Genomic DNA, 121,896 nt, shown 5'->3' with positions numbered 1-121,896 from the left:
TATCTGGATTCTTTTTCTGATGAAAACAGAAAGTGAGGGGACAAAATCTTTGTGGGAAACTCATGCTCCAGTGGATGATATCTCTTGACTTGTGATGTTCTTAGGAATATAGAAATTGGGTCATACTCAAGGTGCATTTTGTGTTCTTTATCTCTTACTTTATTAGCATATTCGAAGAATTGAGACACATGGACATACTGTGTCCAGTTTTCAGGCCACCAGTATGGAAAAGATGATCCAGCAGAGGACCACCACGATGGTCAGAGACTTGAAGCAGTTGCCCTATGAAGAGAGGTGGAGAAAAGCTTATTCAGCCTGGAAAAGGTTCAGGAGGGCCTAATAACAGCCTTTCTGTACCAAAGAGGAGATTACCAAGAATCTGCACCTTTTCACCAAACTGCGTTGTGAGAGAAGGCAAAACAATAGCCACAAATTGAAATGTGTCAGGTTCTGACTAAGCATAAAAGTTTCCCCTTAAAGGTAATTAAACAGGTTGCCCAGAGAGCTTCTGGGATCTTTGTCCTTGCAGATTTTCAAGACGCAACTGGATAAAGCCTTGAGCAACCTGGTCTGAATTCATTGTGGACCCTGCTTTGAGCAGGCAGTTGGACCACAGGATCTCTGAGAATCTACATGATTCTGTGAAACAGGAGATAGGGGAAAGCCTCTTCTTTTAAAAACATGGACAGCAATCTCTTCTGAACATTGAGAGATCTGAAAAGTTCTTTGTATTGTTTCATGGTCTGTACTCAAAAAATAAAAATGCAAGCTATTTCTTTGGAAATGGAGAATATTGATGTGATATCATCACCTGGTTAGTCTAATGCTATTTACAATGCAGCCACAGAAGCTGAGTACTTGTTAACACCTGTGTTCCACAATCACAGAAGGACTAGGATGTAAGCAAATGCCTGTGACAAAGTATTTATCATACTTGTGCAGTGAGATAATACAGAGAAGTGTTTTATTACATGGAGGTGGGATTGGCACCAGCAATAACAGCTGTCGGTGTGAGGCTCCCCAGAAATCCAAAAAATGACAATCATGCCATTCAGTGTTCGTGTTTTTGCAAAGAGCTTTTACTTCATGCTTCAAAAGAACAGAGCAGAAAATTAAGCAGAACAATATGTATTCATATTTCTTCAGAAATACAGTAGGTAGCGTGCCATATAACTGATTATAAATTAGGAATGAAACCCCAGGAGAGAACCAGAAGAGAGATGGATAAAACAGTGAAGGTGGATGGAAAGAAAATAAATGTGTCTGGAGAGTCCAAAACATGACACACACACAGAGTGAAAATCTAGTAACACCTAAGAAGCTTTTTTTTGCAGATTTTATATAATTCCTCTGTGCAGATCAATACTGGGAAGAAAAAACGAGATTGCAACCCCAGTGGAGTGGGAAGTATGTGCCTCTTGCAGGTGTTAGATCACTTGTGGCAAAGAGCTTGTAAACATTACATAATAGAGCAGTAATAGACTGGCAGCCCTGTGGTCTGCACTGCTGCCTGGAATGCAGGACTTCACATACCAAACAAGTTCAGCTTTCAGTCTCTGCAACCATCACCTTACAGTGTCCACCACATTTCTGGGAACGTATCTCCACTTGCACGCAGTGATGCAGGGGGCTTCTGGTGAGATTTCCTATCATTCTAGGCAGATTTCAGCTCAGAGATTTGTCGACATAGTTTTTCCTATTTCTGTTCGTTCATCTGTAAAATGCGTGAAGTAACTCTTCCCTCAAAGGTGCTGTGAGAATTACCATAAGCAGGAGACCTGCTCAGGCATTAGTGATAACACAGCTGTAGAGCACTCTTTCCTGGGAGGATACTATTCCTCTAAGTATATCCTTAATGTGATGAGGTCATAGTTGAGCGTGTGTGTCTTCAGATGTGCTCATTCCAATGCAATGTCCTCTCTTTACATTATTAGGCTGGTAGGCCGCTGTAGCAGTGACATATGTGATGGCTCAGCTTGAGAAGGCAGTAACTGGACATAAAATTGGATGCATCAAGGACTCCTGTGGTATTATGTTTGCAGATATTTCCTATACACAGTTTCACTGTAGAAGGCCCTTAGAGTTTTGGAGAGTTAGCATTGGATCCAAGGATGTCACTTCCACTTATAATACACTGGGTCCGGGTTTGTGTACAGTTGCTCCTTTAAGGGCAGATTTCAGAGCTCCAGAAGGAGATCTTTCATTTAGTATACCGTGCTTCTTAAATGCTATTGTATTCCAGAGGAAGATACACTTCTCCGGCTTCTGTTGTAACCTGAAGTTCAAGGACAGTCTTGCAAATGTGCACGATTCCGTTTGAGTGTTTGCTTCCCCTGAGCCATGGGCATCCAGCCTGGTGTGTCAAAATCAGCCTTTTTGACCCTACCTGATTTAACTTTAGAATCAGTGTTAAAGTCTGATATTTCAGATATGCTCTTCTTTTTAAATGCACTTTGACAAATATCTGCAGCCAAAGTCCAAATCCTCAGATGCTGAAAATTAGCCTCATCCTCAACAATTTCTCCAGTGAGTACTGAACATAAGCTAGAGGGATGCACAGTGGTGTCTAAAGAACCCAATCTGCAGAGTGAACGAGTATGTTTAGAGAACAGAGTTATGTAATTCATCTATTTTCGGGATTAGCCATCCCTGAAGTTCTGAAAAAGGTAACTGGGTTGGGCTATTTATAGAGTCTGTTCCTATAGTTACAGCACAGATGCTAGCATGGAACAAAAATGGTTAGCTCAAGCCATCTCCTCTGTGCACCTTGGTAAATTTATAGTCTCACAAATGTTTATAGATCTCTCAGATACAAAGAGATTTGGGGGTCTAGGATGCTACTATTGCCTCAGCATCTGTTTGCACATTAGTATGCCCAGTTTCCTGTCAGCTTCTGACCATGCCTGTGCTTTTCAGGTCATTTGTATTACAGAGATATGCAGAGACTCCTTTTAAAGGAGTTTCCCAGTGTCTGACAGAGAAAAAGGGGCATCAATCTGGAGAAAACTAAAGCAGTAATTGCCTACATTACCCTGTTCTTTAATTTCACAAGGCTGCTAGGGATGATGGCTCAGAATCCTGCTTTTACATGATTCTCTCTTTTCTAAGATGTGTTTGTAGGCTCACTGTAAAACTACGAAGCCCATTGTTACTGCTGCAGGATGATATCTGTGCATAATAATTAATGAAAAAAATACAGTCCGTACTCAAAGAGTTCACAGTCTTGAGGTCATGCAGAATTGTACAACTTAGAGGAAGGGAAGGAACAGTTTGTTAGGATAGTGGGTTTGGGCTGCTTCTTAAAGATTCTGCTTTTTAATATATAAGTATTTGTATATATATAGTCATTTTTATTTTTTCTTAAATATTGAAAAATAGTCAGTTGTTTTGGTAGTGGGCAGTAAGAAAAGGGCAAAGGAGATAAGAGGAGGAAAGTTATCTGGCTAATGGAGAAAAAGCCTGTTCCTAACATAGGGGTTACCACAGAAAAAAGTCAAGTTGGGGACAGGATTCTATAGGGATGACCGTTTTAATAAGGACTATGAAGCATGGAAAATGAAGTGACTTGCTTAGGCAGAATTCTTACCTTCAGTAGTCTATTGTATGAGATAGGGAGATCACAATGTAAAACAAAGGGTAGCAGAAAATGAGGGCAGAAATATAGGGTTCGGTCCTTCACTACTCAACATTGTGTATTGTCATTCATGCACAGTGCAAGCCAAGTAAATTTTGATTTGTTCATATCCTAGCCCAAACTGCATAGATTAAAATGAGAATGTGCAGCGGACAAAAGTGGGGATCTAGGACTTCTACAAAAAGCCTAGAAAATTAAGATGAAAAATCTGGATTTCATATGGAAAAAGAGACACAGCCTAGGAATAGATTTTCAACAGAGGCTAAGCAGAGAGCTAAACAGTTTAACAAGAATAATTTTAAATTGAGATAGTCTGTATAGCTTTGTGAGAGAGGAGAAATATGCACGTCAGCAAGGAAGATCTAAAAGAGACATACTGACTAGTATATTCTAGTTCACTGAAATCACCACTACAGTCAATAATAATAATGCTCTCTTCTACTGAAGATCATAGTAGAAAAGGCCAGGGTGATGATCTGCAGAACCAATTTTTTCTTCTTTTGAATCTCAGTGGCTCAACATAGGGACTGAAACATAGAGAAACAAAGAAACAAAAGCAAGTAACTGTTAAGCACCGATACCCATACATCTTACCATAAAGTGCATTTTCTTGTAGACTATACATTCTCAAATCCAGCCAGAGAAAAGCATGAAGTAAAAAAGCACAACAGGAAGTGACTGATGCTCAAAATGCATATAACGTGCTAGACTTCTTGATGAACTACATTATGAGAAGTACTATAAGAATTTCATGTTAGTACTGACATGTCAGGATGGTCTAAGAAGAAAAATGAGTTTTGAGAAAATTACTGGTCAACATAGAAAGATCTAAAATATACATATCATGCAAATAAAATGCATGTATTCAAAATGTCATTTGAGTTCTGTAAAAGAAAATTACTAATCCAAGAATTTGATTTTGACATCTATTAATAGTATGTCTTATAATTTAGTGAAAAGGATGGATTAAATAAAGTAGGAAAAAGTATTATCCCTTTAGAAAATAGTACAAATATATGTACAAATGTATTAAGAGAATATATTGCGGAAACTTCAGGTCAAAATATTTAACTACTGAGTAAATCTTCAATAAGTCTTGTACCTAAAAGTTTTCATTTAAAGACCTTTCTTTCTGGGACAAGGTCTTTAATATATAACTTAAAACATTGTATTTGCTGTAATTAATATCTCAAATAATGTAAAGCTTCATATCAAAAACCACACATTTTTTGTCCTTAGTAACACCATTATTAAAGGGTCTGCATCTTCTTGCATGCTTGCATAGAATCTAGCACAATATTTTCTTTCAAAACCCAAGCAAGACAATGATTTTTGCTAGTTCTCTATGTTTCCAAGTGTTTCAGCTGACTATGGACTAAGATTTTTTCAGGACGTTCACTGGATTGAAAGAAAGGTCTGAAATGTCATCATTCGTTTGTAAATTGTACATGTCATTCCCATGAGATTTCATCAAGCTCCAGATTGCTTACTCGGATGCTATCTGCTCATCTGCAGAAAAAAATATGGGAATATGAACTTGAAATGTGTTTTCAGTAGAAAGGATAGAAAAATATGTGGCTACCTGCATAAAACATGCAGACCTTCATTGTTCCATCCTGTATCATCCTGAGGCTTCATGGCCATTTTATGCAGAGCTAGCACATTCATTCTTATGATGGTTTTGTTAGGTCAAACCTGATACTTGTAGATATCTGCTGTTCCCTACCTCCCACTTTCAGGATCAAGTAGACACTGATATTTAATTACTCAAACCTTTTTTCGTAGATGTCTTAATAGCTTTTAAAATGATGATTTTATAGAATGTGCATGTATGTGCCTGTGTGTGCAGATGTATGCTGAAAAGAGCGTTCCTGAATCCTGAAGTCTTGAGTGAGGTGTTTCAGACTGGAAAGAGGGGGGAGGTGGATTTTAGACTCACCCCTGTTTCAGTGGTAGATGAATTTCCCTCTGGGATTACTTGTGCTCTCAAAACCAGTCTCCTTGTGTGGCTTGTCAGGGATGCCACGTCGGTTTCAAGGATGACAATAAAGAACATAAGCCCTCATTAGAGCTCCAACCACACTGTGTGTCATTACAAGGGAACTCAACCCTGTGCAAGGTTTTTAGAGCCAGTAACAGGCCAGTAAACTCTCTGGCCTCTATATCTGTGTGCATATGCATATGCATAATTGAATGTGGTATTGATCCCCAAAATCCAATGATCCAACAGCAGTTTTGAGTACTGTACCAGGTTCTTATCTACTGAAAAAGTCATAAAGTATTATATTGTTCCTTATAGCAATGAGTTTAGCAAAGCATTGACAGCATGGCATTTCAGTGTCACGAGGGCTAATATCTTAAGTAATTACTGACTAAAATAATTTACCAGAACTTTTAAATCCAAAGTAAAACCTACACTTTCACACACCAGTCTATAAATACTTACATATTTAGCTTACAGTTCACTAACAATACTTTTAAAATGTCCCAATATGTATGTTGAAACTAACCATGGCTTTTCTCATTGTTCATGATGCAGAATAGCATCTTTGTTACTGCCTGCTGAAATATGTCTCTCTAGAGACTAAGAGGTACCTCATCTTCATGACTTTCCTTAACAGCCATTTTAGCATTCCTCCAGGCTGCTCTGGGCTGTTTCATCAAGCTTCAGATTCTTCTCATGAGAGAGAGATGAGGTAAGCAGGGGTCTCCATTTAGGCTTCAAAACAGCCATGTAATGCTATGTGAAATTCTATGCAGCCATGGTATAGGGTGGCATGCAGAGAGCAAACACTCATACATTCACAATCATATCATCAAAGCCTGGCGTGTCCATGATAGGTCAATAGAGAAATTCCGTGATAAACTGGATAGCTCTGTTAGATAACATGGCTAAATTACATTGAGAGCAAAAGGGGCTGTCCATTCCGACATTGTATATGTTTCACTACATCTGTGAAAACTCTAGAAGTAATATGGATCACAATTATCATTACAGAGTCCACTTTATCTCCCTAGGTAAGCAAGTGTACTTAAAGTCAGGTGACTGGGACTAGACTCTACCAGCTTCTGTTTTCTCTCTGATCTTTTACTCTGTGATGTTTGCATTTAATCTGTCTTTGCCTAGATGTGCATAACCTGGAAACAAACCTCATCAGTATATACTTTCCTCAGAAAGAAATCAGAGAGGTTCACAACCACTGCGAGCCATTATTTTCAAATTTACATTTGCCAGTAGCTGCTAAAAAAACATTGTCTAAAGCAGATTGGACAAAACTAAAACTGTTATAGGCCATCTTTTGATTTTCATATAAGTCTCTGCTCTTTATTATCTAATTGGAAAATGGCATGTGGTCGAAGCTTCATCTAGCTGCAAGAACCCAAAAAACACCTGAAGATACCCAACATTGCTTACATAAATTACCAAACATGCTGCTGTGGTATTTGAAAAGCCACAAATCTTGTCAATCAAATGAAGTCCTAAAGAGTTTACTGACTGTCACTTTGGCTTTTCATTGTGTCAAGGCAGAAACATTCCTTGGACACATTTAGAAAGGTTGCCTCACCAATCATCCAGTGTGTCACAAATTACTTTGTTCCCTTGCTCAATGATCTACTAATATTCTCTCAGTCATTGTTGCAGTTAGAAAGCATTTTATCTGGAACTACCCACTGGAACAAGCAAAGTGGAAAAAGTTCACTTTTGTGAATAGCACAGAAATAATCTGACTGCAGTATTTAAGCCTTCAATTTAGAGGATGAAGAATTCTGTAGGAGTATTAATATATCAGATTACAATAATTGATTTGTGAAAATATGCTTTAGTTGCTTAAGAGTATAATTCTAGAAAGCTTTGTGACCTCTGATCATATTCCAGTAACGTACCTCAGGATGTGTTTAATTTCAAGATGCAGTATAATATTTTTCCCTGGCAAAATGAAAAGATTATATGCCGTAGATTATAAAGAATTCAGAATTTTTAGAATATGGCCATTGTTCACTTACCTGGCTGTAAAATCTGCCTAATTGCTTTCTGCTTGTTCTCAACCCCGGAGTCTGATTACATTCAGTGGCACAAATTCAACGTAAGTGACATGCCACCTGCAAACAAAGCAACACAGAGATTTTTTCATGCACAGTTGATTCAAGTATCTGTACAATCTATACGGGAAGGTCGGGGAAGGTCAGGTCTTATCTTCAAAGGTGCCATGCCCTTGTTTGACATCTATAATGCCTCATGGCATCGAGAAGCCATTACTGTAATAAACTCTGAAGTATATTGCTATATTGTCTCATTTCCAGTATAACATTCTATGGTTTTAGATAGTGATAAAAGAGAACACTCAGTTCAAGCTCAGATCTAGCCTGAGACAATTCACTGGCATACACGGAGAAATAACCACACATTTGAACTACAATCTTCTAAGCATTATTGTATTTCAGCTAAGTCTCATAAAAAAGTTACCTGCTCTCACTTCTTCCTCTTCCAAAGGAAAAGAAATTTCAGTACTGATAATGCAAAATATACACCAATAGTTTGCAATCAGTTTCTGACTTGGTTGCCCTTGTCTGGTAGATACCTGAAACATTTAATGGTTTATAGTTTCTTGACTGCTCTATCTAGTAGTACCTGCTGCATTGGATCATTCATAGCCTGCTCTTTTCAGAATATGGAAACTCAGAATTCACTCTGTTTTCCCTCCTCTCACTCCAAGAGAGGAAAAAATTGTCTCCTGTAGGTCAGTCCTCATTTGCAGGCAGTAGAAATGTACCCTCACTGGTAGAAGTTTCCTAAAAAACTTGAGGTTTTTTTCACCCATGCCTTTTCATTGAGGAGATAATATTTTATTTTTCTTTCTGTCATGAGAGTTTATATACCTCTTTTTCACTGCAGTATCTATAAATTTGGGTAGTTTTATGCTTCCTACTGAACAGCATTTTGGCAGTTAGTTAGTCCTGGATTTCTGGTTTCTACTCTTCCATTAAGTAGTGCCCAAAAGAGATCTTAATTTTTTAAAGGAATACTTATGAAAGAGAAAAATTTGAATCTTCATCTTTCTGAAACATTAGAAGACCTCAATACTATTTTCAGCTCATTGTTACACAGTAAATATGCTATGTCCAAACAAAAACACAATTACAGTATTTTGTAAAAGAACTACACTCATTTGGTCCATTATCTGTCATTCCCACATTTGATATGCCAAGTTTAGGAAACACCGATGACATGGGATAAATTTTTAGCAGCTGTATTTTCAAATGACATAATTTCTGGATATTACAGATAATAATCCAAATCAACTAAATTATTTTTTCTGCATATACAGATAAATCTATGACAATTTTAAGCTGTAATTTAAAGTTTCTTTAATTACCATCACAGGCTCTATAGGTTTACAAATAGTGGAGTACACATATTTTTATTATTTTTGTATCTTCGGTCATCTGAGGCAAACTGCAAATTTGTGTATTTTTTCACATATGAATATTTTTTAAGTATCAAGTTTCACCATATTTGTTTGAGATTTTAAGTACAACTTATTTAGTACCTTTGAATAAAAATGACAATGAATAAGAAATCCGATTTCAGAGTTGCTTTAAAGATTAGGCATGCAGCAAATGTCAGCTAAAATTACATCTTGTTTAAGGACATCTGCACTAACATACTATAAGTTTTCTGAAGTGAATTAAGTATTTTCAATTACAACATCATACTCTGGTGTTTTCTCTGTCTCAGTTTTATTCAGAGCTCCAGCCTGGGGTCTCTTCCAGATTTACACGTGTGTTGTGAGGGGTGCAGCTGCAACTAGAAGAATAATGTTGGCCATCCAAGTCTGCTAACACTCATTTTGCAATTGTAGGTAATGGCTTATTGCCAATTTTTGCTATCAGTTGCTGCCGGTTTATATGAAAGCATGATTTTTTTGTATACAGACACTAGATTTTCTAATGCTCATCCTTCAGTTAAGGCTTTGCTGTCATGCCAGAGGTTCCGTATGTATGCCAGGCCTCTGTAACAATACTGCCTGGGGCTTTGTGTTAAAGGTTTTGCATGTGTTTGTTATGGTAAAATCGAAAAAATGGAGCCTTTCTTTATCAACTGTGTAGGCATTTTTCAAATCGCTTCCTGGCGTGTCATGTCCATCGTACATTTGTAGTCACTAAAGCCTTCAGGTTAGCATCCTAATCTCCTAACAAAACCTATCATCCCATAAACCTCCGCGTGCTTTCTTTTTGCCTACATGGAAGGATATCGACAACTGACAGTACCATGTTGGAAGCCATCTCCACCCTGTTTTCTTGAACTTAAGTGGATTATTTCTTTACTTCTCAGTTTACTATTTACGGAGGGAACCATGAGATCTCTTTAGAGCCTTTTAGAGTTTCTGGTTTTCCCTTCCTTTCCCCATCTATGTAAATCAATATTATAAAATATCTTTTTTACCTCTTTGTGAAATACAGCAGGTATATAGAGTAACTGAAAATCATTCATGTTAAAAGCAATAATAACTTCCAAATGGTGTGTTAAGATGTGCAGCTGTAAACTTTTTTTTTTTTCCTGGAGAAATAAGCTGGAATTTAGACGCATCTAATGTAGGAAAAATATCTTGCAGCCAAAAATAATCTTTCTTCATACATATGGGAAAGTATTGATGATTTACACTTTTCACTTCTTAGAATGTAGGCGAAGAGTTCTATATTTCTTTTCCAAAACTTATAAAGTCCTAATTTATATCGCAGCCTCTTCAAAAACCTCTTATTTTATCTAGTGCATTTGAGAGATTCAAGGATATTCATAGGTATAGCTATAACAGAACAGTGAAGGTCTAACACTGTATTTTAGCAACTTCTCACTACCACCAGCTTCTCATTAAAAACAAGATCCTCTGTCATCTTGGAGCTTCTCCTTTCCAGCATATTCTTTCTCAAAGAAACCTAGTATCTGACCTGAAGTGACTATTCCTATTTCCCATAAGTATTTTAGGTATCAGCTTTAGAATATTCCTTTTAATCTTGCATTTGTAGATCACTAACCTCGCTGCCTAATTTGCTTTACCTGTCTGCATTTAACAACACAAAGTTTTCTTTGCAAATACATCCAACAGTTCCAGAGATCATGTTATCTTGGGCACTAATCTATGAATATCTGAAATTAAAAGTCAAACTTCTCTACAGCTACCCAGGATACTTTCTTTTTGCTGAAACCTTTCTTTTCCCTGTAAATGCCAAATTAACAAAAGCATCCGAGGGTGGGTACATGAGGGTCAGGAGGGTGTGTGTTGAGAGTGACATCAACTGAGACAATAAAAGGGCTTCTAAGTTACTTAGAAGCTCTATTTTAAAGTTACATTTAAGGGGTCCACTAAACCAATTCAGTGGTCTTTAAATATACTTGACATCAAGAGACAGTCATCTGCCGACATACCCAAACCAGAAATCTGTTTAAGATACTATCTGGTAAGTATACTCTATTTTATTTCCAAGCTCTCTGGAAGACTTATTTAGAAAATTTTATCATTGATTCTTTATTCATTTCTTAATTAGCTTCTTTTCAGACTACCTTAAAAATAAAGTGAATATTAGTAAGATCAAATTGTTTCATTATATCCAAACCAAATCTGTGAAATGAAAAAATCTGAGATGGTGAGTTAGAAATATCTTGAAGTGAATCCGACCCCTGAATTCAAAATATTGGGTTAGATGGACTGCTAGGACTACATTCATACTATCATGTAAGATACCATGTAATAAATGCTTTGCTGACCTAGAGTAAAGCTGCGGAAAACATTGCAAAAATGGCACTGAGGAGTTTTATATTTCTTAAGTTTCAATTACTCCGTATCACATTTCTTAAGCTTTAACAAAAAGATGCCTTTTCTGGCTGCCAATTCTGAAAATCCAAACTGGAAACTGATATTTGGACTGTGTCGTTTCTGCCTGTTGTAGCATCATCAGTAACAAATATTTTTCAAATATATCCCAAGTGGCAGTTTTGCTGCTGATGTACAAAGCAGAGTAGAATTCAAACTGACAATGCAGGATTATCACTGAAAAAAAAATGAAGGGTTCAATTCTGATTTCTGTTATATATTGAATGGGGAATTACATAACTCACTAGTTATGCCACTATGCAAAATTGTCAAGAAAAGTGTCAGCCTCTTCATTTTAAAGAATATGTAAAAGAAATGGATAAAAGAACAAAACTTTTCACTTGCATAGCTATATATGAGTATTTCAACATACTTGGAACATATAAACTATTTTTAATAATAGTAATGTTATTATCAATAACAACAACAATCATGATAATGATAATAATGATAATAGTATAGCAAGAACATGGTGGTTTTCATCCAATTATCCAAGAGATGAATATGATGATGAAGCAGAGCAACTAATGCTGACCAAAGTTCTTAGACTTGCCTAAAAAGTAACAGTAAGTAGCTCACAAAATTAGTATTAGAACTAAATTCTTCATCTGCACTCCTTGCTCTAAACCATTTCACAAAGAAATATTTTTCAAGATCACTTCTCTGATGTCTTTTCAACTTTTCTTCTTCAGAATTAACAGAAAATACTTGAAATAGTTTTATACATATATTCATTTCTATCTTTGCAGACAAAATGACTTCTGTAAAAAATCTGGCCCGGACTGCAATCATTTTATATGCCATATGCTTTTTTACAAACTCTGATGGAAGACCAATGATGTAAGTACATTATTATACGCTTCCAAAGTTTGGAGGATGACTTTAGCTGTTGTTGAGAATGTGGCTGGTTTGTCTGTATGTGTATGTGAGTCTTTCTGTCCCTGCTTTTGAACACTGGCCAAATTCTGTCCACTAGATATAGCTGTAGAGATCTCAGATACTCTGAGTTCTTACACATTTTTGAAAATAGGCAGTTGCATAGAGGGAGAAAAACCATGGAAGTGTTCTCTCAGGAATATCATTTGGTAAGCTGCATCTCTTATTAGACTTTGGGAGGGGTGGTCTACAAAGGAGAGCATCTTTTTTATTGTGTGAGAATCTAGCTGGAATTTGCACTTAGGTACTAACATCAGCCATCACTGAGACACAAATCCACAGGAAATCATGCTTCCTTAGCTGTAGTGTTCACTGAAAGCTATCACTGAATAAACTCCATAATTTTATTAATCGGTTACCTATTATGGTATAAGCCCTAAGCTCACCTACAACAGCTAAAATAAATGATAAATACACAGTCAAACAATAGTGTCACAGAACTAGACTACTTCCCACTTTTGACACCTTTTCGCTAATATATCCATTACCAATAACAAATCCTTCTCTTCTCCAGATGTCATTCTGTCCCTTACAAATTAGAAAGGTAGGTTCTATGGCTCTGTATTGTGATACCTCACAAAAGTTCCCAAACCTGGGTTTTTGAGTGAAGATCTAGAATTCAAGAAGGGCCACAATGAAATCTCCTCCTCTGTTTTGCTTTCATGCAGGAAAAGATCGGTGAGTGAGATGCAATTAATGCATAACCTTGGAGAGCATCGACACACCGTGGAGAGACAGGACTGGCTCCAGATGAAGCTGCAGGATGTGCACACTGCTCTCGAGGATGCTAGGACCCAGAGGCCTCGAAACAAGGATGATATTGTCCTGGGTGAGATCAGAAGTCAGAGGCTGCTCCCTGAGCATTTGCGGGCAGCAATGCAAAAGAAATCCATTGATCTGGACAAGGCTTACATGGATGTACTCTTTAAAACAAAGCCATAATGAAAAAAGCCAGGGCGTTATGTCTGTCCAAGTAAGCACATGTCTGCATATCATTGATCAAGTAGGGCATTTTATTATTATTTATTCAAACTGCAATAAGGATTGAAGGTTCATTCAAGATTGTAGCCCCATTCAGCTAGACATTTCACAATCAAATAATAAAATATATTTACAGTCCACGCATGACCATTGCTGCTAATTTCTGGGTATCTTTTAAATGGTTAATATATCTTATAAATTTCCAGCATAAAAAGAAACCCAAAACAGTAAGAAAGTTGAAAAATAATTTAAGACCAGTTCTACTACTCTTACAGGGACAGCATTTGCATGTAACACTAGGCCTACTGTTAACTAACAATGAATAAATGCAGTAGAACCTGTCTCCAGAATAGGGCACCATTTTGCCTAGGGTTAGATGTTGTACTAATTAACTTTGTACTAACTACTTAACTTTGTACTAATGAAAATATGTAAATTTAAATCCACATTTATTTTCTGAAGAAGGCCTAAAATCAGAGGAACATTAATTACACAGCAAAAACTGCATGATAATAATTTAGGATTAAAGATTGCAAACATAAAATTTAAAGTAGGAAGGCAAAGTTTAAGATTAAAGTACAATGAGATTAAATTAAAACAAATTCGGTATGAAATAGAAGAATGAAATTTGGCAAAATACCGAAATGCAGGGAAGGTTTGATTACCTTCCCTTCCTCCAAAAGATGATAACCTGTAATTAGCTGCAGAAACAGTGGGAGCAGAGATGGTAGCACATATCTAAGCACAGCCCTAACTATAGAACTGGGAAATTATTCTGTACCAGACAATTGCAGCTGAAACAAAAACCTTGCAATATATATTTTTTGTCTCTCATTTTCTGTGTAAACTATCTCTGAATTTCTGCATGTTGTGTTAGGCCTCGTGTAAGTAGTTTTTGTTTGTGAGACCAGTGTGATTTTTTTGTAGAACTGGGATCTCAGTTTGATAGTCCCCAAAATGAGAACCATTAACATGCAGAAATAACCTGGGAGAGAAACCATTAGCTGTAGTACATTCAAACTCTTAGCAGGACTCAGAAAGAATCAGACATAAATATGGATGGAAAAAAAAAATTATGATAATGATAATTTTAAAAAGCAGCAAATAAAAAATTATTTTGAATGGCATATGCACACACGTGCTTAGGACTCTCAATCATTTCTGACTAATAAGAACATTTTCTCAGTAGGAATAACGATGAGTGCCTCCAAACTGGCCGTTGCCAGAGCTCAAACCTAGAAGAGTTGCTGCTCTAAGCCAAAGTGTTTGTATGTATGTTCCCATATTGCTCCTTATTTGTTTGTTTGATGTCTAGCATGCCTTGGGGAACCTAGTAAAAAACCTCATGAATCGTTACAAATATAAATACAGTCTGCTGGAGGCTAGAAAGGTACTTGTAACTAGTGAACTGTAGTTCATAATCTTGGCTATACTTTTAGTAATGTAAAGGCCCCGATGCTGCAAGCAGATGGTCTGCCTGTGCAGTTTGGTGCACTCCACACACAGGCAAGGGTTCCATACCACTCCTCTATTTGTAGAATCGAGGCCTTAAAGTGCACTTTCTATTTATTCTTTTATCAGACATCTGTGCTAACGTAAAGAAATGAAGTTGCATTTTTGTACCTATGTCTCACTTATGTATTACAAATAAAGTGGACCAAAAATCTTGGACATTATTTTAAAGCATAATAACTGACTGGCCTGTAACTCTTCTGATTTAATCTAGCATTTGGGGCAACATTATTAAGACATTTTATTTTATTACAGCAATATAAATGCAAAAATAACGATGATAGCAATTTTTATTTTTCCTTTTGTCTTTGTGCACACAAAATGGTTAAACAAAAGGTGTTTACCTAGCACAAACTTATTTATGTCCCCTTACAATACTGACACACATGCAGAAACTATATAATCTTCAACTGCCAAATTCATAAAATGTTTCCTTTACATCTAAACAAAGACTTCTGTTATCTAAACAACTTGTTCTTTCTAATCCTCAGCTATCCAGTAGATGAAAGATTCTTACACAAATATTTAAACTTTCTACACACTTAAAAAAATACTTGTTGCTTACAAAGGGGTTCAGGGTCAGAGACAGACGATGATGCACCACTGAACACTGGCTAGAAATATGAGCACAGACAAACTACGCTCAGTACTCTCATTTATGGCTAAAATTTGCCCACGTACAGTATGAGTCTTCAGAAGGACTAAGGACAACACAGTGGCACATGAATTAGTGCTAAGGTAATGACCGTTAGAAAAAAAAGTGCTATTTGAATGAAATTACTTACTGATGGTAATTATCTAGAAAACAGATTTGTTACAGCTTTTCATCTTAAACCTCTGATCGGTGTAGTAGCAGCCAAAACAGCAAAATGTTGAGAGTGAGGGAGAGGATGTTATCAATATATTTTAATACCATGATACATTACAAAGATTCATCTTCACCTGGACTAACGTGCAGTTTTAATCATCTCTCTTTCACAGATTAGGGGGCCTAGAAAAAGGATGGTAAGAAATAATAGGGCCACTGGAACATATATTTAGGATAATAAATAGTAACAATAGCAGCAGAAAATAAATAAATAAAAAGAGGTATGATAAAAATATGACAAGTTAACAGTATGGAGAGATAAATGGTATTGCCTACCTGTCTTTCTAAGAGAACTAGGAAAGAGAGGTGAAGAATTGAACTTGCACATGGCTGAATATGGAGCTTTTAGCTAGTGTGAGCCAAAATCTCAACTCCAGCCAACGTCACTGGAGGAGACAGTGGCATGACTCTCAGGTACGCTAGAGTTCTTTTCCCACACAGGCACTGGAACGTGCCTTAAGTCTATGCCAGATTGTGCACTTACACGCATACAACGCAAATAATGAGTGAGCCTGCACTTCACAACAGACTCAGCCATGCATGTGACTGTCAGCGGAGCCTGCCTATGTCCCCTGTTATACTGAAATAAAGTGAGAAAAATATCAGGTACATGTGCCTTCACATCCACAGGATCAGACTTCCAAAGATGGGGTGTCTCTAGAAGGTCTCTTTCCTCCCTGAAGAAAGTAGTTTCTATGTACATACTTCCTCTCAAGGCAGAAAACCTTGCTTTATGATCTGACGAGGGCTTTTGGTAAGACCTCTGTCCTCAAAGATCTATCCTATGCAGATGGCTATCTAATGTACGCACCCATTTTTTTATAAAATTCTCAGAGAAAAGAAATATAAACATGTCCCTCACTCATGACTCTTTGAAACAAGAAGCACTAATATCAATATCCATCCTCAGGGGAAGTAAAACAGTACCATGTGAAAAAAAACCCCAAACCCATGAAAACCCATGAAAAAGTAACAAAGCCAAAATCACAAGAACTCTAATAAAAACTAGACAAATTGTAAGATCTGAAAGTAAAACCTACTGCTGGTGATTTAACTGCTAGTGATTTGGCTTTCTTAGCTGCTTCTGCTTTGACTGCTGTAAATACTGCAGTCTGATATTGCTCAGCTCACTGTTGAACAGCACATAACATCTGACTCCTCGCCTAGTTAGCGCATTCTAACAGCTTTTGTGCGGGCTGCTTGGCCGTCATTGTTCTGCTGGTGGATTTCTAGAACTGTGTGGTTTATCTCTGTGGTTACTGTTAAAGGATGAGGAAGAGAATTCGTTTAACAGATTCATGTTTTGCTGTATATTGTAGCAAAGTTTCTGTCTTTTATGGGGCATTTCACTACAGCAAAGACACAGATCCTTGCTGTCTTGCCTCCTTTCCCTCCTCTCCCCAAGGAGCATAAGGTGTACAACTTGACTATCCAATAATCCCTACCTGAAGCAGTCAGAGCAGCTAATGCATCAGGCAAGTCCAGAGGTGTACGCTCACTGAATCTTTAGATTACTTCTCTGTCCCTGAAAGAGGAGGATTCTTTGTAAGATATATAAGAAGCACACAAAAAGCATTGGCTGTAGAGTTCCAGTCTCTGAAATCTGGTAGCAAATTTGTCAACTTCCTCCAACAGAGATTAAATCAGAACCCCTGCTCGAGGTGAATATACTCATCAGTAGGATATAGATTCATGTGCCCTCCTACCTGCATGTTTTCCCTGGGAGGTTTGGTCCAACAGTGGCTTAGAACAGCATTTTATGAGACTGTGAGTCACAGAATCACAGAATGGTTTGGGTTGGAAGGGACCTTAAAGATCATCTAGTTCCACCCCCCCTGCCCTGGGCAGGGCCACCTTCCACCAGCCCAGGGTGCCCAAAGCCCCGTCCAACCTGGCCTTGAACCCTGCCAGGGAGGGGGCAGCCACAGCTTCTCTGGGCAACCTGTGCCAGGGCCTCACAGGGAAGAATTTTTCCCTAATATCTAATCTAAATCTCCCCTCTTTCAGTTTAAAACCGTTACCCCTCATCCTATCGCTACACTCCCTGATAGAGATCCTCCCCAGCTTCCCTGTAGCCCCTTTCAGTATTTGAAGGCTGCTGTAAGGTTTCCCCAGAACCTTTCTTCTCCAGCTGAACCCCCCAACTCTCTCAGTCTGCCCTCACAAGGGACGTGCTCCAGCCCCTGACCATCTTCATGGCCTCCTCTGGACCCACTCGAGCAGGTCCATGTCCTTCTGATGTTGGGGGTCCCCAGAGCTGGACACAGCCCTGCAGGGGGGGTCTCACGAGAGCACAGTAGAGGGGAGAATCACCTCCCTTCTCTTCCTCAAGAAAACCCCATACATGGTGATTGATCTTCACAGTGGGACTGCTCCAGAATATCTACTGTGTCACCAAACTGGCATCCCACTGTGTACAAAGAACAACAAATAAACATTCAAAAGTCTGGGCAGAGATCTGCTGCTTCTCTTTTTCCTCCCAAACTCACCACTAATTCCAGTTCGCTTCGATATACTTATTGCCTGGAGTTCTACACTCCTTCCAGCTGATAGGGAAGTCAAGCTCTGTCTGTATTTAATTATGATGCTACAGAGAGTATCTTAGACAAATGTTGTCTTTAGATCTGAATGCAGTCAGAGCTTGGTATCATTTTATTCTCCCCACATGAGGAGTGCAAAGGCCTCAAGTGTCAACAACCGTGACACTTCAGTACACTGAAGTTGCCAACAATGTGGGACATGGCAGTTCTGCTGGAGTGTTATGGAATGAAAGCCACATCCACTAATTATATTCCTAAATAGACTGCAGATTACACAGACTAGCTAACCTACAGGGCTGTACGACCCTAAAAATTAGAGTTGAAATTTAAATTAGGAATCAGTTTTAGGATGAACGTAGAGAGAGCAAACAGGTCAGCTTGTCTAGCTAAACTGTATTACAGCCTTTTTTGGTTTTTCTTCTGTGCCAGGCAGGGACAGATGATGGTACCAGAGCACCACGGGGCTGGACTAGAGCTCTGGGTGCCGGGTACGTGCTGCCGTGTAAAACCGGTAACGGTTGTACCTCAGAACACCTGTGTGTGAACACGGACAGAGCTCCAGAGGAAGGGCAGCTGCCCCGTTATCATCTCCTCAGTGCAGCTCTGTGGGGGAAAGTAACAGATCACGGCAGTTCCATCATCCCCTGAAGCCCATACAGGTGATATATAGATAGGTAGGTCGGCCTCGGGGAGGGACCCAAGGAAAGTGTGAATAAATTGGGGGGGTGGGGAGTGAAAGAAAAGCGAAGTGAAGGAGACGGATGGATCCTTGAACCTCCGTTGGCAGGACTGATGCAGGAACCCGGACTGGTGATCTCTCTACCCCTTTCTCTTGCTCTCTCTTCTTTTCTTATTCCCCTTTTTCTTATTATCATCAGGAAATGCAAGGCCCACTGTACTGCTTGCCACAAGCCGTTATATACTTAATCAATTATCGTGTATCCAATTAGTACATTGTGGAAGTTAATAAATGTTTGGCCTTTGAGACTTGTCTCACCGTTGTCCTCTCCGTTGGGGATTTACGAATCTAGGCCAGCTGTGTCCCTCGCCGGAGCGGGCCGGGGCGCTCCCGGGCCCCTCTCGCCCCACATCGCCTCAGGGCGGCGGCCCGCGGGCGCTGCCTTCCCGCCCTTCCCGCCGGCGGGCGGCGCTCGCGCCCCAGCGCCGCCTCAGCCCGGCCGCCTCCACCCTCGGCTCCGCCCGTTCGGCCGCACACACGCTGCGGCGGCGCCCGGCGGGTCGCGCCCCGGTCCCTGGTCCCCCGTCCCGCCGCCCCGCGCCCTCCGGCAGCCCCGGGCTGTGCCCGCCGCGGCCCGGCCGCCCCTCTAGCAACGGCGGCGGCGCGCGGCCCGCCCCCTCCCCCGCGAGTCTCGCGAGATCTGGGCGCCGCCGCCTCTCCTGCCCCGCGCGGGGCGGCTCTCGCGAGAGCCGGCGGCGGCGGCGGCCGGGCCTGGGCGAGCGGCCGGTGGCGGCGGCAGGCGGGGGAGGCGGCGGCCGGGCCGCGGCGCCGCGCGGGTGAGTGGCGGGTGGAGGCGGCGCGGTGGGGCGGCTGAGGGCTCGGCCCGCGGGAGGCTGCGTGCCGGGGCTGCCGGGCCGCTCCCCGGGCCGTTGCCGCCGAGACCGAGTCGGCGGAGGGTGCGGGCGGCGACGTGCCCCTCCGGCCCGGTTCTCGGGCTGTCCCGTCCCCCCCTCAGGGCCTGCGGGAGGCCGGCCCGGCCTTTGCTCTGCCGTGCTGCCGGCCAGGGCGAGCGGCGGCGGCCGCTGCCCCGGTGAGGGGCCGGAGCGGGGCTGTAGCCGCCCGCCGGCGTTTCGGAGTGCTCCGGCCGGCCTCCCGGGGCGGGACAGCTCTCCGCGGGCCTTGCCCGGGCTGGCCCCGCCGCCTCGGACGGATCGTGTGCTGAAGCTTTTACACTTTAAAAGCGTCGTAGAGAGTCTGCCTTCGCCTGGTTGCTGTGCCTCGATAGCTCTGTTACGTGTGGTGTCATGAGTAGGCTGAACACTACTTAAACTGCTGGGTTTAATCGTGTAAGGTTTACCGGGAAAGCCTGCAATTGCTGTGGGGGCTGCACAGAAACAGTCCGATAGCTTGGGACTGCCTGACAGCGATCAGACAATTCCTAACCATACTTATTTTGCATAATCCCTTAGCACTGATTTACCTACTCCAATGTTTTCATAAGGCCTTCAATATCTTTTTTTAAAGGTTTTTCCACGTAACCATATTTTAGTTGCAGAAAATATCGATTGCTTGTATGATAAATCTGTCGTAGTCCCGTTGTGTGTTGGGAGTTGCCTATTGCTACTTCTTTCTTTAAATACACTTTTGTTTCTAGCTATTGCTTCTGCTTTTTTTCTCTCTCTTTTATCTCTAATCCCATCAAATGTATCACTTTAGAACTCTTTTCTTTCAGAATTTGGATCCAGCTCCATCATAGACCTTTTCCAGGTTTGTTTCTGTCACTTGTTTGCCTTCTTTGTCCGAAGTAGTGGTTAAGGATTGTATCTTTTTGTTCTTTACTGTTGGCTGCCTCTTACACATTCAAGTACATGCTTAAAACCTGGCTTCTGGTAGCCTTTTGACTGTCATCTCTGTTCTCCTTATTTTTATTTGCCTTTTTTCTTCATGAATCATCTTCAGTGATTCATTTAAAGAATATTTATCTCTGTTGTTGCTTCAGCTTTGATGATCCTTTCTCTGCAAGACCTCCTCTTTCTCTCTTCAATTTGCTATTTGCTACGTGATCCAGAAATACAACTCGAATTATCAACTTCAGCTATTGACAGTTCATAGCCTGATGGTTCACATTTGTTTTCATTGAACTGAAAATCTGTCTCTGCATCATCTTGTTTAGGTTACTTTGAATTCCTATAGCTTGAACACAAGTACAGTCAAAAGGAACTGGCTGGCTTTTTTTTCTTAACCATTTGTGTATAGTTAAGAAAAACTGTTGCATTGTATTTGTTTTGCAGGTCTATCAGTGTGGATTTGTCTTTGACTAAGTCTCTTTCTTGCAAAACATCACAGAATTATTTTTTTTTATTAAGACACACAGATCTCCTGCCAAAAGCCTTTGCATATTATCTCTCAATTTGTACCATTTCTGTTCCAAAAACTCACAGTCTCTTACATCCCACCTGTGGTTATCATAGCTGTCTACTGATGACACCATTTGAGACTGTTTTTTCAGCAGGTGTTTGTGTTTGTGCTTTCGACCAGTGTGTTAACGCCAGGGAAACTGGGGGTTTAGAAAGACAGCAAGTTAAAGCAGCTCTTGTTTTGCACATTACATTCCTTCTTGAAGGCCAGTTTTCCTTTTAGTCGTCATTGCGTCTGGAAATGTGAAACTACTGATGTGTGGATGACCCTGATTATTAAATTAATCACAAATGTTATCACAGTTGTTTTTTCTGTCACTTTGTTATCAACTGTATGCTTTCTGTATGCTGGAGGCTGGGGCTGTTCTCATGTGCTAAGTTCTTTCAACACAGCTTTCCTTTAGCAGTGTTGCTTAAATCTTGGACCAGTGCTGTTGCTTATCAATAAAAGTATGTCTCTATGTATAAAATCAGAAGGAAATTTAGAATTCATTTAAAACATGAAAAATTATTTGGAATTTTCTTGATGCTGGGTGCAACCATGGGTATAACAGACCTTGCTTGTTTCTTCAAGAAATCTACCTGATGCTCTGTTTTGTGCTGCTTGTCACTGATTGCTGAGTGTTATGAAGCCCTGTGTCTGTCTGCTTTCTGTTTTGTATTGGTGGGCCACAGCGGATGGGGCTAGTAGTATTGGCAAGAAGTTAGGTTCTGCTCCTTTCTCCTGCAGTGATAACCACGATTCTGCTTTTTGTGTGGGAGAAATCGCTCAATCCACTGAGCTTTTTACGGGTAGATTTAGGCTGATTTTAAGCAATGCATGCTAATACAGAGGGGGAGTTTTACCATCATATTCCTTTTAGGAATAGCATCAGCTTCCTGTGACTGTTAGCTTTTTAGAAAAAATTTTTCTTACTCATTAAAAGATGCTTCAATCCTGACCTGTGTGTTAATGTTGAGACTGTATTGCAAGGAATACTTCTTAGCTCTGCTTTAAGTAGCATCAGTTTGATAACATTTCAAGGATGATAATTTTTAAAGCTACTTCATGTGGCTGATTTGTGGCTGATGTCTGCACTAGTTTGCAAGAAACTCCCTTGGCAGGTATGGATTTCCATCTCCGCATTATGAACTGTGTTTCTTAATTAAGATGTGCTTGTGTTCCCAGTGAATCTTACTTGTAAGTTAGTTTTTTGTGGTTGATGCATTTGTGCTTTGATGACTAGAAGCAGCAAACAGCGGACTGGCACCTCTTACAGAACGTCTAAATAATCTGAATCTTGGAGTTTCTCTGTCACAGCAAAGGCCAGGTTTTATCCTGGGTGGTTGTTTGTTGGATCTTTCCGATTATCCTGGTTCACCTTCACAGTGTGTTTCACTGATGGAGCAGGTTAGAGCAGATGAGCTTCTGAAACCTGCCCTACTTTAGGAAATGCTTCTGACCAAGGCTTAAAGCTGAGTAGCTGCCTGGAGTATTACGTGTTAGTTACCTGACTGTTGTCTTCTGTACTGACAGCTGGAGCAATTGCTTCTTTGTTCCGCCTGATGAGCTGGTGTCCAGAAGATGACATCTGGGCCTCTGCCTCAAAACTTCAGGCTATTTTAATAATTTTTTTGAGTAAGACTCCAGAGCTTTGCAGCATTACAAATATGCTCCATATATAGAATGTGGCTGGCTGGTTTGAAACATATTGGTAGTGGTTGAGATTAGTTTTACTTCTTTCCTGAAAGATTTCCAAAGAACATTTTTCCCCCCACCCACAATACCTTGAAGAGCGCAAGCCCTGCATCTCACAAAAGTGTATGTCCACTTCTGTCCAGCATCTGATGTTGTCTAATTCTTGCTTCATTTGCTGTGCATCTCTTGTGCATTGTATTTTGTCATGCCGCAGAACTGAATATGCTTTAAATATTATTTAACATAATCTGTTCTACAGCTATCACAAGTTAGCATGTGATACGTCCTTCCATGAGCTCTTCAAGTAGTGGTGTAAACACATTAATTACTGTATTTTGCAATGCCTGGAGTGGCTCTACTACACCAGCTATTAGCTTCCCAAACCCACTGGGTGTCTGTCATCTGTCTTTACAAATTCCTTTGTATTTCGGTAGTGTATAACTTTCATAAATTAGTGATGATTCTGGCTTCAAGTTGATGTTAGCAAATCTGAAGTGTTCTGCCTGCCTGTCTTGAAAGCTTAAAGTCTGCTTCCTGATTTCCTATTTTACACAATTTTTCCCTGTGATAATTCTCTGGACTATTAGCTTTCTGCAGAAGTCATTCTTTACACCTGGAGAATTGCTTATTAGCTAATTAGAATGGCAATCAGTTTGGCCAGTATGACAGTGCTTTCTGATCTACAAAGGATATTTGATATTTTTTTTCTTTATTTCATGTGCTCCCAGTGCCTTTTCACCTTTACCAACATTTCAGATGCAGATCCTTGATTTCATGGGTGGCATTGAATGGTATTTGAGGCCATGTACTCTTGCAGTTTGTTTTATATGCAAGGCCAGAATGTTCCACAAAAAAGGCTTGCTTTATTGCCCACAGTAAGGAATCGTTTGGACAACAGTTGAAACATGTTATTTTCTATTGCAGAAAAAAAGTGGATTTGCAGAAGTGTTTAAGAATTAATCTGGAGGACTAGTTAGATACTTTACAGAATTGATACAGCATTTCTATTTTCAGTAGAGAAGATCATCAAAACTATTCCTTATTTATAGCCTTACAGGTTTATTAAAACCTGAAATAATTAAAATTAAGACGTTTGTTTATAATCTGCACAAAAGCACTATCAACAGTGGTCAAGAAGAAAAGAAATTGGCTGTGTTACAGCAAATCGTTTGTTAGAGAAGTGTTAGTTGTTAAGATCCTGCTGAGTGGAGGATGGAGAGAAGGCTGTTCCTTGTTCACAAGTTCATAGTGTGACATGCTTGGAACTGTACTAGAAGTTTCACAAGATGTGGCTTTGGATGCTTTCAGACCATCTTCTTTTTATAACTGCTCTAATCTCGAGCTGTGTGCAGTCTGGTACTTCCTCAGTGACACTGCTGGGATTCCTCATGTGCCTTAAGCTGAGAAAAGAGAATCCGGTTGTTGAGGAGGAGCAGTTCCATTTGTGTGTGTCTGTCCTTCTGTGTCATCCATTGTTTGCAATGGCTTAAGCAGGGAGCTGCATAGCAAAGCAGATTGAGGAACTGATCCTGCTTAAGCCAGTCCTTTTCTTTGAAGTGTATGTGACCTTATACTCAACTGTTGAATCTGTCACTTTAAGTAAATGAAAGATAGGGAGAAGGCAGAAAATGAGACAGTTTAAGAAAGTGACTTTGGATTGTCCTTTCAGCTGCAGTTCTCATACAAGCAGCTGCTTTTCCACTTCTTTTCAGTGTGAAAGTTAAATTCAAATACTGATGTCTTGCTTCAGTGAAACAAATAAAAACTGGTTGCTGGATGACAACCTGTTTCTGCTAAGTTACCTGCTTTGGTCTGTACCTGCGAGGGTGAGGTGCTTATAAGTGTTTGAGATGGTTTTAAAGGGAAGAGAGAATTTGTGGAAACAAACAAAAGCCTGAAAAGAAACGTGTGGTGCTAAATGAGCCTGTGTCCGTGGTGCTTCAGCAAAGAGAGGAGTCCAGGCAGGACCTTGTGGTAGTCAGCGGGTGGGAGTGACATGCAACGGGAGCTGTGGTCTTCTGCTGGGAGATTCCTGGTCTGTGCTTTTTGTTCTAAACCGCGTTGTTGCCACAAGTAGTAAGACTCACTGTGTATCTTGCTCGAGTGACTCAATGTAATGAACGCAGCAATTTGTTTCAATTCAGGATAAAAGGTTTATTTTTGTGTTGCTTGTGTATGCAAATGGTATGTCATATTTCACCTAAGTTCTGAATGACTGCGGCTGAAGTACCTTGTGACCAGATTTCTAAACCAGCCTTCTTTTGCCTTGTCTTAATAATACTTTTTTCTGTTCTGAAATAGGTTGTAGGTTTCTCCTTGTTAATCATCTAAACACACCTGATAAATGTGTCTAAATCCTATAACCTTCTACATTTGTGTAGTATTGTGGCACATTGACCATGCTTTGATAACCTGAATTTCCAGGTAATGCATAACTAAATGCTTATCGGGGATTTTTTTTTTTTTTTTTGCATGAGAAAGTTGAGTATTTCCTGTAATTTTAAATAAAATTATTTTTTCTTTCCTGACTCTATATGAACACCTGACCATATGAGTCTTCCAATCAAAGTGTGTTTAATTATAGAAACCATAACAGGAAAAAAACCCCTAACCCTGTGGTGGAGATTCTATACTTGGTATAAAATCTGTTTTCTCTGTTGGAACTGAACATGAAGGAAAAACTCATATGCAACTCAAATTTTTAAGAAGCTTGTTCTCTACCATTCCCCTGTGATAAAAATTTTTGGGTCTAAATTTAGCTAAGAGAATCTAAATTTGTCAGAAGAGCTTTTCTATTTTCCATGACTAGAGGGATGTTTTATATGAAAAGCTATCTCATATTAAAGAAGTCTCAGTTCCTTTGGGACTTGCTTCCAAATGGATAAGTTTCACTGAATGTAAGAGAAATATAATAAAGAGGGGTGGGGTGGAGATATGACGCTTCTAAAATATTTAGCTCAAAATTTTAGACAAACATACTAGGCTTATTTCTTCATTACTTAGTAGGCTTATCTATCTGTAATTTGATTTTTTTTTTTTCCAGATGCTGTGCAATCATCAGCTGTTCACTTGTGGTTTCTTTTTCATTTTTATAACCAGGTTATTCTGAACTGTACAACTCTCTTGACACCTGTCACTTATAGGTATGACTTGAACACTGGTCATTTAAAATTGGCGATTTTTGTTGTCACAGGGTCATTTTATCTATGAATGAATTTTAGTGAGAGTTGAACATAATATTGGATCCCAGTCAAGGAAGGGTAGGTTTATAATGTCTATTTTTCTATTAAATTTTTGTGACTTTTCTGTGAAAGTCAGTGAAACTGGACTACATCAAGTGTTTCTAAGTATTACTATTGATTCCATTTTGAAGTAAGGACTCAGATATAACTGTTTGTTAATCTTAATTCTGTTTTCCTCTTGGGCAGCTATTCAGATTGCAAAACTGTTGGTCTCTCTTCTGCAGTTGGGATCTTTCTTTGAATTAACTTTATACATTTGAAAGAAAATTATGATGCGTTTGCCTTGTGTTTTATAACCAGTGACTTTTCTGTTTGGACACAGTGAAATTAATTGTGGCAAAATTGAAGTCTGCTAGTGCTTACAGAACTATATTTCTTATAACAAAATGATCTTTTTAGAGCAGGTATCAGCAAAATGTATAGAATATTATTGTTGTGCAGTGTAGAAGTTGTGCTTCAGTATATCCTTTTTCTGTAATCTTTATTTAAAAAAACCAAAACCTAACAACACTAAATTCTGCATGTCTTTTTTTGTGTGTGTGGCATTATTTAAAGGTAAACACTGCTCTCTTAATGTAGGTTGTGAGTGCTGCATGTGTGCTTTTCAGAGCAGTAGTGTGAGGAAGCTGGCAGTGGGATGGCAGGACGGCCTCATCCTTATGACAGTAACTCCAGTGATCCAGAGAATTGGGATCGGAAATTGCATAATAGACCTCGTAAACTTTGTAAACATTCAAGGTAGGTGCCCTGTACCATCTATTGCATCAAAACCTGCAAAAAAGGTCCGTTCTAAAGGCTACTGTATCTGGTTGTGGCAAGTCCTGTCATAAATTTTGGAGTTCTTCCTCAAAGGAATGCTTCTTATTCTTTTAAAAGATATTTTCTAACTGATTCGTCAGCTTCCCTAATCTGTGCTTAGATTTGTTTTGCTGTGGGTGGGATTTTAGTCTTTTTTTTAAAATACTAAATCCCTTGTGTGCATATCAGAACACCAGTTGTATGACTGAATATATGAATTTTTTTGGGGGTGCTTACTAGGAGTTACATTCTGTTCATCACTTTATAGCTGATATTCTCTGGTAGTAGCATGCTTAAAATATGTGCAGCTTGTTCATGGTGATAACTATTAGTTGCTTGCATGCAAGTATTGCACTCTACAGCATTTACTTTGTAAAGCTGTGCCAGATCTTGCTTTCACCTGCATCCGTCACTGTAAGAATGGGTTTTTTTAAATGCTTCTTCATTTGAAGACAACATCAAGTAGTGTTTTTCCAGTGTATAGTGTTCAAAAATGAACTAAGCAAAGCAATTAGTCATCTAGCAAGTATATGTGAAGAAGCATGTTGCTGGAAGTATATATAAGCATCCAAATAAGTGTGTATCTTCCAAGTACATTGCCCTTTTAGAGGTGCTAAATATAACTAAAACATTTCTGTTAGCTCGCTAAAATTGTTAGTGATTTAAGCTTTCCCACTTGCAAGATGATAGGAAAAGAGTTAAGGAGCACATTCAGTAATAGCAACTTTAATTCACATTTTTACTGCATAGATCCAGATAAACTGGACTCAAGTGTTGCCCAAAGTAGTCAGTGAGCAATTAATATTGTGGGTTATTTTCCTGTCGTTAAATCTTGGTTAATTGTGAGACATCCAAGAGGGCAGGAAAAAAATGCACCAATAATTAAAAGGCTCACAGGGAGACCCACGTAATTATAGGCCTGTCAGCGATGTGAATAATGGAATGGTTAACACAGAACCAAAGAGGGTGGCTGGTGCTACTGGTTGGCGTAGGCTTATGGAATATAGCTTTGCACAGCTGATGGTTTTATTAAGATGGTGGTGTCTGGTGAAGGGTTGATCTGTGCTGCTTATTTAGGGTCCGAATGCGGCACAATATCAACAAACGAACAATATAGATATCACAGAGCATTGTATGGAGTTGAGGACTGTTCACCATCAGGCCCTGGACTGTGATTGTAAATGGGTGATTCATTGCTCAGTCCAGTTCATGGAGTTCATCTCTGATCCTGTGCTATCTCCCATGACTGGTGATCTGGAATAAAACCTAAAACTGATATTGATGCAGGTGACCCATGATGGGGACTGTTAAATAATGAAGAGGACTTGTTAATAGCACATGATCTGAGTGGTTTGATAAAGTGGGTGCGAATGACCATGCGTTCTTCATATGACTGAATACAGAGTTAGAGATTCAGGAACAAAGCACAGAGGCCATTTTTGTAGACTACATCAACTCGTGACCATTGGTAGCGTTGACACTGTAAAGAGCAGTGTATCAGTGGGTGGGCAGTTGAACATAAGTCTCCAGTAACATCATATGGTCAATAATGCAGCTGTTAAATGTATAGTGGAGTTACTGGAAGTCAGCAGTTCAGGGACTATTTTGATTAGAGGGGATTCTGAAGACATAGAAGTTACTAAATATCTTCTGAGACAAGGAAAACTCAGAAGTTAAATTGACATCCTGATCGATCTCTAAAGATCCTTGCAGAAACACAGCATTATGATGATGAGCTTTAGTCACTAGGCAAATTTGTAGTAAAGTGTAGTAGCTGGAAGCTAAAGCTAAGTAAATCCAGTCCAGAGAAACAGTGCACATGTCTTACCATGTGTGGTCTGTTGTGGATGATCTGTTTTGGGGAAATGTTTAAATAAAAAACTGTGCAGTTTTCTGGAAAAAATTTTTGATGAAGATAGGCGTTGAGGATCTCTGTGGCCTGTGCTTTTCAGAAAGGCTGCTGTTGGTCTGAATTCAAGGTTCACACATTGGAAGGTATGAAATCTATGCCTCTAAAATAATGGCAGCTATGTTGGACATATTTCTGGCAAAACACTATTTGTGTTTCCAACAAAATGCCAAACGGCCAGTGTTTTATGGACGCTTGTAATGTGTATGGTAGGGGTGTAGTATTCAAGCTAAGATCTGATTTTTTTTTATTCCCCCCCCCCCCAATAATATAGACCCATTTTGGAAAGCTTTGAAAATGAGAATCCAGCTAATGGCTTGAGGTTGTAATAGAATAAGGAATAAATTCAGGAGAAATATTTTGTTACCTCGTTCCTTTGAGAAACTTGATTACTTCAGAGAATCTAATTACTGGAAAATAGAGTACTTAATTTTGTTTAGGCTTTTAAATAACTGAGTTTTGGGTGGCTGAATATAGACATATCACTATCATTTGTGACTTAACTGACACTTTCTCCAGACAAGTGAAAGTCTGTATGAAAAGTACAGTGTGAGGGGAAGAATGCTGTTGGAGACCTGTTTTAATGATACGACTTGAACAGAACTGCTTTTTGAAAAGGTTTGAGTACTGCAGTCTTACTTGTCTTACATTAGGGCTTGTTATCATAAGGAAAAAAAATACTTCAGGTTTGAAAAGTGTAATGGTGAAATAAGAACTTCATAATAAATCTCAGCAACGGAGTAATACTTCAGATAGATGCTTAGCTCGTCACTTCTTGATGCTTTGGAGTGTTTAATCCTCCAGACTTAACATTCTTAAAATAGTTTAGATAATTTTCTAGACTCCCAGAAAACGTAATCTAGGACTGTGAGCTATCCTTCTGTGTGTAAGGCTTACATGGCAGCGAGGATAGCAGTGGGACTCAGCTCCCTTCACTGTGCCACCTGTTTGAGGGAAAGGATGTGTGGCAAAAATATCTAAGGGGGGTGTACGTATTAAACACACAGGTTAGCATGAGAACCTCTAGCTTGACAGGTGTCCAATTTGTGAAACCTCTGGCAAGTTATACCATTTTCTCTCCTCCTTTTTCTTACTCCTTCTGAGATGGGCAGTGTAACGGAAAACTCAGAAGGGAGAGATTGAGAAAACAAGGACCAAAAATATAATATAAATGGACGTTGGTATAAATGTAAAGAGCCTGACAGGATGAAAATACAAGTTGTTAAAGCTGACTGTAACTAAATGATACTGACAGTCTTGTTTATTCAAGCTATTACAAAAATCTTTGAGATGCTTTTTAAGTACCCAAATAAGATGGAAGAAAACTTTCAGGAACCATATGTTGACTAAATGGTGGCTAATCTTCAAGTAAATGGTCTCTGAGTTCATATTTTCATTATTAGTTATTGCTGTTCTGTATTTTCTATTTAATTTTTCATTGATTATTAGCTTCCCACATGTACTTTGTCTATAGAGTGATAATTTTTGTTGTCATTGGAAGACTTTAATTCTAATTCTCTTGTACTAAATGCTTTCTCACGAGTTGTGGTGAAAAATCCATGGCTTAAATTTGCTTCTTCCTTGAGATTTTTCTTGGATTTAGTTTTCTAAATCTGCTGCAGTTCTAGTCCCATTTGATAGTTCCTGGTTTGTTCGTCCTATTTAGATAGCATTATTCAGTCCTGCCTGCCCTACTGCATTAATGAACAAAGTGTGGCTGTGCTGTGGTTCTGTTGTCATGACTCCTGAACCTCTTGAATCTTTGAGCAATCTTCAACTTCTTTGAAAAATTTTCCGTAGATGACAAGTTATTGTGCAGATGCTGAATGCTGAGGGGTTTTTTCCTCTAATATTATTTTTTGCATGCTGGGAGGACGCATTCATGGGTTGTGAATGGAAATGCCACTTGCCTCAGTGTTTTGTAAGCATCCCCCAGAAGTGTCCTTTTCTCATCTCTGGAATGATATCAGAATGTATAATCTGTTTTCCACTGCAGGATGGGTTTTATTTCTTTTTATGTAAATTGGGTTTCTACAGTTGAACACTTCGTAGCATGGGGAAGGCCTACAGAATGTATAACGTGAAAATAATTAGGCCTACTTTTGTTATGGGCTCAGGTCATAGTCTGTGAATTACCGTGCATCGCCTGCTTTAAGGTAACTGCAAACACGCCTGCTCTTAATTACAACCTGGTATTGGCAGATCAAGATCTCTTCATCTAGATTTTATTGGCCCTAGAACGTAAAGCCCTCAGAAGAAACAAGAGATGTGCTGGGAAGAGGTGTTCTTGGACTCTAGATAAATGGGCTGCACTCAGTGATGGCTTTTTAAAGCATCAATCTACCAATTTTTTGTAAGGTATCTAGAGTGATCTTAAACAGTTGTTTGGTGTTTTTTTCCTCTTGGTTTTTGACATCCTTCATTTCTGAAATGGCAGTTTGTGAACACTGTTGAAAAGGAAAACTTGGTGACTTTCTCTGCAAAAGCAAACACTAAATCCTCTTGAACTTCTTCAGCACACAAATGACCTTTTCCAAATATCATTAGATATTATTTGTGGTAGTCTTTGGCATCATGCAAAACTCAGACCCTGGCTTTTAATTAAGACACAAAGTACTTTAGATGTGAAGTGATTATGCTCAGAACTATTATGCCTTAGATTTTTTTACGGGCAACTCTTTTCTGCATTGCTGTCTGCTCCGTTCTGCTCAGAGAGAAGAAACTAGAAGGGCTAGATACAGGTTAGGTAACTGTTTGGACCCAGTTCTTTTTGAACTTCTGAAGTCAGTTTTTAATACAGGGAGGTACTTTCCAGTTCCAAGGAGAATGTGCTTCTGAGTTTCTTAAACTTTGATTTTTACCGAACATCCTGTTTTAAAAATGGAATAGGAATTGCTATACAAAGAGAAGGCAACCAGTGTTCTTTTATGTAGGTCGCATATTTGGGGAGCTTGGCAGAAGTCATAAGGTGTGAACATGTACCTACCTAAAGGTTAATTTTTCACTGCTTGAAAAATCTCTTTGGCAGCTAAACACTCATGGGATTTTTTTGTTGTTTCCATCCTGAAATGGAACTGAATTTCTAAGAAATATATTACTCATGGTTGAGAGAGCTCACTGAAGGCCAAAATTATGTGAATATTTAAGAATTTTGAAGCAGGAAAGTGTTCACAGAGTTGCTGTGTTGAGCTGAGGGGAGGATCTTGTAACACTCCCCAAATGAAGCAGAGAGAATTCTTTCCGAGGGCTTTCTGGCTGACAGTGGAGCCCCAAATTAAGCCCGACTGCTGCATTGTCCTTCTACAAGATTTTGATGAGCGCGTGTTCCGGCCTGAGGGGTAGTTTTGTGGAAATCAGGAGGTAATCTGTCCATGGCCTGTTCTTTCTACCTGAAAGAGGAATAAAGGAGAACAAAAAGTGCTAATTATGCTGCAGAGAAAAGACCCCATATAGGGATCTGAATGACCCTGGCTGTGCTTGTACTTTTTTTTTTTTTTTTTCTGCTGGAGGACTGTTCTATTGGAGGCAAAAATATGCCTAAGAAGGTTTTTCCAGCGTGTTTTCTATGTATCTTATTATAGCCATGTCTTCCATGGCTTATTTTGAAGGAAAGAAAAGGCTTAGAAGACTGTGATGGTTATTCTACCCTTTGGTCATGGGGAAGGTGGTTGAGTGAACCCTCACAAGATCCTAAAACCAGAAGACACTTCACTGGCTCAGGTAATTGTAGTTGTGTGAGCAGAAATTTTCCTTCCATGTCTAAAGTGCTGACTCTTCAGTCTAGAATGCCAGTGCTCTCCTGCCTTTCTAATTGCAAGTCTCTTTCTTACTGACTTCCTCTTTATAGCAGAAGTCTTTTGCTGAACAATCTCCCTTATTCCTTCAGCTTTCATCATATTTTAATATCCACTCTACTGCTTATGACATCTTGATTTTTATTTATTTTAAGACTTGCTTTTAAACTATTCCTCCAGTGTATTGTGGCTCCTTAAACCAGCCTACAGACATTCTAAAAAGAATGATTTAGAAAAAACTGCTGCATAACGCTTACTTATCCTCCCCCAAAGACAAAACCTTCAGAAAATTTTATCCTGACATGTGTCTTAATTGGCTTTGTTGCTTTTTGTACTCGGTGGGCTTGGCTTGTTGTCAAGCATTTGATGACCTATTGATGTGAAAGTGCGCTACCTCAGGACTCGGCGAACTGATTTCTGATCAGTGAACACACTGATTAGTGTAATTATATACTAATGTTTAGATTGTCACAAAGCACAGTACATTTTTCATGGCATAGGCTTGCTGGAAAAGGGATGTTTGTAGTTAAAAAATGGAGGCTGTGCTGCCTTGTTCTCAAAAGGCTATTGCTGTACCTGCTGATGAACTCGGTCGAAGGTGGATTCGTTTTAGGTATTAATCCAGGCAGACTTTACAGGAACAAATTAACCGTCCCCTGAAACTTGCATGGATTTGTCGATCTTGAATGATCACGAACACAAACGAGAGATGTGACAAGAGAAAGTTAGCAATACCCTTTTCAGATGTGGTGTTTGTGTGCTGAAACCTGACAAGCTGGCAGGACTAGAATAGCTTCGCAGATGGTACTTGGCAGGGTAGCGAGCAGCTCTCCTCTCGCACGCTCCCCACCCTGCCTGTCAGTCGCGGTACCCAATGGCTGCTTAGAGATGGGGAAACGGCAAGTATGAATTCAGCTCACAGGAGGCTGCGAGGTCAGACGTCAGTATTGCACTACGCATGGCTGAGTCAGTGACTGTGAGAAATTGAATTGAATTAATATCTAGAGGGGTTTGCGTCTTGGAACACTTAATGGACTGTATAGCCACAATCTCTTATCCTTGAGGGGAAGATGATGGAGAAAAAAGTAAGGCTCGCTGATGGTGCAGTGAACTACTGAAGAAATGATGGAAATATCAAATATGCTGAACTTAACAAGTAATGCCAAAGGATGCTGATCTGGCTTTCAAAGCTGCTTTCTTGGAAGGAACAGAATTCCTTTGTGCTCTGATTTCAAAATTATTTCCATGCTTTTGTGTTTCCTCCCTGATAGATACAAGAGGAAGGTGCGTATCTGTTAACAGGAATAATCTGTGGGCATTATTCAGGAGAAGAATGAGGAAAAGTACTGTCCTTTGTGTGCACTGGTCAATTGAAATGTCTGCTGACAAAGAACAGACTTCAGGGGGAGGAAGAGGGGCATAAGCATTGTCATTGTGTAAGTCCTAGCAGTGGGAACAGAATAGATTTGATTTCTTCTAAAGCCTTATAATATTGTACCTGTAACTTAGTGTATAGATAAAGCTCTGTATCTCTGTTCTACAAGTGTTGATTATGTGACTTATCCTAGGAAAGGATTGCATCTAAGTTTATATTTTAAGAAGAGTTAGTTAATAGAAGTTTTAGAAGATAAAGGGAGAAAAAAAGGGTAGAAGTCTTGGTTAATATTCCACTGCGGCATCCTTTACATTTAGGTAAGGTTTTGGGGGTAATACGTATGTTAGTTTAGCACCAGAATTCTGTGTAGACAAGAGCCAGTTTTATAAAACGTGTGTGTTTATTGGCAGTATTCAGTAGGATGCACATGAAGTTTTTGTATTGGAATACATGCTAATTGTTTTGGCAGTATAATTAATTCAGTTTAATGACTTCTTTTAATCATTAGTAATATATTCAGAGCAATATGTTGTTATGTATAAAGGCAAACTGAAACTCTCCTTCCACAGATGACTGCAAAGCATCATTAAATTGAAGAGAATTTATATTTTTTAAAAACAGCTCTTCCCTTACTGCAAAACTAGGAAGCATACCAGTATGACAAGTGTGCCATTTTGATGGTACTCTTTTTCCTCCTTTACATTATATTAAATAGGTTTGCTTATGTAAAGCCTTGAGCTTATTTGGTTTCCTTTGTGAGGCAACTGCTTTTAAAGAAAATGCCTCTTCCCTTTACAAAGGCAGACCTTCCTTGATCCCTGAGTGAGGGAGGAAAAAAAAAAATTCCATCACTGACTTAAAGTTCTTGAATGGGTGCAGTGCTAGCGTCCCACTGTTCCTTTGGAGCCAGGAAACCTGTATATTGAATTTGTGAAGATTGTTTAAATATACCAATATTTATAGGGTTGTTGGTTTGGTGTCGTGTGTCTGTGTCTAGGACTGAGGCTGTGTGTTTAAAATGTTGGGGTACTTTTTCTCTTTTACAGTTTTAAATTAAATGCAATATGTTACTAAGCACCCAGGAGGGAATTCTGCTTCTGGGCTGGTGTTGTGCCTCAGTCATTGCCCATGGCTTCCACATCACGGTGTGCAGCTGGTGGGCACTGGCTGGGAAATGAATTGAAAGTTAACATTGCAAATAGGTCTCTTCAGAGTGAGATAGAAATCTGAAACTGTAATGACTTTCTTGGAGGATTGAAGTCGTGCACTGTGCAGAGCACCACTGACTGTTGTAGGCTGAAATTACAGATTAATCTAGTACGGGAGCCAGGTGCCACATGAGACCAGCGGCTGCCTGGCACTTTTCATTATCAGCAGTTCTCTGCTGTTTGGGAAGTACTGGTGTTGTATCTGGTCTGCAGAATGCTTCTGCGAACCACAATACTGCCTAACAGCTTGCCTGTTCTTGCAAATGGGGCAGCTCTGCTTTTGTCAGTTGGTGACAAAAAAGCTGCTTTTTTCCATCGGTGTAGGTAGGTAGCTGCATCAACACAACTCAGGAACTCCCTAGTGAGTGCCAGTTTGGCTTGCCTGTGTCACTGGGGACAGGGGTGTAGTTAAAATTTTGCACGCTGCTGGTGTGGAGCGAAGGGTTTTTGCATTTCCCTGCAGGAGCAACCTCCTGTCCCCAATGGCTTTGTTAGCAGGGAAAAAAAATGGTATTATTAAGTCCTTCTGTCAAAAAAATCAAAATCATTCGGTAGTTCTGATGTCTTTTTTTGAACACTTGCAACTTCTTCTAAAGCCTCTTTACAGGAAGATATAAGCCACAGGTGGTCTTTCATATGTACTATCCACAAATGTAGCTCTTTATTCAGGCTTACTCATAGAGTAGCTCTGTGACACAATTTTTCCTGGCCAAATGTTGCAGGGTAAAGCCAGGGACTGTCTTTTCCCACATGCTAGATTCCACCTCTTTATTTTCTCTTTCTTTGTTCAGGTTGGAACTCATTTTCGTTGTCTTGTTTATTGTAGAGCAAAGTTGTATTTCAGTGGTAGTATTTATCTGAGTACACATGCTGTCAAATGGAACTTCTGTCAGGTATACATGCAACTGATCAAAGAAATACATTTTTTTTTTGTGTATTGTGACTCAAGAGTGATGAGATTTAAGATTGACATTTTAGATGGCTGTTACTAAGATGAGTGAAGGTTCATGATTCAGATGGTGCTGCCTCTAGCCAAACTGCTTGAATTCTCAGAAATCTTACGATTCTGGCTTGCATCTTCTGGCTAATGGATAATGTGCCAGTCTCTCACAGTTAGCATTCATCTGTACGTTACCGGGAGGAAAGTACAACATGGAAGCAAGCAAATGAATGGTGTGGCCAGCTGCAGTTTGAACAGCTCTTCGAGATTATCTACTAATCTATCTGTTTCAGAAACAATTGATTTAATATTTAAGTATCCTGTCCTTCTCCAGCTGGCGGCCTCTTCCTCTTTCACAGTGCGCCGTGAATTGATGGCTCGCGTGTCCCTGCTCCGGAGGGACGGGTGTGCCTGGCAGCAGGAGCACGTGAAGCCGTGCACGCTGCCCCCCTCCTCCTGGGCTTGCTGGCTACGTGAGCCAAGGCAGAAGTAGCCCCAGTTCCCATATGGGGAAGGTATAGCTGAAACAGTCATGCCCAGCGTGTTTAGTCCTTTATTCAGACATGACTAAGGAGGAAGCATGATGCCAGCTGAGTCAGTGTTACTTCCTGTAGCACCTGTTTTTCTCAGCTCCTGTAAAGAGATTATTAACTAGGGTTCGCCCTACTTCAGCGTGAACTCTGAATCACTGCTTAGAGGGTAATGCGGCTCTAGATGGTGTTCTGGATTAAGAATCGCATTTTAATTGCCTTCTCTGTTAAAGGGTAATTCATGTCTGCTCTGCCAAAATGCGTGATAAGCCTGCATATCCTTACAGTGGTTCAGTTTCTACTGCGTTTCCCTTATTTAAAGCAACTAAAGTGCTTTAGCTATTGAGAAACAGTGAGTCATACGTTTCAATACTATAAAATGTGGCACCTGCAAAACTCTGGTTTCTCACAGCATGGTTAGAAATATTATCAGGGCTAGGATCAAAGCACTGTTTTAACAAAGGCCTGATCACATGGGGCTTTATTAGGATTTACTGAGATATTTTGTCACAGGACTGCTATGTATGTGTTTGAGCACTCTGCACACACATGCACACCCACCCCCCCTTTGTGGGATGGTTGGTTATACCGTGATGCACAAATGTAAACGCACAGGTGAGATCGAGGTGGGGATTTTTTTAAAGTTTGACCATTTCTTGGGAAGTTTAGCTGTAGTGGTAACGACTATCATGTATAAACAGGGGTCAGACTTTGGTTTCAGGTTAGATTTTAATTATAGGCTGTAATCCACATTTCTGATAATTTGTGGGCATATTTTGTACCTAATAAAGTGATTGTGTTTTGTATGTGCATATATATATATATATATGGAAGAAAAGATGCAAAGGTTTTCCTAAATTGTTGATATTCTTGAAAGGGAGGTTTGTAGATCTCTCTTGCAAACTTTTGCACGTTTCACTTTCATAATACAGAATTTATCTTTCTCTAATATAGGAGTAAACCAGAAAAGAGACACGCTAGCCATGCTGAAATGCTATTTATCTTAATACGTTCAGATTGCATTGGAAGTCCTGAAGAAAACTCATTATTTCCTTTTAATGAAAATGGTTGGATCATCTTTATTCTTGGGCTGTAAATCTGAACATTTCCATCTGTAAGCAAGGCTTGCAGTTCTTTCACTTTATTTGGTAGACCTTTGGCTGACTTCACATCCTAAAGATGCATGTCTTATTGCAGCATATTTTAAACTTGGCAGGAAACAGTATTGCAGTAGATTCTCTCTGCACCAAACTTCTGCTTTGAGATACAAGATCCTTCCCTCATTCTAATGGGGTGGGGAGAATCTTGTGTTCCTTAGCTGAGAGATATATTTCTTATTCTTTGCATTGTGCTAATATTCATTTTGTGCCAATGTAAACTGCATAAGATCTATCACAGTCTTTTTGTCCTGATTGAAGCTGCTCTTAGCGGTCACTGAAACCTGAAGCTGAAACATGTCATGCTAGATGTTTACTTTTTTGAATAGTCCTAATTTTTTTTTCCCCTCATTCCTTCTAAGCAAGAGAACATTCTGCTCAACTTGTACAGTTCATGCTTTCAAAATTTGCTGTGCTTTTCTTAGCTAGGTTGTTATTCTTACCTCTTTGTGATCCCGAACCCTATGGCATCCCTAGCAGTTATCTTTAAGGTCTCGTGGTAAAAGCTGTGGGATTTGCAGGCTGCGAGCATGTGGAGCACTGAGGCTCCTGTGGGAAATCATGACCCTTCTTTGTCTGTCAGACCTTGCAGCTCTGCAGACGTCTGTCTCAGTTATCCAGTACCTGAGGCTTTTGGAAGGTTCTTCAGTTAAACCCATAAATAAAAGAGTGTTGTCATGCCCACACTTGAAAGGCAAATAGCAAAGGAATGGATTTAGGAATACCAGCAGGGTGCAAGGACACAGATTTGTCTGTGCTGTCCTGATGTAAAAATTTCTGTTTAAAGAGTACAGATAAAAGGCGTAAGTATTTTTGGTAAAATTCAACAGTAGCTGTTGCAAGTTGATATTTAATTTTTAGATAGTTTCTGAGAGTACTGGATCTTGAAACTGACTGGTTTTGTTGCTAGGTTTAATAATTAATTTCAAAATGTAATCAGTAACTTAATTTAAGGAATGTAACATAACTTAGTCTAAAAAAAACCCTTAAATTGTTACATTAAAATTTGCTAGTTTAGAACAAATATCCTGCTTGTTCCTGACAGTGTTGTAGGTCTTGGCTTTAATAATACAGTTCATATGTTTGCTGTCTGGGTTGTGGTGGGTTACTATTGTTCCTTCTAAGAGTAACTGAAAATTTTAAAAAGAATGCTCAGAAACAAGCCCTTGACTGGTGTGTCTTGATGTATCCACTGGTGTAGGCCTGACCACCTTTGTAAAGGACAAGCTGCTAAAAAGAGCGCAGTCAGCACTAAAAGCCTGTGCTCTGAGAAGGGTTTTCCAAAACAGGTTTCACTGGGAAAATGACCCCTAACTTTTAATTTTGTGGTTTGATTTGAACATTTAATTTAACAGTAAGCATAAAAATTAAATGCTCAGTTGTATTTGACTTACCTGTTCTGGAAGGGATTTCTGTGAATACAGGTTCATGGGCAGGCTCAACTGATCAGGCTGGATGAGTAAGACTAATCTTCAAAATGTGTGCGTGGACTTTAAAATTTAAATGTATAACGTTTCAGAAATTTTGAAATGCTAAATGTTTCTCTTATTTCTCTTTTCAGCACCTCATCTCGTATTGCTAAAGGAATAGACTACACAAAAATGAACCTCCATGGTGCAAGTGGTGGACATGAGAGATCAAGGGACAGACGCAGATCGAGTGACAGATCTCGGGACTCATCCCATGAAAGAGCAGAATCTCAGCTCACTCCATGCATCAGGAATGTTACTTCACCAACAAGACAGTATCATTCTGGTGTGTTCTGATCTATAGCATTTCAGGATTAAAATTTTTAAATTTAACTACCATTTTGTTAAAATTATTTGTTGATGTCACAACGTACGGATTTTTTGCATGTGTCCTGGGCTAGGACTACCCTTTTGTGATAGGTCATAACTTTTTCTTTAGTCTGCAGTGTGTATTCCTACATGATGTTCTTATTTAGTGTAAATCACAAGAACAATCTACTTTTTCTAGTAACATAATTGACTGAACACTTCCCCTTTACTTGTTAGGGTTTAGGTACTTAGAAATATAGGAAACACTTCTCTTTTGGTGACAAAATTTGTTTGTTTGAAATACAGCACTAAACACAGCATAGCTTCTATATTATATTGAGTTGCTTTTTCAGTACTAGAATGCTAAACTTTTTTTGTAAAGGCTTTGGGGAGGGGAGGTGGCTTTGCCTAAGTGTAGAAAGTTCAGGATCTCACATATGGACAGTTATTTTTGAAGGTTTCTCTAACTAGAATAGATTTAATTGAAAGAGTTTATACTTAATGTATCAAGTTGCCAGGTTTTGTGCCTGGAAAGGCATAAAGCGTATAGAGCTCCTGTACGTCTCTAATTCCATTTCCTGTTTTTTTTTTCTTCTTCCACCTTGTCCCCACATCAGATCGAGAAAAGGATCACAGTTCATCTCGACCAAGCAGCCCTCGTCCTCAGAAGACTTCCCCTAACGGTTCCGTTGTTAGCATGGGGAACAGCAGCAGAAACAGTAGCCAGTCAAGTTCAGATGGGAGCTGCAAGGCTGGTGGGGAAATGGTATTTGTATATGAAAATGGAAAAGAGGGAGCTCGGAATTTAAGAACTTCTGAACGAGTGACGCTCATAGTGGATAACACCAGATTTGTTGTGGATCCTTCGATCTTTACTGCACAACCTAATACAATGTTGGGCAGGTTTGTATCTTGTTCTTTGCCTTAATCTCTAACTGTAGGAGAGAGCCATAATTGTTCTGTAGATATTAAAACGGTTTAAATAGTTATTGAACTTAGTGCTACAGCTGATCTGCTAACATTTAATATTACCAGTTTGTAAAGGTAAAAGTCAGATGTAAGTTCTCCCCTGTATTTGGCAGAGATGCCAATAGATGTCTGTTACCTAGAGACAAGAGAGTTCGTAAGTAAATTAACATTTGATGATGTACTCATTTCCTCCTATCTTGCTGGGCCTTGCTTCTGTATTCAGTCTGCCTCATTCTATCTCTTTGGATTTTTTTTAAAGCTAGCTGCTTCATAAAACAAAGTTGTGGTATAGATAGTCTCTTTGAAAACAGCAAGCAGGAAAACCTTGGAGGAATTTATTTTGCTTAATGGGCCTACCCTGCCAACACTCAAGCTCAGAACATTTATCTTCTGAAATGCTTTTTGGACAGGGCAATGTCAAATAGATAACGTAACAGATCAGAGCCTCTCAGCAAAGAGACCAAACATTCAAAATGGTCAATAGTTAAATGAAAGTCCACAATATGTGGGTAGTATTTTCTGTAGAAACTATAATGAGCAACGTGTTTAACATGTTTACTTGGTGGGAAAAGAATATATCCTTTACTTGCTCAAATGTTGGCAGGTTTTACGTTGTCGAAATGTAGGGAGCACCACTTACAAACTTGTGGCAAGAAAGAAATGTGCCACTTGGGATTTGGCTTTTTCATTAAAATGTGGCTGTTCCTTAGCCCTTAAGGGTATACTCATATTTTAAATACAGATATATATATATATAAAGCTACTTGCCAAGGTACAGGTAATAAATATGATTAAACAATTTCTGCTTTGTTTAAATCACCACTGTGAGGGATAAATAGTACCTTGGGTTCCCTATTTTGTGAAAAGTCAGGGAAGAGTTCCAGAGAAGGCAAAAAATGCTTCTCTGTGTAAACTGTAAAGGGAAATAAATAGAAGTAATAATAGAATTAAATCCTTGATGTAAGGCATTCATATACATGTACACATGTCAATATCAAGACTAACAAACTGGGAGTGTATCAGTGTGAAGTTATGTGGTGAAATAGTTTCCTTTTCCATGCCCAGCCTCAGTAAGTGGTGCTGGCCAATGCACTACATTTTTTGTGTGTGTGTGTGCTGAGTTATTCTCCCTTTGGGATTGGTTCAAGGACCAAGCTTATTTTATCTTAGGCTAATTCAAAAGTAGGTTAATAAAGATACGGAAATACTGCTCTGAAACACAGGTTATTTATAAACCTGCTTTCCTCCAATGTCAGTTCACAGGACACTGAACAGGAACAGCTTAGCTAATATGTTCTGGGAGGTAAAAGTAACCATCATAAGACTGTATTATTTGCCTTAAGCCTATATCCTGTTAGAGTGACTTTTTCCTAAATATTATTTCTTGTCCTGAAGAGTGGTCAGGAAACACGTGTCCAGTCATTAAGTGGAAGAAGTTACTTTGTTCTCCACTGTATCTTCTATCAGAATGTTATGTTATTTTAACTTTTGAATTAACCAAGTCTTTTAAATGAAACTGAGGTGAGTTGCATGTACTTGACACACTAAGTTCTATTTCTTAAACTCAAATGTCATTAAATAATGAGAATTTCACAATAGAACCTGTTCTGCTACATAACCCCACAGATGCCAAAGACAACTAGTTTCAGGTTCCCCACCCCACCTTTAGCAGGAAAAGGCCCTTTGTTTTGATCAAAAGATACTATCAAGTTAAAATGAAGAGTAAAAGTAGACTTCCCTGAGGTACACTACCCTGCTTCCTATTTTCTAGTAGTCTACTAAACAGTGTATATACATAGAAGATAGAACAGACTTTTTTCACTGCCATTTCAGTACAATTTTTGACATTTTTCAGATTTACAAAAAAAAAAAAAAAAAAAAAAGAATTTTAACCAGTTACTTTTATTCTTGAGCAGGATGTTTGGATCAGGCCGAGAACATAACTTTACACGTCCTAATGAAAAAGGAGAGTATGAAGTTGCTGAAGGAATTGGTTCCACTGTGTTTCGTGCTATTCTGGTGAGTTTTCAAGGGCAAGTACTATTAGGACAAGCACTATGGGTATTAAGAGGCATAACTTCTTGATTTAGTGGTACTTAGATATCTATCTGGACTTTGTGGATGGAATAAAGACTGTTCTCTAGAGGGGAAAAACGCTTGGTATGAAAACACCCCTAGGTTTTGTAGATGTGCATGTGACAATCAGGGAGAGAGAAAACACACATGAAATGAACCAAAAAAGCCTACTGCCTGGGAGAAGTTCATCTTCTGTGCATCTAGTTCAGATATATTCAGCCCTTCTTGTGCTGAAATTAAATGAAACAGACTACTGGAAGTTAACTTACCGCAGGTAAGGGGAGCAAAGCAAACTCCACTCTGAGAGGAAAATGACCCCTTACGTATTTCCCATCTACACAGCGAGCAGAGCTGCCATACACCTCTGTCAGCAGAATCAGAATAGCAAAAGCTGAGTGAAGTATAAATAAAAGACAGTATACATGCACCAAAATGATCAGTATTAATAGTTGTCACTTAAATAACAATTTTAAGCAGAGCTCACTGCTCTGAAAGCAGCTCAGAAAGCTGATAGATTTGAGGACAATCAAATTCACCAAGTTTAACCTGTGTTGCTCTCTTATACTTGCTTGTGGAGAAAGCATCATAAATGAAACGATGAAATGTTTCTGTCAGTGACTGAAGTGCATTGTCTTTTTTGTTTGTTGCATTACTGTAGGATTACTACAAGACTGGAGTGATACGCTGTCCTGACGGGATATCTATTCCTGAATTGAGAGAAGCATGTGACTATCTCTGTATCTCTTTTGAGTATAGTACTATTAAATGCAGAGATCTCAGTAAGTACAGAATTTATTAAAATACTTTGAATTATACAGACTAACTTGAGCAAATATATGGGGGGCAATTCCAAATTGTATCCTTTATTGAGGTAAGGAACGTGTTTGACACTACGTGAGCAAAATCCATCCTTTTTTATCTCTTATGTAATAAAGCCCCAAAGACAATGGATGTACACCTTCTGAAAAAGAATGTTTCTGATATTTCAGTATCTGATAGTACATACTTTGCTGCTGTGGCCAGCTCTGTGGAATGCTTAAACTCTATTGATGCATTTTCAGTACAGGTACAGTAACATTAAGTGGTATCTTTTTTGCAGAGGACAGGGAGGGTAATTTATTCAACCCCTTGCTTAAGAGAATTAAGCTGTGCTGCTAGCACAAGTAGCACAGCTTTGATGGTGTAGGGTGCATCACAGTCATCTCTCACACCAGTGTGTAGTGTCTCTTCAGCTTGTTCCTTCCAGTCAGTTTTGGCCAAAGTTTAAATGACCTGGCCTGTGCCTTTGTTTCCTGCGATCTCCTGGTGCAGGGCCAAGTGGTGGCATTCCAGCCGTGCGACCTGTGTGGGGCACCTGTGCCTTCACCAGCAGTGCCACCACCTCACGCTCCTGGTACACTTTGTCTGTAGCAGAAGGATTTCGCAGCTCATGCCGTGAGGGTTTTGAGAGCCTTTGTTGTTAAGCTCCTGCTTATGGAAAGCGGGTTGCATGCTCTGCTCTTCCAGCAACTGGCTTAAACAGTATTTCTTGTAGGAAGCCCCAGAGGAGCCTTACACACAATAACCAAATGTTTAGCAGTGGTAAAACATGAAGGAGGTCTCCTCAAAGTCACTCCTCTGTCTGCCCAGCATGATGTTCATATCTGCAGGACAGTCCTAGTAGTTTGAACTTCTGGTGTGGCTTCTGGTAAACATCTTGACAAAGTTCTAATCTTACACAAACTAATAGACTAAGTGTCTTCAAAGCTTTCTGCAGTAAATACTACAAAATAACTGCTGCTGTTTCTTATTCCTGCCTTCATTTTTTTACTAAGCTTTCAAATATGCCTATGCTTAAAATTTCGTTCCAGGTGCTCTCATGCATGAATTGTCAAATGATGGTGCTCGCAAACAATTTGAGTTTTATCTAGAAGAAATGATTCTCCCGCTGATGGTTGCCAGTGCCCAGAGTGGCGAGAGGGAGTGCCACATTGTTGTGCTGACAGATGATGATGTCGTTGACTGGGATGAAGAGTATCCTCCACAAATGGGAGAGGAGTATTCACAAAGTAAGTTTATTCCGTTTCCACCAAGCCACGCTTTGGTAGAGGTAGCAGTAAACGTGACAATTTAACCTTTTTGTACTAAAGTGCTGTTAGTAAAGTCTTTACAACATCCCTAATGCCTCACCAAAAAAGCCCTTAGCTTTGGTAGTTCTGCTTATATGCTTCTGTGAAGCAAAATACTGTTGCATATGTTCAAATCTAACTTAGAAAGAAGCAATTTTTTGTAGTAAGGTATTGTCAGTCAGTGAGGCAGAAGGAAAGACTTTTTCAGAAAGAGCTTGATGAGGAAAAACAGGTAGGAGCCATGTTTACTGTGGGAGAACAACTAGAGGGTTTGGGTTTTTTTGGGGGTGAGGTGGAGTGTAGGGGAGTGTCTGTTAGTACTTTGGAAGTGTAACAGTTTGGTGAGCAGAGTGCCCTCTGCAAGGACAGCATCAGTGCTGTCCTTGTAGCTGCAAACATTTCCTTCATGTGAAAACTAGAAATTCAGGGGTTTGTGGGGGCATGTAGGAGCTTGAGAAACTTTGTACTCCAGTAGTATAAAATCTTATAAGTCTCTTCAAGGTATTTCAGTTTTGATTTTTTTTTTTTAATTTAAAAAAAAACCCACAAAAAACCAACAATGCCAACAGAAAAAAACCCTTACATTTTTGGAGGATGTAAACCTGCAGCTCTTTGTAAAGAAGGGAGGCTTGATGCAAGGATAGATCAAATGTGACTGTTCTAATGTAGTAACACAATTGGCTCAGGTCTCTAAGACCTTTATGTCTCAAAGATGTCAATTAAAAATACCCCCTACCCTAAGTAATTAGTTAGGCACACACTTGCCTTTTACATTTTTACTTTTCATGAACAGTAGATTTGGATCTCTGCAGCTGTATGGGATTGGACCCAGTCCCTTTTAAGGTGCTACAATCTAAATTTCAAAGGCATCCCTCTTGTTCTGCTTCACAAGTGGGTTTTCTTGAAACCGATTTGCAGATCTCTCCTATAATGGCAAGCAGAATGGAAAGATTTTTCTAATGTCTGCAGGAATTCCATCAAAAAGGGAAAAAAAACCAAGCTGTCTTCTTTGTGGAGGTGGCATTGGGAGTATATAACGTGGTTTGCTCTGTGAATTGTCCTATTGCATTCCTAAATCTACAAAAAGAACCCCCCAAACCCTAAGTGTGCAAAACAGACTAAATTGATAGGGAAACAGATGTGTACAACCAACCCATTTCACAATGCCTTTAGCCATTTTTATCGTGAGCTCTTGAGTCTTTCATTATATTCTGAAATAGATACACGAAAGTAAAGCAAAACAGTGCAAAAGATAAATCTTTTTGTGTTAAGACTAGAAGTTTAATCTTTGAATACAGTGTTTCCTCATTAAAATCTATTTTTAGTTATTTATAGCACAAAGTTGTATAGATTCTTCAAATACATTGAAAATCGAGATGTGGCCAAATCCGTTCTGAAGGAAAGGGGGCTCAAGAAGATCCGGCTGGGCATTGAAGGTAAGAGAAGCATTGCTTGCACACTGACTTTTTGGGGAAAAAACCCTGCTTTATGATTGTTTCTGCAGTTGAAAAAGTAAGGGTTGGCATTGTCTTTCATACAATGGCCGGAGGGGGAGTGGTACCCAGTAAACAACTGGTCCAGGTAGAAAATCCCATTATAGGCTCAGGGCTGGTCTGCAAGATGTATCTAGGACCTAGGGTGTTTGCAGAGTAACTTAGGTGGCTTTTACTGACCTACGACTGCATCTCATACCATTTGCCCTTTAGTTTATACATAAAATGTTCTGTATTTGAAGGAATGATGCTTTTTGTGTATTCTGTTCTTGATCTGGTGTCATTTTCAGGGCTTGAAATGAAAAGTTCTCTGTGAAGTGGCAGGCACGTATTTTCTTTCAGGAAATACAAAACTCAAATGGATCATTGAAGTGCAAAGAAATATTAATCTGAACTAAACATTTTATAAATTAGGAGGCAGATCTATAAAATCTCAGCTCTGGCTTTGGAGACAACTACATTAAGTAGTCTTTGATTTTTAGTGTGAATGTAACAAGTGGGTTTCTTTGCATTTCATTTTCCTTCTGATTGTTGATCCAAATATTCAAAAGTCCACCCTTAATAATTTGCAGGATTTGTCATTCACTCACCAACTTATTATAGTTAGGCTTGTAATTTGCCAACCAAAAGCAAATGCTTCTAACTGCTTGTGATCTCTAAAATAAGTGAATAAATTAAGCTGAGCGAGGTGTGAAGCCTTCAGACTGGCATTCAGCTGAACCAGAACTGGTTTTGTGTGTAATGCTGGCTAATACCAGATTATTTCTGCTGGCATTTCTTGTTTTAGACAAAGAACAACTGTTTGACTAAACTTCAGTGCTAGTGCCCTGCAGTAACATGTAACTTTCCAGTAATGAAAATTACTGCTTAGGCAGGGGGAAGAGGTGACTTGTACGCAGCAGAACCAGAACTGATAATTGGTCTAAAAGGATTTATCTTCATCATTTAGGGGGAGCGGGGAGCTTGGGAGCTTAAACACAGATCAGAGCGACCCTGTGCTCGGCTGCTGAGCTCTCCTGTCCTGTCAGAGTGCTTTAGAACAGCCGGCTGCTTTTGGCTCGAGAAAGGAGCCACTAGCTTTGCCTGTGAAGTTTGGAAGAGTTACCTGGTGGCACTGCACTCATTATTGACAGCACTGTAGCCTCTTTCCTTACAATTGGGTTGGCAGTTGAACTGCTGACTGCGTTCTCTGTGCACAGAGATGGCAAAGAACACCACGATGGCATCTGTTTCCCTTCAGGATGTTGATGGTGACAACTGCTGCTCGTCACTACGCTTCCACATGCTGCCTTTTTGTAAAAGAAAACCCTCAACTAAACAGTGCGGGAAATGTTAACGTCTGCTGTGCTCTGTTTCTTAGGTTACCCTACGTACAAAGAGAAAGTGAAAAAGCGGCCGGGTGGAAGGCCAGAGGTGATTTACAACTACGTCCAACGGCCGTTTATCCGGATGTCGTGGGAGAAGGAGGAAGGGAAGAGTCGGCATGTCGACTTTCAGTGTGTGAAAAGCAAATCTATTACCAATTTAGCAGCAGCAGCAGCAGATATACCCCAGGACCAGCTTGTGGTAATGCATCCTACCCCCCAAGTAGATGAGCTGGATATTCTGCCTATTCACCCTCCACCTACTAACAGTGAGCTGGAGACTGAGGGACAGAACCCACCGCTCTGATCTAGACTCTTACTAAAACAAAAGCATGCTACTTTAAAGTGACTCTGTACTCAGCTCATACTGCACTGCAATTCCAGTGTTTTCCATTGTGTAACAGTGTTTAGGATATTGCAGTACGGACCTTTGGAAGACCAAAGGGAGTACCTGATTGTTTTTGGAAGAGTACAGATCAACCATCCCGGGGTTACAGTTACATACATGTATGTGTTTACCGGTAGGTTTGTGACATTGGTGATTTGTATGCTGGACTGTCCTCACTCTTAAGCCCATCAAAACCAATGGGATGCTGGTGGCAGGTGTACATCAGTATTGTTACACAGGGTTAGAATGCAGAATTGGGATTGATAGTAGCACTTTACATGGTTGATAAATGGAATTTGAAGCCATTTTTTATAAACGTATTGCACAATACTAACAAAGTGCTTCTATCAAAAGTATTAACTGTGCAGAGTAAAACTATTTATAGATTGACCCTTTTAAAGTTATTGTATATGGTTGAGCACAAAACTACTTACTCTTGGGTTTTTGGATTGAGGACATGATTCAATTACCCATGTAACATCTTGTTAAACTCAAAGTTCTTTAGTGAATTTTTTCACTTGTTTGCAGCGTGAGCCATGTTCAAGATTGTGAACAAGGGATAGGGGCTTTATCTTAAATTCTGCCTTACCTTAATCTGTTCACAAATATTTATTTAATACATTTTTTCATAAGTGTCATGAAATAGGAAAATGCAAATGGTTCATTCTTCATTTATTAATGATTGTAAACAAGTTTTTCATGCAAATAAAGTTTCCATTATTTTAATGGGTTTGCATTATCTGTGAATGAGATTATACAGATGAATCTTGAAAGTAGTTGCTTTTCCTTCTCAGGGAAGGATGGTTAATGCTTGTTTTTCACTTAATGTTTCCTAAAGAAATCTGGTAATGTCAGAGACTATTAGTTGTGTTTTTCTTAGTATAAACCTGAATCTGGGAGTAAGTAATAGCTTCTCTAGAAATTTACAGTAGTGACAAAATCTTGTCTTTAAGGCATTGTTTTTCCTTCCTTTTCCCCCCAAGGCTAAAGAAATGATAAATACCAACTGCTTCTAGCATGCACCTTCGGCAGGGTTTTATCAAATTTATTTATCAAAGTAAATGCTCCATCTTAGAACAAGGGAAACATTTATTTTAAAAATATTTAACTGTCTAATACATTACACTTTAACAATATTTATAGTAAAGGATTCTTACAAGAAAGAATAAACAGCTTTATGGTACAATTAGTATAAGAAATATCCACATGGGGACTGTTTTGCAGTGTAAAAACACACCATACATCTGAAATGGTCATTTGCATATAAAAGCTACCACTGATGCCAGTGAGTTGCACAGTGATTTAAAAAAAATTTCAAACAACAGAATCCAAAATATACAAGTATTGCAAGCTATACACAGCTAACCAAATCAACACAGAACACTGTAGCAGGTTATTCCACTTTGTCTGAAGTTACACATGGTAGGATGAGTTGCATTCTGATACAGCTTTTATGAAATTTGTACATAAAAGCTGCTCAGTCCAACAAGTTTCACAGACTGTAGAACTCCACCAGTAAATGCACTTTGATATTTGGATGTTGAAGCCAGGTGCATCATTTACAAGGGCCATGGCAAATCACTGAAGTCTACAGGGCCACCAAGACCTGCATCTGCTTCAAGAAGGCTCATGATCACTGCCATTGCTGCTTCGTCATTGCTAGGGCTGCTGGATCCTTGGTCGTTGTCAATCATGTCAATGCCTATATGAGAGTTCTCCCCTGTAAGCATACACGCAGGAAGGTAGCAGAAGTTCAGGTTTATTTTGTTTATTTGCTGAACTACTTTAGGAGTATTAATCTGTTTTGATAGCCAGGTTGCTGGTTTCAGGGATACCACCAGTACTGGGTGTCAGAGAGCAAAGGTTAGGTCACTCCTCAGAAGTGACCAGTATGCCTAATAAGGGCAACCTTACATGCCATACTTCACAAAAATAAGTCTAGATCAACATCTTGTCTTCAGTTTAAAAGCATTCACAAGAGGCAGGTGAGGAGTTGAGCTAATTCACACTGATTCAGCCAGAGAAGCAAAGCTTCCAGGTTTCATCCAAAAAAAAAATTAAAATATATAAAGCAAAATAGACTGCCAGGATACTCTTTAGGCAAACAGGGTGGTAGGTTATGGGCTTTGTGCCTCAGCTAGAGCCTGCAGGTGGTGAAAGCAAGTTACTGCTAAAAAACAACCATCTTGTTACAGTTGTCTGCACATGTTTATTGAAGCATGTTAGCATGTGACTTCACTTACCAAGAATAGAGGAGTTGTCAGAATAGGGGTAACCAGCGTTGTCTTGGATTTGCCCAGACAGTAACCCAGCTGAAGAAATGTCTGGAGTGCCACCATTCAGGACCTTGAAAGAAAAAGCAGAAGCCATAAACCAGCATATTGCATTAAGTCTTAAATAGTCCTATGGTGGGATTTTTAAAATAGGGAAGATGGGCTTCTGGGAAAAGAAAACACACACACAAAGGCTAGCTAATCACACTAGTTGTAAGTTAGGAGCTACTCCCTCTGTATTATGCCCATCAAGTAGCTGTCAGGTGGATAGTGTATCACCACCAGAAAGGAAGAGATCAGTACTACATGCTAAACTTCTGAAATTAACTTCCAAAAAGGTACTAGAAGAAGTCCTCAGAGGATTTCTGTGGGTTATTTTGTAAGTATTCCAGCTGCCAGTGATAGTAATTACAGCTAACTACAGAATGCTTTTGAACTGACAAATGCAGTAGATCTAAAGTACTGTCCACTATGAACCTTAATTTTCAGCGTATAATCCTCCCAGGCAGAGACAGACCCCTGAGCTCAGCATTGCTCCTGCAGCATAAGCCTAACCCTGTTTCAGTACCAGCAGCACAGCAGCACTGTGCACACCAGAAACAGAGGAACCTTCTTGGGGATTCTTAAATAGCAAGAGAATAGCTGAACAACTTGAACCGGAGTTTTGACCTGCTCAGCTGTGTGTACACTGGAAGGTAAGTACTTGTGAGCCCCCTTCTGAGGGCAGCAGCAGCTGGAACTTGGGTTGTTTCTAACTCGGGAGAAACACTGAGAGGGTGCCCTCTAGCAACACCCCACTCTCCGTATCTTCCTTCATTCCATTACAGTAGCCCCTACTATATGTAGGTGTTGAATTACCATAGGGCAGAAGGAGAAAGAGTAACTACTCCTAGAGTTGTAACTCACTTTGTTCCAACTTCAAGTTTTATTTCAAGAACAAAGACAGCTAGGAATAGACTGTCAGCTCTATGCTCCAGTATGAGCAATTCTTAGATATAGTCATCATCATTTCTGAGGAAAAAAAGTAAGTCTGAGGCAGTGTTTGAATACACAGAGTAAGGATTTGGGTAAGTGCTGCTCTTGCCTTGAATGTAACTACCATAAGCAGCCATTTACTAGTGACTTAAATGCAGCCAGTACGAGTGTTCGGGTGGTTCAGTGCTGGCAACGGTAGGTGAGTGCTACTCAAGCAATCTTAGAACAACACATGGTACATGCTACTGATTTTAAAATAAACTGTCAGGGTACAGTAGAGCATCTCATTGTCATTTTGTGCTACAGCTGTACAGTAGAACTGTGGCAATTCATTCAAGCACAGTCCGCACTCAAGCAACAGCACTTCCAGTGTTCACCAGTATGTGGTGGTAAAGAGTTTCTGGATAGGAGGAGAGCTGTTCCTTCCAGCTCTGTTAAACACTGGTAGCTTTTGAAATCCACCTGCCTCTTCAGATTTTCACTTTTTTTCCTTTTTTTATAAGAGGTACCGGTCTCTGCACTTTAGAGACTACTATAAAAGCGTTTCAGCCACCAGAATACTTTGACTTGCTGTCAGACTTTTAGCCAAGCAGCCAGGAGGAGTTCCTATCATGGGTAATTTTATAAGCGTGATCTCACGTTGCTTGCCACTGCTGCTACAAGACTGTTTGTAAAGCTTGTTCTTACCTTCTTGCCTCCTGGGGAGGATGTGTCTGGTGGCGGTGTGCTGGTAATGTTCAGTGGACTTGAACCACAGCTAGAAGGTGATGATCCTCTTATCCTAAAGTATGGGTAAAACAGGAAATTCATTTACCAGCAACTTCAGCATTCAGGTGCCAGATAGAGTTTCAACTGCTGACTTTAGTACCAGGTGACATAAGGTGTTATAAGCATGAACGTAGTTTTTGTCATTCCCTCACTCTTTCAGTGTTACTCAAATCAGCAGGAGCACTGTTTTTATTTGCAGCTGGATAAACACTTGTGTGTAAATTGTCCAGCTAGCTCCACCTGCAAGCTTTACCTCCTCCCTTTATTTGTTGCTGTACAGCCTTCAGAGACAGCCAGAAGGAAAAGGTCCTGGGTACTGAGGTAAACCTCATTTTTTGTATTTTACTTCAATTTAGACCAGCTAAGAACTGGAGCTACCTCAGTCACAGTAACCTAGACTCCTTAAGAGAGCCACTGCTACAGCAGTACACTGGACATTTGATAGAGTTAATACTTTTTTTAAACTGTCTGAAGCAGCATTTTCCACTGTAATTTTCCATAGCTTGATCAAATATCATTATTAATGAATAATGTATTAACCCTAGAACCAACAAATCTCTAGACTAAAGGGAGGAGGGGTAGTTAGAGAAGAGCAGTGGAAATGGGAATCTTATCCTTGGCAGAGTTCCCCTGGGAAAGCTGAACAGAAGGCAGCTTTGGAAAATAGTAACAGCTGCTGAAAAAGGACTGGAACTAACCCAGGGTCTCGAAATGAAATGAAAACACGGGGAGGTAAGCTGTACTACTACCCTCACTGAGCCTAATTAAGTGTTTTACAGCTACTAAAAGGGATGGTCAAGTTTCAGAGCATTGGTTCAGCCTCGGTGTGATGCTTTTTTATTTTCTCTCTTTCTTCCTATTCCTATAGACGGGAAAGAAGCCTTAGTTGGTAGGTCTGCCATTCCCTTGCTGTAAGCAGTCTCTGGCCTGCAGCAGAAACAAAACAGAAACAGACTGAACGTTTTCCTGAATTGCAGCTCAGTATTGTTAAATGACTGCCACTAAACTTCTGCTGGCTAAGACCACTTCTATGGGAAAGGGAATAATTCCTAAGAGGAAACTGATGAAGAACAGTGACTGTTAGCCAGCAGAAGTGAAGTGATACTCACTGAAAGTAGCTGCTCACACAGGGGAGAGACGAGATGGCTGTTCTGAGCAGCAGCTACATATTACCACAGCCCCTTCCTGAAGGGTGCTACAAGGCTTCTTGTTTAAACCAGAGATGTACATCTTGACTTTTAGACAGACGGCCCCTGGGAAAGCAGAGCTAGCTCAATCATTGTGTCCTTGTTCAAAGAGCTGTGGGAGAACTGCACAAGCTGATCTTACGTATCTAACAACTCTAAAAGCATCCAAGTGAAGTGGATCACACGTAAACAAACATTGCTTTTTTGGCATGTAGTCAACAGCTTTGGCATTTGGAGGTTGTGCCACTTATAACCCTTAAGTCACTGGAAAAATAATAGTCTGAAAACAAATTTGTTTCTCTTTAGCTGTTCTTTTCAACTACTGTTTCTAGTTAACAGATAATTATCACCATTACAAAAAGTTCCATTAGTCTTCTACAGTAGAGAGCTGGGAGGCTGTAACTTTTTTGTTCTTTCACAATGGACTCTGCCTCAGGTATTGTGAATAGGTAGCTGTAGCTGTCTACTTCTAAAAAACAACTGTATTATTCCATATTCAGCATGAAGAAAGACTTCCTTCATTTCCTCTTAAAGAACAATACTGGTTTTCCTCTAACTTCATGCCATTTTCTCTCACCTGTGAATCTCCATGATTTCTTCAGCGATCATCCTCCCTATTTTACCTGCCCCAGCTCTTGTTCCACCTGGAATTCCAGGCACAGTAGGATGGGTCCTTTTTGGGCCACCTGAAATGAGTAAATACCTTAAGGTCAGACAAAAGCTTGCAAACCTTTTCCAAAAAGCGTTTGTATATAGGCATGCTTTGGCAAGCCGCAGGACCTTCTCCAACTGTATTTATTTACAATTCCACCAACTGGTGAGGACCTTCAAAGGAATGGAGAGCTCTGACTTACACCGAGCTATGCTGTGTCTCAGCCATCCCTCGGCGCCAGCAGGGACACCACACAACCTGACTCTTACCAGCAGCTGGTAGTACCTCTCCTCCGGAGTTGTTAAACCTGCTTTATTCTGTGCCTGAATAGGCTCATCTCCAAACACGTCTGTTCTTTTCTTTGTGTGAAGAATGTGCCAGCACCTATTCCATTCAAGATGGGATAAGCCCAAGCCACATGATGAACATAAACCCCCTGTGGGTAACTGCAAGTATCTAAAAATGGAGGGAAAAGTCAGGTCTGACCAGTTAGAAGCTCACTGTTACTTTAATGTGATTTCACACTTGCACAACACTTGTGAGGTAGTGGGGAAGGAGCCCGATATACTCCAAGGCACAGCAAAGAAAAGATCACACTGAAAGGGCAAGAAGGCCCTTAACATTGCTTATCCATAACAGATAATTGCCGCCTTCTAGAAATTCATATTTAACAGTATCTGTGGCTCAGGCCCATCAGGAGGTGAGAAGATTCACCTAACAGGTCATCACATCCTTATCAGAGCCAGAACTACCTGACATTAAACTACGCTCAATTAACTTTCTTTTCTGGAGACAAGAACTGTCAGTATGAGGATATTATACACCTGGTTTCTTTCCAAAGGCTGTCTTGTGGCAACAATAAGCTTATCTTGTTATAGAACAAACTGCTCTATATTTTTTCCCATTCTCAGACGGCCCAGACACCATGTTACTGCCACTGCTATACCTTCAAAATTACCAACCCTCATGCCTACGTGGAAGCTGCTCTTCCTACCACGGTCAGCCATCCCACGCTTTGCCACTCTTCTTCCTCCGTACTGAACCTCATTTTTCCCAACAGAGATAGCTGAAAAGCCCAGCTTTGCTGAAGTCTTGCACTGTTCTGCCGAATGTATTGTGTACAACTTACGGAGTGGTTCAGACATGTGCAATATCCCTGCTCTGCACCTGTAATGGCACAGCTGATAAAAGCACTATCTAGTAAACAGGGTCTCTAAAACCAGCCGTCCCCAACTCTCTGGAAATAATCCCAGTATTATCACCATCTTTCTTTCCTCCTCTTTAATCCATGGCCTGTCCCCGCGTCCTTCTATTCTACCTCACTTCCACCCTGCTCCAGTGACACCAGGATTCAATCAAGCTCTGCTCTGCGTTATGCTGCACACCCCCCGTTATAAAAGATGGTCCCGTGATCTGCAGCATTCACAGCGAGCCCATCATCATTACCAGAGGTCAGTCGTCACAGTCTTACAAAAAGTCAAACCAAGGCCAGGTAACAATGGGCAATAAGCCAAATGGCCAAACTGTATTTATGATCCCTTCACCCTCTGCGGAGTCACCTGCCCTGACCACAGAACCTGAAGTCACTCTTGGACGACGTACAAACAGCACCATCCACGAAGGCAAACGCTCCTTCTGTGTCACTCCCCCAACCCTGTTTATACTTGTTTCTTTTGACTGACTTATTCACTTCTCTTGACCAGTTTATATCCAAAGGTGGTATTTAAGTTCAAGAGGGCAAGAACTGCATTAGCACTTTCCTGCCCTAAAACTGACTCTTTTTTGGTTGTTTTTGGATATTACAAAATTCTCAATGCAGAAGTGGGGCAAATTTGTGCATGCAGGATTAGATGGAAGAAGACATAACTGCCAACAGTCTCCTCACAGTACAGTAGTTACCTTCTCCAGCCTGAAGCACACTGTCCATGCTGTGTGGAGAAGCTGCAAGCTGTGGAAAGGCTGAATCTCCACTATCAAGTACGTTGGTGCTGTGGATTTCAAGAATCAGAAGAATCAGTGATAGAAAACCCTGCAAAACAGCCACTCTGCCAGTGTGTCAGAATGGAATGCTTCAGGGTTTAAGCAGTTTGTGAGTCACCATCACCTCAGCAAAAGCAGCACTGTGACTGACACCCAGGCTAGATAAACAACAGAAACAAACCACCATGTTCCAACTCAGTGTGCAATGCAGAACCTAAACAGCCTCCCTCACAAGAGAATTCCTCTACAGCAGTTACTCTGCTGCAATGTCTCTGCACCTCTACAGAACACTCAAGAAAAAAAAAAAAAAAAAAAAAAGGAAGTCCCTACTAAAGCAAAGTGCTTAAAGACTGGCACCACAGGTTTTTCCCAAAGAGAGAAAATAATGATTTTTCTGCAGGCTTTCATAAACAGATATTAACGACTGCAATTATTAAACTAATTCCCCTCTCCCCAGGTACCCAGTTCTGGGTGTTATCTGGCAAAGACACCTATTGTCATAGAGAAGATTTACACATATTTAGGTCAAATCTCATCTGAAAACAGGGCAAAGCAATCAGCATTTACATGCATCTGCTAAGTAAAAATTACTTACGAAACGACTGTATTTGTTGAGACAATGTATTCTACTTCTTTGGTCCAAGGGTTCATGAAACTGAACCAGCGACTCCGCAATGTAATAAAAGAGCCATCTTTTATTTTAAACTTGTAGCAGTTAGTTGTAATTTTTTCTCTTGTCTGCAAAACTGAAGACAGGCAGAAAGCAAGTAACCTTGTGTCAAACAGGCACCACGACTACATAAACAGAGCCCTTATCAGGGAGCACTCCGTTAGTTCCTCCCTTCACCCCTGAAGAAACATGCTCTTTCTGCAGTCAACCCCCCTCACCTAACCCGAGCCACAAGTACTGAAAATCCACAGAAAGCTGAAATAATCATGTCGTTTGGCACACACAGCACAATGTTCTTGACTAAGGCATTTGCAAACAGAGAGACAACCAAACCTTTTCAAGTTTGTTTGGTTTTCTTACTACACAATCGCTCCCAGTATTTTAAATAGATTACTGAATTATTAGTAACCGTACCTTGTCTATGACATTCTGCAAGATGTCCTATATCATCTTGATGAAAATATTCATAACATGAAGTACCTAGGAGTTCCTGGGGTAAGTATGCCAGAATGGCTGTTGCCCTTGGGGAAGGGAGGTAGAGGAAAAAAATAAGAGATAAAAATTCGTTTCAAGTTGAAGTATTAGTGACAGATTTCTAAAACTCAGGCTGAAGTTGTAAGGCTCAAGTAATGCAGAAAGGTATTTTCAGCTTAGAAGGTAAAAAAACTCATTAAGAATACTCCCTTTAATTCTCAGGTCATTAGAAAAATGTACCTAACACCAACAGCCCTCAGGTATTGTATCTGACCTATCAGCACTGGAGAGGATGTAAGACTTTCGCAATAGCTTTGGAGGTATATTGTAATGTTGAGAATTTAAACCTGAATAAAGTTGCCTTGTAGCAGCCACAAGATAACAGGAAGCTTTCTGCATAAATGCCACTGAAGAATAGACACCGAAGGTCTGAAGAACTGCCACGTTCCCTTGAGTGCCCACGGTGCTGCTGCTGCACAGAGGGCAAATCCTGGCATAATCAGTGTTTCAGGAGCATCTTTCTCTCCTCAAGTCACAAGTCTTAACAGCAGGACAAAAAAAATGGCCCACCAAACCCTGCACCCACACCCATTAAAAAGAAAGGTTAACAAATAGAAGTTTCCTCAATAAGCACCGAGACCTACTGTGTGTCTCTGTTTTAAATCTAACAGGAGTGTGAAGCAAATAAACCCACTTTTCATTTCATCAGAACCAGCCACAAAGTCAACTCATTTTCTTCCTCATCAGAAAACTTTAGAATGAAATAGACCTGCAATCTGTGACAGGGGAAGGATGTGGATTCTTGATCTGACTCTCAGGTAGCGTTCAGGGCACTGTTGGCAAGGATGGAGGCCATCTCAAGAAACCAGGAAAGAAAGACTTCGTGCATCAGCTTGTTAGCCCAAGCTTTAAACTAAGTTCAAGAGGAAAAGGCAAAGCAACGCTGCAGGTAGGTGACAATGAGCTATACAACAGCCTAATGCAAGCTGGAAGGATCATTCTTGACAGGGCCAACATGCTGAACACCCTGGAGATCTGCAGTTAGAGCAAGACGACAAGAATTACTTCTTGAGTTGTTAATGATTTAGAAGCTCTAACAACTTCCTCAGGATAACTCATCATACCAACATGAAAAATAAGAGTTGGAGGGTGGGGAGGTGGGGAAAAGGGGGGCAGAAGAGAACTGCCATCACCTCATACATGCGGGATGTGTACACTTGCCTCCAGCCCCCAGAAGATGGCATAAGACAGACTTTTGAGGGTATCTGGGGAGGGACAGTAGTTACTGCTACCACAGTGCACAGAACACAGCCACCACCGGGGGAAATCATCCTAAGCACAAACCCATCGTATTTAAAGGCAGGGCATTTTGGTGTTTTCCCCAGACACACTGAAACCAATCAGGTAGCTTACACCTGAAGTCCTCATTGACAAGGAGCTCTAAGACCTCAACCTTGGAGAAGGAAACATTACAAGTATTCATGAGAAAAATTTTCAAACTGGCTTTTGTCTGGTGAACCTCATCCCAGGACACTTAAACCACTGACAGCTCCAAGTCTGCGTTGATGAATTATCTCTGAGGGCCTGTGGAGAACCACAAAGCAGGAAAAATGAAGAATCTGTCTTTAAAAAGGAAGAGCAAGGAACCAAGTCAACCTTATTCCAGTATTCTTCCAAGAACTTCAGTAACCAAGCCTTTCAGCAACACCACAGTGGTGGGAAACCTGACATAGATGGTTAGAACCATCAGTAAGCAACTTGTCAAGCCTTTTACATTTACTTTCACAGCCAGATAAACAGGCTTTTTGGAAAGGAAAAGGTGTGCCAAACTGCAGCAAATGTCAAAAATCTTAGTGAATTCAGTATCTTAAGCAAGGAAGGAAATTGTTCTTGTCCTTCTTGAATTCCATCCTTTATTTACTTTTTTTTTCCTTAGCTTGCTTCTCAAGACTTAACAAGGCAGCTTTAAATTCTGAAGCTGTACTATGTCATCTGCATATATAATGATCATCATTTTACTCTCAAATTCACCATCCAGATTCACTGAAAGTACTCAAGTAGTGAGAGATGGGATGGTTCTCTTCAAAATGCTGTTCAGCGTTGCCTGCCATTTTGACAGCAAACTGTTAGGTAATCTAGAGCAGTTCTCCAAGGACCATGCAATCCATAAGAACACAAAGCCACAGTCACAGAGAGTTTAAGCAGTGTTTCTTTCCTGGATTCTCTTGGACGAGTGACAAAGGAACAGTGCAAGTCTGTATGAACAAAACAAAATCCCAACAGAGAAATAAATTCAGAGTTTTCAACTTTTACAGGTGCCTGAATATTCTTGAGTGGAAGAATGGATCATAGAATGCCAAGTTTAAGCCTACAGATGAGGCTTTCTTCTAAAAAAGATTCCCTTTCCAAGAGCCCTTTGAAGTAGTATATGCATTCCAGGGACTGTAAACAACAGCTGGAAAACAATTAAGTAAGAGCATATGTGCATAAATCCAACAGGTCAACATTTTCCGAGTTCTCTTATTTTAGAAATACTTTCAAATTAGCCAGAGGAATACGTCTGATCTTTTAAAAATAAAGCTTGTTCATTAACTGCCATACTTTGGCATGACAGAACAGCACACTTCCTGAGAATGGCTGCTGAAAGGCTGGTCTTTTAAAAAGCTTTCAATCAAATTAAAAACAAAGAACCCCAAACAGCACCACCAACACCTGCAAACCCCAAAACCCAACCACCCCGACCAGATGGTTAACATTAAAGAAAGAGATTCTCCTTACTGCACTTCTCAAGACTATCAGCTCTTTCCTCTCCATGGCCACTAAAAATCACCAGACACAGCCCTGAAAGAAACTCCGGCAGGCAGATTCTGTCCGAGTTCGGAGCTTGGGCTTTTCTACATTGTAAGCAACTGAGCCTGAGGCACCTGAAACGGCCTCATCTGGGCAGTGTCAATCTGTCCTGACAAGGAAGGAACCCAACCAGCCCTCTTCAACCAACGCAGCGTAACCCCACCATGAACGTCCTTCAACCACCTGTTTCCCCCTGACAGTGGCAATTATTCTGAAGGAAGACCCAGGTCATGTGTGTCTGCTACTTAAGAAAATTCAAGCAATTTCTTTTTCAAAACAATTAGGCTTTTAGATAATAGAATTTATGTTTGAAAGAAGATACCATACCACACTGGTACAAGTTCTCAAACCTTTTCCATAAAGTAAAACTTATGTATGGAAAGCTTTCTTATAAAGACAAAAGATCACACGCAGAAGTATTAATTCAGTGGAATGCGTCCAAGTGTAGTTAAATGAACGTATATCCTATTCAAAGCCTCATGCAGACTGTGCAATAATTTAACTATGTAGTGTTTGCAAAAGTTTTCAAACAACAGAGAGGTAGTAATTTCAACGTTCAGTTTCAAAATAGGACAGTGTATCCTGAGGATTACACATATACGTTTACTTAACAAAGAGGCAGAAGTGATCCCTGGATTATTCTATCTAGTTAACCACATTTTTGGAGTTTTTTGAGGTTGGGTTTGTTTGTTTTTATTTTAATCAGTAATACTGAATAAATACACAGTAAAAGCTTTGAGCTCAGTCTCAAAAACCAAAACAACTTGCAGACAGGATTTAGTAAAAAGCTGAAAAGAAGTCATATCTTTTTTCAGTAGTATTTACCCTGCTTTTAGTAAAGCTGTCAGTAAAGCAGTGTTGGACAGTGACTTACTGTGGAAGTTATTACAAGTATTCTTACCTCTGATCTACAAAAACAAATTTCCCATCTATTGCATGTCGAGAAACATATTCTGTAGGTTTCACCCTGATCTCACCGTTGACTGGCTGTGGTACTACGTGAGGATGCAGCCGTCCAATTGCAACAAGACAGCTTAAATTACAACCCTCGTTATCTGGTTCATTATCTTCATCTAGTCCCATTTTTGTTGGTGGCCAGCTTTTTAAATATCCTGTACTATGAATAGTGCAAAAGCTTTTGCGGTCTGCTGTAAAAAGAAAAACACAACAAAAACCAGAAAAGCAGTTAGGTCATGGCTATTGCTCTGGAGAACCTGATCTCAGTTCTGCTAATAATGCATCTCCTCTCTTATCCAGGAATTTCAGGATACTGTTCACTGAGGGATTTTCTCAGCACTCCTGCATCAGTGCAGCTCATCTGAGATATTTCAACAATTTATCTCTCCAAAACCACCGTCTGTACTGAAACACCACGAAGTTCAGACCATGGTTACTTCTGATAATCTTTTAAGTAGAAATGGCATCACATTTTATTATTTCAGCAAAGGATGCAAATAATCTAAAGGATTGTTTGAAGAAATTAGTATTTTAATAAATAAATAAAATGCCCTTTTCAGCTTAACAGGAGGCTCCTAAAGAACCCAGGAACAATTTGTTTGGCAGAATGTAGACTGTCTGGGGAGGATGGAGTCACAGTGAGGGGTAACACAGTCAGTATCCCAAAGGTGAACTCATTCCTCAGCACTGACCAGACCTTAAAACTGCAAGGAAGATGACTTTCATAGAGAGGCAGATTAAAAGGCTTATGCCTAACTGCACGAGCTGGTTTCCTCAGGGATGAGCACTAAAGCATAATCCAAGGTTGAAGCTGTGTCTGAACCCATCAGAAAGTAGTTGGGGCAGCTGTCACATCCAGAGACAAAACACTGAAATTGCCTTCTGTTCTACAATTGACACTCTCCAGTTCAACTAATACCAAATGCATTATCCAAAACACACAAAAGAGAACCTTTCAAATTTGGACTAAGTATATATTCCAACAGAATAATACCCTGCAGAGGAAAAACAGTATTGCCAACTTTGATGATGTTACGACCAAATACTTCTGGTGCAGAACTGCTGTGTTTCCAGTACTCAAATTGTAACAAAAACACAGATGAACTCAGAATAAACTCATTTATTAAGTTGGATATCCATCCAAATATCACTTGTCAAATATGGAGCGGAGAAACAAAATGGTAACAGCTTCCCTTTATTGGGGACGTTGGCCAGAAGGTCAAAACTGAATGTGATATGAACAATATCTGAAGAAATGCGATAACCACACGGGAACTGTCAGCACAAACTGCCTGCAAAAATTTCAAGAAAGCTGAGAGGAGAACTTGACTTTCTATGCTAAAGTAGCGTGTGAAAACTATGGGGGGGGAGTGGGGGAGGAAGTATGAAGGAACAGACCTAGACATAGTTCAGTATCTTAGTAAGAAACATTGACAGTGTTCAATAAATGTAAGAAACGTAACCACTGCAAATAAACATTTTTATAAAAAAGCACCTGACAGCTATTACATTTGGTAATAAAATGAGTGATTGTTACCTTTCTTCTTTGAACAGGTGGAAGGAAAATCCTTGTCTTCTACTTTCACTGAAGGTCTATTGCACTTCATCCTACAAAAGAAGGACCGTCTTGCTCCAGAACACAGTCGTGATGGCCCAGGCGTTATATCAGTTTTAACTGGGAGTCCAGCTGCAGCAAACAGAGGAAGTGAGGAAGCCTTCTTTGCCAGGTAAAAAGTTAACCACACAGATCTTACATCGTACAACCCAACCGCACAATGTTTCAACTTTGCTGGGACTTGCACAGAAGTCCTTTTACATCCTTCTTCAGAAGCTGCAGTCCTATTTTGGAGATTTTCATGCAAGTGAGTACGTGCAGGACTCGACTGAGCAAATCACCGTTAGAATTTCCAATTACACTTTCCAACGTGAAAACACTGACGCAAGCTTGAGAACACAGGGTTCTTCTAAAAGCAAAGATTAGTAAAAGATTGTACAAATCCACACAAGTTTTGCAATATATGTTGTGATTTCTTTGAACGCTAATCAGCTGATTAAAACTAGACAGATGATTTACTCCTAACCAGAGCAGTAACTCAGACACGGTCACTCAAGAGGCCCCTGACCCTTCAGACTGGGCAGCTTTGCTATCACAACACCCACCCAGAGAGCACATATGCACATGTAGAGCAGAAGAGGCCCGGGGCCATTCCAGGTCCATCTCAACTGGTGTGTTTCTAGACATCAGATTTTTTCATTGTTCTGACAGAAGGAAGGAAAACATAGCAGCGACCTACTCAGGGACTACAAATCTCCAAGACCTCCAGTTACGTAAGAAGCCTCTCTAGCCTCGCAGAAATAAATGCACATGAACACACCCTAACAGCAAGTCCTGACCTTTATCGCATTCTTGCGGGAGATTCTTAGATTCTTTTCTGTGGAAAGTAACTAGCAAGACACAGCACCAACACAGAGGTGAGCTCTGGGAGCCAGCAGCAGGCTGGCGGTACAGAGCGCGCTGCAGGGAGACGCCTGGCGTGCAGCATCGGGGCACACACCACACCTGCAGCTGGAGCTCCGAGAGCTGATGGAGGATTTCAGTCCCACTGCAGCTTTTCCACAGCTTGCTACCCACTTGAACCATTTCTCACGGGGATATGTATAAACGAACAGCTATAAACATGTACAAAAACTCCCAGGGCCCTGTAGGTTTTTCACATAAGGAGGAAAACAACGATGCCAAATGTTTTAGTGTAAGTGCCTCCCTTAAAATTAGAATCGAGTGAGGTCACCTCAAGGAGGTCAGACTCCTGCACCACATGCACTCTAAACTGCTGTTCAGCGGTGAGAGTACAAGCTGTGCCTGAGTCACTCATGCCAACATAAAAATAAATACATGCATACATACTAGTTCTTTAAGAATATGAGTTCTTGAAATCCTACCAATCAGTCTATCATAGCAGATGGGAAGACTGTAATTCATAGTATTTATTTTTGCCCTAACTTTGTCAAAGGCATACAAAAAAAGGAGCTAGCACTGGATACACACACTTGACAACCAGACAAAACCAGGAGCCAGAAAAACTTCAGTTGATCCAGCTGGAGCCTCTAGGCTCACTGCCCTGGAATGATCTCTCTCAGCTTTAGTTTCTGAAGTTGAGCTGGTGGCTTCTTTGAGATGAGATCCTAGAGACTTCTGCTCCTGACAAGCATGAGAGAGACTTAATGACCTGGAAATCTGCAGTTGTAAGATAACACCTTCTACTTAAGCAATGCAGACTCCTGTTATGAGAGTGAATTAAACACCCACTCACCTCAAAAAGCAGCAGAGATACAGAACTACTTTAAAATACCAGAGTGGAATAGAGCTAAGAGACAGAGTAGGAAATGATTCCAAGGACCAGGTTAAAAACCTTATAAAAGAAAGGTTAGGTCATCGACAGAAGTGGCAATAAGTAATAAATAAATGAAAAGAATCCTCTACCTTGACTGACAGCTAAGGATTACCACCATAATACTGAGTGTATTCTGACTGTGAGAATGACAGATTAGAACAAATGTTTCATATGTTTTAATGGGAAAAATTAAACCTTTGATGCCTGGAAAAAGAGAGAGGATCTCTCACAAGTGAAGCCAGTTAAACTATACTGCAGTGCATGCTAAACCTTCTGGCTTCTGCATCCAGGTATCTGTTCATACTTTCTTTTTTTGATTGTTTTTTTTTTTTTTTCCTTTCTTCCTGTCTTTAAGCTAAAACTTCCTTGGCATGACACACAATCCAAACAGCACCCCCACACACACACTTTTGACATTAGGCAAATACCCAGCAGCAGTGAATCTGGCTACACGGCACCGTTTTTCAAAGGTGATAAAACTTACTTTTTGCATCTATAAGCCTTTCTCGTGGCGCAGTGTCAGAAGAAGAGAGCTGCTCCTTCACTTTGGCAATGTCTTTAGGATGAAGGTAATCAAATAAGCTTTGACCAATCAAATCATTCTGTAGAGATTGAATATTCAGTCAAAAATTAAAATAATCGCTTAGTATATTTTCTCAATTTTAACCACCATTATAAACAATCCTTTTACATCTAGGTCTCACCAAGGAACATCAAACACCCAAGATCCTGGATTTAACAGCAGGTATGTTTCCTCTCTTATGACTACATTACACAGGAATTTATTTCACTATTTTTAGTAAGAGTTTTGCAGAAATAGCATGCTCAATCCACCACCACCAAATATTCTGGTTTCTCTTCAGTCTCATTTCATATGCTACATATCTGAGGGGAAAAAAGTCACAATTGCAAATGTTCTCTTTCAATATTTACATGATGAGCAGGTATTTAGTATATACTTAACTAAAGCCTGGCTGAGGAAAACTTCTGAAGCTAATGCAGTTTTAAAATTTGGTAAGGAGGGCACATGACAGAAAGAATGAAGAATATTATTTACACAATATATGGTGCAAGTTAAGCCTCGTGTTAAGCATATATCAAAAACCTGGCTTTGGTGTAATTGCTTCCCAGTTTCCATCAGTACATATGCTAGCAAAGCCAGAACAGACAGAAAGCAAGCTAAGTTGAAAAATTCACATGAGGCTATTGGAAGAACCTCAGACCGATTTTTTCAATATTTGCTTACACTCCCAATTAGATAACACTTTTGCAAGACTGAGGGCAAATCCCTGATCAGAATGCATCAATCAGCGAAATTAATTAGTTCATTTTCACCTCCTTAGTTTGAATGGAAACCAGAAACAATCTTCTCTAATGACATGGCAGAGAAAAGTTCTTTCTTTGCAACAAATCTCAGCTTTCAAGACAGACTATTCACATAAATACCCCTCCATATAAATGCATAATCATAAATAAAGCCTTCCCATCTTTTAAGGCCTAACATTACTTAAAATGGAAAAGAATACCTGACTGTAGTTGAGAATCTTGAAGACGGATTCTGAAACAAACAGTATCTTCCCTCTGTCACAGCCCACAACAAAAAGAAATCCATCTGCTGCCTAATTAGGAAGAAAGAGGAAAAAAAGTAAATTACTAAGTTGTACACCCTCATTGCATCATTATAACCTTTAAAAACACTTTGTATACAGTATAATTTCCACACTAGGAGAGCTTTCTTAACATTCTGAGATAACTGAGTCAACAGGCAAGATATGAAATTACAATAAAGGTTTTTTTTTGCATCTGCAAACATTTTGGGCATCATTCTGGGCATCATGCCCAGAATGTAAAATCACTTCTATGGGAAGAAAGAATCTATGTCTTGTCCAATAATATTATGATTATGTTTAATAATGCCTTCAAATCAAACTATTATTTTAACTGTATTTATTCCGTAGTTCCTCTTTTAGAAACCAAACATAACCTGGATATTTATTTTTGTGCCTGTAGGCAAGTAATTCCCATTTCAACAGTGCTGCTTATCAGTCACATACAAGCGTGCAGGATTAGGCCCTAATTTTATAGCTTTAGAGTGAAAATGCTGCAGAAATTAAATTCTGCGTATGCCGCATCTGGACACTGCGGTGCTTCACAAGCTACACAATTGTGTAAGCTACTAGAAGAGCTGAACTACTGACAAATGCTCTATGCTCTCCACTACTCCAAAAGTAGTATACAGCAAGCAGCCAGACACACTAAGTCATGTCACATCAGTGACCTCAAAAAAAGGTGTTCACTGTATCATTGTATGCTGAAAATCCTGCCAAGGCAGCCCACTGCAGAAAGTCTGCAAGAAAATAATTTATGCCATTTTGGTTCATTCCACGAAATAATTGAAGATTCTGACGGCTACCATCAAAATACCAGTTTCGTCAGAGAATCAAGAGACACTAGTCCTCATTAAAACCCACTGACTTCATGCAGTAGTCTTGCAGATTTCCTCATTATCTTCCATAATCAGAACATTTTTAAGCTGAGGCAGAAAAATACTGGCATTTTGTCTTGGGAGACTTATATTCACAGCCATTAATATCTCTTAATTAAAAGTTGAGACATACCCTGAGAATAAGATGTTTTAATTCATCATCTGATAGAAAAGCAGGCTTATAGTTTGCTTCTGTGTATGGGTTTGTAGCACCTAAAGAAAACAAACAAACAAACAAACAATCCCCATATCACAAACTTAACAATACACACTTAAAGGGGCAATTTTCCTTTGACTCCTTCTTATGCCGTTATTCATTGCAGGTGTCCCTTTAAAATGAAAGTTGTTTTTTGGTTTTACTATCCACGTGAGCTCTGTTGGCATTAACTTAAAAAAGGATTAAGCTTTTTTGCTAAAAAGCAAATACCGCACTTTGTAGTAATGCAAATTAAATGCCTTCTGAGATATAAAAGTGTTCCTTCATATATTTTTTAACCTGAATGCTGCCCTTGATTTATGGTCTAATCTCAGAAATGAAAAATAAGAGATTCAAGAATAAAAACCTTCAAACTATTTCTTCTCTCTAGAACGTAGTAAAAACATGACAAGGTCACGTAAACAGATTGTCACTTAGGAACTCACAAATCAGTTCCTCATTTCATGCCAAAGACAAAACATAGCGTTACAATGACATCATCTCACAACGCCAAAAGCCAAAAATCAGCAACAAGTGAAGCAGCTTTTTATCAAAGATTAATTCTTCTTATTCTATTCCCTTCATAAAGACAAAAGAGAGTCAAATTAGTAACCACTGAAGTGCTACGAAGGACTAACCTAATCAAATGACAGTGGCAGAAAAAAGCCTTTCAAAAACACTAGGATAAGTATGATTGGACACCAGGTCTTCTAGAAACTTGAACAGTGACTCTAAGTTAACTGCATCTATCTTTTCTCGAGGGTGTATTTCTGGACGGCTTAAGCTTTCACCATCATCACTGGTTGTACCCAAGCACTGATTCACTCTTACATGAAGCTTTAGGACATACAGACACTTGTAACAACCCCAACTCTTCCAAACCTACATACGTGCTTCCCTTCGGGGGCTTGTAACAGAAACTGGTTAGAAAGACTAAAAGTGAAGTTTCAAAGTACTCTCCATTCTTTCACACAGAGCTAAAGGTATGAACACAAAACCTCAGCAGTTCTGTAGGAATATTACTTACACCTCACATGTAACCTCTCTATCCAACAAGTTTTGCACGTTGCCTGGTTAAGATCAGTGCCCAGTGCTACACAAGATGGAACTGTGCACAGCCACTGAAGCCCTTTGTTCCCTCCCCACACGTGCCTCAGCTGCCTTGCCTTTGTTGAATCTAGCAATGATGATCAATCAGGTCTGATGATGAAAAATCCTTCTTTTCTGATCCACAAATTTCCTAGTTGGATCAGGATACTGGACCATGAACCAGTAAGCTATGAAGAAACACGCAGTATCAAATGCTAAATAAAGGGGAGAAGTCCTCCCAAAATGTATTAACTTACTCCTTTTGGGCAAAAGGGCAACAAAGGGAGTGAAAAAGTATGGCTTTGGGGAAATTCCATTTTGCCATCCTCCTCCAGTCCTGTCCTGCCCCGTCCCTCTCCCCCTCTACCCCCAATCAACTTACCACGTAATGTCTTCATATGCTGGACAGCCATCCTCAGCACAGTCAGTTTATCCAGCTTCCGAGACATGGCGTTGCACGTTGGTACCAAAGATGCCAGTTCATCTATGAAACTGTTCATTTTGTCTCTACGCCTTTTTTCAATTTGACTATGCGCCTCCCTAAACAAGTAAAGTGGTGAGAAAAAAAGAAAAAATATGAGAAATAAGTAATATTTAAAAAAAAATCCCAAATACAGTATAAAAAACCCACAGAAAATAACCTTCTCCTGGTAATTGTTACCTTCCTATTCTCATGAAAAGGACATGCACAAATAGAATTCTTCAGACATTTTATGTTCATTATCTGGGTAATATAAGCAATAGGAAAGGCTACAGCATGTGGTCCTAATTTACCAGAAAACACATATAATGTTGGCCATACAGTGCACTGAATCCTCAGTTCTGAAACAATCCACTAAACCGTACAAAATTATCTAAGTATTTCTACTGTACATCATTTCTTGGCATGTACACTGAAAGATAACTAGAATCACAAAGGTCACAGATAAGCAAATTCCACTGGACATGAATACTGAATAAAGCATTCAGTTAAGAATTTGTAATCAATACACTATATGAACGTACTAAGTATTTACAACTACCTTTTACTGTGGCAAATGTCTTCCACTCATCCTTACAGCTCCCCACCTGAAGTATCTGAGATACCTCTGAACTAAACTCTTCCTAATCAGGAAAAATTATGATAAACGCTAAATAATTTAATTTTTGTTTTGTATTTTCTCATATTAAGGAATCACTGTTAACACTTTTACAACCCGCTATTGAGTTTTCAAAGAAACAAGATGAAGAATGTTACACCTTATCAGATATGTGCAGGCTTTAATTTCAATTGATTCAATTAATGAAGTGACTAAACCCCAGTTACCTACCAAATTAGTACGTTCACAAAACTATATGCATCGTATACATGAAAAATATTAACAGTGCAAAGATATGGAAAAACAAAAGGTCAAAGCTAGAAATTATTTTCAGGATAAGAAACACATGCAAGTAGTCATATATGGTAAAAGGCAAGAGATAATTCTTTTCAGTATACTTGCTTAGAGTATTACCTTGCATTTTTTATCCTGCCTTGTTGGTCTGTGTACTCCAATCTGTTGGGAAATGGTATCACAAAGTTACAGTGTTGAAAAAAGGAAAACCAACTCTTTTAATCCAATTTACACACCTACTGATCCTCATTAAAATAATTTTTTAAAAATTGGAATACTCATTTAACTTTTCTTCAGAAAATATTGTTTATAATACTGTGGCTCAAACTATTGGTTTTTTTTTTTGTCTGTTTTAATTTGTTAAACATTCTTAAGCCTCTGTCCCAGCAAAGAAACAACGTGGGACACATGCCCACAGTGACACTGCAAACGGGTGTCCTCACACAGGATCCTGTGTCACTGCTGTGGCACTAACGTTTTAGTGACTCTGTCAGTAGTACCTTCCATGTTGGTCATCCTTATCTGTATCCATACCTTCCCTGCAGAAACAGAATAAAGGAATATATCACAAACTAAGCAGGATTAGCAACACTGTTATCAAACTACCATTAAATTAGAATTAAATATTCCTGTTATCTTTGTAAATCAGAAATACAGAAGTAAGAATATAAAAGTGAGAACCTGGAAGGACTAAAGAAGTTGTACGGGTTTTGTAGTATTAAAGCATTTTCTTAAATTAGTTGTGTCTCCTTCAGAGCTAACAAAATGGCACAGTTTGATGTGTTTGACAGCAAAACATGCTGCAGTTCAAAGATATCATCTGTTATAAAAATGTCTTTCTGTTAACTAGAGGAAAAAAAAAAAAAAGGACATATCAAAGCAGATATTTTTCATGCCTTCATCAGAAATAGGGCTACTACCTTGCATTTACTATAAAGTTCAACCAGAGCTGCTTATCAAAGTCCCCACCATAAAATTCACAAGTGACCCTGAAATACTTTGTGCAGACGCCTGTGTGTTCTACCCTTTAGTTTGCCTTATGATAGTTGTTTTGGGGGTAAGAGATGGTAATAATCTAGACCAACAACCCACTGGAGACAGCCAAATGCATGGACAGAATGAGAGACTGTATGAAACCAACCGGGCACATTTTGAATTAGTACAACTTTCAGCGTAGATACGTGGTCTACTTTCGTCTCAACACAAAAAAAAAGGAAGGAGGCATAAAGAATAAAAAGGACCCCCCTTATTACATTTTCATATTGTAACCATAAGTACTGAAATAAGGAGAGGAGGAAAGCGTAAGTTTTCATAGCTGTATCTGGTAAAAAAAGTTGAAAGCCTAAGACTACAGCACTCTTAGACAAAAGAATTAGGATGAGAATGTTTTGATATATAAATAAATCTGTACAACTGTGCTTTAAACAGACACTCTTAAGCCTGGCTTAGTCTGGTTTAATTTTCATTTGCAAATTTTAAGTAAATAGGAGGAAAAAGATGTTTTTACTTGCCTTTTCAAGTTAAACCAATTATTAAAATATATATACTTACTCAAAAGGAAAGCCATCAAGTCTGAAAAGAAAGAAAAATAAAGTACACCACATACAGGAAATAAGAATAATGTCTTATATTTTCTGTTGAAATTCTCAAGCTAATTTATATTCTATTTGAAATGAAAAGCATGATGAAAACCAGACAGTAGCAGTGAATGTATTCTAAGAAAACAAGCTTGTTTAAAATTAATCTACTTCCCCAAAGAATAATTCTGCTTTTTTTTTTAAAAAAAAAAGATGGCATAGTTCATTACACTTAATGTGAAAAACTAGTAAAACAACTAACCTAAATTATGTTACCTCAGTGATTTGCATACTGTTTCATCTTCCGAAATGAAAGGTCTGTGCTTTATACATGTAGCCCTTGTAGTTTGATAAATGGGATTTCGGAGGACTCTTAAGGCCAGAAGTAATAATAATAATAATAATAATTTTAAGAAGCGTATCCCAAGTTTACCAGTTTTTGATTCTGCCCTGCAGACTGGTGAACATTTTCTGGTATTCAGTACTAGAGTCCTAATTCTTTATTTTATACAGACTTTATCATATCATAAGGAAGTTAAACAGAATCTACATGCAAGCTAACACTGGCATCACTTTAAGACTGTAAAGTGATCTGAAACACCACTTCGCTTTAACATGTTAAGAGGCGACATTTTATAAAAGCCTCATGAAAAATCTTCTCGTATTAGCCATTAACATACTAGTTACTCCTGTTCAACATCAGATATCGGCCTTCTTAAAAATAAACATGGTAGTCTTGCATATATTATTCCTTCCTCTTTTAAATCAATTCTCTTTGTGATTAGTTTTTAAAAGAAGTTTGAATGACGCTAAAGGTTTTCTTCATGACTCAGTTTGCACGTTTGAGTTGCTATGTTAGTGTCTCACAGCGCTGCTGATGCTCACAAAAGAAACAGCACGCAGGTCTAGAATAAGACTCAGGAACGAGACATCAGTTTTCCACTTGTGGTGCCACCTTTAGCTACACAATGCTTGTTGTGACAAAATTCATTTTAGCCTTAGAAAAACCCAGAAAGTAAAAATCTAAGAGGTACAAGGTAAGTTACAAATGCTTCAGGATCGTTTGGTTTTTTTATTGTACAATATTTTGCCTGAAAACAATACTCCCAAGGAAACAAATGAACTATTTATAGACCTGTGCATGAAGTGTTGGATTCCAGCATTTGACTAAAACAGACCGTAGCGGAGAAGAGACAACCTTTGCTGAAGTGACAGCAATAGGCTGGACGGGAATCTCCTAGAGGAGTGGCAGCAGAAAGAATGACAAAGGAGCTGGTGTGGAGAGCTGAAAGCACAGCTGATCGGTATGCTTGCTTGTAGCGAGAGGTGAATGAAGAACCACACTAAACCAGTCGGGTTTTGTCTTCCTAATTCCCTGACTTCACTGGTGAACGAAGCATAAAACTGGACACTCGGACAACTTATGTAAAAAATGAATTTTTAACAGGCAGCAAAAGCTGAACAGTAGCACTTCTGAACATGTACCAATACATACATATAGGAGGAGGGATCAAGGAAGCCTACCTTAAATTCTGTTTTAAAATAGGAATATTCACTAGCCACCATTTCCTTTGCAATACGTGAACTGTGCTATGTGGACAGCTGTTGTAAACTTATTTTACTTAGGATTCAAGGAAACTTTCACATATTTTTAACAAGTGCACACAACCTCAAGGGCAGAATTATAACTTACAAGAGCATGCTGTCTTTTGGAAAAGAGGACTTGAGCAATGTTTCCTACCCAGAATAAAGATGGAGAAATCCTTTCTAGGGAAGAGGAAGTTGGTAAGATTGAGGCTGTTCCCTGAATTTTGTAGCAGTCGATTCAACTAAAGGGTCACGTACTTTTCGAGAAGACTAAATGCATATTAGAGAAGGCACGTATGCAGTATGTTTGTGGTCCTTAAACAGTACGTAAGCTTTGTGCATAAGCTCTCCTAAAAAGAAGTGCTACACACAGGGAACCTAATTCTTAATTGTCATGCTAAGCATGGATCACAAATTCTACCCCTCCCTGTAAAAAGACCTGCCAACAATCCAAAAGCCCACAATGATAAAATTTGTGCTAAGTTACATTAAAATGGACTACGTAGCTGTATTAATAAGGGATGGGATCCACTCACGAGTTACCCTGCAGCTAGACTTTTGTAAAGTTACACTACATATGAGGTTTGCATAGTTAATTAGAGTAAGTAGGTTGGTCTTGGTGTACCTAGTGTAGACGACCTTATGCGTTCAGAAATTTAGCAAACTTCACTATGACTATGTGATTTCTTTCTATTTCCAATACCTGCCCCAAGAGAGAAACTATTTAGCAAGCTTCCCTTAAAGAGAAGCAGCTTCCTTGAAACAAAAATCACATTATACCACTGATTCGGAAGAAACAAAGTTTTGGTTTTGTCAGGAATAATAGCCTACAGTCAAGGACCAATATAAGATTAAATTAGTTGATTAAATGAAAGGCAGATCCACTGCCTCAAACCAGAGGCTATTCAGATTCATGTTCAACTGGGACACTAAAATAGCTTCATCAGGCAAAGGTTGGCATCACACTGATAGGAAGTGACTAAAAAGGGAAAAAAAAAAAGGTGAAGAAAAGGAACTATTCCCAGTTTTACTTCTGCTTTTTAATGACTTCATTATCTTCCCTCCCGCTAGTCAGACATTCTATTTTCTACATATAAATGGGCAATATACTCAACCTTCACACTGTACACTTCATCAGTATTAATTTCCGCCCCCCATCAGCCAAAGGTTTCTTTCTTCAGCCCAACGTCATCTGATAGCCCTCAATTGTAGCTGCACCAAGATGAAGGCTTTATTTTTATTTTAAATATTAATGCATGGTAGGTTTTTTCATTATTAAAACCTTTACGACAGGTTGTCAAGAAAAGGTTATTTAAAACATGCTAGAAAGATTTCTACCATCTCCTCTGCTGTATTGTGTATTAACAACCTCTTTTTAGCAGTGTTAAGTCAAGAGAAATCCAACTTACTGATAATCAGTCGAGCTTCCCTTTCTTTTCCTATTACAATCCATTCCTGAAGTGCTAAGGGAACTGGAGATCAAGTCAGCAGGGTCTGGTGACATAAAGTCACTAATTGTAGAAGATATGTCCATCCTTTGGTCTGCCATTGGATTGCCTAACATTAGGAAAAAAAAGAAAACCAAAAGAAAACCACCAAAACCCCGCTGCATTAATAGAAGCAGAAGCTTACATATTTTTAACCAAAAAACAAATCTCAAAACTTAGTATTCTTAAAAACTAGGGTGGAGGGGTGGGAAATCACAATTCTGTGTTTTCCTTTTGCTGTAAAACACCTAACAGACAAATTCTCCTTTTCCAGTTAGTGGTCTGTTGAATATTGCACACAAACCATGGCCATCCTCAAATCACATTACTCAACACAATTGTTTTAAAGGATTGTCAGCACAATCTTTAACTAAACCAGGTTTACTCTTATGTTAACTGGCCAGCCAACTGTTTCTACCTAACATAAAGAGTCAGTTCTGCCTGTCTTTCCCTGACTGGGAACAGTAGCGTGTCTCTCCATTTGAAGATCATATTATGAAAGGTCATAAGCTTTGAGAGTTCTAATTCCACTGAATTTCATGGTACAGAATTCAGATTTCCATAGAAAATCAGGTTAAATAAACACCGCCACCACAGCAGACCCCACAAATAAAGAACCAATAACCCAATGATGGTCTAAGACTACTAGTTAAAAGGTACAAACGAATCCAATCAGCTTTTTCATCCAAAACATACACATTTTAATCCTCTAGACTGCAAGTAGTTATATTGTTGGAAGAAACCCTGCGAAAAGTTTATTCATTACTAGATGGCATCAACTGTGAAACAGATTTTTTTTTACCTGAAATTCTGTCTTGGAAGCCTAGATCCACCTGGGGAAAGATGATGATGCTCAGCCTGAGGCAGCTAATCACCTTAAAACTCTTCCATGCCTCATATTCTGTTAGTCAAGTACTTTCAAAAACCTGAATGGGAAGAAAACCAGCAAGGTTAAAAACACTTTCAAAACAAGTTTGTTTAGAAGAATTGTTTCAGACACAGTTTCCAACAGTAAATAGATATTTTCTATGAAAGGATCAAATTTTAATTTCCTTGTATAGAAATTTGATCCATCATCAGAAGGGTTAGATGTTGGGATATGCATCTCCAGTGGACCGAGCTTTGGAACAGAAGGAATCTCTTCAGCATCACTTCCTTCTGGGCACTGCTTATCATTCTTTGGTCTTTGCCTACAACCCCTTTGCTCACAGACAATGATCAGAACTAAATGCATTTGCTGTCAGATGTGACCAGAATGAGTCAAACTGCTATTACAGTGCAAAAGACAGACTTATTCCTTCCCTCCCGGCTGCCTCGCTTTTAATGTGCCCATAGAAGTCAGGCAGTTTGGGCTTAGGCAGTTTGGGCTTGGCTTACTATTTTATTTCGCTTGTAACAGCAGTTGGCATTTCAAAGGAAAGGGGATTAAACATTATTCTATCCTGCATGCTTCAAATTCTAAATAAAATCCCTACCCCATACTGTAACTCAGGTCCTCAACTGTGTCTCTCAACTACACCGTAAACTTAGTGGCAGGTCTGCACGTGGATGTCCTTCCCTTCCAGACTGCTGACACAGAACAAGCTTTTCCAGCAAAACTTATTATGCAAGACTTAAACTATTCGAAGGCTGCCTCTTGCAAAAATCTCTGGAAGTTTTTTGGATACACCGTTTGCTGGTTAATGCATCCGTGAACATCACGACTGCCTTTCCAACCTGTGATGACAGCAAACTTCCCAATTACACAGGTCAGCCAGCTCCCACAACACTCAGAAGTTTCACAAGTCAACCAACTAGTATTCTGTCAACATGACCACATTATAACCGATTTACTAAATTGCATAGACATTTTAAAGAGTTATAAGCCAACAGAAACCTCTACAAAATCCAAATTCAATGGCATAATTATCAAATTCAGAATTTATTTCAGAAGTTTAAATTACCTAAATCGCTGGTCCTGTTACAGTAATAAGTCAGGATCACAGCTCTTAAATCTAAGGTCAGGCAAGTCACTGCCTTAATACCACCAACTTCTGAGCAGAGGATCCCTGTTCTAGAAGCAGAGCTTCCAAACTGCTGCGGAGGGCTCCCTGTCCATCTCACATGACGACCTCTCTGTGGTCCCTTCTCGAAAATGTAAAAGGAGCCAAATACTTGCAAATGTGTGGATGAACTGGTACAGGCAAGTTAAGAGGCCAGCTGGCATCAAAAGGTCACTGACAAAAGCAACACTGGTACAAATTTAAGTCAAATGATAAATTGCTATTGAATCGATACCCACAGTTTACAAAGTTTTCGTTCACACCAATACAGTTTATTGTAGCTCAGGCCTTACTTTCTTCCTGTATCATCCTTTTCCTAGTTGTCTGCTGTTTCTCTTACTCAAAGTAGTCCAACAACTACAAACTCAGTAGTTATGCTCCTGTGGTTTGAGATTACTGCAGCTTCATTTACGAGCCACCAGTTAAACCACAGTCACTGACCATTTCTCTGTGCTTGGTTCAGATCCAAAAACATTATCTGCAGACTCAGTTGATGTGTAGAAGTTATAGCTAAACTGTGTGGTCTGTTGCTAAGCCCTACGGATCCAGTCATAAAAGTACTGTCACATCAAACTACCTACAATGCCTCTTCTTCATGCTGTCCAATTAGTGTGCATCCATGATTCAGTCTTGGAACCTAATATAAAACCCAAGCACTGTACAAGTATTTTCTAAAATTTCTGGCCCAACCACTCACAATTAACTTTCAAAAGTGCCTGAACACCTCCATATGTGAGCATACTTGTTGAGCTCATATTTTACTGCCTGATACAATTTCATGGACCACTTATGATGACCTCAGACAGAAGGCTGGGATGAGCTAGAATTTAAAAAAGCAAACATGGGAAAAAAAGGGTTCACAAGTTTAACACTGTCTTTTTTCCCCTCTAAGAATGGCTACAACAGTCAGCATTTGAACTTCATAATCAGAACACTGCACAAGTCACTGATATGCTTTAATGCAAAAAAAAAAACCAAAACTGCTCTGTGGTTCATCTGAAAACAAAAATTTCAAAGCAGTTTTACAGGAAAAAAAAAATAATGTAGAAATCAAGTATCCATTCAACTGTGCCATTATTTTAAATGATAACCAAGTGTCTACATTTGATAGTTTCAAAGCAGTTATTTTAAGTGTCTTGACCATTTAAGCAGAACAAAATTACATAAAAACCAGAATTCTCAATGTCCTTTCAAGTCAGCCGTTTCTGTACCATGTCCCAAATACTTATCCCAGTTCTAACAACCACGGTCCTACATTTTAGCATTATGAGTTACGAATCACGCATGTCTCTTGAAATGAGGTTTACATTTAAGAAAATGTCAACCCAATGATCAGAGCAAAAGTCAGCATGCTTTAAAAATAAACGTATAATAAATAGTGAACAGTTCAGAGAAATGTTTTGTTGCAAGGCTTTCTTAAAGTTCTGAGAAACAGAGTATTTTAGTATCTTTTCACGCTCCAGCTGCCAGTTCAATGGCTCAAAAAAAAAAACCCCCAAACCTCTCTATGAGAAGGAACACGAAAGTTACCCATGTGTATAAGCAAAGTTCAAATCTTCCATTTATGACGCCCAGCCTGTTGCCAAAGTACTCCAAGGACCTACTTGAAAAAATGCCATGTAGTCCACTTCCTGATTAAATTCTCCTGTAAGTGAGAATCAAATGATATTTTGCCACTGTATCACATGACAGTGTCTCATGTCACAGCCTGTCTGGGACTACTTCCTTCAGGCTTCCCCTCCCTTGCATTCAATTTTTTTCCAACCGCCTGTAACAAGGCTACTGAGACAGTAAAAACAAATCTTACTGCTCATCCCTTAAAAAAAAAAAAAGTTAGATGACACGTGACTAGCTTAATCATGCAGCAAAGCTGATCACGAGTACATAAACACCTCTGAGCAAATCAAGGTCAGAGCTAAAGTAGGTCAACTACGTCTGCCAAGCACCCATCCGGGAGTCAAGACCTCTTTACACAAGCACCAGCAGTTTCAGTTAGCCCTAGGCAAGAGTCAACTATCTCCAATATATTTATTCTAAAAGAAACACAATTCATGACTTTATGAATCAGAAGTGTCTCATATCTTACAAGCACTATTTCACAATGACAGAGGAAAACTGTGGTGTGGTTTCCCTAAGAAGTAATTGATAAGATACTCATTGTCCCTGTGCGTAATGACTGAACCAAAACCAGCTACAAAACGGAAATCATCTACTCCCCTACACAGCAGTATTCCATCTCCAGCGTTAACTGTCACAGTACGAACTAGTAAGCAAGAGAAGAAGAGGATGCTGTGACTCCACGGCCTGTATTTCTTCGGGAGGTGGTGTAGATGTACGTGTCCTCCAGGTGTGCACAGTCAGCCAGGGTGGGAGGTTTCTGCTCAGCAGCACAAGGACTGCCAGCGTCCCGAAGATGATTTCAAGATGCACACCGGCACACAGGGGCATGGGTGCTGCAAGAAACAAGCCGTTCCTACATCAGAATCTTTATTATGATATACTGTGGGAATCAAAGGAAGGTCTTTGAACTAAAGCAGCGATATTTAAGGACAGTAGTTAAGGAGCAGCTGTCAGAATACTTCGTATTTGCCCGATGTATTGATACTGTGTTGTTTTAATGGCACATTTGTGTTCCTTGAACTCCCTAATATTATTTGCAAGAACACTTTGTACTCCCAGAAGGTAAAAAGCCCCATGGCTTCCTCTCACATGCAGATGCATCTCACCACGCCCCCAGGAGCAAAGAAGCAATTCTACCCTGGTTTGCTTCTTGAGGTCATCCTTCTACCACTGCACCCATCTGCGTGTTCGCCAGCCCATGATCCACGTCTGAGTTTGGGAACCCTTCCCCACCCAAGCTCTTAGCGACATCAGTGTGGACCCCGTCCTTAACTACGCAGAGCAGCAGCGATCCAGCAGCCTCCCGCACCTCTCACCTCAGCCACGGCGGCTGCCCAGCCCCTCGCAAGGGGGCCCCGCTCCGGGGAGGGCAGAGGCACAGCCTTCCCCCGCTCAAGTGACTTACTGCCGCTACACCTGCTCCCCATCTTTCCTAAGGAAAAAGGAGCAGGCTGGAGGGAAGCAGCCCATGAATTTAAACCAGCCACAAAGATACAAGATGAATCATTTTGACATAGGGGTGGGAAAAAAAAAAAAGTCTCCAATAAACAGAAGAAAAACTCCACAGGCACAAAGAATATCTTTCAGCTCCAGGAAGTTAATGTAAAGGCAGTTTCTTAATATACTGGCTACATGCACTCCCCTACTGAAACCAAGTCTGTTCATCACTAGCGTCTCTGAGAAAAGGCAGAGCAAGTCATATCTTGGCATCACCTCCCAGTTTTCCAGATTGCCATAGTAGTAACGGAGCCACATGACAATATTCTGAATTTTATCTTGCTCATAGAGCACTGAAGACTTGCGGTTCAAGAGGGGCCTCAGAGCCCACCTCTCCTTGCTTAAAGGGGGAAGTACTTAAAACTTTACTTCCAGATATTTTAACAAAGGACTTCCCTGTTACTCCCAAACCAAAAGAATGAATGGTAACTAAAATAAGTAACTCCTGCACTGCGGAGCTCAGAATCAGACCGGGAACACAGCAGTGTCTCGCCAGTGCTCAGTAACGGGAAGGATGGCTTCCCTCAGCCTGCGGGCGACATCACTCCCAACACGATCCAGGAGCCTGCTGGCCTGCCTTCCTGCAAGGGCACCGCTACTGCCTCATGCACCCACCCCCAAGATCTTTTCTGCCAAGCTCATCAGCCCCTAGTCTGTACTGGCACATGAGGGTTTTTTCTCTCCAGGTACAGGACTTGAAATCTCCCTCTGCTGAACTTTATAAGGTTCTTCATAATGTTCTTGTGGACCCTTTTCTCTGGCCTCTAGAGATTCCTCTGATTGGTAGCACACCCATGGGGTGTATCAGTCACTCCTCCCTGGTTTATATTGTCTGCATCTCTAAGTATGAAGCTCCAGACAGAAAGAAAGGAAAAGAGGCTGGTTCTTGAAAGAGAACTGGACAGATTTAACCACCTCTCAAAATCCTAGCCCCTGTTCTGCTCTCAGTGAAGCAAACAAATGTTTGCTTCAAGGCTGGTGCAGTCCCATGGGAAGGCCTTATGGATGGAGATATGGACCATCTCCACGGCAGAAAATGAAAACTGGAACAAAACCAAAGCCAAGCCATGCCATTTCCAGGAATCAAACCTGTTTAGACCAGAAGGGGTCTGTCTGTGCTCTGGATGAATTATTTCCCTCCCTAGTAGGGGACTGGTGCGTACCTCTAGTGATACAGCTAAAAGTATCATACAGTTCTACAGAAGAGACACTGGGCCTGGGAACTGTACCACCAGCAGAAGCAGCATCCTGACTGACTGGTTGGCCCTCAGACAGGAGATTTCATTTCCTCTCATGTCTCAAGACCGTTTGCCTCTCTACTATTCAGTGAATCCCAGCTAAAAGAGTGTTTCAACAAAGCTTGCTAGTTTGCAATCATTATTGAAAGCTTGATCTAGTATAAGCTTCTCATCAGCCAAGATTAGACCCTTTGAGCTCTTATTCTTTGAAGTAAGCTTATGTTGGCCTGTTTGGATATTTCACTTTGGGCAGCCATCAAAAGGCAACATTACAAGGGAACTAATCAAGCCCTTGTGAAAAGACGGTGATGCACACTACTGGAAACCAGTACTAACATGCTGCTGTTACCAAAGGAACCTGGCCTGCTTCAATAACCAATCCTCCAGCACATGAACTCTCTAGGTTTCCAGAAACTGCTTCCACAGGGAAAACAAAATGGACCCCTCTTTTTTGGAAGACCAGGTTTCAAGGGATTTCTGCAGCACACCTAGAAACATGGCTGTTACGTACACATCAAGCAAACCACAGCCTCTCTAAGGACTTCTGGAAGCAACGAGTACCAGTTCTCACATCACTAGATATTGCGTCAAATTGTATCAGTGCTGTTCCTAAGCTCAGCCACAGTGGCCAGAACAAGAGTAACCAGTTCAGATGTCTCTACTTAGTGCAGGAAACTAGTGAATTCTGCCTCAGAGCTGCACAAACATTTTACTGGGTGCCTTATGACATTTTACAACCACACCAAGATCCCCACAGGTATTCTAGGAACATTATTTTCAGATTTCATCTCAAATGTCAAAATGATGGATATTTTAAGGAGGCTTTTACAAAAAAGCATAGCTGTCATACAAAATCTGTAAGGTAACAGATGATCCTCTACAGAGTAAGAAAAACGACACTAAAAATTACACCCAGGTATAACTATTGACGCAAGATCCGCTCCCAGTTAGCACACTCCTTCATGCCTTTGGAGGCCTTTTTTCAACAGGTCCTGCTGATCAAAACCAACCAGTTCGATTTCACTGGAAATGGATAAAACTGAAATGGAATAAAAAACAGTTATTCTGAGAACAGCCGCTTGTAAGAAGATGACTGAGCTCAATGTGTTTTATTTCAAAAATCCCCAACAAACAAAAAACCCAAACCAACTTAAAGACAATGCTACACACATTTTGTTCAGCACAGCACCCCAGAATTTCCGTAGTGTAAGTTATCCACAAAACAATTATATTTTACATCTAAAAATAGGGTCCACCAATGTTAAATGCTGGTAAAGTAAGTTCACAAAATCTGTGTTAAGATGTAATATTTAGCATTCATTTATTCTAATCCTTCAGAAGACTCTGTGTGTGTGGGAAGGAACAAAGTATTATTTTTTCAACACTGGAGAGGGGGTGGGAAAGACTTAAAATTAATAGACAACAGAAACTTTAAGTCCTTTGGGCCAGATATCTAATTCTACTCATTTAACAACAAAATCAATTATTTTTTTCATAATGACAGACCCATACACAGTTGAAGCAAACAACAACAACAACCTACTCCCTCAACTTTTGAAATAGACACTTAGTTGAAGTTCTCAAACTGAGTTTCCCAGCCAGGTCCAGCCTCCCGTGTGTAAAGGATGTCCTGTTTCCCAGCCACTGAATGCAATCCTGTTCATCAACCCTTAGCCATCCAAACGATTTGAAGGAAAGAGGGGGGGATGCCTATGAGGTGGGGTGTAAAGGCCAGAGAGATCCATCCTACTGTGTGGGTAAATCAATTATCCAGCATTAATATGCTTTAAGTAAAAACCTAATCAAAGCTATTGTTCACTACTTTAGTAGCTTATGTACTTCCAGCCTGCTTTGATCAGAAACTTTACACAAACAACCAAAAAACCCCATAGAAAACCACAAACCCCCTCTCAAGTGAGGAGGCAGTGGTTCTGTGAAGGCTCCCCAGTTGTACACGCTTTTCCTGACAGATCAGAAGCATGAGATGTCTTATCTTGTGCTGCACTGTAGTCAACTTCAAAGCAAAAGTTTTTTGAAAATTACAAATTTCTCCTTAAGAGGACTGTACACAACCTGGACTGACATTTCCAAGGCGGGAAAAGCAGACAGATAACAAGTAGATAGCCAGTTAACTCACTCAGGCTTACACAAGCAATGGGATTTTACACATCAGTGCTTTAACTCACACCTGGGAATGCCGACCCTTTGCAGTCCAAAAGATGCAGCTTTCTGGCTCAAGATTTCATCTGACTCCTAAATACAAGCACTAGTTTATAGCAGACAGATGCTTTAGTTACAAGTTTTAGTGATATCTTAACCCTTCAATTACCCAAACTGAACAAGTGAAGTTTCATGCAGTTAAATCTACAACTTCTAATTTAGAGTTTATGAGCAAACGTCCAAAAGCCTAACTGTTCATTGTCAGTATTATGGCTGTGATATGCTCTGGGGAAGTTTCGTTTCCTTACTGTAGGTAAGTGAAGCCCCTGTATCATCACAATTTGGCAAATACTCTTCCTGTAGTTCATAATCTCTAAAGTTGTCTTTCAGTGGCAGGAAGGCAAAATCCTCTCACAAGAAGTTCTAACAACCACATCTTCGAAAAGGTATGCATATGAAACACCAGTCTAGCAAAACACTTCCTCACTGACTTGAAAGGTAGGAGCTGTATGTCAGATCCCACTCACACTTACCCAGTCCAATCAGTGAGTTGGCACACCACGGAACCCATCCTAGGATTTATTCCTCAAGCTTGTAACTACTGCTTTGGGCTTTAATATAACTTGCAGTAGGATGTCTTGCTTTAAAGATTTCAAGTGAGAACAAGCTTTACCTCAATCCACTCTTCTCACTGACAAGAGAACCATTTCAGTACTCTTAACAGTTACTCCACCTTCCCGTCACCAAATCCTTCTGCGCTTTTCTCAGCTTTTCATTTTTCTCACCCCTCCTCATACTGGAGCATTGTAGGCTTCAAAACTAGACAATACATTCAACCTCCGGCATGACTAATACTACTCAAGTAATATTTCCTCACTTGGCTTCTAAAGTTTATGTATTACGGGGTGTTAGCCATTTTTCAGTTTAATAGGTTGAACCACTACTCACTTCTTCTAGTGTCTGAAGTGCATTTAAGGTGACAAACCTATTTTCCCCCACATTTTCCTTCGGGCTGAATCACCTGGTCCAAATGTTGTTAGACATACTTCATACAGCTGATTCTCTTTTTCAGTCACATTATTACTACAACAAACCCAAATGCCTTTGGCATGCAAGACCTTTCATTCAGAGATCTATTGTCCAACAAGCTATAGCTAAAGACTTTATATCTTCAGGGAACAAAGCATAGAAACAAAAGGGAAAAAAAATGACAAAAAGCAGTGTAGACACAGGTGGTTATATTTCTAGTTAATACTTTCCAGTTTTTGTGCACTCCCTCTGGTCCTGCTGAATTCCATCTCTGGCTGGAAGAAGCTGTCCCTGCTCTCAGCACTCTGCCAGCCTGACAAAGAAAAGTTGACAGGCTGTCAGCTTCCCTTGGACCCTGAAGTAAGCCTTGGGAAAGGAAGATAGTCTCAGCCTGCCTGGAACCAAGCTGGGGTATTCCCCCCTTGGCTGCCTCCCCACTGTTTCCTCTAGCACACATATCCCCGACAAGTTCATTCCCCCCCCGAATTCTTAAGAGCTCTTTCTGACTTAACTTTACACAAAATAAGCTGTCAAATACATATGCATCACATCCATATGAACATCAATATTTCTTCCTTCAGACTATCTCAGTACTATATTAGAGGCTCAACTTAATTTTTCTTCTCCCACTATACCACTAGTTTTTGGATAGGGAAGCATCACAGCTTTTTGTTAACTATATGAGTAGGTAGCCTGCTAAAAAAAACCAAAACTGAAGAACATACAATGATGACATTGCTACTGTAGTATTAAGCTAACAAATTTTATGTGTGGAAATGGAGAAATTACAACCTAGGTTTATAAATTTCCAGTTTCAAGAAAATAACCCCTCCCCACAGACACTCACGCAAATAGCCTCAGCTACCTGTCTCTGCACCTGGAGTGCCTTTGATATATGCGGAGTAGCAATAAACACAAACATAAATAAACTCAGCAGTTTGGTTTCCTGAAGTCACACTATTTGCCATTTAAATCCAATGTAACTAGTGAAAACTGAGACAACGGAACAATTTAGAATTTTCATGTTTTCTGTAAAACGTGCAAAGACAAAAACATTCAAAAATTATACACGTGCCATTTTCCGTCTTGTTCAATGTTTCAGAAATAATAACCTCCCCCATTTCTGAAATCCTGTTTAAATGAGTGATCTGCTGCTAACTCTGAGAAAGGCAGCACTTCAGAGTTGTGACAGCTCATACTGTGGCATTATCCGATACTCTGCTCTTCAGAGAGATCCACACAAAGCAGTTGGGAACTGCAGCAATAGTGAACACTGACAAGTAGGGCAAGTCCCCAACACCCCCTGGGGCCAGCACTAATATTGACACAGTGAATTATGAGCAGCACTACTATAGACTATCCATTCAGCGCCCAACCAACAACAGTGCTTAGCGCTGCTGCAGGACAAGGCAAGCACGACTGCAGTACAGCTTCTTCCAGTCTCACATCACCCTTTCACCAGTTTCAAGTGACTGCAAAACCAAAACGACAACAAAAAATCCTTTAACAGGACACTGAAACTAAAGCTAGTTGCGTCATCATACCATAGACTGAACGCCCAAGTGACATCCTCTTGTCTTCCGCCACAACACCATCTACTTTTTGTTTCCCTTCTTACTTGGATAAACTGGAATTTCTATGCAGTGTGACATCTCCAAGATGAGCCCCAAATACCACACAATGTGCACTTCACTAAAGCCAGCATCTAGGAAATTTTTGCTTCTGAGGCTTTGTAAATCACAGCGTTCAAAGTAAGACTTGGAGGAGCAAACCATATGATAAATTAGGGAGAAACCACGCAGAGTATTTCCTGTCTTTTGAATTCATGTCCAGAGTGGTAAGTACCTTGATAACAGCTATATGGCTTGAAAAAAGTCCTATTTGTCTAGCTCAGGATAAGCACGAGATAGTGTTGAAAACCACACAGCAAAGTTCCACGGAACAGCTGATATAACACCTTAGAGCCAACAAAGGGATGGCTTCACTCTGTTTTTTCTTCTCTTCCTTGTCACCCTTCCCCCAGATTTCCCTTCCAGTACTCCAGCACACACTTTATACAGTCCTCAGAGCCTGTCTGTACTGTGTGTTGAATCAATCTGCTCATCGGGCTGAATAATAACAACTTGACAGAAAGCACAGTCTTCTAGGGGGTTAGAAAGCTCAACGGTCTTACTGAAAGGTCAGATGATACCCAGAACCAGCGCAAAGCAAGGGGGTGAGACATACCAGAGGAGGGGAGGGAACAGAACTGTCCCTTTCAACAGCAGCAAGTGGCTAAAATACTGCTGTTACATCCTTCAACTGCACCTTCAGCTTATTCACAGCACTCCGGCAGCATTTGCTTCTAATGTGCAAATCTCTGCATGGTTTGAGCAAGGCAAAGTGCGCTGAAACCTTTCTACTGATCCACACCTTCACCATGACATTTTCTCTTCTCAGGAGTTTGTTCTGCTGTGAATGACAAGTTATGAACACAGAGCAGTAGTACAGGAGTACGCCTATCTACTCACTGCTTCAGTGGGAGTCTAAGCTTTATTTGCTTGAGAAAGGCCTACGGCAATAGGAAAGCCCTTCACAGAAATGGCTGATAAACATACTCCTTTTCTGTGCATCTATACATTAATGCTGATGTTGAGAACCACCAAGTTTCCAAACCTGTGACACTGAGCTGCCAGAGGCAGATCTGGATGCCGGCCTCAGACTTGCATTTTTCCAGACAGGCCTTTTAATCTATCATTTCTAATTTAAATCAACAGTCAAGTTTGAATGTGTACTTTTACAGTACAACTGAAACTGAAAAAGTGTTCTAAAATTGCTGTTGTATTTTAGAACAAAATCTCACATTACCAAACCATGACAGCCCTTAATAAAGGCAGAGGAATGATCAGGGAACAGCAACAATTCACTTAACAGGGCCCTTATGCTTTGCAGACATCTTGACTGTTACCAAAAAAAAAAGAAAATATAGCAAGTGGGGAGGAACAGTGTGTCATCCACGCACAAAAAAAAAAAAAAGATTAAAAAAATCCTGCCAACACCAAACATGGGCAAAAGAGAAAGAAAACTTGTTCAGTAAAAAAAAAAAAAACAACACACACAGCAAAACACAGCCACACACACCACAAAAGGACTCTTGGTAAAATTGAAGGCTGCATTTTTAATTTTTTTTTTAATGATTGCTTTTGCTTGGATCAAAGATCCACCCATGAAACAACACCCTCCCCCTCCAAACGAAGAGGAGATGCAATACAGAGCAAAGGGACATCTGACTAACAGTTGCAAGCAGAAGTTTTTCCAACCCATTGTTTTATTCCAAAAGAGAACATTCCACAACCTACGCAGTCCGATCCCAAAGGGCCTAGGAAGGATCACTAGACAGTTCACATTCCTCCACAAAAAGTTTAAGTAGGTTTAGATGATCTTATTTCCGCAAGTAGCAGACTTGTGCCAAATATTAATAACGCGGTCCCTTAGTTACCACTTACAGATGCTCATAATTATTTACAGCTTCTGAACAGTACGGAGGACGACTTGGATAACATTCAACAAATCCACAGCAATTAAATTTATTAGAAAATGGAAAACTTTCTAGTTTCACTCAGTGGAACAAGACAGGCAATGAGTTCTGCAAAAGGAACGATGAAGTAAGCTAGTGCTCTTCACCTCAGAAAACTGGAAGGACCAAGGTCTGCAGAATCATCAAATGTCAGAGGAGCATGAAACAAAGCTTGGCCAAAAGGCTGAAAACAACACATCTCTTCACACATGAGGTAGTAGGCTGTGGGAACTCTCTGCCAAATAACAGGAAGGCTAGAATGTCACGTGGTTTCCAAAGAGGTAGGACCAGTTCATGGAAAGGAATTCTGCTGAGGGTTACCACCACATCTGGCTCGCAAAGTCCCTGAGCTGAAAGTAACTGTGGGCCAGTATCAGAGGACACATGCTTGCCCTAATTTTACTCTTCACCAAGCAGCCACTCACAGCCACTGCTCAAGACAGGACTCTACAGGAACTGGGTTTTTGCTACGGCATGCAACGGTCACTCTGACCTTCCAGTGTCAGCAAAAGAACACTACCTCTGAATACTTAGAAACTAAGGTAACTTCTACTTACAAGTATGACACACATGGAATTCCCATAGTGAAAGTGTAAAGTATGCAACAGCCTCAAAAAAACCTTTCCATGTTACCTCTGGTTTAAGTCAACCAACCTGCAGTTATCACCATAACATCACTTAATACCAGGTGGAAGATTTAAATTCACTCAGTACACATTACACTGCGTTTACCAAGGCAAATGTAAAAGCTTAACTTATCAGAAAATAATAGTCTAATATAGGAAATAGGATTTATATGTTAGGTACCTGCTTTCGTAAGTGTAATTTCAAACCCAGTTTAAACAACTAAATTCCTATGCAGTGCCTAGAAACAATAGCACGGAGCAGGGAACCACGTTAATACACACCGTTCTCCACTCACCTCAAGTCTTGCCTACAGTATGAAATTAAATTTCAAATCATCAAGTAGAGCTCACAATTCTCTTAAAACGGCCAAAGGAGCCAGCAAACCAGGGAAACCGTTACTGATAACACATGGGGAAAATACCAACCAGACAAACATGCTTAGAATAGAAAAGAATCACATATTTAAGAGGACCATATACTAATCACCAGATAGAAATATTTGAGTCCTATTTTTCTGCAATGTTCACTTCAGAATATGATCTAGAGTCTCATGCACTACTTTGCCCTGTCTAACAGAGAAAGAGATACCCTTTTTGTATGTGTGTTTGCCTCAGTCACTCATCTGGTGCTCAACTGAAATGTTTTTTAAGGATATCTGCTGAAGCCCCTTCAGCTGTCTTCAAGGGTTCTGTCTCCTCTTCCATATGTGCCAAATTTATTCTTGGTCCCTAGAGGTACAAGCTTAAGTTTCCATTCAATAAATTCTGAAATAACTGACTAAACAGAAAATATTTGCCTTGAGTAACTTAACTGGCAAATGTAAGCGTCCTTTCTTTGTCCTCATGTTAAATCACTACATCTTTGTTTTCCTGAATATGACTGTTAGCTCCTCAGGTTTCTCTCCCTCTTTTACCTCCATTAAGTATCACTGCTTGAAATTTTGTTCTTGTACAAATCGTTGGTATTAAAACTTGAAATTATTTCAAAATAGACAAGTGTTGTAATTTGCTCCCTTTAATTAGTAAGATTACAGACCAAAGGCGAGGTTTGCTTTCTTTTCAGCATTGCTGAACAAAACTTAGCTATTACATTTTGTCTGTGCTTACAGAATAACAAGATGAGAATCCCCAGTAGTATTTCTAAGCTTCTCAATTGTTTTGAAGAGAGGCTGCAAGTCTTTATAGTGGTCCTCTCCTCTCTGCTACAAGGCTTTCTGGCCCTGCCTCTCCTTCACAGGGCAGCTGAAGCTGTGTGTCCTTCAGCTTCCTCCTACTCGAGCACAGGGTAGCATAGAGATAAATACGTAAGTTTTATCTTAATACTGATCCCAGATTCATTCAGATTTGTTCCCCTGTACTAAACAAACCAACCTGCACCACTTGGCTCTCACCAGTAAGAGTCTCTTCTGCCATCACATAATTGATAACAGGCCCTGACTAGTGTAACAGAGACAAAGCTGAGCGGAAGTTGCCAGAAACAATGCTATCAATCCTTGCTTTGATTACAAACAGCAACTGCATGAATCAGTTGGCTAGTTTATCTAATATGGGGCTATCTGGATTTTTACAATGCAGCGTAGACCTCTCTTTGGGAGATTCACGAGACAGAATTATTAAATTTTTTTATTAGAAGAGAAGCTGTAAATCTAAACATTTAACACTCTGTAACTGAAGTCTGACCGCAAGAGTTGTTAACCTTCTAGCTTCATCTTTCAGCTGTGCACTTCCATATAGCACTGGCACTTATCTAACCCCACAGCGGAGTGTTCAGAGATACAAACTAGATTAAAACTAATCCTGCTACAAGTCTGAGTAGATCACAGTAAGGTGATTCAAGGAGTCAAACAAGTACCAGCACTGTACAAAGGGGGAGAGATGATAAGCTCAATGCTAAGCATACATAGAACTTGCCTAGCAAACACATACCTGAACATGAGAACACACGGGTTAACTTCTGTGAGGATATTATAGCAAGAATAAACCTACAAAGCCTCCAGTGTAATAAAACTATTCAAGAAACAGTCTGCAAACTGGTATTTATTTTGTGAGCTGCCACTTTGAATACGTTTACTCCTTTCATAGAAGGCTTTTTATCAACATCCAAGTTAAATCAATCTCCAATATATAGGAACACAGTCAAGAAAGGACCTGTATTAATGGTACTCAACAGCCAGGGAAGCTAGGCTTAAGAAAAACTGTTCTGTATTAGAATGATACATAAAACCATCAAAATATAATTGTACTGAGATGACCGTTTACAGACTGAAAAGAAGGAATGTGAGAACTATGAAGATAAGCAGAACACAACAGTAGGAACTAACTGACCACCCCTTTTAAGAGTGGAAGAAAATTATTAGCTCACATGTGGAAATGATTCTGATGAGTACACTTTTGGAAGGATGTGTGGAAAATACAGAACGACAGCATAAAGAATGATTGAAGAGAAACTTGCCTGCTGTTGCCAAAGAAAGACTCGGCCAAATTACATCACAGGGAGGAGTTAAAGAGGACAATGCTGTGTTGCATTTGAAGGTGGAAAACTACGGTACTTCACTACAACACGAAATTAGGTTTGCTAGAAAGGGCAACTAAAGTTAACTGTATTTATCCCTCATGTTTCTTCTTAAGTAGAAACCTGCTAGTCCATCAAGATTCTTTCAGGCATTGGAAGTCCTGGAAAGTTCCTTTTTCTACTTCCTGAAAGTCTCTGAAATCCACCTGCCAGCTGCTCCTACAGACAAACCTGAGAATTTGCACAGAACTTAACAACACAGCATCATTCCAAAACATTGCCATAACACACACACAAAGAAAACAAAGCACTCACAGAACTGAGACAAGAGGATAACAAAAAGCCACACAGAGGCAATTTTAAGGGGGAAACTTTTTTTGGTGTGTAAAGTCAGAGACCAGTTAAGAGACCAGTTACCAGGTTTTCCAAAGCCACCAAGCAAAATTCAGCAGAAAAATGGGAAAATATGTTTCACTGACAAATAACAGAAACCAGTACTTTTCCAGGTTTCTCAAGGGACACCATCATTTAAGTACATGACAAAATACTTGTTTTAAAAAACAATAAGTATGCATCTGAAAGCTGTGCCAAAGGAATTATATTACACAAGTTCTCCAGCACACCATGAATGAATCCAATGAATCCATGGAGGCTTAACTACTTGCCTGAGCAAATCCTGTTCTAAAATGCACATTAATTTTGCCTAAAAAGCACCCAGAACTCTCCTAGACTAACTTAAGCATGTAAAAGAAACTCTAAAGTCTTTGTAAGGTTGAATAATGATCAGTTCACCTAGAGACAAAAGACTGTAGATATGCTACAACACTATCTAGTTTGATAATGAAATACCAATAGGCACTTTTTTCCTTTATTTTTGTTACACAGAGAATTTCTTTTTTGTCCTGCTTCTGAGATGTGCAACTATTTGGTCCTTACTTGCATTCATATGTTCTAGGAAAAAAAATAAATTGATAAGTGTATTAATACATTTTAAGTAGAAGACACAGATTCTCCCATTATCTGTTGAATTAAACCTTTTCGTACTTTCCATTTATATTCCAAATTAAGTTCAACAGTTTTAGTAAATCTTTTTTCAGTAAGTACATCACAGCCATACAGAAAACAGATTTTCATGTCACTGTCACAACGACAATTCTTCTGCATGGCTATTTGATGAGAACATCAAGAATAAACTAAGGTGCCAATATTTCTCTAAAGGGAAGCCTGAGTAGGTTTTGGGAGTTTTGCTTCCAGAAAACAGAATCAGTGGACAAACTGACAGCAAGATGAGACCTATGCCATTAAGCAACAATTCAAGATGCAACTCAAGATGCAATTAGTGGACTGAAGTCCAAACCATGTATTGTCTTGGTGGAAAAGAACATCTTCCTTTCAGTCTCCCTCCTATATTCTATTTCCTCCAGATTTCCTGGCAAACCTAACTAGAGACTTTGCTGGGTCTCTGCCGTTTATAGATAAATCATCGGTTTGACAATAACTTGGACATGTAAGTGTTCAGCTCTGGTAGTCAGGTGATCGTGGTGAATGAGCTCCTGAAAGATTTGAGTGTCTGACACACTTCTGTATTTGTTCATCTGGAAACTCAGAAGCACATGGGCCAGTAAGGGAAAAAAAAGAGTCAGATGTCTAGTGAGTTACTCTTTCTTGTTATGAAAAAGAATTTTTTTTAAAATGGCACAATAATGAAAAGCCCCACTGTATAGCTCCAAAGATGAAAGAGTTGCTTATTTTTCTAGCTTCTGGCTATCAGTATCAAAAACAGATTTTAACAATTTTTTATGTAGAGTTATGAAAGAAATGACCCAACACAGCTTAATCCAAAAACATTCTGCCATAAATCCTCTTCTTCCATGTCAAGGCTGCAGTGTAACATATTTAAAACAGCACTTTTCACACTTACTGCCTCTCCCATCTCTCCTTTGAGACTACTCATTTTGTGAGCTGTGCTGTTTCCTAACCTACAAAAGCAAAAATGTTTATGAAGCCACAGGTTGTATGGTATCAGTGAACTCAGTAATCTCAAATCAATCCCCAGGGAAGTTATCCTTGAGCCACAGCAGACGCCCCAGTCCAGTACCTTTGCCCAAACACATATGCCACCACAGAGCAGAGGGACGGGATACATGGGATGGAAATGGTTAGCCAGGAAGGAGTTCAGACTGTTGATGGGGGCTACGTTGTCCACAGCAGTCCAGTTCAAGTGATCATGAAAACTACTGTCCAAATTCATCCAAGCGTCCACGGATGTTGCAAAGGATTCATGCGTCACCATAGGACAAACTGCTGGGCACCAAGACCAGAGATGGGTTTTTCCTTTTGTCCTGTCCAAGTACCTGAGCACAGCCCTGGTGATACTGCCCTGAACAGTGGCATTTCCCCCACAGGTCTGCAAAAATCCATCACTCAGATTAGAATTCTTGAGAGGAACATATAGGACAGTCAGGAAACTCTCAGGGTGGCATCAGATGTGTACAACTGTTAACATTTGCTCTGAGCTGGTTAGTTGATAATCTCTACTGGGAATGGGAATATAGAAACATCAGTTCCTACAACAGCCAACCGCTGTAATGTTCTCCTCTATTCCCACCTCATCATCTTATTCTTCATGAAGACAAAAGCATTGGAGTAAGACAAATGAAGAGCTACTCCAGCTAAGAAAATAAAGCAGGCAGTTGCTACAGAAGAGTTTCATGGTCAAGTCAGATAAATTAGGACAGGAATGACTTCATTCAAGAAATAATGCCAAGTACAGTAATTGAGAAGTTTTTACTGCCAGCTGGGATATCTTAAACAGACTGAACTAGATTTTTAAATGCTATAATAGGGAAATACCCATCCTTCTTCAGACTGTTCCCCCGCCAGACAAGCTGACCAAGTTGCACATGTCTCAGAAATGGGAAAAAAAGTATATAAAAACCCCTAGAATTTCTTAGAGGTAAACAGAAAATTCCAGCATAACCTCAAACTAGAATAAAGTCATTGCTCTTATTTCTCTCTTCCTATTAAACATAAGAATATACAATTGCTGGCCTTGTATTTATAATACACAAATAACTTCTAGAAAACTTCTAGAATTTGAACCCAAACTGCACAGGAAGCATTAGAGAATATTATGAACAGATTATTCTTTAACTATTAGAGAGCACTTCAAGTCTCTAATGTGACAAGTCCTTCTAAGAAATCACTGAACTGACTTGACAGGTTTCCAAAATAAACTGTAACATTCAGAGGCTAGTCTGGTCATTGCAATGAAAGAGTATTTTCAAATAAGAGAAACAGGAAAAACTAAAAAAACAAGGAGGAAACAACACCATTTGTAATAAAAAACTTCCAAGTTAATGCACAACTTCTAGCGTATAAACATACTTCACACATGATTTTTCACTGAAAACAGCACTGTGAGATTGAAGGGCTGTAACACACATCACTTAAAATTTCCTAATTTTATAGATCACCAGAAATTAAATACTGTGTAAAAACTGTCAGTTGAAATAACAGGTCTTTAAACGTAAATTTTTGAGAGCTTCTAACATCGTAAAATTTCGCTTAAATTTTAAAAATTAAGGTGATGAAGACTTTTCAAAACTCAGAGCAATACTAAAGTGGGTGTAGATTAAAACGTAGTTAACCAGGTATAGATTAAAATTACAGTATAATGTTACTCTAGGACAGCAAGTTTGCCTAATGTTCTGAAGCCTTATCTGATCATTAAGAAAAAAAATATCTAGATGCCAGAGCCTTCTATGGTCTAACTTCAGTAAATTCCTTAATTTATGAATCTGGGCCTTATCCCAAGTATAAGATAAAAATACTATCAAGTATCTTGACAGCACAGTGTTAATACTGACTTTTTCCCATTAACTCATTGAATTCGTTTCATTTATAACAAAACGATTTGTAAACACAAAGATTACATGAAATGGCTTGGCAACAAAACACATTGGGAAAGGGAACAGAATAATAAATAGGCATCCCATTTCTCAGTCAACAATTCTACAATTGCAAACTGGAAAACCCAACATGGTCAAGACAAGGCCAGAAAACACATTCTAACATAAACCTCCAAGACTAACATTGATTTTTTTTTTTTTTTTTTGCAATGTACTCTGGACCCCAGAATTCATCCCTGAAAGAGTACTAGGCTATTCAAGTCTATGAGCAAAATAAATACTATTTTAACAGGTTATACTAAAACTAATATCCCAGTAGCTAAACTACAGCATAAAGCCCAAATCTCAGGGAGATTTAAAATATAATTATCAGAGGTCCTTGAGTAAGGGGTAAAAATAAAAGCAGAACTCGAATTATAGCCATTTTGCTGTCACTCTCAACACAACTACAATGCATACACGCAACATAAAGGATAAAAGTCTTATTACTTTTTAATACATAGTTATGCTTCAAATTGGAACAGAATTCCTAAATTTCATAATGCTTCAAGAAAAAAAACACATAGATAACAGAGAAATCCATTCGTAACAAGTCAATAAAAATAAAACACAACCAAACCTGTTCAAGGAAATTATAAAAGTTTTACAGAGAAAAAAGTCTATTTTGATTTTTTTTTTAAAGAAGTATTTTGTTTTCTTCTGTTTTTTCTAGGAAGTAGCTTTTCCTTCTCACTTCATTAATATTCTGCAGTACAGCATTACTTAGCAATTTCTACCAAAGTTTTTCTCATGTTGTCCTTTTTTCTTAGACAAACTAGAAAAGCCACAGCCACTTTAAGGAAGTTTCCAAGACACAAAGAACATCTGATCAAGACAAATACTCATTTCTGAGTTCTCCAACAGTTGTATTTCATTCTCCCTCCAAAAACCTACACCAATCCCAAAGAGGTAAGACTAACTTTAGAATTTTCTGAGAAATATTGTATCAAATCTTTAAAATACATGGAATTACATTAACTTGGATTTAGCTGACGCAGAAAGGAATTAAAGCAAACGGCTGCAATTGAATAAGCGTATACGACTTACTCTAAAATGCCTTCCTGTTAAAGTGATTTGAGACACGATGCCAATACACACCGCTTGGGAACTGCCAAACATACCCTTCCCAGCGTCAGAGCACCATCTTCACTGGAAGATGTATTTCCCTCACAGCGACACCAAGTAAGGACTGATAAGGATTTAGCAGTGTGTTTGCTGCTTCCTTTACACGAGGTGCCACTAAATTGCCTCGTACCTGTGGAAAATAGAACCTGCTTACATTTGCAAGGAAAACCCTGTCAAAACAAACATGAAAACTACAACCACCTTCCTCCACTGCTTATATTCATATGGCAGGATTTCTTTAAAGGTAGTAGGGAACATCAACACCTTAGACCACAAGAAATGTGACTTGTTATTTCACCATCCTAAAATCCTGCCAGCGATATTTCTTGCTCTATAAGTAGCCTACTGGCACCATTCCTACAGAACACCAACCTACTGAACTACAGCATGGCTTCAGCTCAGGGTCACAAGTTGTTCTGACACCAGCAGCTGACCTAGAAGTGTGTCTAAGGCAAGAGACACTGAATAACAGCTTCTCAAATGGCAGGAGACTCAAAAGGTTACAAATTCTGTATGCGCTGGCTAAGAAAACTCTTTTTGCAGCTGCAAAGGAGAAAAGATGACCTGAACATAGAGAAGAAAGACAAAGAAATCCCTGCAGGAAAGGAAGTGGCAGGGACCACATGACCACATGAAGACATCATCAGCCAGTTCTTGAATTGAATTAAACTAGAACCACTACAGGGATTTAAGCAACAGCTAAAGTAGACTTGAAATAATATCAAATGCAACAGAAACAATCAATCTTCTTTGGGACAAAGACTGAAATGTCAGACTATTATTTTTAGTTAATGAATATATCAGACTAACAAAACCTGAAGATGCTGTTTTGATCTGCGTTCTTCTACAGAATGGATTAAAAAAGAAATTACATTTCTCAACATCTGGTGAAAGATCAGGTTTCCAAGGAGATGAAGTCTGGGCCTTGGATAAGTAGCCTTACTGCATTTTTCCAGCAAATTGAGGTTAAAAAAAAAAGCAGGTGCAATATGCAGTTCTTGCCAGTGAGCTATTCACCTCAATATCCACCTCATTCAATGTAAAGTTCAATTAAATATACACCACAGATTGCCCGACAGTATTCAGTGATTAAATACAAATAAAACCAATTTGATAATTACAAGTGGGATCTCTTCCTCCCACAAAAAAAAAAATCATAACCTAAACTTAAATATGCTTTCTAAATAACTCCATAAACTAACTCCTAAAAAGAAAACCATTCTCATTTTCTTAAGTCCATCATTTTTTGCTCCATTTCAGTGTCTTGAGTTTCACCTATGTAACACCACAAGTACACAAAAGTCATCAGTTTTTATTGCTTTAACTAAACCTGGAACATATTTACTACTGCAGTGCAAGACTACCCCGTACATATATGCATACATACATATACACAAACCCATACAACAGGCAGAGTATACCTCTGCTTTGAGTCCATTATCTAAAACCCATCAACAGCAACTCTTCAGAAGACTGAAAAACCCAGACTGAAAGCTGTCACTGCTTTTGAAAAATGCCATAAAACGCCGTACTTGCATCTTCAAGCACCTCCAAAAACACAGACCATAATTTCTATAGGCTGATCAAGCAGAGCTTTCAACAACTAAGTGCAAAAGTTGACGCTGAGTTCCAGTCAGTAGTATCATCTACATCAGCTACTACAAAACCAATTATTTTAGTCTGAAGTTTTCCAAGTATGACGAAAGCCAAAAATGAAAGTTTCAAACCATGTTCAGTGTCTTAAAATAAACAGAGGAACCTTAAGCATTCTTCGTGTTCTGTAAACGTACTGAGAACAAGGAAGCTATGCAAGCTTAAAAGTATGTATTTATTTTGGGCTTCTCTTTGCAGTCATTTGCATATGATATGCCTTTACACACCTTTTATTTAAGACAACTAACCAGACAATTTTCTAATACTTGTGGATATAGGTAGCTGCTTTTTACTACTTTTCTTTTCAAAAACAGGACTATGGACAAAACTGATATCAAAGGTTAGAAATGCAAAGCATACAAGTTACAGAACTAAAAAAGAAAGTCGCTAAGGGATGCACCATATTCACTTTATTTTACTTAACAACAATGGATTCCTTCAGGTTTCCCCGTATCTCCTGTCAATGTGGAATCACACGGACAATTGGCTCTGTACTGAAAACAGCTTAAAAATATTCAATGTGAGCATGAAAACAGCGCTTCTGGATTCATCCAAACTAATTAACCTACACATCTCTTGATATTTCCAGCGTGCTTGATATCAATTCACTTTGAAAAACGGTCTTACTCATCTGCAGCACACAGGCTGCACCTATCACATTAGGTCTCAGCTCTGTCATCAGAGCCTTGCATAGTGTTAAGGAACTGTGTGTAAGCTCTGCCAAACAAATCCAAGGAACGTTCACTTGTTCACATTCTTGGTTTCCCAAAAGAATCTTCTGGACCAGGTATTCAAAGGGGAAAAAAAAAAAAAAAATCTTCAATAAACTCCCCCTACAAACATCACCTTCCTAGCAAAGGTCTCCAGGCAGAGCAGGTCTCTCAGCAGCACGGGGGATCAGCGAGGCGGTACTAGGCCCTAACTTCAGCTCTGGCTTTGTGAAATCCCAACTACAGTAAGTTAGTTTACTAAGACCCCTGTGTCCCCCACAAAGGGCCTTGTAGGGAAGAACAAAACAGACCAGCTATCCTTAGGTTCTCTGTGGCACTTCTCTCTTGCCCAGGCAGCGTCCCAACATACCTTCTTTTACAGTCCTTGAGGCTACACAGCACCACACACCACAGCTGTCACGCAGACAGACAACGGAAATGCGCAGTGTGGAAGAGAACAGGGGATAAAACAGCATATTCATCTATAACCACAGTATTTTATTGGGTTGTTTTACACGCTACGTTTCTACAAGTAGGCACAAAAAACCATGAATGGCCATGAGAAATACAAACCCACAAGACTCAGAAGTAGCAAAAACTTTCCCCTTAATAGGGAACTGTGGTTCAGAATATTCAGATGAGAGGTCTATAGTTTCTGACACTTCAAACAGCAATTTACATGTGCATATTCCTAGAGCATACAAAACATACTCGCTAGGGCAGAGTTTAACCTCAGCCTTCTGCAAGCCCATGTCCAGAGACAGTTAGCCAGTAATAACAGTTCATTAAAACAAAAACCTTTCTTTTTGCCTCTACAAACTTAGCTGCAGTCCGTGTATTATCAGTCACTCCCATTTCAAAAGTCTGTTTGATAATATATACTAAACAGGCAGGACAGGCACTTTTAATTTAAACTATTAAAAAATAAGTAGTTTCATTTTGAATGTTCAAGAACCAGCATTTTGAAAGAATTTCTACGTAAAGGCTGTGTAGTTTTGCAAAGAGCTTAGATTCAAAATTGTCTGAAAAGATGATTGTTCTCCGCAGCTGACCCTTTCTACCCTGAATACTAAGAAAAATACTTAAAAATTGCTGTGAGCGTATTTGCTTCAAAAGCAAGAAAACACACCCACTTGTTTCTTCACCGTTATTTTCAAGTTCTAAAAAATCTTTCCACAACTGTTATAATTGAGGCACTGGAGTAACAGAAACCGCAGCAATTAAAAACGCAAACCGACTCCCCTGCCTCCCCCAGCGCAGAATCCTGCTCTTGGGAAGCCACCTCAACGTTCCGCACGGACCGGTGAAGAAAAACGTTCCTTCTCCTGTGGAGAGCACCCGCAGCTGTGAGGAACAGCCCGAGAAGTAGGAGCAGCGGGGAGGGCTCCCCCGGCCCCCCGGGGCTCCCCCGGGCCCCAGCTGCGGTTCGGGAGCGAAGCAGCCCCCGGCTGCCCACAGGTGGGACCGGCCTCCTGCTGCGGAGTCGCAACCCACAGAAACGGCCAACACCGACCGTCACGCTGGGGTTTAACGCACCCCTCGGGCCTCACCTGAAGCTCAGTTATCACAAGGCACCTGATTTACTGAAAAAGGTCCAAGGGATCGGCTACGGGACAGAGGTCGAAGGGACCCATCCCTGTTGCAGGGGAAGGGGCACCACCATCTCAGCCCCCGCACCCCCGAGGAGGCTCACTCGGACCCGGCGTTGCCTCCCGGGGGCTCCCGGCCCCCCGGCTTTGCCCCTTTCCCCCCCGTCCATCGAGCCGAGGATGCACCGGCAGCGGGACCCCCGGCCGCAGCTCCGCCCGCGAGGTCCGGGCGAGCCGCCGCGGCGGCAGCGGGCCCGGGGCCGGCTGCAAACGGCCGCGACTCGCCTCCGCCCCGTCACCTCCGGGTCCCGTCACACCGCTCCGCTCGCGGCCCCCACCCCAGTTCCGAGGGACACAGCCCGGCACTGCCGCCGCGGGCGCCGGGGCGGAGGGGGGGGGGGGGGGATGTCCCACCGCCCCCCTCTCTCCCGGTCCAGCCCCCTCCCGCCGGGGAAGCCGCAAGCCCCCCAGCCCCTCCCGGGGCGGGCAGCTCCCCACGGCCTGGCCAGAGGCGGCAGCTCCGGCGAGGTGGCGGCCCGGGGCGGGCACTCACCGGCCTCCCCCCACCCGCCGGGGGGGCGTCGCCTCCTCAGGCGGGGACGCGGGCCGCCCTCCCCCGGCAGCCCACCGCCCGTTAGCGCCCCCCCGCCGCCCGCTGCCCGTTAGCGGCTCACCGCGAGCTCCGCGCACCGCCTGCCCGCGCCGCGCCCCGGGCGGGAGGGGGTCGCGGTCCCCCGGCGCGGCGCTGCACGCCCGGAGCGGCGCCCGGCGCAGGCAGCCCCCGTCCCTGACCTACTTTCCGCCTGGCTTGCCACCCAACGGCGCACCACTAACCTACTTTCCAGCCAATAGCACCCTCCTCCGGCCCCGGACCGGACGCGCCCGCCCGCCAACGGGCGAGCGGCTCCCCGGCGGCCTTGCCCAATGGCCGGCCAGCGTGCGGGCAACGCCCGCCCTCCTGAACGGCAGCTAATCCCCGGGCGCCCCCGGAGTGAGAGCCAATTAGAAAGGCGGATGGGAGTTTTGGTCCCGCCTCCCCGGCAGGGCTGAGGGAGGGGCGCGTGCGCGGTGGCGGGGCCGTTAATCAGCGCGCGGGCCCCGGAAGTGGCGGGGCGGGCGCGGGTTGCTCTGCCGGCGGCTTCCCGCGGCGGGCGGCGGCGCCTTCAGCGGCTCCGTCAGCGGCTCCCTCTCGCTCCCTGACCTGCCTCGGAGTCGCCGCTGGGGCTCGCCCGCTCTTCCGCGGCACCCTGTGACGTCGGCCTGGGCCGTGACGTCACTACTCGAGGCGTTAGTGTCAGCCTGCGCCCAGGCCTTGCCTCGCCGGCCCTCCCTCGGGGCGAAGCCCACTCTGCCTCCGAGCGCCCGGGGCCTGGCCTTGCCCTCTCGGCTCTGCCCTCGCTCTTCCCTGCAGCAGGGTCACCGTTGTCACTGTGTGACGGCGACCGTCTTTCAGCCTGCCACAGCCTCATCTGAACCCACGGGCTGCAGTTGCTCCCGATGTTGGCAGCCAGCCCCTTGGCAAATCCCGGCCCTGGGTCTGCCTCACGTGTTGTATGGCTGCGTGCCTGTACGCGATGGCGAGTCAGTAAACGGATGTTCCGTCATGCGCCGTGCTCTGCGAGCCCTCGCAGGCCTGCCTTGCAGCGCCCTTCGGAATGGCTCAGAAGCACGTGTGTGATGCTGCCGTTAGCTCCGCTACCGTAAAGGCTCTGTCAGCTCCCAATGTGACCGTATAATACCGGTGCTGTACGCAGCAGTTATTTTATTTAGTATATGAAATAGGCCGGTGATAGAGCACGGTAAAGCCATCCACCGCACCATGTTGCAGTCTAAATTTAGATAATCCACGCAACAGTGCTGGCATGTAAAGGGGATGTATTGCAAGAACATAATCACAGCATAGCTGCTTTCAAATGCAAACATTTGCTAAACGTGATTGTATTATTGCTACATCAGACTATCATTGCCACACTGTAATTGTCTTAACATTTCCTGTCCTGTGATGCCACATCTCAAACGTTTGGTTTACATTTGCCAGTCTAACATCACCGGAGAGGCATGGATTGCAGCATTATCACATCACAGCGGGGCTGCGGGTGTTTCCATCCACTGTCACAGAACGGGAACTCATCCTACCACAGCGTTAAGGTTTGGTTTCCACCTGATTGAATCGGGAATAAACACAGGCAACAAGTGGCCCCTGCTGGATGCAAACTTCCTATTCACATCAGGATGTTCCCACTCGAGGAAAAACCCTGCCGCAGAACATGCAAAATGAAATACTGTGCATTAACAAAATGGAAATGTACACTGCGAAGGAAAAGGAGAAAACGCATCCTTTTTTTTTTTTTTTTTTTCCCCCAACTGTTTTAGTGGTGCTGCTTTGATTTGGTTTAGTGCACAGAAGTTCTGGAGGTGGAGAAGTCTCCTTGACTACTTCTTTCTACAAGTCTTTGTAGTTTTCATAATTGTTTCTACCCACCTGTAGAAACAATCTTCCTTATGGACTCCATCACATACTCTTTTAATGAGCCCAGTGACTGTTGTAGAGCATAATGCCAAGAGTAATGATCTTTAGATATTTCTGTAGGAAAGCAGCTTAGCTGGCCATATGTCATATTTCCCAGTAAATGATTGTTTTGAATTGTTTTTATGCTGTCGTTTCTATTCATGAGATATTAAAGAAAATAACAGCATCTGGTTAATCAAATGTATGATGATATACATCAATCCTATTCTGCGACTTTCTTTAAAATAGATTTTTTTTCTAAGTTCAGTTCAGGGAATTTCTCTCTTGCAGTAAGGCATCTTATAGGTGACTATTGTCATTTAAAGTTTTAATGGTGCAAAGTTTATCATGGAAGAGCTAAGAAATGAGTCTGAAGTTTAACAAGACCTGAGTTCAGCTACTGTTGCCGGGGAAGAGTTTGCATCACCCTTCTACCACACATTCCTAAACGCAGAAAGCGAATAAAAGAGGTAAGGCTTGAGCAGAGGTAGAATACTTTCTCCTTGAGGGGTAGTACTTGAAGGAACCCTTAAAACTGAGATCACACCCCAAAGCGTCAAACCTGCCAGAAAGACCGGCTCGGTTGTGTGCTCCGCTTGGGGCACTGTGCACAGGCGTGTCTGATACAATAGCAAAAGCATTTCCTCATCCCATCAAGTCTGGCCTGATTCATTTTCAGATTTTATGCTTTTTGAAGGAAGGTAGCAAGTTAGGTCTTCAGCAGAAATTTAGCTGCCTCTCTAACTGTGTTAAGGTGTTAACGGTTACACCATGTTTAAACAACAGAATTTAATTTCTGGTTTTAAATTATGGTTTAAAAACAGGAAGAGAGAGTGCCTAGTGGTGATTGTGCTGAAAATTGTGTTTTATCAATAGAATATTAGAACAACTAGCCTGTGTTCCGCCCAATTGATTTTCTTTACTGTATTCACATTTGAACACTACAGAAACCACTTTCCTGGGTTTGATTCTGTGTCAAGAAGAGTAGTGGGTATGATCGTTAAATGCAGCCTGCCTAAGGTGCAATGAGGCTGTGCAGTACAGGGCAGCCCCTCACTGGGTGCCGCCATTTTATGCCCCACAGGGGCAGCCCCTCACTGGGTGCCGCCATTTTATGCCCCACAGGGGCAGCCCCTCACTGGGTGCCGCCATTTTATGCCCCACAGGGGCAGCCCCCCACTGGGTGCCGCCATTTTATGCCCCACAGGGGCAGCCCCTCACTGGGTGCCGCCATTTTATGCCCCACAGGGGCAGCCCCCCACTGGGTGCCGCCATTTTATGCCCCACAGGGGCAGCCCCCCACTGGGTGCCGCCATTTTATGCCCCACAGGGGCAGCCCCTCACTGGGTGCCGCCATTTTATGCCCCACAGGGGCAGCCCCTCACTGGGTGCCGCCATTTTCTTCACACACAGGCAGTCGCCTTGATTTAGTATTGGAATAAAGCTTCATTTCAGAATAGCAAAATCTGTCAAATCTGTAAGCTAAATTTCACAGACTAGCCAGAGCAAGGCAGCTTTGACTTGAAATGAGCATAAGAATCAGTGAGGAAAAAAATCAACAAGAAGACTTTTTCTTTTGGTAATAAAACAGAGAAATCTTTTCAACTATTCTTGATTTGCTTGTTTTAAGGGTAAATAAACAGAATTAGTTGAACAGAAAGGGATAGCTGGAATTTTAAATATAATTTAAATATTTGAAGAGTATTTTTTTAAACTAATTTAGAGCCACAGACTGTATTAAATAACTGTAATATCCCCCCATTTACAGATCGGAAAAACAGGCCTGGAGATTAAATGAGTTGACCAGGTTTACACCCACATACTAAGTGTGGCACAAAGCCACAGTTAGAACTGGAGTACCTCGCTGGCAGCCTTCTGAAGAGTCTGGTAAGCTACTCAGCACCTCTGGTTATTTTTTCATATCAGTTACACAAACCTTTTAAGTTATTTTCCAAATACAAGGAAAACATGATATTTAGGACACATACTCTGAAAAGAAGCTATGAAATCTTTAAAACCTAAGGGCTTGATTCTAGATAGTTTCGGTTCATGCTGATAACTCTAGTAAAAGCTTAACAATCTATGGTTTTATTAGAGGATGGTATAATTTGAATCAATTCCTTTAGGGTTTCCAGATTGACAGGCTGTAATATGGCAGTGGGACAGTCATTTTCTTTTTTGGCATTTCATCTTGTAAATAGACCTATTCTAAAGGTATAACTTAATTCTTACACAGTCAAAATTCGTCATTGATTTCGTACTGATTCCATTAAGCATTTGGACTAAGGCCTTCGGGGTTAAGCACATGACATAGGTTGTACTTCCCCTCAAGATTACATGTTTCTGTACTCTTGACAGTGTTCTAAGGTAAAATGCTCTCAAAGTGGTGGTGAGCTCTAAACAGGAACCATCTTTTAAAGAGAAAGAGCAATTAATCTTTTATGTTCACAGTGAGCTATGATTTCTCCCTGGTCTACAGACAATTAGTTAAGTAGTCTATTAATATTGCTTTAATACATATTAATGGTCAACAAACAACATTTTTGTTGCCAGAGAAAATGCATGCTATTTTTAAAACAGAGCAAAAGCATTATTTTTGAGGTTTATGGGTATATCAACCAGTAGGTGTGCCTGGTGTATTGTAAATGGGAAAGGTGGGAGGACTCTGTCTTGTTATTAGTACATGTAGAAAGACGGGAAGTACTTAGGGAAGGTTTCCCTCTTTCTGAGTTCCAGGAAAGTTATTCATCCAAACACATGAATCACAAAGCAGACTAGAAGGGAGTTTCTGTGTGGCATGAAAATAACAACTGCATTTGAAAGCCTGAAAAGTCAAACGATTTGGTGCTTTTGTTCTGCTGCAGATTTTTCATGGAAAATAGCAACCCCAGGAATATTTGACAATGAAAAGTCCTTGTGCATGAAATGTGAAGTTTATATAAGAGATGCCATCTTACTCATCAGCTGCTCTATTTTAAGCCCTGCTCAGCATGGGGACTTTCATTTTCTGATCTATTTGGACAGCAGCTGGTACGTTAGAGTTTTATGTTAGCTGACATCTTTACAATCTAAGGGATACTTAACATAATCCTGTAAAATCTATTCTCACAGTCGTGCTCAGTCACTCATATTCCATCCTAGTGTGTTGTCTTTTCCCATGTACATGTTCTGTCCATTTCATGTTAAAAACAAGATCAATGTATCAACAGCATTAAAGTTGACAGTAATGTTTTGCTGTGATGTAATCAAAATATATATATACAGCATATGCCATAAAATGGATGTGCCATTTCAGTGACTGAAAAAGGCAACAAAAAGGAATCCATAGTAACATATGTTGGGGATAAATTCCAGTGACTAGCACAAATAACAGAATACACAGTACGTGTTAATTAATTATATAAAAAGACAAGCTACATATATGATTTAGATTCACTTGGTAATATTTACATTGCATAAGTATGAAATGGATGCCAAGTTGCAACCTAATTCCAAAATCTAGCAGTTATCAAGTAGTTTGCCTATTGCCATAAAGTCCCAGGACTTCATCTATCTGTTCATGCAAAGAGGAAAGTCTTTTCCATCTTGGTGGATTTTAAATCCCAGTCAGATCTAAAGAAATGACAAAACAGTCATGACAGAAGCTAAAGACACCTGTTCCTGAAGATGCTTGGGAAAAAGATTGATGGGAAGAAAGGACAAAATATGGGCACTGTTGATGTGTGGCAGGCATTGGGCCCTTTTGTACACAATATGAAGTGGAGGTACCTGCCCAGTCATCTTGCAGTGCTTTTCCCTGTCTTCCCCCATCTTCACAGACCATCCCTGGGTCCCACCAGCCCTTGAGCCCTGATGTAGTTGCCTGACTTGCACACTCAGGAGCTATGCCCTGGAGTGTGTGAAGAGCGGGAACTGAAGCTGGGAGGTACCAGAATGTCACCCTGTTGAGTTCAGGTGCTGTAAGGGTAATTTGACTCTTTTCTCAGCAGTAAAACTTGGCTAGGAAAGGTAGAAAGCTACTTTTCTTTGCCCATTTTATTTCACGCATGAGTGAACTGGCATCCATTTGTGTTTTGTACATTTAGCTGACTTCGGCTGTTGAAATCTTAAGCGCCAATGTCATACTAAATGGATTTGCACCAGGACTGTTGCTACAATCTCTTGGGTTTTAATGGGAGGGATTTAATGAAGGAAAACAAGGGGACTTTAATCTCCATTTCTTCAGCTTTAGTGGTAGCCAGAAGTTTCTGCATCATATGACTCACAGTGTGTTCACACAGTTGTTCAGCTCTGCTTTCATGCTGGACTGGCATCGGCCACTCGTTTCTTCTGCAGTTGCCCAAACAACTGCAGCCCCAGAACAATCTGGACTGACTGATCTTGAAGAGGGAGCCCAGAGTTCCAGTTTGCTTTTTACTGTGTGTAGTATGTACTTCTGAGTCTGCAAGGCTCATAAAATGGTTTGCCATGAGTCCTGACCTTATTGTGTTGCAGTAAATTTGTACTTGATGGAAAGCTACCACATCTGATATGGGTCCCACCCTCTCCACACCCGCTTCAGCGAGTTCAGAAATCTGATTATTAATTATGTGTATGTCACTGGGAGTGGCATAAATTTTAACTATTACTGTATATTGCACTTCTTTGATATCCATCTCATGTTTTATTTCCCTATGTGGCCACAAACCTGAAAATTAGGGCCTTTATAGAATGATTTCTACTAATATAAATTATTTTTTTGTTCTTTGCTAGCAATTATTTTTTCTTTTAACTTCTGAAAAAAACACTAGTTCTCAGACAGCCAGGAACAGCAAAAAAATATCCTTCAACACTGTGGAATCAGAAAATGACCTGTTATTCATCTAGACATAGCATGGACCTATCCACTTATCCATGAACATGTGTTTGGAGAGAGGCAAAGAAGGGAATAGGAGCTATAGTCTGGATAATATTCATTGTGTTCTTAAGTCAGTCCTGTTCAAGCTTCTTGAAGGTGTGAGAATGCAGCTTGAACATGGAGTCAGTCAGAGTGAGTGGAGGGAGCATGACTAAAATGTTCATTGTTGCCAGATAAACAAGGGGCCTGTGCAGCCTCACAGGCTCAGGGCAATGCAGGTGGTAGAGTCTAAGCAGATGGTTATGGCTTGCTCTGAGTGCTACAGATTTCTCGAGGATGTGTCAATCAACACATTACAATAAACAAACAAAAACCTGCCATTTTTGTAAGCAAAAAATGCCAGCAGTCAGTTGCACTTCTTGTCGAGTATTACTTCAGTGACTTCCACATAAAGCTAATGAAATTTAAGATACTCTGCATATTCATTTACTGTTTCTTTTCCCCACCATTTTTTTGCTTGCTTGGATGTGTGGGATGTTGTCTATATTTATTTAAAAGGTTTGTATCATCTTCAGGTGTCCTATGGATCAACATATGGACCAGAGACTGCGAAGCAATGCATGACATTACAGAGGAGGCGTAACAATTTAATGACAGACAAACTTGCAACACCCAACAAAATAAAATCTTACTGAGTGGTTCTTCTCAAGCTGAGCCTGCCTCTGTGTCAAAGTTGGTATAATACTTAGAACTTGTTTCCTTCTATGAAAAGAAATGCTAGAAGCCTTCTCTGACTTTTGAGGAGACTAGTAATTCTTTTAGGTATGTGATTTTCTACTGTTGTTTTAGACTTGCTCTTTTAATTAATTTGAACTCCAAGTTGGAAGTAGCAGCTTAGGGTAGACAATTATTTTCAATTTCCTTGGGTTTGCTCCTGTAATCCTTATGTTGTGTCATACTTAATTATGTTGATGGCATAAAGTAGTGTACAGTTTTTACTATATAATTCTTTTAATTTTGTCTTGGAAAATGCCAAGCCTGTCATAAATAAGACCTATATCATCCCTAGTATAATTTAACTAAAATATAATATAACCATTAAAAGTAGAGTTTCATCAAGCTCCTTTTACTCCAGATTTTAATGACTGGTTTAATGGTTTAATATCAGCTATTGGTTACATGACTACAAAATCTATGAAAAAAAAAAAAAATATATATATATATATATATATATACTGCATGTATAAATGCCAAGCATGAAAGGATTAGTAAAGGTGGATAAATATATTTGTTACGGCATACACTTTGCTGAAATCTTGAATTGAATGTCTGCTTTTTAGAAATTTGATCTACATCTCATTAAGTCAATTGAAAGACTCCCCTAAGTGATCTTTGGATCAGATCTTTGGTGAAAGAAGGAAATGTTCTTGTGTGTTTCTTTCAGGTTTTTATGTGTGGTATTGGGAACTGGATGCAAAGCTGTTGTTCAAGCCAAAGACAGTATCTGTAAGTATGCGGATCAAGTTATTAGTGAGTAATGAGATGCAGTCCACAAAAAGAGCTGCAAGATTGCCAGTGTTCCTAGCTTGTCAATGCAGTTAGGCTCCTTTTGTATTTTAGTAGTACATAACTATTCAGTAAACAGATATTCACTGCTCATGCTAAAAGTTATAGCATGATCTCATACCTAAGACACAAAGGAAGAGATCTACAAACTCATGAAGTTACTTCAGACCAAATCCTTTCCTTTCAAAGTGAATTACTTAAAAACTTCTGAATGGCTCTGACGTTTTATTTGTAATTAAATGGGGATAATATGACTTTACTTTGGGTACTGCTTCAAAGCATACTTGTTAATAATTCTGAAGTCTCTCAAGATTCTCCACTGAAATAAATACAAGATAAAAATGGAAATCATCATCATCATGTTATTTTTGCCAGTGTTCCATTGTGGTACACCTAATTCTTCTTCTATGTTGTCTTTTTGTTTGTGATATTAGGTACTACCTTGAGGTTCACATGATAAAAGGCTAAAATGCCACAAATAATACTTTAAGATAATCAGTAATTATATTAATTAGCTAATATGAAGGTTTTGCTACTAATGAAAAAAACCTTCTATTACTTGGCCTCTGTTCAAACATTTCTACCTATTGCATTTGGTATTTCTCATGAATAATGAATTAGTGAGTTCCCAAATACAACTCAAGAAAAAAAAAATTCATCACACACAAAATGGAAACATAAAGTGTAGCCAAGATTCTGTTGGAACACTAGAAATACATTCTGCTAAAAGTTACATCTCATGTAACCCTAAGAGATCCATTTGGATTTTGTAATCAACCATATTTTTGTGTAATATTTCTGAGATATTACTAGTATTGCAGTAATTAGTGCAGTAGTAACGCTCATTAGGAGTGGATTCTAGTATGACACATACTGTACCAGAAAAATAGATAGGTAATATTTCTGAAAGTGTTTAAGCATAGAAACCCATTCTAATTTAAAAAAAAAAAAAAAAATAAAAATTAGGCACTTGGAAACCACTATTTTATCGAAAGCCCATTATGCATAATATTTTATCTGTATAATTCATTTCAAGAATGTAAGAATGGGATTTCTTTAAATTTCATCGTGGTTAAAATGTTACAGTTTAAATATAGGATTTGGAGATTTCCATAGACATAATAATGAAATTTGAAATAATTAACGTAATTAATGTACCCTTAACTGAGCGTATCTGCTGTGCAAGGTAGCTCTGAAACAAGATTCAAATAAGATGTCAAAGAAATTGCAAGATTGTTATTCAGACAGCATCTTCATTTTTCGTGGCATTAACCTGATCCTAAATTTAAAATTTTATGAAGATCTGAAAAACAATTGTGGTAAATGGGGGAAACAGATGGTAGTATGGTGAAATAGCAGATCATACATGTGAGAAACAGTGAATGTGTATTTCATTCAGCCAGCATAGGCCCAGAAGATCTCTTTATTTTTGGCATACAATTAGCCCTAATGTGTTGAGTTATAACTTGGTGTCTGGGATTCCCAGCATCTTGTCTGAGGCTTTTTTTTTTTTTTTTTTTTTTGCAAGTACTGCTACCCATAGAATTGTATTTAAATATCTCAACTATTTACAACCCTGGTCAGCACAGCTGTGCTGACAGAAATCTGCGGTATATTTATGACCTAAGGGTCTGTGCTTTGCTTCCATAGAAAACAAATAGACAAATGGAGAAAGATGAGAAAATTAGGTGTGTCATAAAAGACTGAAGAATTAATCTATCAGTCTTTTCTTGTTCCTGGGAAAGTAAAGTTGACATATCTTATGTGCCATATAGAATACTATGGACCTACAGAAAAGAAAGGGCAAACCAGGTTTTCCTGAAGGATGTTAAGCCTTGTGGATCCATATGCCTTCATTGCACGGTTCTAAAGCTTATATACAAGTCTGTGCTGAGCTCATTTTAGGAAGCATGGTGTTGTCATTTGGATCATTGGGCATATAAATCATAGCGCCTTAGAAATACTGCTGGCTTGGAGGTGAGCTTGGCCTTCCTGAAGCCAGGAGGGAAACTGGAAGAGAGTTCTGATTCTGTGGTTATCGCTGGGCTGAGGAAAAGAAGGGCAAAGAGGGAGGTGTAAGAAGCTAATGCTGTAAGAGTGAGAGAGTATCTGATCATGCTGACACATTTTGGCTCTTTTGCATCATCACACACCTGTGTGATGTAAGTAATATGCACATATGTTGTATTTTTTTGCGGTGTGTATTTGTCATTTATGGAACTTGTTGAGATGTATTACTGAAAAGATTTTTCTTCTGCTGTTGGTCATAGCTTGCTTGTTACAGCAAGGAATATATGATTTCCTTTTCTCCAAAGATGTCTCTTTTTGAGGATGACTGTGTTTAAGGATTGTAATTGTGGTTAGTTAAACAATGTTTTGTGGGTTTGGCCTGTCACAGAGGAGGCAGTTAAATATGTACATGCTTTATTATTACAAGGCAGATGATAGTTAATTTGGTCAATAAATCATCATCTGAGTGATTGCTTGTCTTGAGTATTTCTGTGTCTGTTAAATCTGGGGCTTTCTCCCGATGATAAGAAAATATTCTTGATGATGCTTTGCACAGGCTAACTCTGAGTCCACTGGCCATTGGTTGCATAATCTCTATAACTACAATCTTAGTCTGAGAAAACCCTTCTTCACTGGGGCCTTTTTTGTCTTTTTGTGGATATTGTTACTGTTCCTATTCACATAGTAACCATTTTTACCTAATTTTGTCTCTGCTTTTAAACCCGTTTCAGATGCACTCAGTCCTTTAAAAACAAACCTTTAAAGTCATTTCCCTTTATTTTCAGTGAGAAACCATAGTAAATGCTGTATGCTTTTAAGCATTCAAAAGGCTTTGTGGGCTCTGCTTTCTGTGTTGTTAATGCAGTTGGTACAGATTGAGCTAGCTTTCATGTGTAGCAAAATCATCATATATCTATTTTCTGTCTCTCAGCACCTCTGTTAGTTTGATGTTGGGCTCTGACTAGCTCTTTATATTTCCATGGTTACAAGTAGTCACAAGGGTTCTGTTAACCCCCAAAAGCAGAGCAATTATGTCTTTTTTTGCTATAAGAAGCATAAAATTAAAAAAAATTAGACTATGTATATATGAAAAGTTTGGTTTTAACATTACAAGAAAAACTTCTAAAGTTAATTTTCATTCACTCAAAAAGTGAGTCTTTTGCCGCCATTATGAGTCTGTCAAATTTTTGTAAAGATGAGTTTCTATTCAAAAACCAGAAGGATTTTTTTTCTTTCTCTTTTAATGTTGATTGAAATTTGCAATAGATTTTGAAGGCAATAGATTTAGAGCAAAAAATACAGGTTCAGACCTATCCTATTATTAAATAATCACTGATGAGCATTAATAATTAGTATGTGTATTATTGTTGTTTTTAAAGATAGAAAAAATGGAGGTAAGAAGCACACTAACTTGCTGAAGAACACAGATGTAGACACTTCCAAATCAGACTAAGAATTTCACATCTCAAAATGCTGTATTTCTTTCTAACAAAAGACTGACAGGAAGCCCTTTCTGACTTTCAGATCTCATCTCTGGTCAAAGCCTAGTGTCTTCCCAATAAATTAAGTGCAGAGAGTTGCACTCTCTATGAGAGATGTTAGAGACCATTAATAGCAGAAGACAGCTGGAAGGAGCAGTGTTTTTCAGAGAGGCTTTCTTTAGATAAGATTAAAGCAGTAGCAGGTTTGAGGATTTTTATAAAGAATAGACTTACATAGCTGTGATTTGATATAGTCTCTTGTGGAGCTCTGAATCAAGGAGAGGTTTCTTGATCTTCCTTGGACAGAACAGGTAGTGTGTTGCTGAGGGCAGAGGGATGAGAGGGAGTGATAAAAGAAAGTTGGAGAAAAGTCTCTAATAGGAAGAGAAAATCTTGTGTACTAAAACGGTTCTGTACAGTGATAGAAGCATTGACTGGAATTGCAGAAAAGTGACCCTGCTAAATAGTGGAACAAAGCTCTGCCAGGGAAAGAGAAGGGGACTCTGTCGTTACCTATGTAGAGTTATTGCATCAGTGCATACAGCAAAAGCACTAGAGTCTTCCTAATTGAAGAGGAGAAAACTCTCCCTTTTCCTTTCTTTTTGGCAGTTTTTATTTTAGAAGGAGATACTAGAACTGCTGAATTGCCAAATCAGTAGAGGTGGGAGCTGCTTCTGTGAGAATACAACTAGTAACACTGTAAAATAACTCGTCATTTAAACACTACATCCATAGGAGAAAGAAATATATTAATGGGGGAGATGGACCAGAAGGCACCTATCATATGCTATGTATTCATTTAAAAGATAGAGAATAGTAATGACACAACATTCTTTATCCTCGACGTGTATTATGAATGTTAATGAATGTTCAGAATCTCAGTGGCGTGCATGGGCACACTGGTTATATTCCGATATAACATATGAGAGATGATAAATGTATTATTATGCAAAGTATCTAAACACTTCCGAGCAGGAATATAGCCCAAGTGCACATGTGAATGATTACTGAAAATATAACATTAAACTCTAGTGTGATAATTGTGCTGGCTACTCCCCGTTGGTCAAGAGTGTAACTGTTATATACTTAAGATGTTAGATTGTCAGATAATGTGTGCATGTCTTTGATGTTTCAGGTAGAAATGATGTTTTCTGACATGTGTGGAACAATAATAATTATGTATAGCAATGTCAAGATCATGCTTCCAATCTGACAGTTCAGATGTGAGCCCAGGAAGTGAGATCTGACCCTGACTGACTAGGCTGTGGCAGGATGCTGCAAGTGCCACCAAGAAGCTAGAAAAGGAGCATAATAGCAGCAGAGTTTGCTGACGTGAGTTTTATCAGCCTGTTTCAGATCCACCTGTGACTTAACAGCTAGTTCTGCTAAACTGGATGCCAAGAAATGGCATCTCTTGGATCTCAGGATTTTCCCTCTGCCAGGTTCAAAGTTGTTAAAACTGTGGATGTATTAGCTTGCTCCCAGGAAATGTTTGGGTGGTTTTTAACCTTTCAACATAGAGTTTTCTCCTAACAGTGCACTTACAGAGAGATGAAAATGTTCCCCCACTTTTCTGTGACTGTATTTTTATTTAAATTGGAGCAATCTGGCTCGAAATTCTTAGGAGTATATCTGTAAGAACAACAGTGCAGGATACTCAGAACGTTCCAGTCAGTAATTGCCTAGATAAAATAGTTAGAAAAGGAAAGTATTTAGTAGATGTGTAATTAGTTAGCACGGAATCGTGGTGGAGTCCCCATCCCTGGATGTGTTTAAGGGTCGTTTGGATGAGCTGTTGGAGGATGTGGTGTAGGGGAGAACTTTGTAGAGTAGGGCTGAGGGTTGGACTCAACGATCCCGAGGGGCTTTTCCAACCTGAATGATTCTGTGGTTCTGTGGCTATGGAATCCTGTAAATTGTCATGATAAACTCAAATTATAATAGAATATGGTCAAACCATTTCTTCTGTCTTCAGAGTGGGAAAATGGTATCTCTTTGGAGTTTAAATGCATTAATTCTAAACTTACTATTCAGGAAATCAGAATATGCTAATGCTTGGTTAAAATATTCTAGTATTTTCTAATATTTTGTTACATCAGTGTGAAGTGCTTCTAAAATTACTAGTATTGTTCAGTCCTACATCTGACTGCAGTAGAACGGTATAAAATTTGTATAAATACAAATTTTCCCCCTCAGAGCAGTAGCTTTGCTGTTTGCTTGGAAAAGATCCTTGGCCTCTATATATGACAAAAAGCATTTTCTAAAAGCATAATTGTCCAGGAGATGAAAGAGGCAATACCTCTCTATTTTCATCATAGCCTATCTAGCAAAAGTCGTGAAAAAGATAAGACAAAGACTGTTTTCTTTAAAAGCAAAGATAGATTTGTTCTTAGGGATGGGAGGTTAGAGCTGATCCTTTTGTGAGTGCTTCAGATAACAGTGAGACTTGGAGTTTCTGATTCTGCTCATGGTTTGGTGTAAGCCCTCCTTCGGCATAATTCCTGACCATACTGTGGTCAGGACTATATGAATAGCTCTTTAGTTGTTTATAAGCCTTTTTCTAGAATATTTACATTTCAAATTGGAAGAATTTTGTTCTTTGGTGCCCACAAGGACATTTGTTTTTTCTAACCTGTCCTCGCTTGTCCATTATTCTAAGTGTTTGGAAAGCAAACTTTTTGGGGTGTAGCTGTTTATTTTATGAAACCTTATTAAGGTTCTGAACTCAGCTGCAACCCTCTGATTGCCATGAGAGGCCAAGAGCCAAAGATGATCCCTTTGCAAGTTTTTTTTCAGAGGAGCAGGAACAGAAAACAAGGAATTTTTTTTTTTTTTTTTAACAAAAAAATTTAAAAAGAGCTTTCTTGTTATTCTGCAATATTTTGACAAGTTTCCATTATCATTGTTCACTCTGCATAAATGTCTTAAAAACACTTAAAGCAGATCGTTTTCTGTGTTGCTTGTATACCTTAGCAGTGCTTCTCCTAGAGTTTCACTGTGGCTTTCTTGATGCTAAAGCAGGACCCAGTTGTGCAAAGTAATCTGCAATACTTCCTTGTTCATGCAGTCTAGTTCTTGTGGTAAAGGTGAAAAGGCTATCCTGTAAGCCAGGAGGGAGGGTTTTAACAAATTTTGTTAAGGTTCTGATTCATGAGGGACATTTTTATATTTATATGTTTGTACTTTTGTTTTGGGTAACAAGCCTGAAGTTTGAAATATGTGCAAGAAGCATCTTAGAGGAAGAGACATGGGAAGGCAGTATCATAGTGCTGGGATAAAAGAAAATACCACATGAAGTGAAACTTCAGATTTTTAACTTACCTAAGCAGGAGATACTACTCAGATATCTGAGCATGTGGTTGTCTCTCAAAACTCTCTCTCATTAACTAAATGTTTACTGAGGTTACACACAGAGAAACTTAGATCAGATTAAGAGAAAAAAAATTAGCGAATATAAAATAAAGCATTATTGAAGATCTTTCAACAAATAAGGCAATAGCAAAACCAGAATTGCTGTTTACTTTTGTTGCATAAATATATGATTGTGTTACTCTTGTGTTTAGAAAGATCCATAAGCACTCAATGAGCGATAGATCAGAATCCAGAGATGTGATTGTGCCCTGTAACCTGCAGTAAATTAGCCCATGGTCAGTCTATTTTGTTGCTGCTGTGCTGAGTTACTTGTTCCGTGTAATGTCTCTTGCATATGTTGAATAGACCGGGAGGGGGCAGAACTGCCTCAGTGTAGTCACTCGCGTGTGATTTACAGGCGTTTCTATTGTGTGGTTCAATGAAAATAAGTGGAAACTGATCTACAAAAAAGATTTGGTGATAAATGTAGTTTAACGTTCACCTCAAATCAATTACTCAGATATTCGGAAACTACTTACATGTGTTTTATACAGAGATCTTTCATCACTGCTATGCTATCAATGAACATTTCTGAAGGAAATGCTTTCAGAGTTTTAATATCACTGCTAGGGGAAGTCAAGCATTTAACCGGATTATTCAGTGTACACTTGAAACAGAGTTGTCATTTTCACTATTGAGGGTTACTGTGAATTTCTGCTGAATTTTCTTTTGCTTCTAACTGTAGTCTGGTTTCTCTTACAGCTTATAAAGCAATTTAGTTTGGTAGCTATTTATTTGCCTTTTCAGATTTGGAGTAAAAGGTGTTAAACTAAAGTGCCCATTTTCAATATATAGTAAAATATTAGCCACATCAGCTATAAAGCAGATGAAAATCAGTATTTGTCTTGAAAATTTTAATGGAATGGTCTGCAACAGTTGGTTTAATTTTCTGTAGAGAACTTGATTTAAAGGCCACTCAGAGTAATTTAAATCAATCAATGTACTCTAGGTAAACTGGGCTGTTGATACAGTGTTTTTTCAGAACAAAGGCTGAGCTTCTTCCCAAACAGTTTGCAGCTTGAGTAAAGAGAAGGGACGACAGTCACAGGGCAGGTCTTGGGGCCAAGGGGAATGAGTGGTGAAAGACAACTGGGGAGACAGTGAGATTCTCTGTTTGCTTTGGTACAGTTTTTTTATTATTGTAGACTCCTTCTAGCAATAGAGTCTACTGCTTTTCTTCCTGGGAATTAGATTGAAATATATAATCAAAGAATGCTAAAATTTGTGCTCCAATAAAAATGATTCACGTTAATGGTAAGTAACTTCTGCTAGTAAACCTTATTTTAGAAGAAAGCTGCAAGTATTGCTTTTGAGCCTTTTGGTGACTGTTTATTTTAAAAATATGGCAGGAGTTTGCTTAAGCAAGTTCTTGGGGTCTACAGAGTATGGTAACTGGGTTAATATATTATAAAAACAGTGTCATCATCTTCATAGTCTGGAGGTAGAGTATGCCAAAGGATTCTGCAGATATTTAAATCACTCACAATAAAAGCAAAAAACACTTTTGGAGGCAAGTAATACCAATATTAAGCTGTGTTGCAGAAGTGCTATTTTAGGAATTATAAATAGTCAATATTGTCCTCTGTCTAAACTCTCTCGAAGAGAGAATGGTTTGATTTTTGTTTCAAATTGTGGCTCAGGAATGCAATCTTTGATATGAAACATGCTTTGGAGATCATATGGGGTCTGTTGAAACTAACAGGTGTCTCTTCAGCAAGCTGGAAGAAAGTTTGATCTATTAGAATCTCTGTTCCAAAAGTGTTTCTAGTTCAGATCCTTGTGTCTGTGCTTATTGGACCAGTATTATATCATCTGTATGAGCAGTTTTGACCACATTGCTGTACTATCTACTAATTTGGAATTGTATGACTGCCACAATTCCTTAAAGCTACATTTTTCTATGAGCAATAAAAATATTGCTAGCATTGTGACTTGTATCCTTCCAATAGCAAATGACTTTTTGTGTGTTGTGTGACCTCAGTTCTTGAAATTCATACAACAAACTCATATAGTTGTATGGTACTTTGATACCAATCCCATTATAGTATGTCTGTATCTGTGAGGTATAAACCCAGCACCTATCTGATGAAAAACAATTAGGATCCTTAATATATTGCAGGCACAGAATGCACATTTTCCTGTAGAGCCACGCATCAGGATCCAACTGGTCATTTATGTGGGAGGGCAAATCTTGAAAATCTGAACTGATGCAATTCCCATTCCTGCATTTGCAAGCCAAATGTTTTAAAAGAGCATCCTCCTTTGGTTCTTAGCATGTGAACTTGGCAACCCAGACCTGACAATTCCTATGCCCACATTCATTTTCACTTCAAGTCACTTTAGCAGAAGCATCCAGCTAAAGTTTAAAAATGCTTCTAATATTAACTCTGTTCTTTGGCAAATTCACCTGTCAAAACTTCCAACTTCCTGTTTAACATTTGCAACAGGGAGTTGTGTTCTGAAGGCCAAAATAGCACTGTACTAAAATCTGTATATAGAGATCCAAATAAATACAGCGTCTTGAGCTAATTTTTAGTTGTTTGAAATGCAAATAAACACAAGCTTTACTCGTCAGTGTAAACTTGCTGGATGATTCAGATGAACAGATGAAGCCGAGGCTGTAATTCTCTTAAAATATTATTTTGAGAATTGCATCTGATAATTTTTTTTAAAGCTTTTCTTCTACAGATCTAGGACAGCATTTGCTATTTTTTTATGTATTCATTGCGAGGATCTTGACAGGTTTAGATACAAAGTGCATTATTAAACTTTTTGAAGTAAAAAAATTGCTACAATTAGGGTTATCAAATCCCAAAAGTGAATGTTTATATTTCAGTCACATTCACTGGGTCATCTTAATACTAGAGTAATATGGTTCCTGTTTTTGTGATGTGTGTTTGCATGAAAGAAAGTAAAACATACTGTAACTGGCAATTTTGAAGATTTGTTTTCCCCCTCAATTAAAATCATTGGCTTATTTTGTGAGTCATCTGTATAGTGAAACAGTACATAGATATACAAAAATGGTAGCTTCATATCAGGTATTATATATAGAAAAATTATTGAGTAACGATTTCTGCTGATTTATCTGCTTTCAGAATCTGTAACTGTGCATATGAGGTGCCACAAACTTCTTAAGTGACTATATAATTATTAGTGACTATAATTAATCTTATCTCATGATAGATGTGATCAATATTACCAGAATGATAGTAAGAAGGTGAGCAGAGTTGAGCAAAACTTTTGTAAACCTGGACGAATTGGTGACTTCCTAGGAGCTTTAGCTTCTTCAGAGAAACAAGATCATTTCTGCTCTTACTGGATCTCATGTAGTCTCAGAATGATGAACATACTTTTTTCCATAACTAGCTTTCTTACCTTGTTTCTGAGTCTCAAAAATTCGATGACAGTGACAAGTTCTCATTATATCAGACTAGATGGTCATGATTCGTATCCTGCTTTAGCAGAAGCAGTTTTTCTTGCCTTAGTGAGAAAATCACAAGATACGTGTTTCTCTGCTTTTTAGTTTGCCTCCTCCAGTCTGACTATAATTTTAGTATCATAATGAGTAAGTAAAGCTATCCCTATGTAAATATTTTTTGGTTCATGACTTCTAATTAAAAATTTTCTTCTAATATAAATTGTTAATGAATGAATAATATTTGAAGCCATGAATAATTATGGTCGATTTATTCAACATACTTTCAGCTGTAATCTGGCATATTTTATATTACCTGTTTGGAATTTTAAAACCTTATGAACTGCCTCAAGCATTTCCTCTCATGTTCTTCTTCTCTGCCAGATAAATTGCCATATAAACTAATGGACTTCAGAGAAACTAGCTTGCTGAGACCCTGTTTCTTTCACAAATCTCAGGATTTGTACTGCAATGAACTAAATAATTAATTGGTCTCTCCACCAGGGTAAAAACTTAATTACCAGCCAATATCAATGCCTTAGCCAATTTTCAGTCACTTCTTCAAATTAACTTAACCTGGAAATGCTTCTTGGATGAGTGGAAATTTCAGGGTTTATTATACAGTGGTTTAGCTCTATACTGTATCAAACCTCATACAAGTTATATTTAAGAGTGGATTTTTCTTCCTGAATTTCTATCAAGAGTTGATTTAAAGATGTGAACAATAGACAGTAGCTGGATTAGTCCTTTGTCATTCAGAAACAATGATTATTTTCTTCTCTTGGCAGATGAGTGTGTTTCTGTAATAGTGTATCTCAAAAACAAATAGAAGACGTTCTGTTGTTAGAGATCAGTATGGTTGCATCTCCCTGTTTGAGAGCTTCTAGCAGATTCAGGAAAGACCTGCATATTTCTGGTATTTCTGAAAATAATAGTTTGTTCCCTTGGGGCTATAGAACATACGTGTTTTTTTTCTGTACATAGACAAAGATTGGATATCTACAGTATCTAGAAAAGTTTTCTCTAAGAGCTTTTTTTCTGGCTGGCTGGCTTTTACCTGAGTTGAATTTCTGAAGCTGTGGCATCTATGTAACTTTGTACTTTGGCTTCTTCTAGTCTTATGTTTTATCTTTTCCTTTTGACATGAAGTGGGAAATTATTTTCATCTTACTTTTTGTGGACACCACTTAGCCTTGCTTTTTAAAGGCAAGATGCCCTGTTCAGCTTCCGACTTGTGAAGAGGTGCAAGGATAAAAATTTTTGAAGAGTTTAAACAAACTGGAAAACCCTTAGGTGCTTTGGAATATCACTTTGTGATAATGACTATCTGGAATTCTGCCTACTGAAGTATCATCTCACCCAATTTTTGCTCAGCCACAGCTTCTCTCGCTTGAGATCAGATGTTCTGCTTCCCAAGCTGGCATTGTCTGCAGCTTGAGATAGTATTCAGGGGGTCCTTTTCTTAGTGGTAAGTTACTTAGAGATTTGCTGTTTTAAGGCAGCTCTGGTTTCATGTATGTTCAGGAATAAATTAAAGCTTTTGTAGGGAAATGAGACTGTGATGTTTGTTATGAAACACAAAGAAAGGATCATGCCCAACTGGCAATGCTTTACCAGCTGAAAAAAAAAGCAAAGAGGTTTTTGGGAGTTTCCAGGTTAATTTTCATTAAAGAGGTGATGTCCATAATGGAGAACTCTGTTGGTCTGCAGAAATATAAGAAGGTAGTTCACTCTGTCTCCTTCCTCATTTAGTCTTTGCTTCAGCTTTCTCCATTCTTGCTGACTCCCCCTCTTTCATTGTTTGCATGTACACTCTCAACCTCTATTTTGTAGTATTTGTCCTTTTCCAGGCAAGTCCATCAGTTTCCACTATGCTAAATCTTATGGATAGGATGAGATGTCAACCTAGAATGGACCAGTTCTGTTAAGGATGCATTTCTATTATTTGCTGGAAAACAAGGTGAAACTTACGTTGGTAAATTCTGCTTTGATATTCTTTCTACTTCTGTTGCTTCAGCATGTTGGTGATACTGCATGAAGCCAGATAACAAAATGGATAATGACAAAATGAACCTTGCAAGAGATAAATGAAAGCTTATGGGGAACAATGTTGCCTTACATAAGATATTCCTGCTTTAGGGAAAAGGATTGGCAGCTTGACTAACCCTGTTATTCATTCACTGAAGAAGTAACTTTTGACTTCACAATTCTGGTTAACATGGTCAATTTAGAACAGTATCTAAATAACTATAAATGAAATGTTGATTTCAGCTTCTAAAAACCATGAACTGTTGGGTTTTTTTGTAAGCACAGACAGATGCTAAATCTTTTTGCTTTTAATCTAGTTGCTTCTGTGATTAATATTTATGCTAGTTGTTTACTGTCAGTATGTCTTATTTTGGCCTCTGTCCACCTGAATACTGGCTAGTTACTTTTGTTTTCAAACACAGTGTAGCAATGCTGAAATCTATCTGTAACTGGCATTATAGCATTGTATTTTAATTTCTCTGTGCTGAATATTTTTTTTCCCCCTTCACTTCCCTTTGGTCTTCTAATTTTTGTGCTGTTAAATTACAGTAGGTTTTTTTTTCTATTTTCTTTCTTTTTGATGCAAACTACCCCTTGGCTTGTGTGTGAGTGTATGTACATGCTGCCTTTACTGGGAAAAAATGTTAATACTTAGAAACTTGTCCAGCTTCATTGTCTTGAGGGTAGACAGGAGATTAGAATTTATTTCACATCTAATTTGTATGAAACAGTATTGTAGAATTGTATGAAATTGTACAGAAAATATCTATCCTTCAAATCTAACTTATGTCATTAATGGTGGAGATTTTTTGCTCATCACTCAATTTGTTCTGAAAATCTCACCTACCAGTATTTAGCCAATTCATCTACCAGTTCCCTCAGGACCTGCAGAAGCATCTCATCAAGTCCCATGGAAAGCTCTGCTGCTAGCCTGGAGTTTCTGTCAAGAACATGTAGTTTTTTAGGTGACTTGTATGGGAAGTTTGTCTGAGCAGGCTAAGAGCCATAAAAATGAGAGCAGCGCAGACCTGCCATTCTGCTCCTGTGAATGGCATAGAGCCCACTGCAGCATCAGCTGTGGCCCAGCACCCTTTGTCCTGCCTGTGCACTGA

At 39.8% G+C, this 121,896-nt stretch overlaps 3 protein-coding genes and 1 long non-coding RNA gene across 14 annotated transcripts; 2 read left to right on the top strand and 2 right to left on the bottom strand.

Annotated features, from left to right (window-relative positions):
* Positions 1–1,057: 1,057 nt before the first annotated feature.
* LOC141966154 (uncharacterized) lies at positions 1,058–19,624 on the bottom strand. Its single transcript, XR_012634553.1, has 4 exons — positions 19,340–19,624; positions 17,248–17,327; positions 7,640–7,735; positions 1,058–4,161 (listed from the first exon to the last, which is right to left on the bottom strand). It is a non-coding gene; the product is annotated as an uncharacterized LOC141966154 (long non-coding RNA).
* Positions 12,251–13,383, top strand: PTH (parathyroid hormone). Its single transcript, XM_074918601.1, has 2 exons — positions 12,251–12,345; positions 13,110–13,383. The coding sequence occupies exons 1-2, from the start codon at positions 12,260–12,262 to the stop codon at positions 13,381–13,383; spliced, it is 360 nt and encodes a 119-aa protein (XP_074774702.1). The 5' UTR covers positions 12,251–12,259.
* Positions 19,625–19,777: 153 nt separating the features above from the next.
* On the top strand, positions 19,778–48,971 carry BTBD10 (BTB domain containing 10). 8 transcript variants are annotated; one of them, XM_074918495.1, is made up of 10 exons: positions 19,811–19,857; positions 26,160–26,259; positions 26,967–27,096; positions 39,631–39,824; positions 40,465–40,750; positions 42,733–42,835; positions 43,551–43,671; positions 44,743–44,940; positions 46,326–46,436; positions 47,854–48,971. In XM_074918495.1, exons 3-10 carry the CDS (start codon positions 26,996–26,998, stop codon positions 48,162–48,164), a joined length of 1,425 nt encoding a protein of 474 aa, XP_074774596.1. In that variant the 5' UTR covers positions 19,811–19,857; positions 26,160–26,259; positions 26,967–26,995; the 3' UTR covers positions 48,165–48,971. The 8 variants fall into 8 exon arrangements, with proteins under 8 accessions (XP_074774597.1, XP_074774594.1, XP_074774598.1 ...); XM_074918492.1 differs by having other exon boundaries at positions 26,938–27,096; XM_074918493.1 differs by lacking the exon at positions 26,160–26,259 and having other exon boundaries at positions 19,781–19,857; positions 26,938–27,096.
* A 100-nt stretch (positions 48,972–49,071) lies between these two features.
* BMAL1 (basic helix-loop-helix ARNT like 1) lies at positions 49,072–100,333 on the bottom strand. Of its 4 annotated transcripts, none has more exons than XM_074918486.1 (19): positions 100,199–100,333; positions 75,020–75,143; positions 74,140–74,287; positions 71,118–71,138; positions 70,067–70,105; positions 69,687–69,728; positions 68,576–68,733; positions 67,042–67,121; positions 65,950–66,042; positions 64,908–65,025; positions 62,569–62,718; positions 60,976–61,222; positions 57,165–57,271; positions 56,676–56,826; positions 56,000–56,088; positions 54,026–54,134; positions 52,181–52,274; positions 50,489–50,591; positions 49,072–49,965 (listed from the first exon to the last, which is right to left on the bottom strand). In XM_074918486.1, the coding sequence occupies exons 3-19, from the start codon at positions 74,277–74,279 to the stop codon at positions 49,805–49,807; spliced, it is 1,902 nt and encodes a 633-aa protein (XP_074774587.1). In that variant the 5' UTR covers positions 74,280–74,287; positions 75,020–75,143; positions 100,199–100,333; the 3' UTR covers positions 49,072–49,804. The 4 variants fall into 4 exon arrangements, with proteins under 4 accessions (XP_074774587.1, XP_074774589.1, XP_074774588.1 ...); XM_074918488.1 differs by having other exon boundaries at positions 60,976–61,219; XM_074918487.1 differs by lacking the exon at positions 71,118–71,138.
* Positions 100,334–121,896: the final 21,563 nt, after the last annotated feature.

The sequence above is a fragment of the Athene noctua genome, chromosome 14, assembly GCF_965140245.1.
Source record: "Athene noctua chromosome 14, bAthNoc1.hap1.1, whole genome shotgun sequence".
In the NCBI taxonomy this organism is placed as follows: Eukaryota; Metazoa; Chordata; class Aves; order Strigiformes; family Strigidae; genus Athene; species Athene noctua.
This window is presented reverse-complemented; position numbering and strand designations above follow the sequence as displayed.

Excerpts from the sequence above, each read along its gene's own strand:
- BMAL1 (XM_074918486.1), bottom strand. The coding sequence starts at position 74,279 with ATGGCAGACCAAAGGATGGACATATCTTCTACAATTAGTGACTTTATG. Across the intron at positions 57,272-60,975 it reads TTTGTTTTTGTAGATCAGAG|GGCAACAGCCATTCTGGCAT; the intron begins GTAAGAATACTT and ends CCCTTCCCCAAG. Across the intron at positions 50,592-52,180 it reads CCTCCCCAGGAGGCAAGAAG|GTCCTGAATGGTGGCACTCC; the intron begins GTAAGAACAAGC and ends TTTTCTTTCAAG.
- BTBD10 (XM_074918491.1), top strand. The coding sequence starts at position 34,019 with ATGCCAAAGGATGCTGATCTGGCTTTCAAAGCTGCTTTCTTGGAAGGA. Across the intron at positions 34,144-39,630 it reads CTGATAGATACAAGAGGAAG|CACCTCATCTCGTATTGCTA; the intron begins GTGCGTATCTGT and ends TTCTCTTTTCAG. Across the intron at positions 43,672-44,742 it reads TATTAAATGCAGAGATCTCA|GTGCTCTCATGCATGAATTG; the intron begins GTAAGTACAGAA and ends ATTTCGTTCCAG.
- PTH (XM_074918601.1), top strand. The coding sequence starts at position 12,260 with ATGACTTCTGTAAAAAATCTGGCCCGGACTGCAATCATTTTATATGCC. Across the intron at positions 12,346-13,109 it reads TCTGATGGAAGACCAATGAT|GAAAAGATCGGTGAGTGAGA; the intron begins GTAAGTACATTA and ends GCTTTCATGCAG.